The sequence below is a fragment of the Aethina tumida genome, chromosome 5 (genome assembly GCF_024364675.1).
Source record: "Aethina tumida isolate Nest 87 chromosome 5, icAetTumi1.1, whole genome shotgun sequence".
NCBI lineage: Eukaryota > Metazoa > Arthropoda > Insecta > Coleoptera > Nitidulidae > Aethina > Aethina tumida.
In genome coordinates, this window is record NC_065439.1 from 3,820,387 (window position 1) to 3,960,239 (window position 139,853).

Sequence of the window (139,853 nt, forward strand, 5' to 3'; positions counted from 1 at the left end):
CACGAATCAATTTAAATATTATATTCTAAAAATCTAAAATTGTGGGTTTTTCTCATTAGTTGCATAAGTTCATGTATCAGATAAAAATTTCCAAAATTAAACTTTACCATGACATTATATAATCGTATGTTCCAGAATCCATAAAATATAGTTTTTATCTTTCTACAACAAGTAAAGGAATTTACGTTTTTTATGTTTAACTTAAAGTAACAAAACTATGTTTAAAATCAACATCAACAATTCTGGGGTCCTGGAATCTTAATAAAAATAGGCAAATGGACAAATGTCTGGATTGGATGGTGGATAAAACAGAACCCATATAAAATTCTGAAGTTATTTCTCACCACTCATCATTTTTTATAAATAAATTGATGTATTGACACAGATAATTGTTACATTGATCCTTGTTAATTGTCATTGTTCATGAAATATTTGGTTACTTAACAAATTTATGACATAATTCAAGAAAACCACACCAATATTTAGGCAAGTAAACTTTAATTCAGGTGTGATGTGAGAAATTGTTTACAATTGTATCGATGCTAATTAATCTAATGAAATTAAACCCCAATACGACAAGTTCAACGCACTTAATACAACATTAGTGTTCAATTATTAAATTTTTCAATAATCGACGCGCTTGCATTTCCTGATCTTTGCTCCTCATTAACAATTATGACGGACATGAACTGTAAATGACAAATAAAGGTGTAAAAATCACATTTTTACATATTAAACAAACACAAAATGAACAATACATATTGACATACATAACATGACATAAAACATTGCAAAAAGCATCGAGGAAAATGTAATTTTAAAAGTACATAGGTCGCATTCAATCGCCTCCACCTTGAACCTGATGCAAATTAAAAATTTAGATCTGATGAATATACTGATTTTCCTGCGTATTTCCTCGATTGTATGGTAATTATAAACTGTCGTCGGTGTACACCAATGCACGCAACTTCGCTTTTTTTCTCCTGCTAAATGTTAAGTAATTACAATTAAAATTGCATTTTTTACCGGGTTTGATTTGTTAAGGACGAATGTTAACTGCAAAGTTGAACGACAGATTGTGATCTACATACACAAGAACTGTTTCTTTTATTCTTAAGAACACCATCTTACTAAAGTAATGGACATGAAACATTAACTATTAATGGCAATTTTAAAGTGGCAGTAAAATTTTATAACTATAAATATTAATTTTAAGTTACAGTTAAAGAACAAGAAAAATATTTTAAGACAGCAGATAATAAAAGTCTCAGAAATATGTTGATTTCCACTGCTTTATTTACAGTATATTTTGCAGGATTACTATTAAAATTAGTGTATAATAAGTAAAGTAAGTAAGAAACAAGAGAAATATTATTAAGACAACAGAGCTGAAATAGTAAAAAGGAAATGAATTCAATAACAAAACATTTGTTAACAGTAAGTAATTAACAGATTTGTTACACGACTAATACATTTAAAAACCTTACAATTCAAGTAGCATGTAAATGTGTTAGTTGTAAATAAAATGTTCTACACAGTGGTAATCCTTGAATATTTTCCTCTGACTGAGAAAGACACCGGTACTTTTCGTATACCCTTCCTGTATACTGTATACAGTATAGCAAAAGTGTTTACCTGTCTACAACAGATAAAAAACAGTTTCCTCGTAGTAGTTGGAAAACTAACATTTGAAGTTTTGCATATCAGGTTTTACTTGAATTTTTTACCATTCATTACTGAATGATTTATGTCAAACAGATTTTTGCGTCTAGTTTAGACATTTCCAATTAAATATTTGTTTTCTTCGTACATAGATTACATTAGAAATGACGTTTTGCATCGTGAAAGTAAATATTTTGTTTAAATTAGATCCTCTTGACGTTCCGAGAACTGTGAAGGTGTCCTACAGGATTTCTGCGTCGAATTCCTTACCTGTCACGAAAGTTATGGCTTGTTCTTAAAAGAAGCAAAATCCACCATTGACGTCACACTTTTTTTCACGTTGGTTTAGGCCAAATGTAAATTTGGACACTGCTTTGGACAAATACATTTTTTGAACCACAAAATATTTAATAGTTATTGTTGCGTTTACTTTGTGGTTTTCAACGTTTGTATTTTAATTTAATTATTATTCTAGCAATGATTATTTGAAATGTCATGTAATTGTTTTACATAGTCTTTGTTTAATTTCATTGTAAAAGTGAAATAATTAAACAGCCTCAATATAAAATCTATCTATTTATATTTAAATGTATTTCTATTTATAGCTTACTGTGCTTAATACAATTTATATTAGAATAAAAGTACACACTAAAGAAGTTTTATTATCAAAATGCGAATTAATTAATTTATTATATACTTAAAATTTAAATTAACAGAATTAATATGAAAAATATAAGAAGAAAATTCGCTTAATAATTTAGTCAGTTAATCGTGTTATAGTTTGTGAATGAGTCTAAGTGACGAAAAGTAATAAAAATTTAAATAAATTTAGATCAATACAATTGACTAATCTGCCCACTTTCACTGTGTTTAGAGTGCACGTCTTGAATTTTAAATTGCAAGTCACATGGAAAACTGTAGTATTTAACATTTCACATTAGACAAATTAATTTTATTAGGACTAATTTTTATTTGTTATACATAATAATAAGCATCGAATTTCGATCTAATTAAACCAATATCTTCAAGTTCAAATAAGTAAATTGATTCATATTTTATCTTTACATAAATTATAAAATTCAAATATAAAATTAATATATAAAATTATAATAATGTTGACTTGTTAAATTCAAGTTCATACAAATCTGTTCTAAACTTTGTTCCTTGATATTTACATAAATAAATAATTTATTTTCAACAATACGTAGACGAAAATTCTAGACTTTTTTTGCCCTTACAAATATAATTAATTTTATTGTTTAGAATTAAAGTTAATGAACGAATTATTAATTTTTACAACACATAAAAATATAAACGTCAACATTAAGGCAATTAATTTTATGTACATTTTTTATATAAATCCACCTAATACCTTGTTATATTTGCGTTGTAAAGCTTGTAAAAACAAAAATTTATTCAGCAAACATGTTCATTGCAACTACCCATTTTATGAAAGTAAACTAGTATCTGATTATCTCAGGACGATAAGTTTGTTTTTCGAGACTCCATTCTTTTACCTGGGAAAAGATTTATTTGGGAACGTTGACGTTTATGTTGAATTGTAGTTTTGTGTTGCGGTTTTTTAGGGGAGCCACCGAGTGCTATTAAGATAGATATGCAACCTAGATTACACTAACTGGTTAAAATTAATTACTTATTATGATATATATACTAAAAAAAGAAATACAAACTAATTAGACAAAAAAATCCTTTTTTACCTTAAAAATTTCCAATCTTTCGTGATATTTACTGAATAGATATGCTTTGGATCCATAAATTTCTACTAATTGTTTGTCATTAGTCAATTATAAACTATAATATGTTGATTGGGATTCCTATTGGAAAATTTTAATCACTAAATTAATAATTTTCCATAACATTAGGTTTTAAGATAATATTGTAACACTTTTTATTAATTAATTACACATAATTATCCTTATTTTAAATGTATCGTTAATTTGTTGCAAGTATGAAAGAGGTCAATAATCTTTAATTAATGTTAAGACGTTTTATTGATATACCGTATATATAAATAAGACAAATATATTTATTTATTTAATTTTTTAGATAATTTATGTTCTGTTAACTATATGCAACCCACATTACACCAAACGTTTAAAATTCGATCACCGTTGACCTGACTGAATCTAGAGGGAGACATCATGCATGACAGAGACAATACTTTGTAGTGGGAATCTTTTACTGTCTCTGTCATTAATGAGGTCTCTCTCAAAATTCAGTAGGATCGAAGACTTTCCAATCGTTATAATCTTAAAATATCACAAAATTACAGTCGGGTGTCTTAGATAGAAATTTTGAAAATTAACTAACGGAATATGAAAAACTGTATAGATAAAATTAAAAAATAATACAATAATAAGAATTAAAATATAAAAAGTAATTACATTTTTGAATTAAAACAGTTTTTTATATCACAACAATTAAAAATCTGTGAATAATACTATTTTTTGAATATTTGAATAAATATTTAACGATTTATGGAATAATTTTATTTAATTTAACATGTAAAATATGCTTAAATTATTTGGTTAATACTGAAAATAAAAATAATGGTAGATGTACTTTGTGGTCGTAGATGAAAAGAAGTAGAACGACTTTTAATTACTCAAAAACGTGCAGTATTGTAATGTAATGAAGCGTCGGTTCCGAGAACCCCAAGCGAAAAAAGAGACCCCGGGACGCCAATGCGAGATCTTGAATGCGACGCGAGACAATGACCAAAAGAGTCCGGGGACCACGTCACTAAAAAACGCCAACAATAAGAGACCCCTAAATACTGCGAACCGGTTACCCAATGTAAAAGTGTGTCTTCGGCTCCGTTCCCGCACCGCATTGGGGTGCCGCGCTCAACTCCGACCATGGGGTGTTGTGAATTGTCGGTGATGCAACTGCAACAACGCACAGGCCCCGCAAATCAGTTGAGTGCGTGAGTCATGGGTGGAAAGATGCGATCAATCAAAAAAAATGTATCTGAGGAGGGAAATTCGCGCGTTTCTCGGCTTTTCCTTTATTTTATTTTGTTTTATTCGGTTTGTTTTGGTGCCCGTTTTGGTTTTCGCTTGACCTGCTCAATGGGATTTACGGAGTTACTACGATAATTTAGGATTTTATCCTTTCAATGGTATTTTCTTTTATAATTTTCTAGATTTTAGTATTGTGTAATAAAATATAAATTACAAAAAATTAGTTGTAGATATAATAGATTAGCATTTAGCTTAGATCTACAAGTCTAATAGAACCAAAAGACTTAATTTCCAAACAAAAAGTATTCAGTTCTTTTTACTGTATCTTTCAGGCAACTTTTAATAAAAAATAATTAATGAAACATTAGTTTAAAAACAATTAACAACACACAATATATATTGAATAGTTAATTCTCGATTTGGAATCCAAAAATAAATAAGACCTTTTCATATATAAACAGGCTTTATGGCTAATTGGTAGTTTAGATTTAAAATGTACTGATTACTTTGTTTCATACATGGTTATTTTGAATTTCCACTGAAGCTGTAAACATTTCATTATGTTAAAAGCATTTTAAAGTATCTTTAAGACAAGTTTAATGATAATTTATGATAAATACTGAAGTTTTTCAAAAGTTTTTTCAAAAAACTTAAACTTAAGCTTTCTAGGCTGTAAAAGTTATCATATAAAGTTAATTTGTCAATTAAATTGTATTAAAATCATTTTAAAACATTATTAAAACATGATTAATGTTAATTTATGATAAATAATGAAGTTTTTCAAAAGCTTTCTTAAAAAAAATTAAGCCTAAGCATACCATACTTTAAAAGTTATCGTATAAATTTAATTTATTAATTAAAGTGTATTAAAAGCATTATAAATCATTATTAAAACATGCTTAATGTTAATTTATGATAAATACTTACGTTTTTCAAGTTCCAGACTTTAAAAGTTATCATATAAATTTAATATGTTAATTAAAATTTATTGAAAGCATTTTAAAACATTGTTAAAACATGCTTAATGTTAATTTATGATGAATACTGAATTTTTTCAAAAGTTTTCTTAAAAAACTTAAACTTAAACGTTCCAAACATTAAAAGTTATCATATAAATTTAATATGTTAGTTAAAATTTATTGAAAGCATTTTAAAACATTGTTAAAACATGCTTAATGTTAATTTATGATGAATACTGAATTTTTTCAAAAGTTTTCTTAAAAAACTGAAACTTAAACGTTCCAGACTTTAAAAGTTATCATATAAATTTAATATGTTAATTAAATTGTATTGAAAGCATTTTAAAACATCGTTAAAACATGTTTAATGTTAATTTATGATGAATACTGAAGTTTTTCAAAAGTTTTCTTAGAAAAAACTTAACTTTTACAAAAATGAATAAATAATAATGTTAAAAATGTTTATTAAACAATTTAATTGTTACTAAACCTAAATTTGATGGTTTTATGTCGTACTTAAGTTTCCAATTATCATGATTATATTTTAACCAACTTTGAAAGCATGTTTTGGATGATTACCATGCATAAAAATCCATGGGGCTGGTAAATTATTACGGACAAGTGGTTCCATTACATCTCTCATGACATTTTAACACAGGGAATGGCCCATATTATCAATAATTTTCTCTAATGGTCCTTATCATGCCGAAAAAGGAACCCCAAACCATAACGTCTTCTCCGCCATGTTCTAAAGATTTTTGTAGTGTATCTAGAGTCTAAACTTGAAGGACGAACCTCAAAGTACTCCATCAAAATTCTGAAGAGTAATTAATAAATTAATTCAACGTTCTGACTGTTCTACTAGGCACATTATTGTTTAATGGTTCAATTAATTCATGTTTTGTTTAAGTAGTAGACAAGGAAGTTGATTATAAATTCCTAAAACTAAATGTTCATTTTAATTTTAAACTGAAATTGGAGACATGAATAGTAGTAAAGACGAGAAACCCACAATAAACAAATAAACGTGTGATTTTTGCTAATAGTACTATAGAATCATCATCAATCGATGCACTAAGATGTAAATTGATTAAATTGTCTGATTGCAGACATGGAAGGAAGCGTAGGAAATGCGTCCCCCCTTAAACACTTTTCCCTTTCGACTAGAATCCGATATTCCGTCGTCGTATAAGATTTCCATGTGCAGGTACTTGTACAAGCAGAACTGTCCGAACGGTTAAATTTCATCATTGTCGAATCGGACCACCTCCACTGCGTTGCGGAACCATCGAACAAAAACGCTCAGCGATTGAGCCGACGTCGTGTTCCGCTCCGTTCGGGGGAAAAAAAACTCCAATACCACAAACTCGATATCCTGCCCGTAACTTAATCTAACTAGAGTAGAAAATAAAGGACGTAGAAACAAAAAACAAAGGAAGGAAATATTGAGTGGCGGTCTGGATGGTCTTTTGATTGAACGTGTCTCGGTTATGATCAAAATTGTCGGGAGGTTTTAAATTTACTATACCGGTTGTAAACTTATATCTATTTTGTGTTAAAGAACATAGTGTGACAAGAAATTTATACTTAAGTCGAGCAATTTATTATTTATATCAGTTTGTTGTGGAGTGTTGTGGTGGCTAAGAAAAAAAAATGCATGTTTTTGGTTTTGAGCACTGTTTTCTTCTGGTGTCAAGATTTGTGTACGATATTCTAGCACCATTCGAAATCAGTTCTTACGCCAAAGGTCTTCAGGAACTCAACTTTAACATAAAAACGTTTTGGGTGAGTCATTATTAATTGCCAATTGTTTATTGATCTTGTGTGTATTTACCACTGGGTGTTTTGTAGTTCTTCCAAATGAAAAATTGTAGTTGAATTTAATTTTAAATAGCCAAAGAAAACCATTTTCAGCATCAAGGTTTACCTTAGTTGCTATATCATCTTCAATACTGAATTAATTTAATTCAAAGAACGTGATCTAAGATGTTAAATCATGACTCTTAACATGAGGAATCACTTATATTTAGTTTGGTACCATTTTGGTACTCTATTGAAGCATTCTCTGAAAGTGGTGGTGGAATTTAGCTTATATGAACCATTGAAGGTTTACCTGATAAGACCCAAAGAGAGGACTTACTAAGACTGGTGGGTTCTTTCTTAATTTGTTTTTAACACCTATATATTCAATTGCTAATTGATTATAACAATATGTGTTCTGTTTAATAGTAACTACAACGACTGACTATAGAGAATTGACGCCATTTTGAGTACTTTGGATTGAAACTGAGACGGCGACCACTGACTGGAAGAAGCCATAAATGAAGGTATACAGTTTTATGCAAAACTAAATAGTAACCTGTTCCAACAAAGATTGGAATTTATAGTTAGGGAGGTGAAAATGTTGACCATGTACCTTAGCCTTAGCTTAGTATTACTACCTGTTTTTGGGTAGTTCGTAGAATGTTTCTAATCATTCTAGGAAGTGTGATGAAAGTTTACACGTTTCCAATTCTAAACTCTTTATAGGACGTGAAGAAGACCTTATAAAAGATACAAAATCAAGTTTGAGGTATGAGAAAATAAAACAAATAATTGTATAGTTAGCTACTAGTAACTACAATTATAAAAAATAAACAATCCTCTTGAAATATTCCTTTAATTTCTTCGTAATTAGGACAAAAGAATGTTTTTAATTATATTTATATTACTTTTCTCTATAGAAACTATTAATTGACATTTGATATTTCATAATTTTAGACCTTCAAAATTTCCTTGAGACCACATAGACAAGTATCAACCATTCCAACCGAGGACAGCAATCATCAATTGAACAGGAAGACGTCTTTGAAATGTAGTCCTTCCTCCACAGACTTTGGTGAGCCCTCAGCATGAAGAAGAGGATGTATGATTTTAGAATTGATCACATCATTAACTCCAAGATTAGTACCAAGGAGACTCCATCATCATGGAGGTCTAAATCACTGATTATTGATAATTAGTAAAACTGTATTTCCTCCAAATTAATAAAATAATATTCTTGATTCACATTTATATTAAATTGACATTGAATAGAAAATGATATATTGTATCTTAAATAAATTAAATTTATAAAGAAAATAGATGTGATAGAAAAAGCAATATGAAAAAATTTATAAAAAGTACTTCTAGAGAAATTAAATTAATAATATATATGTCTTAGGTGTCTGTTTCAAAATAATTCTTAGTATTTTGACAAACAATTAGAGTTAAATACATATAAGGTGAAGAAACTCTGAAAAAGTACTTCCAGAAATATTATCAGACACTAATTATACAACTGTTATCCAATGACTTTTACTGTTGCTATGTTATTATAAATGTAATTTAAAATTGTTTTGGTGAGAAATTTTCTAAAAGTACTTTTAGAAAAATGATCAGAGACAATAAAATAAATTAAATTTACAAAACAATATTGTATATTATAATATTGCTGTAAGGGTAAAATAAGTTGACTCAGTTTTGAACATCAATGTATTATCAAATTGATTATACATTAAAAAAATTATAATTAGGTCTATATTCTAAAATTAAAGAATTCATAAATATTTTGACAAAAACTACAGATATTAACTATATACAAAAACAAATATTTACAAAAATATGTTTCCAACTATTTATATACAAATTATATAACAATCACTTAACTAAATAAATTTTCACCTAAAAAGCTTAGATATAGTTGTCTAATGTAATAGCAATAATAGCATTTATTAAATATAATAAAATCCCTGAAAATATATGTAATATACATTAATGAAACAATTATACACATAAAAAGCAAAAACTGGCTTACACTATTACATTCATTAAGGATACAATACTAGTTAAATAGGAATATAAATTAGTTATTTTAATAGGAATACGGCGAATAACATATAATTAAAAATGTTATGTTTTTAAGTCAATGAATTATATCACAAAGAAAATTTTTAATCCTTACTATAAAAATCACAAAACATCTGCCACAATTACACAACAGATTGTTTTTGCTTCATCCGTTCATCCTTAGTTAGTCTAGTACTGTGTTTTACGTATATGTATTAGAAAGATTAGAAATTGAGGTCCGATTTAATGAAAAACAAAACGATAATTCCAGTCTCATGAACGAAAATAACCACCTAGACTTAAATTTATAACATTTAACGACGACCAAAACTCCACAGAGAGATTAAATTAACCGGTGGCAGTGGTGCGAGGGGATTCATGTCGACAACAGGCTGTTTTCGTTCGAGCTCTTCATCTCCGGCTTCTTGCTCAGCTTCGCCCACGTGTCGCCGCCCAGAGCCTTGGCGAAGTGATCGTCGACCGAGAGGGCGGGACTGTCGGACAGCTCCGGGGTGGCGGCCGGCGGTGAGACCGTCCTCGGCGGCTCTTTGGCTAGGTTGTTGTTGGAGAAGAGCGTGTGGTAGTCGTTGCCCAACGACCTTCTGAAGTGCTCGTCTATTATGGGGTCGCACATTGATATACCTACAAATAATAACGATATTATTAACTGTTCTAGGTGTGGGACGACGAAGAGACTCACCGGACGGCAGCTCCTCCCTGGGCGGTCCCCCGTTGTGTATCACCGACCGCCTATACGACGACCTGTAGCCGGGGTTGTTGATGGTCTGTTGGTACGAGGGCGGCAGACCGCGTTGCCTCAGGCTCATGTCGATGGGGGTGTCGGCGCCGCCGCTTTTGCCGTTCTCCTGCAACTGGTTGACGTCCGGCTTGTACTCAGGGGGGCTGGGCGGCCTCTGGTCCAGGCCCATCGTTTCCGGGAACTTCGGGTCGGACTTGCGGCTGTACTCGGGCAGGCGCGATCGTCTGTCGCGTTTCCATTTCGTCGTCTGTTTGCTGTTCTTCGAGTCGTCTGCAACAAAACGAATCTTGGTTAGAATTGGGTTGGAAGTACTTCCAGAAAAATATTAAAAAACGTAAATACTTCTTAATATAAGTCAATAATACTTGGTAAACCGTGAGACTCTGCGAAGAAATTTTAGAAAAGTACTTCTAGAAAATATACAAGAGACAAAAAATAAATCAACAACTCAAAATTATTAACAATTAGGGTGAATATATTGTGAAATTGGGTATAACAATTGTGATTTGACAGTGATGTGAAGAAATTTATAGGAAGTACTTTTAGAAAAATGATCAGAAATTATAAATAAATCAATGAAATGTGTTAGTTAACTTGTTTGAAACGATTTTTAGTGTTTGGACAAACAAAGGGGTTTAAATACTATAATGTGAAAAAATTCTGAGGAAGTAATTCAAGAAAAATGATCAACGGCTAAAAATAAATCAATAATATGTATTTATAATTAATTAATTAACTGGTTTGATCAATAAATTTGGTGTTTGGGCAAAAAAATGAGATTAAATACTAAAATATGAAGAAATTGTACTTCCAGAAATATTATCAGACACTAATAATAAATTAATTATACAAAATCTAACTATTTGGTTGTGTGTGTTTTCCAACGACTTTTACTGTTTGGGAAAACAAATGTGATAGAAAAAAGCAATGTGAATAAATTTTAAAAAAGTATTTCTAGAAAAATTATGGAAGACTAAAAATAAATTAATGATATATGTTTCTTAGGTTCTGTTTCAAAATAATTCTTAGTGTTTTGACAAACGAATGGAGTTAAATACTAAGAATGCGAAGAAATTCTGAAGAAGTACTTCCAGAAATATTATCAGACACTAATAATAAATTAATTATACAAAATAATAATATAAAAATTATATAAATAATATTTATTACTTTTGATACACCAAATGTTATTTAAAATTGTTTTTTGAAGAAATTTTGAAAGAGTACTTTCAGAAAAATTATCCAAAATTAAAAATAAACCAATAATATGTATTTCTAATTAGTTAGTTAACTTGTTTGAAACGATTTTTAGTCTTTAGACACTATTAATTATGTAAGTATTATAAAATTTGAGTCATTTAATTTATCCTGGATTTTTTTGCCCACACCAAAAGTCATTGATACTCTAATATGTGTTACCACATTCAAATTTTTCCGTGGAATTTTTATGCAAATGACACGTTTTGGATTGGAATAGCTTTTTTCTAAAAAAAAAATTGATAATAAACTAGCAACCATCGATTAATAAATAAGATCATTGACCCGTACATTAAAAAATGCCATTAAAAGTTCCACTGATATCTCCTTTATCTGTTGCACTGTTGCCTTAATTAAAATCGTTGGCATGTCTTCGTCGGAAAGATCTTCGTTAGATACAAGTTTTGAAATTTCCCAGAACCGGCACATTTTTTGGCTCGTTTGTGAATGAACCGGGACGCCGTGTCCATTCATAAAAACAATTATCTCTTTGTCTAACTGCCGTCGCAATGACAATTTCGGGTTGACATTCTTCGGAATTTTTCGTTTACGAAACGGTGCAGCGGTGCGTAGACGTTTTCGGCGTGACCCCTGAAGGCCACATTCGAATCTAATGGTTTGTAGGCCCGTTTCACAGCATCCGGTCTCACGTCTCATTCATTCGACTCGTAATTCGTGTGGTTTTCGGTGATAATTACCGAACAATCGGGCTTCGTTTCCATTTCACAGTCATTTACCTGATTTGTGCCTATTGAAAAGGGTAATCGTCCACTTGTGGACTGTTTGAAACGCATTGATTTCACCTAATTACAATAAACTCTTAAAATATCGTTGTTTCTTTCTGATGGTTAAACAATTAATTGTGTTTTTTGACTGAGGACATTAATTGCTATTCGGTATGTGGGAAGATTTGAAACCCGTACGTCACAGCAATGTAATTAAAAAATAACTAAATAATTGTGGGAATGCCTGTGTGTAATTAACGACACGTACTCTAAATTCACGAGGGCCGAATAAAAAGACACGATTTCAATGCCGTGTATGGCGAGTTGTGTTTGTGGAACAGATGGCCACATTCGTGTTTTGGTTTAATCTAATCGTAATTGGAAATTGTTGTCACACACGTATATCGACGATTTATTTCAAAAATGCGAAAATTAATCGCATTATTGTCAGTTTCTGGTAATTTTTCTGGAAGTACTTCACCAGAATTTCTTCACAGTACAGTATTTAATACCATTTGTTTGTTCACACACTAAAAATCGTTCCAAATAAGTTAACTAACTAATTAGAAATACATATAATTGATTTATTTTTAGTCTTGGATAATTTTTCTAAAAGTACTCCTTCAAAAGTTGTGTTTAAAGACTAAAAATCGTTTCAAACCAGTCAACTAACTAATCACAAATACATATTATTGATTTATTTTTAGTTCTGGATAATTTTTCTAAAAGTACTCTTTCAAATGTAGTGTTTAAAGACTAAAAATCGTTTCAAATCAGTCAACTAACTAATTATAAATGCATATTACTAATTTATTTTTAGTCTTGGATAATTTTTCTAAAAGTACTCCTTCAAAAGTTATGTTTAAAGACTAAAAAACGTTTCAAACTAGTTAACTAACTAATTACAAATACATATTGTTGATTTATTTTTAGTCTAGGGTAAGTTTTCTAAAAGTACTCTTTCAAATGTAGTGTTTAAAGACTAAAAATCGTTTCAAATCAGTCAACTAACTAATTATAAATGCATATTACTAATTTATTTTTAGTCTTGGATAATTTTTCTAAAAGTACTCCTTTAAAAGTTATGTTTAAAGACTAAAAAACGTTTCAAACTAGTTAACTAACTAATTACAAATACATATTGTTGATTTATTTTTAGTCTAGGGTAATTTTTCTAAAAGTACTCTTTCAAATGTAGTGTTTAAAGACTAAAAATCGTTTCAAGTCAGTCAACTAACTAATTATAAATGCATATTACTAATTTATTTTTAGTCTTGGATAATTTTTCTAAAAGTACTCCTTCAAAAGTTATGTTTAAAGACTAAAAAACGTTTCAAACTAGTTAACTAACTAATTACAAATACATATTGTTGATTTATTTTTAGTCTAGGGTAATTTTTCTAAAAGTACTCTTTCAAATGTAGTGTTTAAAGACTAAAAATCGTTTCAAGTCAGTCAACTAACTAATTATAAATGCATATTACTAATTTATTTTTAGTCTTGGATAATTTTTCTAAAAGTACTCCTTCAAAAGTTATGTTTAAAGACTAAAAAACGTTTCAAACTAGTTAACTAACTAATTACAAATACATATTGTTGATTTATTTTTAGTCTAGGGTAATTTTTCTAAAAGTACTCCTTCAAAATTTCTTCAAAAAACAATTTTGAATAGCATTTGATGTAACAAAAGTAATAAATTTTATTACAAAACAAAAAGTATCGATTTATTTGTAACCTCTTATAATTTTTCTAGAAGTACTTTTTTAAAATTTCTTCACGTTGCTTTTTTCTGCTCAGTTAAAATCTTTGGAAAACAGTCAACTAAATAGTTAGATTTTGTATGATTAATTTATTATTAGTGTCTGATAATATTTCTGGAAGTACTTCCTCAGAATTTCTTCACACATAGTTTACAACCACGTTTGTTATTCCAAATTTTTAAGTTTTAACTTGGTGAATATTATAAATAAGGTTTATTTGAGTAAGAGTTTTAAGACTTAAAGTACTTCAAGTAGTTTTTCATAACATAACTAAATTACTAACATGTCTTTAGAATATTATTAATAAGACTTGTATTTTAGATATTTTGGTAGAAAATATGTATCTAACAAGATAATTTTAATTTCGGTTAGATTTTCATCACTAAATTTAGACATTATTCATTCGGAAATGACTAAAATGGAGGCTGCTGAATAAATTACGTAGTATTTGAATCAGTGATTAGAAGAATTAATTTAGGAGTGTGAGCAATTTAATAATTAATTTACAAGATTAACTAAAGTGTGTTTTGGCAAGATCTTTACCTGGTATGAGCCACGGTTGCCAGAAGGTGTTACTTTTGATTTGGTCACCGACTTCGCACTTTTGGTTCTGGGCCCGCATCATCAATGAAGCTCTCAACAGTTCTTGCACGAATTTCGAAAATTCCATAATACACTTGCGAACGACAACAACAACGGCACCACAACAAAAAACAATAACGTAAAGAAGTCAACGAGGTACAAAAGGAAACACCGAAAACTATTCACTACTTTGTGTAAAGGGCCATTGTGTGTGCGGTTCCGCTCGTTTCGGAATAGTAGAGAGAGCAACACAGTTTCATTCATAAGAATCTCCAGGTAAAAGAGAAGCCAGGTATACGTAATTAGTTTTTTTTTCTCCTCGGCTCGGCCGTCCGCGTCCGATGGCACCTAAATCGGGCGCGTATAGGGACCAGTTTAGCTTGGACGCACGTTTTTGACCGGTTCCGTCGTCGTTGTTTTTTTATTCATTCGTTTTCGTGTTATATCACGAGAATCGGCCGTGTTCCGTCTTTTGTTTTAGTAGCGTCGGCTCGCTTGGGCTGGGCCGTGGGGCGCGTGGGAAAACTTTTCATTGAGAAACAGGGAACCCGTTCGATTGGCGGTCCACGATTCACGATTGATTCGGGCCCGTTTCGCGGCTCTGATGAAGCGGTAGAAGTGGTCCAAACTGTGGATTCGCAGTGAATCTTTCGTAATTCGGAAGTCAGCATTAAAATTGAATTAATGGAAAGAATTACCAACCGTATTCTCAAAATAACAATAACAATACTTTTACGTAGCAACAAAATTACATTTTATTACGAGAATTTTGTGGCAAAAATAATCCATAATCCTTAAGTGAAACATAATTTATCTTATAAACATGTGTTAATATATTTAATTTGTTCAAAAATAAATAAAATTATATATACTCTCTTACCAATTTATTCAAATAGTTAGGTTAGGTTAGATTAGGTTAGGTTAAGTTAAGTTAGGTTAGGTTAAGTTAGGTTAGTTAGATGAGGTTATGTTAAGTTACTTATTAAAATAATCATGTAAAAAAAGATAATATTCATAAATTTATAATAATTTTAATTATATCTATAATTTATAATACGTGTAATTTGTTTATATTAAAAAGAACAAAATAAAACCCTCAAAATTTAGAAAATTTTAAAATATGAAAAAACATTTGTAGTAATTATGTTAAAACAAATGAAATTTCAAATTTACAAGTTTATTCAAATAGTTAGGTTAGGTTAAGTTAAGTTAACTTAAGTTACTCATTAAAAAAAGTTTATTAAAATATTTATTTAAAAAATATATAATATTTAGATAATATTCATAAATTTATAAAAATTATAAATTGATTTAATGAACAATATGATCTATTCATAATTGGGGTTATCTGTCAATAATAGTACTTTTTTAATAAATGAAATTAATATGTATAATATTAATATATATAATTTATTCAAATTAAATTAGGATAGGTTAAATTAAGTTAGGTTAGATTAGGTTAGGTTAAGGCTAAAGTTAGATTGTTATTCATTTATAAAAACTAGTTTATTAGGTTAGGTTAAGGCTAAAGTTAGATTGTTATTCATTTATAAAAACTAGTTTATTTAAATATTTATTTAAAAAATATATAATATTCATAAATTTCTAAAAATTACAAATTTAATTAATAAACAATATGATTTATTCATAATTGAAGATATTTATAATTAATAGTATTTGTTAATAAGTAAAATTAATATGTACTTTTAATAATTTATTCAAATAATTAGGTTAAGATAGGTTAAATTAAGTTAGGTTAGGTTAAGTTAGTCATTAAAAAATGGCTTATTAAAGTATTTATTTAAAAAAACCATGATATTCATAAATTTATATTTTTAATTGTATCCATATAATATGTTTAATTTGTTTAATCCCTCAAAATTTAGATATTAAAATATGAAACATATGTAGTAATTATGTTAAAACAAATGAAATTTCAAATTTACAAGTTTATTCAAATAGTTAGGTTAGGTTAAGTTACTCGTTAAAAAGATAATTTATTAAAATATTTATTTAAAAAATACATTCATAAATTTATATTATTTTTAATTATATATATATATATATATATATATATATATATATATATATATATATTACAAAATTGTGCAATAAGTAAAGTTAGGTTAGGTTAAGTTAAATTAGGTTAAGTTGATTAATTCATTTTTTAAAATATTTTATTAAAATATTTATTTAAAAAATATATAATATTCATACATTTTTAAAAATTACAAATTGAATTAATGAACGACATGATTTATTCATAATTCGTATCATTAATACAATTTTAATTCTTGAATAATTTATTCAAATAGTTAGGTTAGGATAGGTTAAGTTAGGTTAGGTTAAGTTGGGTTAGGTTAGGTTAGATTAGGTTATGTCATTCATTCATAAAAACTAGTTTATTAAAATATTTATTGAAAAAAATATATATACAAATTTTTCAGTTTAAAATATAAAATACTAAATTCAAATCATTTAATTTTCTTAAATATATAATCATTTACTAAATAATAAAAGTTTGGAAGAAAGTGCGAATCGTGGAAAACACTTGACAATGCGGCTCAGGTGTAAACACTAATTTCGTAATGAATGGAGAAATTTACAAATGTGTTTTTCTGAAAATAGTGACCAAGTTATTTTTAGACCAACATTGCATTGTTCTTTTATTAAACGCAAACTACTGGAATGTATGTTAATTGCGAACAACAACACTTAAACAAAATTGTTAATATTCATGAATTTTTCTGTGTATAATCCGCAGAAAAATTAATTGCATTAATTAAACGTTAAACAGAAGAGTTGTGCAATATTTTGTTTCTTCTCCAACGATAATTAATTGTATTATGATGTTACAGTGTGGGTAATGACGGTTATTGTACGTCTGTTAAATAATACCCCATTATTAATTAGGTTTAACTATTGTAGAAATGAAAAAGTTACAAACGAATTCCGTGAATGAAAAGGTCCATTAACTCAATCAAATCGAATGAAGTCGTCGTCTACAGTCCACACATACCAACACAAATACCACGCAATGAGCACACGACAAATTACCATTACTTATAAATATTAATTCAATTAGTCCTTTCATTCTTTTCTGTTCAAATTTTATTTGTAACGAGAAACAAGTTTTAATTACATAAATAAAACATTAATTAAATGTATCAATGATGAAATAATTCTTCTTAGTCTGTGTGTTCTCACAATTGAGACTGCAACATTTAAATTAAATAAACAACGTGATTTACTTTCCATTAATTAACATTTACAGTTAAATTTATAACCAATCTTGGAATTATTATAATAATAATAGTTTTGAAATGTGCTTCCAAGTACAGAAGCTGTACCTTGAATATTCAAATCTAAACTCATCAATCACTAAGAACAAAGAGGCCAACAATGAAAACTATTTACAAAAAAAAAGTGGTGAAGGGAAAGTAATTATTCTTTTATAAATGAACGAAAGAAACACAGTTGAGAGCAATTAGAGGATAATTGATCTGAAACAATGCTGACGAATGGTCGGAGGAATTTCTGGGAATCACTGATGCAAAAATGATCTCATTATGTTGGAATAACATGAAAATATTGAAGAAAAATGATTCAATGTGTACTCGAGTAGTTTATAACGATGATGAAGAAGTAAAGATAATTTTTATGGGTCAAAGTTAAATTATTTATTAAATTGTTGCTACAAATAAAGTACTCCCTAAATTCTTAGAATTGAAATACTACATATAAAAAAAAGTACTTTAAACAAGAATTGTTTTAAATGAATTTATAAATGAGAGTTAAATTATTTTGTAAAATTACTGCTACAAATAAAGTACTCCCTAAATTCTTAGAATTGAAATACTACATATAAAAAAAGTACTTTAAACAAGAATTGTTTTAAAGGAATTTATAAATGAGAGTTATAAAATTACTGCTACAAATAAAGTACTCCCTAAATTCTTAGATAAAGTGGTAATAATTGTACTACTACAGATAAAAAGGTACTTTAAACAGGAATTGTTTTAGAAAAATTTATAAATTATTTATAGAAATACTGCTACAAATAAAGTACCTTTTAAATTCTTAGACGAAGTAGTAAAGAAACAGTTGAAACTTAAAAATTATATTCTCACATTGTCTCTGAAAACGACAATAAGGTTCAAGTTTCCAGTTGAAGCAGGAAGTGTACTCCTCAAGGTATCATGTTCACGACATTGTCCCAAAAGCGAATTGACAAACCGGCAGCCGACCAACAAGCAGCCGGTCCGTGACAAAATTTTATGTATTTCGTGGACCGCTTAACGGCCATTAAAAACCGGAAGCTCCGGCATTTTACAAGACACACTGCATGTGTGTGTGTGTTTAGTCTATTGCCCCTGAGTCTCAATCCGAAATTCCATTTAAATAAATTTTTAAACACAATCTAGATCTTGGGAACGATGGAATGGTCAAGTTTCCCATAAAATTGAGTGGGGAATTTTAATGGGTCGCATTTTTTAACGTGGGTAGAAAGTGCAGTTTCGCACTTTCCCGCATGGAATTTATTTTTTTGTTTGTTTGGGCACAACAACGTGAAAATTTCAAATAAAATGCAGAAACTATTATAAATGCATGGATCTGCAAATATTTTTACATTCATATTTTGTTAATACTAATTTAAAAAACGTATTTAAATAAATAAAATTTAGGATTTAATTATATAGTTTCTGTTTAAAGTACTCTTTTATTTGTAGCAATACAATTATTATTACTTTATCTAAGAATTTAAGGAGTACTTTATTTGTAGCAGTAATTTTATAAATAATTTAACTCTCATTTATAAATTTCTTAAAAACAATTCCTTTTTAAAGTACTTTTTTATCAGTAGTAGTTCAATTATTACCACTTTATCTAAGAATTTAGGGAGTACTTGATTCGTAGCAGTAATTTTATAAATAATTTAACTCCCATTTATAAATTCCTTTAAAACAATTCATATTTAAAGTACTTTTTTATCTGTAGTAGTTTAATTATTATTACTTTATCTAAGAATTTAAGGAGTACTTTATTTGTAGCAGTAATTTTATATATAATTTAACTCTCATTTATAAATTCCTTTAAAACAATTCATATTTAAAGTACTTTTTTATCTGTAGTAATTCAACTATTACCACTTTATCTAAGAATTTAGGGAGTACTTGATTCGTAGCAGTAATTTTATATATAATTTAACTCTCATTTATAAATTCCTTTAAAACAATTCATATTTAAAGTACTTTTTTATCTGTAGTAATTCAACTATTACCACTTTATCTAAGAATTTAGGGAGTACTTGATTCGTAGCAGTAATTTTATAAATAATTTAACTCTCATTTATAAATTTCTTAAAAACAATTCCTTTTTAAAGTACTTTTTTATCAGTAGTAGTTCAATTATTACCACTTTATCTAAGAATTTAAGGAGTACTTTATTTGTAGCAGTAATTTTATATATAATTTGACTCTCATTTATAAATTCCTTTAAAACAATTCATATTTAAAGTACTTTTTTATCTGTAGTAAGTCAATTATTACCACTTTATCTAAGAATTTAGGGAGTACTTGATTCGTAGCAGTAATTTTATAAATAATTTAACTCCCATTTATAAATTCCTTTAAAACAATTCATATTTAAAGTACTTTTTTATCTGTTGTAGTTCAATTATTACCACTTTATCTAAGAATTTAAGGAGTACTTTATTTGTAGCAGTAATTTTATATATAATTTAACTCTCATTTATAAATTCCTTTAAAACAATTCATATTTAAAGTACTTTTTTATCTGTAGTAGTTCAATTATTACCATTTTATCTAAGAATTTAAGGAGTACTTTATTTGTAGCAGTAATTTTATATATAATTTAACTCTCATTTATAAATTCCTTTAAAACAATTCATATTTAAAGTACTTTTTTATCTGTAGTAGTTCAATTATTACCACTTTATCTAAGAATTTAAGGAGTACTTTATTTGTAGCAGTAATTTTATATATAATTTAACTCTCATTTATAAATTCCTTTAAAACAATTCATATTTAAAGTACTTTTTTATCTGTAGTAGTTCAATTATTACCACTTTATCTAAGAATTTAAGGAGTACTTTATTTGTAGCAGTAATTTTATATATAATTTAACTCTCATTTATAAATTCCTTTAAAACAATTCATATTTAAAGTACTTTTTTATCTGTAGTAGTTTAATTATTATTACTTTATCTAAGAATTTAAGGAGTACTTTATTTGTAGCAGTAATTTTATAAAAACCATCAAATGAATATAATTTGAAAATGAATATAATAAAAAATTAGTACTAAAGTAAGTATTTTGGGGTTGCCATCTTAAATAATAGTTCATCTAAATTAAATAATTGAGTGTGAATAAGATAAAAGACTCATTAATTTTAGCAGCATCATTTAATTGTTGAAATTTCCTGCACTAACAGATTCACCTTCCTGTTCAGTTCAATTAACGTTGACGGTTCCGACAATTTAGAGACCCATTCATCATTACCAATGAACATTTGTTGAAATCTTGTTTGTTTCCTTACTGGTCTCATTTAAGATTTGAGAGGCCACATCACCTTGTTTAATTTAATGTTTTTACATAGTTTTTCGAATGATTTAGTTTGATTTGTAAACTGGAGTGTAGTGGAGAAGAAGAGAAGAAGGAGGTCGGAACAATGGCAGGATGGGTTTTATTTTTGTTAATCCAAGACAACGGATATTCCACGGTTGTTATCGCGGGGCGTCACTAGTTTAACCGCATACCAACTCGGATCAGAGTTCTCACTTTGGTCCCGTCCAACAAACCAACAGATGTCCGTCCGATTCACAACCTTATTACTCCGTCGTGTCGGTCCATACGCCGAATTTCGTGGATGCCGTGCATTCTTTCGGGTGTTTATGGCCGTAATATTATCGGGGTTTTATTGCGCAAATGACGTTGTCAAGATGCACAGATGCACAGATGCACTGATGCACTCGAAACTGATTTGTGCTGTGCTTCACTCAATGTAATTTTTGATTTTATTATGTGAAAATATAATTTCATTCAATATTGGAAGTAACACAAGTTTTTACAATTCTATTTGGTATTAAATTTAAAAATATCAATTGAACTGAATGGAATTAAATGTTCGATAATAAATGAAACTAAATTTGGCTCAAGAATGCGGATACAAAAGGCGATAAGAAAGTATTTAACGATAAATACTTATCAATAACAACTTGACATAAGCAAATATTAATACTGAATAAATACACTTCAATTTATTGAACATATTTTTAATATTAGGAATGAAATTATTTTTTTTTTAATGAGAAATAATTATTAATATTTATTATCTTGTCTTTACGGTATCTAATCATTCAATAAACAAATCATACATGAAATATGGAATTTTAAAGACAAATAAATATTTAGTTGCTAATTTTTTAAATCTAGATAATTTCCTTAGAATTATTAGTATATTTTTCGGAAGAATATTTAAAATATTTATTATTTTATTTAAGAAACTCAATAAAATTATTTATATATTAATATTTTTAATTACTAAATAATATTTTTATTACAATTTTTATGAATAAATAAATCATTTTTATTGTATTTAATATTTATAATATTATGAATAATGATATTATTTATAACTCTTTAAATTAAATAAATATATAAATAAATAGAAAGTAATTTATTTTCTGTCATTTTTCATTTGTTTTATTTACATTTAAAATAGTTCATATTTTTTAAATTTATTAAATTTTTATGTTTTGTATTATTTATTAATTAAATTATGTTTCCAATTTTGAAAATTTTCAATGTACAGATTTTTATATATATATATATATATATATATATATATATATATATATATATATATATATATATATATTTAAGGTTTAAAATATATTTTTTTAATTCTTTAATTGTTTAATTAAAATTTAAAATTTATTTCTAGTAAATTTATAAGGAAGTTTATAAATATTTTAAACTATAATTATTAAATTTACTAAATTGTTTTATTTTACTGTTGTTTAAAAATATAAACATTATTATTATTTATCAATTTTTTGTCAATTTTGGCTTAAAATATTTTTATACTTTTAAATTTAATAAATTTTTATGTCTTGTATCAATTTATTAATATTTTTATACTTTACTTTACTAATATTTTTATACTTTTAAATTTAATAAATTTTTATGTCTTGTATCAATTTATTAACGTATTTAATTTTGAAATTTTTCATTTTTTTTTAAATATTTCTGCGATCTAAAATACTTTTTTTATTTTTTATTTGTTTAATGTATATTTAATAATTATTTATAGTAAATTTATAGACTGGCTTATAAATATTTAAAATTTTAAATTATAATTATTAAATTTACTAAATTGTTTTATTTTATGGTTGTTTAAAAGTATTATTTATCAATTTTTTGTCATTTTTGGTTTAAAATATTTTATATTTATTAAATTATTTAAATTTAGTAAATTTTTACATTTTGTATCAATTTTTAATTTCATAATTTTTCAAAGTACTAATTTGTAGAATATCTGAAATTTTAAATTATAATAATTATATTATAACATTATTATATTAATAATTTTTTTGACATTTTTTATTTAAATTATTTTATATTTTTTAAATTTACTAAATTTGTTTGATGTTTTGCATCATTTATTAATTAAATTATGTATTTAATTATGAACATGTTCAAAGTATAAATTTTTTTATATATTTCTATGATTTAAAATATTTTCTTTTCATTTTTTATTTATTTAATTTATATTTAAATAATATTTCTAGTAAATTTATAGACTAGCTTATAAATATTCAAAATTTTAAATTATGATTATTAAATTTACTAAATTGTTTTATTTTATTGTTCAAAAATTTAATTATTTATTAATTTTTTTATTTAAAATATTTTATATTTGTTCAAATTAACTAAATTTTTATATTTTGTATCAGTTATTAATTAAATTATGTTTTTAATTATGGGAATTTTGAAAGTACAGATTTTTAAATATATTTATATGATTTAAAATATTTTTTTTATCATTTTTTAGTTTAATTTATATTTAAAATTTATTTGATTTATAGATATTTTAAATTTTATATAAAAATTTTTTATTAATTATTAATTAAATTATATTGTTAATTTTGAGAATTTTGAAAGTACAGATTTTTTTACATATATTTCTATGATGTATCATTTTTTATTTGTTTAATTTATATTCAAAATTTATTTGATTGATAGATAATTAATTTGTTTTTATTTTAGTTTTAAATTATTTTGTATTTCTTGTATGTTTTAAAATTTTTATACTTTTTATAAATAAATTTATATTAAAAAATTTATAATAATTAGCCATTTTAATAATTTGAATTAATTATAATAATTTTTATAACTATTTTGAAAATATTACAATATATTAATGGATTTTATTAACATCAAATATTATTTTTTTTTAATTTATTATGCATAATATTATTATTATTTATTTATACTCGAATGAATATTTAATTTTTACTTCTAATTTTTATCAATTTATTTATACATTTGTTCTTTTTAAATGATATCTAACAAAAATTTCGATTATTTGGGGAATTCCAAACAACAAAAAGATTATTTTCCTTCCTCCTCATCGAAACGTGTCGCCGTTGTGCGCGACGAGAGAGGCAAACAAGTTCGCTAGACGAATAGTCGAAATTGTTGGAATTGTTTCACGGATTCTGTAACGCGCACGAACGGACGGGCCGCTCTCGCCGTCGCGGGATGATCTTGCGTCATCCGGCGAGAATTTCGACGACGGCCTCTCCGCTGCGGCATCGCGGCCCGTTCGGTTCTTCCGACCTTTCGTACGCAAATATTCATGTTAATTATTGTCTTATTCTTATCTCACACATCGAGGTGACAATTTTTTATTATAATTTAACACAATAAATTGAATATTAATAGAAAATTACCAAGTTTTATTTACTATCACTAATTACTTATTGAGTAATGAATAATGAGTAATGAGAAGTAACGAGGAGTAGTGAGGAATAATGAGTTCTGAGTAATGGGGAATAATAAGTAATGAGGTGTAATAAGAAATGAGGAGTAATATTAACGAGGGATAATTAATGAGGAGTAATATTAATGAGGAGGGATAATTAATGAGGAGTGAGTAATGATTAATGAGGAGGGATAATTATAAGGAGGGATAATTAATGAGGAGTAATATTAATGAGGAGGGATAATTAATGAGGACTGACTGACAATGAGGAGTGAGTGATAATTAATGAAGAGTAATAATTAATGAGGAGTGATAGTTGTAAGGAATGATAATTAATGAGAAGGGATAATTAATAAGGGAGGGATAATTAATGAGGAGTAATATTAATGAGGAGGGATATTTAATGAGGAGGGATAATTATGGGGGTAATTAATAAGGAGGGATAATTAATGAGTAATGACTGACAATTAATGAGGAGTGAGTGATAATTAATGAAGAGTAATAATTAAGAGTGATAGTTGTAAGGAATGATAATTAATGAGGAGGGATAATTAATGAGGGATAATTAATGAGGAGGGATAATCAATGAGGAGTGAATAATAATTAATGAGGAGTGAGTAATACTTAATGAGGAGTGAGTAATACTTAATGAGGAGTGAGTAATAATTAATGAGTAATAATTAATAAGGAGTGATAATTAATGAGGAGGGACATTAATAAAGAGTCATGAGTAATAAATAAATGAGTAAACGAGTAAATGAGTAAACGAGTAAACGAATAAACGAATAAACAAGTAAACGAGAAAAATTATTAATTAATGATAAATTAAGTAGTTCCAATTTTGATTTTCGTGTCAACTTTAACGAGAATCATAAATAAACATATTTTTTGTACGGGCCAAAATCACAATTGATAATTTAAACATTCGGACGAAAAAAAATTATTATTGTTATGTTAATTATGAACGTTGTGTACATCATTATCGGTCGCCATGAATTTTTCATGGCGTTCATGTTGCCCACTTGAGTTTTGAAGTGGGATTTTTATGAGCGAGGAATTTGGTTGGAATGTTGTGTTCAACTGGTAAAAGCGAGATTGTTAATAAATAAATCACTTTGTAGATATATTTAAAAAATTGGGGGATAAATCAATTTATGAAAAAATAGTAAAATAGAATTAATTGAATGAAACAGTTGTTTGAATTTGTATAAATAAAACGACCATCATAAGAATGACAGCGACGAACTAATGCCAACTAAGTTTTTATTTTGGAAAGGTCGAACAATATTTTGGCGTTTAATTTTGGTGTCCTTCACGTGGTCGCGACCCCGAAAGGCGTAATCGATTCTCTGTATGCAAAATGAAAAACGACACCTATTGTGTTATCGTCCGTCGACACAATAGAAACGATTTACGATTTACGATTTACGATTTCAAAATCCATTTCACATGGTAATGATACGCACTTATGCACGAACAATTAATATTCCCATTGACGACCGATTAATAAATATTCCAAATGGACGATGATTTCAATGGGCTTTCGATTCTGTTATTGTTGATTCATTTTTGGTATGCGTATCAATGTCGATAATATTATTCAATTATCCATCAATTAGTCCTTACAGAAAGTATTTCTAAGCAGGAAAATTATTAGTTAATTAAATTATCACATTTTTTCACCAATAATTTCAATTATTTTATCAATTAAATCATAAAAATGTAAAAATAAATAATTTTATAATTCGTTTTGAATGGTTTTATTGTTTTTACATTGGCTAAATTATTTTTTTACTTATTAGTATTTATAAATTTTACAAAAATTTCAATTATTTACAAATTAGTTAAATTATGTGTTTAATTTTGAAAATTTTCAGTGTACAGATTTTTTTATTTATTTCCATAGTTTGAAATTAATTTTTTAATCATTTTTTATTAAATTTTATGTTTTGTTTTAAATTATTATTAAAAATTTGTTAAATTATATCTTTAATTTGGAAAAATTTTCAATATACATATTTTTTTACATTTTCATTGTTTAAAATTATTTTTTTATTAATTTTATTTATATATAATATTTATTTTTAGCATAATTATAGAAAAAATAAAAATATTTAAAATATTATTTTATGATTTTTAAATTTTTATTAAATTATTATTTAAAATTAATTAAATTATGTCTTTAATTTTTGAATATTTTCAGTATACACAATTTTTTTACATTGCCACAGTTTAAAATTATTTTATAATCATTTTTTATTTATGTATAAAATTTTATACTATTAAATTTATAGAATAATTTAAATAATGGTATAAATATGAAAAAATCTCGAATGTTTCATTCGGCATGATTCAACAAAATCACGTTTTTAACCGTAGAAAATCATTATTCCAAGAATGATACAACACACACAGTGAAATGATCATTTTTGTGCACAAATAATTATTATGTCATGTCGAAGTTATGTTTTCGAATTTTGTTTGCTGAGTGACGCAAAGTGAAGAAAATCATTCGTACACGCCCAACTTCAATAATAAATATTGTGGGAGGGAAACCCAATACAATAAATATTGATTTGAGACTTCTTTATTTACACAATTTATTATAAATTACTTATTTCAACTAACAGAAAAAATTATTGGTGATGTTATCAAACATGACAAATGATAAAAGTACAAAGAAATTTCGCTGCAAGTCCGCAATCGAATCGAATACTTTCTAAACCATTATATATTGTTAACGGTACATTCGCAGCCATCCGAGATGCAAACAAACGAAAATAAAAAAGCTGCTGAGGAATTTAAGAATGTACAATGCACCAAATATAGTATGTGCTTCTGATTGTTCTTGTTAAAGGATTTTTCAAAATATTCGAAACTAATATTGATTGTTCTATACTCTATTCAAAACACTGTAAAGTGTTACATTTATTTTTCTGAATTGAGCTCCACATGTAACAACTTATTCAAGTTGAAATCCATTTTTATTGACTAAATGTATAATGTCCTTCTTGCCTTTTAATTTCAGCTCATCTCTGAGGAATGGAATCAATCAATTTCTGAATATATGACATGCCAAGCTATAAAATATTGTTTAAAACGAATGTGATAACAATTCTTACCGTTCAACGCCTGATTCTCCTGCACCATCGTGGCCGCCCTCGAGAGCACGTCAAGGGGGGATTCACCGCCCTCCATTGCTATCTGCGAAAAGAAAGACCACATTATCGAGTTGGACAAAACTATAGCAACTTATAGAATGTTTTAGAAGAAAGCATAAATCTACGATTTCAGTCGGAGCATAAAACGGCAGATGGAAAGACGCCACGATAAAATATCAGTTCCGACCAATTAATGTAAAATAATTCACGGATCCGCTTTTTTTGAGTTATAATTTTCATCGTCTGAACGAACACGGGGCACCGTGAAGCAAAACAGAACCGAGACGGTATTGTCCTTAACCCTGTTGAGCTCCAACGAAAACATCCATGAACAACGGACGTTGTTTTTAATTGAATTATTCATGTCTTCGATATCAATCGAATATAATTTAAATTTTTCACTTAATTACTCATTTATTTATTAAAAATAACATAGGAAAACTATTTGTGAGTGAAGGCACGACAAAATCCTGTAATTAAAATACATTTACATTTTATTTATCATTGATAAAGCTTAATAAAGTGGAATTCCAATGTGATAATGCCTAAGGAAAACGATATGCTGCTTAATTATAGGAATTTAATCAAATATTTAATGACATTGTATTATTTTGAGAAAAAACAATTCAACAATTAAAGTTTTAGGTCAATGTGATATATTTATAATAACAATGTTAATAATAATAACTTAATATATTATATACGAACAATTTTTTCCAAAATTTCTTAAGAATATTCAATATATACAATGTATATATAATGTATACAATGTAGACAATGTAGATAATATAAATAATGTGTACAATATATACAATTTCAAAAATTGTTTTTTCTCATATTTCAGTAACTTTTGGTCCATTCTTGTTTAAATTTGATACGTATTATACTAAAATACAATTCAATGTAAGAAACTTTCACCTTTTAAATTTTGGGGGGCAAATAAAATGTCTATAATTAAAAAAATATGTATTAAACTTAAACTAATCAATTGCAGTATATTATTAAATTATATTACCAGATTTTATTTTAAAAAATGCTATTAAAATATTCCATTAATGATTATCTAGAACAATTATTGACATATTTAACAAAATTATGTTGCTTAACTGCTGAAATAAATCTACAGGAAAATGTGGACAATAAATTCCTTGAAACACTTCCAAACATATTTCTACGTCTGAACAATAGCTTAATCATAATTGTTGGGATGTGTAAATAGATTGATTTGCTACAAAACTTATTTATATTAATTAACACGCAACAATTAAAAACTTAGACTTTTAATATTAACACGAAAATAAAAGAAACTATTTAATCCAACGACAGACTGAAGTATTTAACCAGACAAATTTTTACTGTTTGTGGATATTCATGAAACTAGCTCACCTCACACTTTTGTAACAGTTTTCTTCAATTATTTAATTCAATTCATCAATTAAAATATATAAATCCAATAGGTAGTTAAATATACTAAATAATAAATTTAATTTAAATTGGCTTAGAACAGCAAGTGGTACTTAAATTTTAAAATGTATTAAAAGTACCAGAATCTGGAAACTGGTATAATAACTTTTATATATGTAAAAATTTACGGTTTAAAAAACTAATAAATTTAAATGATGTAATAATATCACTGTTTAATAAGTACTGGTTCCAAAAATTCCTCTAAAAATATAATAATGGATAACTTTAATTAATCTAATAAGATAATGTAGGAGAATTTCAAAACGAATTTTTACAATTTGTGAGATTTTCACAACACAACAAAAAATATATAAATAATTTAGAAGAATTGAAATCAATTGAGATAAAAAAGTGTGGGAAAGACCCATTAATAAAAATATTTCAAATTCCATTAAACAATTGTCAGCAAAAAATTCTAGGTCGTGTGCGTTGCAAAAACAAGTAGGCTTTCGAACCGGAGATGAATCCATTTTTACAACAAATAAAACTAAACGTAAATAACAACATGAATTATCCAAACACACATAAAATTAACAAGTTGGTTTGTTGTTTATAACCTAAGAAAAGTACGATTTCGAAAAAATTCGACGGCGTCCGCGTGAATTTTGCGATTGGACAACAACAAACCGCAAACAACAAAATGCCACCCCGAAAATCAATAAATACATCACGTGTTCAAACAACCCCCCAGCTTAAAACACTCACCCGCTCAGATTCGTACGGTGCGTGGCGTAAACTGATCGACGCACGATTTTTAAACGGGTCCAATTGTGGTTTTTGCACCGTAAAACACACTAACAAGCAAAACTGTTAAAAGAATTTGACATTTCGGTCAAACCTGCGATTGAAGAATGATCGGAATCTCAAATATTTACATAGGCCACCTATACCAAAACTTCCGAATTAAAAAGCCGCGCACAATCCCGAGCCGAGTCACTTTTAAAAATCAATCGGGACGCGACAAAAAACAAAAATTATTGACTAAATTAATTCATTAGACGACACTTCGATCGGTAGCGTCCCTCAGGATAGTTGTGCACGTCGTTCCTCCGGAATTTGTGCGATTTATTGCCGACACTCGCTTTGTGTGGTGTGAATGAGGCTTCGTACCCATTGGTCGGATTTTTAACATCGCATCATTACTTAAACGGCGGACAGCAGTTTTGATGACGATGGGCGCGCATGTGGGAAATACGCCGTTTGGAACAACGCGGGGATGGAATGTGGGCTCGATATTTTGGTCCGCGCGTAAAAATCGTGCGTATGTAAACGAAAACTGGGCTCCCGAATGGAAATATGTGATTTTAATTTTGCACGGAATCGAACGCAACTTTAGTTGTTGTGCAATGGTTTTTATAAATTTAATATTTATATTTTTAATACTGTTTTACTCTTTTTAGACAAAAATATTATTATAATATTTAAAACAAATTTAAATATTCACATTTTATTTATTTACTTACTTATATTTTTATTAGATAATTATAATAAATAATAAATTCATTTTGTAATTAGCTTAGTATATATAATTGTATATTACATTAATTATTTTCACTTACTTATTATAATATTTGGAAAAGCTGAATAAAGCGCCTTAAAATTATGTTGGTAGTCCTTGCGTGCGCATGTCTAGAAAATCTCATTCAACGTTGTAACTGTGTAGTTTTTTACATACTTTTACAAAAAATAAGCTGGTAAGTATTAGTGAAAATATTTATTTTTCCAATATGTTAATAAAAATAAAAAGAAAACTTCAGAACAGCAACGTTGGATTTTCTATGTTCCAAAGTTGGCAACCTTTTAAGTTTTACCTTGAATTTCATTTAAAATTTAAATACTAATATAAATAAAACACAATACTTAGTGCTGAAGCATAATAAATATATTTTTAAAAATTTTAAAGAGTGCATTTAATATATTTCATTTAAGTGAAGGATTTAGTCTTCCTCGTCGCTGAGAACATCGATCTAAAATAAATACAGGTTTAATATTAAATTACTATTAATCATTGTAGTATTATACATCAATATCAGTAGCTTGTTGTAAGACCTCAGTTAATCCAGTGAGATCCTCCAAATATTTTGAACTGTTGAACACCTTAAGCAGAAATTCAAAGCCATTTTTCTTGTACTCATCAATAACACAGACTGAACAACCAACACAATTAGGAAACCTCTGAGTGGCCGGCAAAATGTGATTAAACGACGACAAGAAGCCTCGCAAGGTATGAGGTAACAAACCTAAAACGCACTGACTTTCTAAGTCAGCGACATTCGGGTTGGCACCCATTTGGTAAAACGCTGGAGCGTTATTCCTGAAATGGAAACTTTAACGACACAACTAGTAACATGTTTTAAAGCGCACCGTTGTTCATGTTGTAATAAACTAACAGCCAACTCAACAGCTAATCCTCCAGCAATTTGTGATAGTCCTGGCCTAGTCACTGTGCACTGTTGATCCAAAGTGCGATCCTTTAGCGACTAAAAACAGTTTTATTAACATAATTTATGTGGGTAAATAATTAACATTTACGTCTCCTGGTGCATGAATGTCAGAACAGAAGTAGCAACCTAGCTGGTGACCATAAAGAGTTTTTATCCCTGGTTTTGTTTCTGTTTGAACCTGATCCAACTTCTGGTTTGTTCCATGCCTCATAACTAAATAAGTATCGAAGCCCAAGGCAGCGTTTATGACGATCTACAATAAGGAAATTAAACTATTTGCTTAATAAATGATGAGGTACCACTTGTACCTTGTTGTAAACATATCCAAGAACAGTTGGAAGCCACCTACTTTCTCGAGAATCCATAAGTAGGAAAAGGATGTCATGTTCTTGTACTAAAGCATCTAATTGTGTGACTGATGATTTAACTTGTTGTAACATGCTTTCACCAACTGAATGTCCTGGCATTGGAATGTTTATTTGAAACCCTTTGGAATTCTACAAAATTTACAAATGAACTTATCTTAACATTTTGACTCAGGTTTACTTACAACTCCAGGAAAGATTTTTTTTAAGTTTTCGGCGGCAGCTTCTGATTTTGGTTTCATATCAACTGAGTCTTGAAATGTGAATAAGCTTTGTCTTACTGGGTTTGAAAATGAGACTGTTGAGTTATCCACCAGTGTTATGTTTCTTACACCCCAGCCCTAAAATTTATTATTAAAATATTTGAATTATGAGCAATTGAATGTACTAACTAAAAGTGCCCTTGCAATTGAACAACCCAAAGTTCCTGAGCCAAGCAACAGACATTTGGAATTTTTAATAATTTCCAAATCTAGTTTGTCTAAAATCCTCCACTTCATGAGCTTTAAATTTAAATCAACTGCATCATCAGCCAATCTAAAATTATTAATTTAATAAACAAGCCACAATAATCAATATAATATTATACTTGTGTGGATCTAAGGTGTTTTTCATGTTGGCAAATCTAGGACCCATTTTATCTCTTTCATTTTTTTCCCATCCAACCCAATTTTTACCAAAGCTGTCTGTTCTAGGCAAAATAAGGTTGTATAAAGTACTGGTTTTACAAGTAACTTTTGATTCTTTTCTGCTTAAGTTAAATTCCAGAAATGATACAGACTTTTCTTGCAAAAATGGGCTAAAATAAATAAAATAGATAATTATAAATCTCCAAATTTTACTGTACATACCAATAATGTAAAATAAATGCAATGTAATTTCTTAACTGTGAACCAGGAACTCCACTTTTGTTGGAAATGTTGTAAAATGCAAAATGAAATTTATTGTAATTGTTTACAGTGATTTCAAGTATTTTGTCTTTAAGACTGTGTATTTGTATCTTGTTTTCAACTCTTTCCACAATGAAGTAAGTCTTATTTTTGGCACTGAGGGAAACGAACACTTCATTTAATTGAGTAATCTATAACTAAGAAAATTAAAATCATAAATACATATAAAAATTGTAATAACTTGCCAAATCATCTGATAAATCCTCAGTTAAGGGTTTAACACTTTCTTTTTTTATTGTTAACTCTTTTAACACTGGGAATGAGAACCAATAATAATAGTGATATTTCTTCAGATCCTATAAACAATAAATTGTACAATATTATTTATCTTTATACAAATAACAATACATACTGCAAAGGATAAAATTAAAAAGGTGTTTAACAACGAAGGATTTTCTAAAACATCCCCACTTTTAATACTTTCCAACAAACATTCCCCTTCGTTATTAATCAAGTTGGTTTTGTCGCACCCTTTGAATTCCTCAATTGTGTTTTTGTTGTATATTTTTCCTGAAAAAGGTATATAAATCTTTTGATCGTTGAAATCTCTAAAATAATAAAAATTTTTATAAACTAGAATTTGAAGATAAATATTTATTACTCGTTGAATGAGGTACTATCTACTTCCAGTATGGGATTCAAACAATCTTTATTTAAATTAGTAAAGTATCCCCATATATTTCTACTTGTGTCCTCCAGTTTGTCCACATTGAGTTTCAACTCAGATAACTTGCTCCAAAAGCTAGGATTTACGGCTGAGGTCGCTTGAATATAATTTAAAATTTCCCCCATTTTCTTAATTTATTTAATTAATTTTAGTTTTTATTCTGGAGTATTTGTAGAAAAACACATTAAGGTTATTATTATGATTGTCAGTGTATTGTGGGTTGCCTGGTATGTGTACGATAGGTAACCCTCATAACACTAATTGTGTTCTTGTTTGGTAACTAATACTTATCCTGTTTGAGAATAAAAATTACAATTAAGAAATAAACGGAGAAACGATTAAAAAAATTTATTAGTGGAAAAATATAAACATTGGTATAAAAATAGCAACCATTTTACAATTCAGACTCTTCTCTTTTCATGTTTTTAGCAAAAGAATTTGGGTCATCAATAAGATCCTCCCAAACCTTATAATACATCTCCGGACTAATATTATCACTGGGTATGTTTCTCTCTTTAAGAAAAGACTTCCAAACCTAAAACATTAAATTATAGCACAATGTAAGGCAACATTCTTAAGAATTGGCACCTCATATGTAGATTCCTTTGGTAAAGGTTTATTGCCATATTTGCCATTGATGAATAATTGCAAAGTGTAGAATAAATAGTAATAAGTATACATTTTATCCCCTTCAATAGCCTGCAAAAATAATTCACAATATACAAATTACAATATTATAATTCAAATTGTACCTGAAAAGTAACAGACTTATTGCTGCAACAGATGTGTGGATACTTGCTTAATTTATAATGTCCCTCCCCTGGATAAAATGCATGGTACCAATTGTATGGGTGGAATGTAGAAAATCCTCCTTCATCTCGAGTATCAATTGGATGAATGTTTATTTGACCTAAATGTTTTCCCAAGTAAAAATCCTCCCTGTTCCAGAAGGTCAGATCTTTGGAACAATCCTGGGAGTTATTCAATTTGTTAATAAGCTTTTTAAGTGCACCATTGCTCAAAACATAACCAGCTTGACCTAGATTGTAGTCATGGCCCCAGAATGTTACAGTGTGCCCTAAATAATAATCCTGGTCAGAATTCAAAGGTGCCAGGAAATATCTCAGGTTCTCAAGTATTGAAAATGTATAATCATTAACAATTAAAACCCATTTGTAGTTTGTTACTGTGAACATCTTCTCACACAACAAAACCCATGAAGATTGCTTCTTGTTGCGTTTTATTTGAGGTTTCCTGGATTCTGGTAGTTTAACCAATTCCACTTGGTTACAACTTTTAGCCCATGTGTTTTTGGCTGCCTGTGCATTTTTCTCTGATTTCACCAATATCAGGCATAAAATTGGAACTTTCTCATATAAGTAGTTTGATTCTAATGTAACTGATGCGTTTCCATATCGAATTTGGTCCCAATTTATGTATCGTTTGTTTAATTGTTGTTTGTTGAACCAATTGTTGTAAGCTTCATTGGTGAATGGTTTAATATTTCTATTTCCACGTTTAAATGCGTTGAAATCGTTGCATACTATTTTCGCTAAGTACAAACCTACTGCGAAACCGAATATAAACAGTAACAAACGATAATATAGATACATTACAGTTACATTATTGTGTAAAATATAGTAAGTATGACTGAATTCAAAAATATTTGTTGTCAGATATTTGTTGGTTAGGTCATGACATTTGAACTAATTAAATTTTAAAGGGGGGGCAAAATGACAGAAGTAAATGGGTCTAAAAATATGTTGGAACTTCTAACAGGTTTTCTATCAACTGAACCAACAAATTACAATTTATAAAATAGTAACTATTATTTCATAATAAATTTTGTGAATATTACATTAGCCAAAAAGTAGTAGAAACACAAAAACAAGTGATAAAATATTGGTAGTAAATATATTACACATTTACAATGGCAAATATTTTTATATATTATTATTAAATAGTAAATAAAAAACAAATTTATATAATATACGTTTATTTCTTACAGAATATAACGCATTTTTTCTGTGCTAAAAACTATTTTCAAATAATTTCCAGCACTGTTTGAACAAAACAAATTTTTCTTCTTTTTTGTAATAAAAAACTATTATGTATCCTTTAAAAAAACCTATTGACACTAACGGTAATCGACTGTTAAATAATATAGATGTAATATTATAAATATATGTTTAATATATTTAAATTATTTTTTGAATGAATCAATAGATACAGGAGTGGATTATATTTACATTTTTGGAATCAACTCTGTTTTAGCAAAAGTATAAAATATCAATTAGTATTAGTGTCAAAGGGCAACATTCCACATATGTTGATTAAAAGGGATGTATTATTATAAAATTAATCTACTGATTAGAATTCTGTGGCTTTGACCAGTCAACTGAAAGAATCAGGTGATCATAACCATGTCCATTTAACCTGGCAATAGCTTCAGCTGCATCCATCCTAAACTTATAATGAACATACGCATAACCTTTGCATTGGTTGGTTTGTTTATCCTTGGCCAAATATATCTTCAATATAGGTCCAAATCTCTTAACCAGATCTTCCAGATCCTGATCAGTTGTGTTATTACTCAGATTGGATATCCTGATAGCTGTTTGATCTTCCCTCCTCTGCATGTTTGAGCCTTCTGGTCGTTTGGATGCTCCCTCCCTCATGCCTGGTGGAATGTACTTGGTAACGCCTGGTTTGTTAGCCTCACCTGGTGCTCCAAGTGCTGGTTTCTTGTCATCTGGGATTTTGCCACCGCCCAGCGTGGTGTCTTTGTAGGGGCACTTAGAGGTCCAATGCTCTCCATTACATGTACGACACTTAACCACATTCTTGTCTCCCAAAGCTGAAAAACAATTTAATATACAAAGACACGCTAACTTGTCAATTTTTACCTTTGAGCTTATCTAGACCATCTTCTTCTGGCTTGTTGTCTTCCTCCTTACTGGTGATGTACTGCATATAAACATCTTCCCCAACAATTGTGGTGGCAGGATTTGGTCCCGGTTTATCGTTGGCAGACTCACCAAACTTCTTCCACGTCTTCCTGACCGCAATCTGTTTCGACACGATCCTCCTTTCGATCTTGTACGTGCGCACGATTTTCACTTTTTTGTTGTCGTCGTTGATCTTGTACTCGGTGACGATCTTGAATCCGTTCTCGTAGACTTCGGTGGACGGTGGCAGCGACGTTCCGCCCTCCAATTCGACCTCATCGGCCCAACTGGATTTCACTTCTTCAGCTGACGGCATTGTATGTTGTTAATTCGTCGGTTATTCCGGTAAAATATGTTGGGCACACGTTTGGAGATTGCTGAACAGACATTTGACAGAACAAAATGACCGAAGCAGGCCGACCACAACGTGAGGCACAATCCAGAGTCAACTGTTGGCTATCCTGAATTAGGTAAATAAAGACACCAATGAGGTGTGAACCAGTGTGTCTTCGGTGGGAACGTGGTTGCCTAACTTGTATACCTTAATAAACAATACAACTGTTTATATTCGAAAAACCTAAAATTTAACCAGAAAAACGCAAGTTTTTAAGTAGTTTACAAGTTTAATTTATATAATACACGTTTATTACTTATTAATAAAGAATATAACGCATTTTTATATACTAAAACCTATTTCCAAATAATTTCCAGCACTGTTTGAACAAAACAAATTTTTCTTCCTTCTTATAAAAAAACTATTGTGTATCACTTAAAATATGCTACTGACAGTAAGAATAATTGATACAGTTAAATAATATAGATGTCATGTTATAAATATGCATGTTTATTATATTTAAATTAATTTTTCATTTAAAAACTATAAAACATCAACTAATATCAATTATTTTTAGTGTCAAAGGACAACATTACACATATGTTCATTAAAAGGGATGTATTAATATGAAACTAGCTTACTGATTAGAATTCTGTGGCTTTGACCAGTCAACTGAAAGAATCAGGTGATCATAACCATGTCCATTTAATCTGGCAATAGCTTCAGCTGCATCCATCCTAAACTTATAATGAATATACGCATAACCTTTGCATTGGTTAGTTTGTTTATCCTTGGCCAAATATATCTTCAATATAGGTCCAAATCTCTTAACCAGATCTTCCAGATCCTGATCAGTTGTGTTGTTACTGAGATTAGCAATCCTGATAGCTGTTTGATCTTCCCTCCTCTGCATATTGGAGCCTTCTGGTCGTTTGGATGCTCCCTCCCTCATGCCTGGTGGAATGTACTTAGTAACACCTGGTTTGTTGGCCTCACCTGGAGCTCCAAGTGTTGGTTTCTTGTCATCTGGGATTTTGCCACCACCCAGTGTAGTGTCTTTGTAGGGACACTTTGAGGTCCAATGCTCTCCATTACATGTACGACACTTAACCACATTCTTGTCTCCCAAAGCTGAAAAATCGATTTAATAAACAATGACACACTAAATTACCCATTTTTATTTACCTTTGAGTTTATCTAGACCGTCTTCTTCTGGCTTGTTGTCTTCCTCCTTACTGGTGATGTACTGCATATAAACATCTTCCCCAACAATAGTGGTGGCAGGATTTGGTCCCGGTTTATCATTGGCAGACTCACCAAACTTCTTCCATGTCTTCCTGACTGCAATCTGTTTCGACACGATCCTCCTTTCGATCTTGTACGTGCGCACGATTTTCACTTTTTTGTTGTCGTCGTTGATCTTGTACTCAGTGACGATTTTAAATCCGTTCTCGTACACTTCGGTGGACGGTGGCAGCGACGTTCCGCCCTCCAATTCGACCTCATCGGCCCAACTGGATTTGACTTCTTCGGCCGACGGCATTTAATGTTGTTGATTCGTCGGTTGTTCCGGTAAAATATGTTGGGCACACGTTTGGAGATGCTAAACATATATTTGACAGAACAAAAGGACCGATGCAGGTCAACCACAACATAAAACCAAAATCACTGTGGCCATTCTGCTAACCGATTTTCTGTGAACTGGTTATTTTCGTTAGACACGTTCGACACCTTCGGATTCGGCACAGTTCGGTTTCTGAATCAGAATGCAACGTGTGAATCCCCAACATTGTTGATATATAATTTGAAATTAATACATAAATATATAAATCGCGAAATTCACATTCACATTTCAATTGTTTTTAATAAAAATTTTGTTTTAAGAAACTAATATCCATAAACCATTTGTTAATTATTTATATATTTACTTTCGATTAAAATGAGTCTATTGTTTATAAATGGTCAATTATAAAATTAACTTACCTTTAACAATATTTTATATTAATTATAATGATTTTAATAACATATAAACAATTATTTATTATTAAATAATAGGTGATATTTGTTTAAAATTCAAATAATGTACAGGAAAAATTTCAATTCGGTTGAGAAGGTTCTCGAAACGCACGCAATAAAAAAAAACTCGATGTCGACCAATCAGACGCGGGGGATGAGTTGCCGCCATCAGCCGCCATTAGCCGCCATTACCGCCGCGTCGGTCAGACCAGTCAGTCGATTATCGAGCGTCGTATCGATCGGTCGCGTGGGGTGGGATGGTGGTCGGCGTCACCATACCCTCCAAGTTAATTCGGTGGTGCAGTTCGGTTTAGTGTAGTGACTCGTGTGTTCAATTAGTGTTGTGATGGATATACTGGATATAACCATGGATTGCAAGGTAGGTGTCTTTTTGTTACAAATCAATTGTTTACGGAGTTATGCAATTATTTTACTTGAACGGCATATTAATGTTGTTCTTTTATTGCAATTATATTTTGAAATTATTCTATACCAATTCCTAACTAGTTAATTCTATAGAAACATAAATAAAATAATTACTATAAATATATTTTTTTAATGTCGGTTATATAAGTAATAATTAAAATATTAAAGTAATTTGCATTAATTTTAATTAAACATAACACCATAATTAAGAATAAGATACTGAGTAACTAGTTAATGGTATGTTTTTTACAGAAGTCGCTCATAATATAAATAAATAATCAATTCTCAATGTTTTAACTATTGAAAAAACAATTGAATAAAACTTTGCATGGATTAGTTTATAAGAATAAATGCATGTTTTAAATGACACAATCATGAAGATAAATAAACTTTACTTGGATTAAGTAAAGTATTCATCAGTTAAGAATGAATGCATGACTAAAACTTTGCATGGATTAGTTTATAAGAATAAATGCATGTTTTAAATGATACAGTCATGAAGATAAATAAACTTTACTTGGATTAAGTAAAGTATCTATCAGTTAAGAATGAAAGCATGAATAAAACTTTGCATGGATGAGTTTATAAGAATAAATGCATGTTTTAAATGATACAGTTATGAAGATAAATAAACTTTACTTGGATTAAGTAAAGTATCCATCAGTTAAGAATGAATGCATGAATAAAACTTTGCATGGATTAGTTTATAAGAATAAATGCATGTTTTAAATGATACAGTCATGAAGATAAATAAACTTTACTTGGATTAAGTAAAGTATCCATCAGTCAAGAATGAATGCATGAATAAAATTTTGCATGGATTAGTTTATAAGAATAAATGCATGTTTTAAATGACACAATCATGAAGATAAATAAACTTTACTTGGATTAAGTAAAGTATCCATCAGTTAAGAATGAATGCACGAATAAAATTTTGCATGGATTAGTTTATAAGAATAAATGCATGTTTTAAATGATACAGTCATGAAGATAAATAAACTTTACTTGGATTAAGTAAAGTATCCATCAGTTAAGAATGAATGCACGAATAAAATTTTGCATGGATTAGTTTATAACAATAAATGCATGTTTTAAATGACACAATCATGAAGATAAATAAACTTTACTTGGATTAAGTAAAGTATCCATCAGTTAAGAATGAATGCATGAATAAAATTTTGCATGGATTAGTTTTTAAGAATAAATGCATGTTTTAAATGACACAATCATGAAGATAAATAAACTTTACTTGGATTAAGTAAAGTATCCATCAGTTAAGAATGAACGCATGAATAAAATTTTGCATGGATTAGTTTATAAGAATAAATGCATGTTTTAAATGACACAATCATGAAGATAAATAAACTTTACTTGGATTAAGTAAAGTATCCATCAGTTAAGAATGAATGCATGCATGAAACTCTGCATGACTTAGTTTATAAGAATAAATGCATGTTTTAAATGACACAATCATGAAGATAAATAAACTTTACTTGGATTAAGTAAAGTATCCATCAGTTAAGAATGAATGCATGCATGAAACTCTGCATGACTTAGTTTATAAGAATAAATGCATGTTTTAAATGACACAATCATGAAGATAAATAAACTTTACTTGGATTAAGTAAAGTATCCGTCAGTTAAGAATGAATGCATGAATAAAACTTTGCATGGATTAGTTTATAAGAATAAATGCATGTTTTAAATGATACAGTTATGAAGATAAATAAACTTTACTTGGATTAAGTAAAGTATCCATCAGTTAAGAATGAATGCACGAATAAAATTTTGCATGGATTAGTTTTTAAGAATAAAAGCATGTTTTAAATGACACAATCATGAAGATAAATAAACTTTACTTGGATTAAGTAAAGTATCCATCAGTTAAGAATGAATGCACGAATAAAATTTTGCATGGATTAGTTTTTAAGAATAAAAACATGTTTTAAATGACACAATCATGAAGATAAATAAACTTTACTTGGATTAAGTAAAGTATCCATCAGTTAAGAATGAATGCATGCATGAAACTCTGCATGACTCAGTTTATAAGAATAAATGCATGTTTTAAATGACACAATCATGAAGATAAATAAACTTTACTTGGATTAAGTAAAGTATCCATCAGTTAAGAATGAATGCATGCATGAAACTCTGCATGACTTAGTTTATAAGAATAAATGCATGTTTTAAATGACACAATCATGAAGATAAATAAACTTTACTTGGATTAAGTAAAGTATCCATCAGTTAAGAATGAATGCATGCATGAAACTCTGCATGACTTAGTTTATAAGAATAAATGCATGTTTTAAATGACACAATCATGAAGATAAATAAACTTTACTTGGATTAAGTAAAGTATCCATCAGTTAAGAATGAATGCATGCATGAAACTCTGCATGACTTAGTTTATAAGAATAAATGCATGTTTTAAATGACACAATCATGAAGATAAATAAACTTTACTTGGATTAAGTAAAGTATCCATCAGTTAAGAATGAATGCATGCATGAAACTCTGCATGACTTAGTTTATAAGAATAAATGCATGTTTTAAATGACACAATCATGAAGATAAATACACTTTACTTGGATTAAGTAAAGTATCCATCAGTTAAGAATGAATGCACGAATAAAATTTTGCATGGATTAGTTTATAAGAATAAATGCATGTTTTAAATGACACAATCATGAAGATAAATAAACTTTACTTGGATTAAGTAAAGTGTCCATCAGTTAAGAATGAATGCATGCATGAAACTTTGCATGGATTAGTTTATAAGAATGCATGCTTTAAATGATGTGGTTAAAACATTGAGAAAAGATATTTTGTTAATTTCTTTGTTGATCGTCAAGACCTCACATCTGGACCATGATGATCCAACCAACCATTGGAAAGACGATAAGGCAACAGGGAAAGGGCATTAAAGGTATTAAATAATAATTTTAATTATCAATGAAACAATGATATTAATTGAAAGTTTTTTATTAATTCCAGGTAGGTCCAGAACGAGACTAGTTAACCTGGCAACTGGCAACGCAAAGTAAGTTTTTGAACATATTAATTTTAATTACAAATCTTGCGCCATCATGTTTTGATTTTTATATATAAATATGTTTTTGAAAAATGTAAGAAATGTATCTTTTATGATTTTCAGAAATGGTTTATTTTTATTTTCTTTGTACAATCTTTCATTTCAGCTCAAATAAATTATTGATACAGTTGTATTAAATATTTGTTTGATATGATTTTCAGGAATATTGTATTCATTTATATGTCTTTTAAATAATACTAATAAGGCCCTCTCTTTCAGCTAAATAAATTAAAGAAAATTTAGTTTGTTTTATTTTCATCACATTTATTGAACAAAATCCCTGGCCTACAAATTCCCTTTTTGTTCGTCATATTATGACCAACAAATTCCCCTTTTGTTCGTCATATTATTGGCCAACAAATTCCCTTTTTGTTCGTCATATTATTGACCAACAAATTCCCCTTTTGTTCGTCATATTATTGACCAACAAATTCCCCTTTTGTTCGTCATATTATTGGCCAACAAATTCCCTTTTTGTTCGTCATATTATTGACCAACAAATTCCCCTTTTGTTCGTCATATTATTGACCAACAAATTTCCTTTTTGTTCATCATATTATTGACCAACAAATGCCCTTCTGTTCGTCATATTATTGACCAACAAATTCCTTTTTGTTCGCCAAATTATTGGCCAACAAATTTCCTTCTTGTTCGTCATATTATTGGCCAACAAATTTCCTTTTTGTTCATTTTTTAATTACTTTTTTATTTGCAGGAATTCATATAAATTAATAATTTTAATTTATTTACAGCTATTATAGTATTTAGATTTTAGTTAATTGTAACTTAGTGTAGGGCTGCATTTACTCAGCGAAGATTAGTATTTTTTAATTGAATAGTTTTCGCCGTAAATGCAGCGACAAGCTCACCTATATATTACTAACCCAAAATTGTATTTTTAAATTGTAAGGCTTGTCATAGGATTTTCAAAATTGTACATCTACTGCAGAGGTACAATTTTGAATTATGTCCTATCTGATGACGCACGAAATGCAGAAACAAGCGGGAATAGAATACAATTATTTTCTATTTCCCTTGATTTATCATAAATACGAATATAATTTTGGGTATATTTAAAACTTTACTTATTTTTATTTTAGTTTGTTTTTTACATTTATTAATATGTAATAACAACTAATATAAAATAACAATTTGATCAACTTTTTGATTTTTATTGGTCGAAACTGATTTATTATATTTTTTATAATTAGAATAAATGTTTTCAAATTATATATCAACAACAATGTTGGGCAGTTTCAGTTACATATGTTGAAACTGCGTTCATAAACAATTAGAAAATCATGCAATTTTAAATCCTATTATTAATTTTATTATTTATATAAATTTGTGTTTGCCATAAACAGGTGTATATCGTTTCCTTCGTCCTCTAAGTTGCACAGCTTTTGGTAACAAACACTCCCTCAAATAACAGCCCCTCTTTTCTGGTGTCCAAGCTTCAAATAGACACTCTTCACCTTCTCTTATGTTTATTGCCACCCAACCTGAAAGAACATTTTTTAAATTTTATTTAATAAAATTGTTTTATTAATCTCACCAGCACTGGAAAGTACTACATCTTTACTAGAAATGTGACTATTAACTCCAATAACAGAGAAGGTTTTAGCCTTTTGTAAACCTGGCCATTTTGTTAATCTGTCACTAACATTTATTGGTACAGCTAATAAATCTGTACCCAACAAATTTTGGTATAATTCATCAGCCATTTCAGACTTACAAATTGTTAACGGAAGCGAATTGGAACGGAAAACGGTCAACCTAAATCAAATGAAGCATTATCATTAATGATTTTTTACTGATATAGTGACGTTCTTACCTAATGGATATATTTCCTTTAAGGTAATCCAGTCGTCCAAGTCCAGCAATAAACAAACTGTTGCCGGGCTGAACGCAGAAAGTCACAGGCCTAATTATTTGCTTGGGCAAAGTCAACATCAGTTCGTCCGCAGTCAAAATGTTAATAATTTGATCCGTTTGCACGACTCCTGGCGTATCAAAACACCACCGACTCAAAACGAACTCCGGATCCTTTTCGTTAATGCCCATCTTAGCTTTGCCGGACGCATTCGAGTTGGGCGACACGCCGAACAAATCGCCTTCTTCCTTCACCGGCAACGTATATGACCTGCCGATGTGTCCGATGAGGGTGGCGCACTTTGGGGTGTTGTAGGTTTTTAACTGTTGCCTTCGAAGCTTTTGTTCTTCGGCCTCTAGCTTTCTGGCGGTTTTTAGGCGGGCATTGCGCAGTTCCATGCGGTGGGCAGAGGGCTTGGTGATGGGGAACTTGAGCAGGTTTAATGTGGTGCCTGGCCAAAGACTTGTGGTAGCCCTTTGTATTAGATCTGAGCTTTGGATTTTGCAGTAGTCGGATTGCAGGAGGGCGTTGAACAAACTTGATTTGCCCACGTTGGTACAACCTACTAAATAAACGTCGCCGTGAAACTTCCAACTTGCCTGCAATATTGTTATCAAGTCTTCCACACCAAAACCAGTCTTAGCAGAGATCAAAGCTATGTTTTGTATGTTGGATGTGCCAAAGCCTGAAATCTTACAATAGTCCAGTAAGGTTGTTTTAATGTTTTGCAAGAACTTATCATCATCTCTGGGCAACAAATCAATTTTGTTCCCCACAATAATAATGGGAGTCTTGGGGCCGAAAATATCAGCAATTCCAGGCCAAATGGAACAGGGAAAGTCCATTAGATCTACCATAAGAAGCACCAAAGCCTGCTGTTTACTGATTCTTTGTAATACTTTCGGATAATCCTCTGATGATACTTTGACTTGTAATGCCATGTTGTAGTGTTTCAAGAAGTAGCACCTTTGGCAGATTATTGCTTCTAAGTTAGCACCGCCTTTGAATTTATGATTTTTGAAGATTTCTGATGGGATATAACCAGGAATTGCTGTGTCCTAAAATGGTGTTTATATTTAATTAAACAACACTAATGAGATATTAAGACAAATTATTTTTATGTACATACTTTGCAGTGTAAATAGGCCCCACATCCTCCACAAGGTACATTGCTAACATCAGTTCTAGGATCAGGTGTTCCATAATTTATTTTCCAGTTGTCATGATCAATTTCCTCCTCCTCAACTTGTGTGTAATTATCATAATTCATCATCCAGTTATGCATTTCCTTCAACTTCTCATACTTCAAGTTAACCTCCTCTTCAGGTGTCAACTGTTTACGGATTTCCTCAGTGGGCTCTTCAACATAACTCACTGAATTAATTTCTTTTGATTGATAAGGAAAACTAACTATCCTCGAGTCTATTTTTAATTCTCCATCCTCTTTATTTACTTTACTTGTTGGTAAATCTGTTACATATTTTAATGACAATGGTAAAGGTTCAATCAATTGAATTTGGTGCCTTATTAAATTTTTTTTCCTCTCGGTCTCCTTAATTATCAGCTTATTTCTGTGATGTCCTAATTCAATTCCAATATCCTCTATAACGCTATTATATAGCAAAGTGCCCTTGTACTTTTTAATTATTGAATCAATATATTCTAATTGGTTTTCTGATTGTTCATTCACTACTCGTACCTTTGAAGAAAGTTTACTATAATTTTTGGCTGTTTCTTTAATAATTGAATAGGAAATGCGGGAGTTATAAAGTTTAAATAATTGGGAATACATGTCTCATTATTAATCTGATTTGTTTTTAGAAATATTTTTACATGTTTATTTTTAAGGTTATATTTATGTTTGTAAGGTTATATTTTAGTTTTCAAGGTTATACTTAATAATTGCCAACTTAAAAATTATTAATTAGAAAATGTATATATATATATGCAACCCAGTGTACCTAGTGATAGTTCGTGTTGCATAGATCGTTCAGAATTTTATGTTTTCTGATAATATTTTTGTACTTTTAAATAAACAAACACAACTATAAACTTATCATCTAATTATTATTAATATATATAATTATTTTAAATTATTGTTGTCCCCTTCATCGACGTTTTCATCTGCTTCCGTTTCAATGGATTTACGTTTTTCCTCATCATCTTCAGGCAAACGTTTATACGGTTTAAGTTCCCTGACTTTATCCACAATTATCGTCCTTTCCACACGTTTCTCCAATTTGCTAATCACTTCGTCTTTGTACAACAGTTGTTGCCTCAACATCGTCATGAATAAATTTTCGGGGAAGAACGGCGGATACGGGATATCCCGCAACGAATAAACATGCACTTGCCCCTTTGTGTCTCCAACAATGAGACACTTTCCGTTTTGCCGAAAATGCATCGACGTGCAAGTTGCCTTCGTTATTAATTCCGTTGTCGACTGATGCTTCATGGACTTCCTCTGCATGTCCCAGAGGTATACGTTCGTCAACCCTATCAGTGCGAAGAGGGTCGGATGGGTGGGAGAGAACTGGCAGCTCACCATTGGGATGAAGGAGTTTTCGATCTCAAAAATTGGCTCGTCTACCCCTTCCGCCCAAAATCTGGTGTACATATCACTTCCGCATGTGATTAGGAACCGATCGCAGAACGGATGGACGCCGATATAAGTTATCGGGCCTTCGTGAGCTTGAAATAGGTCTATTTGATGGTTGAAAAAGTTCCTGGAACAAATATGCACGACACCGTCATCGGTGGTCACGTAGTAAAGGTCGGCATCAGAAGGACTTTGGCACATGGACGTTGCAGCAACGAATTTACAAACGGAGGGTTGACCCTTTGGGTTCTTTAACAGTTGAAGTCCTTTAATTTTGCCTTCGGCCTTCGGAGTCCGCATTATTTGTTGGTACTCCAAGTGCTGGGTGCGTGTCGTTTTAAACAATAAAACTCTTCCGCTCTCGTAAATCACCATGCATTCATCCTCACCAGTCAAATTCTTAATGGAGCGTGGCTCCATGAATTGGATTTGCCTGGGGACATCCATGACAGCAACATCAAAGTCCACGCTTTCTGCTATGATGTGAAGTTTCCGTTTGGAAATGTGGATCAAATAGACTTTACCACAATACAAACTGATACCAAGTACATAAGGATTGATTTTCGAAAAACTTAGGCTGGTAACCGGATGCTGAAACTGGTAACTTCTTTCGGGTAGTACCGGATTTTTGATGTTCCAAATGTTCACTAGTCCGGATGTTTCGTCGGTGGAGAAAAATTTGCCGTGTGCCACTGCTAATAAATCTTTGTTAAAAGGGTTCCATTCCATGGATTTTACAGGTTTATCTGCAACAAACAAATGTATCTACAGTTGTGAACTGGGTACTAATTTACCTTTGGAATTTTTATCTATAAAACTCAATAAAACCTCCAATGTATATCTGTATTGTACTTCATCATCTGTGTAGATTTTACTCTCAATATCCCGAAATGTTTTTTGTTTTTCGATGAACACATTATTGGCCAACAGTCTTTCAATTATCGTAACTGCGTCTTGAAACTCATCACTGCACATAATTCTCTCAGCTTCAGCTTCGACTTCTTGTTTAGATACTAAAACTTCATCATCTGAATCCTCTTCATCAGCTTGCCTATCTCTTTCTTCCTCATTAAACGTGTCAAACATTTCCCAGTTAGAAGTAAAAGTCTCCGCATCCCTTTTCTCAATCTTATCACAATCAGTTTCTCGCTTCTTCATCAGCACAGACACAGTTTGGCAGCCCACACTCACAGTTCGTCTGTTCCTCCCCTTCCCCACCGTCAGATAGTCGTACCTGTCATTGTCCTCCAAAACATTTCCAGCCTCCTCACCGTCAGCAAACTCAGTCGAATTGGCTATGGTCAATAGGTAAATCGTTTCTGTTTCGTTTAAGACTAAGCTCATATGCGTGGGTACCTTTGAATCTTCCGGTTCCAGTACTGCGTCGCTTTTTGTGACTTCCGACCCCAGATCTAGGTCCTCTGGCGTTTCGTTGAAGGAAGATTCATCCTCACTATCGGAACTGTTGAGGAAGAGGTTCGTGCGTTCGTTTCTCAAGATTGTTTGTGGCGATTTTGCATCTAAATCTGTCGCAGCTCGTGGTGTATCTGTGAGGGGGGATTTTTTTAAGAAGTTGAATATTGATGGGTCCAGTGGTTTTGGTGTTCTGTCGATTCCATCTTCATCTATATATGCTATCATTTTTATTTAATAGGTTTACAATCTGGTTTTTGTAACGCATGGAATGGGGAAGAGTTTGATCAATAATTAGAGCGGTAACCAATTTTAGTTATAGATAAATTTTTTACTTTTGAAATAACAATTCCTTGTACTTTTTATGTTTTTATTCTTTAACATATAATATAACTTATTATTTAAATAAAGATAGAAGGGTAATAATATTTTGTAAAACGGACAATTAATAAAATATATTTTTTTTTTTATTTTATATATAATTTCACCAGACTCAAATTACACGAGCCGCCTTTGGTTTTGAACAAATTCCACATTTGTTGTTTTATTTAATAATATTATTTATTTGTATTATTCAAAATTGTAATAATCAAAATATATTTTTTCGGTAAAGTTGCAGAATCGGTCACTCTAAGGAACATTATCTAGCGCATGCGTCGTGAGGCGCTGATTTCGCGCTTCTTGAACATTTTGAAGTGCAGTGTTGTCGGTTTGCAACGGTCAAAATATTCGAATCATTTTTTATGGTTGAATTATTGTTGTGTTGTTGTGTATGTATTATACTTTTTATTTTTTTGGTAAGTATAGTATTTCTTCTATTTTGATGATTATTGCTCGTTATTAAAATATTATACTTTACAGATTATATTCTCATGGCGTTTTTAAAAACAATATATTATTCCTATTCTTCTGCTAATTACTTTCTTAATTTATTTGTATGCTCATTTAATATATTTTACTTTATAGATCTTTCTCATTTTTAAAATATTATACTTTTATTCCTTTAGTAAGATTATTTTTAATTTGTTAGCAGTCATATTTTAAGTTATCTTACTTTATAGATTATTTGTGTGCTGCATTTATTATTTTTTTTGTACAATCTTAATTTATTGATACGGGTCGTTAATTAATTAATATATTTTACTATATAGATAATTGTATTGTATTTAATTAAAAATGTTTTTAATTTTTATTATTTTTTAATTTATTCCAATTTATTAATCAATACTATATTTGCATTGAACAATTTTTTTCGAGTTACATAGACCATGACTGTTCCTCGGAAGATCTGTTTCCATCGTACCTTCACGAATTCATATGGAGAAATAAATTTAAAAATCATAATATGTTTATGAGCATTTTAAATTGTATCAGGAAGCAATATCCAGTGGAATAGATTTTTTTGTTTTAATTGATTTTGTTTTTTATTATAAAATACATAAATATATCTTTTTTGTTAATTTTATATTAATGTTGTAAATTTACCTAATTATTTAATAAAGAACTTTTAATTAGATAGTTAAACTATCAAAGAAATATAGAGTAAATAAAAAATGAATATACTAATTATAAAGTGATTTGCCGAATTTTATCTCTTTTCGAATTCAACCACATAAATAATATAAGTCATACATGAAAAACATAATAAATTACATATATATTTTTCTAAAAATCATTTCTCTACATATTTCGTTAAAAATGAAATCTGGCAACTATGCTGTCTAAAATCTCCGAAACAGACGATTTCAAATCCAGTTGACGCATGCGCTACAAATATTCCTTAGAGTGACCGATTCTGCAACTTTACCATTTTTTCCTATTTTAATTTGTAAAATTTCAAATTTTACTCGATAATAATAAAACATATATTTAAAGAATATGATTAATTCACTGATTGATGTTTCATTTTATATAAATTCCATAAGATCAAACATTTTGACAATTATAAGAATCAACAGTTGGTACTCTTGTGCCGAAAAAATGGCGGAACCCCAACAAAGTATGTTTGTTTCTGATTTTATTTAAATAATTTACTAGCCAGATTTTACACATTCTCAACACTATAGTACAAAAATGTCAAGTAATCGATTAGGTTTTTTTTCTACTCAATTGTTAAAATTCCCCGTGTGTTTTCAGGTAACGACAGTGCAAAACCTCAAACCCTGAGTCCCCCAATCATGAAAATTGATGCACCCGCCGAAGAAACGTCTTCAAAAGGTAAACAACACGAAATTGTTGCGATTCACGCTAACATTCCCATAATCTTCCAGAAGACGAGGATAACACAAAAAACGAGTGCGTCGTTGAAAACGAAACGTTCAAAATTTGCAGTCCGTCAACGAACGCGTCATCCCAGCCGGGACGACAAGCGAAGACCATCCTGAAGCCGCCCCAACTGAGCCTCAACACGGGCAAGACGTTCGTGTTGAATCCCAGCAAACTGAATCCGTTCGGCAACAAGTCGGACAGCAAAGACACTTGTGATAAAAAAGTTAACGGGGAGACGGTCAAGTTCGTTCCGCTGGTGCAGACGGAACCCAAGACGGCAACGACCACGAAACCGCCGGCCGAAAATGTGACTGTGACGGCGAGCACGACGTTCGTGTTCGGACAGAATTTGCAGGACCGTGTAGTGTCGGCGGAAGGTAAGCCGGAGGACCCGGAGCCGTCCACCAGTTTGAACTCGAATGGCACCACCGAATTGCTGTTCAGTAGTGTTATCAACTCGGAAATTAAGCCGGAAACTAATAATACATCAAAAGAGACCAAATCTTTGAGTGAGTCTGCCAGAGAGTATGAGGAATCGAGGGCAAACAAGAGGAAATACGATGAAGTGGAAGTTATAACTGGTGAAGAGGAGGAGACAAATGTTCTGAGTATTTCTTGTAAGCTATTTTCATATGACAATACTGGAGGAACTTGGCAGGAAAGAGGCAGGGGAATTTTGAGGCTGAATGATTTAGAACTTGAGGACAATAGAACCCAAAGCCGATTAGTTTTCAGGACATCTGGAAGCTTAAGGGTTATTTTAAATACCAAGGTAAGTTTATATATTAGAAATTAATATCATTTCATTTAATATTTTTATAGATTTGGGCAGAAATGATGGTGGACAAAGCAAGTGAGAAAAGCATAAGATTAACTGCTCAAGATTCCAGTGGGGGAATCAAAGTTTTTTTAATAATGGTAAATCACAATTAAAAATTAAATCAAATGTATTATAATGCGTTGTTTTGTAGGCAAGTAATGAGGATTCCAAACACCTTTTTAAGCAGTTACAGACTAGACTCCAAAGGGAAATTTCATCAGTGGATAAACGAAGAAAAACGCTATCAAATTCTGATTCAGGGGGACAGTAGTTATATGTAGTTTACAAAGTAACTTTTAAGGTTAAACCGTTTTTGTCATTTTATTTGCTCATATGTAATAAATAATAAATTGAAAATCTTATTCTTGACTTTGTTCTATAAATGTTAAATTTATTATTTCATAACTTTGTTATATTTTTGCTTTTTACACCTGTTGCAGGTCGGAATTTATTTAATTTTTATTAGGCGAGACATTTTCTAAGTACAAATCTATGCTTTTACAGATAGAGTTTTACATTCTAATTACTGTTCAATTTGTCTGATTTTTTCTTTTCTTAAAGTATATTGAATGAAATAAATGGAATGCGTAAATTTAAACTGATTTTATTTAATTACAATTTACATTTTCAAGATTTTCAAGAAGTCATCTGTAACTTTAGAAGTCGTCAAGTGTTTTGTTTTAGAGATAGATACCCATAATATTAGAGGTATTCATATTATCTTTAAGTAAATTCTTTATCTATTGATGTCATTTCGAAATTAATTTTTCATATTTTTCTTAATCTTCCTATGTTAAAGCCACTTATTTAAATTTTAAATTTAAAAAAGTATCTTCCTCTATAAGAAAGATTATTTGAGCAAGTCGGCAACGCCGCCGAGTCATAGACATTTAGAACATTTTCATTTGTTAAGGTGGCAAGTGTCAAATCTGTCAAATTACTAGAATATTATTGTTAGTCCAGTCGGTTGGAAAAGAAAAATTACGTAACCCTCAAATAAACAATTCTAACAGGTATTTTCCAGGCAAAATCATGGCTGGTAAAGCTTCACCCACCGGGGGCGTAAAGCCCATGACGATCAGCGGCCGTTACAACTCCGAAAGAGAGAGGCTCTTCGGCATGACCAATGAAGAGAGGGCCTTCCGCAAGCAATGGTTGAAAGACCAGGAACTGGCGCACGATGAGCCCAAGAAGTTGCCCGAAATGTACAAAGCCACCCACAACCCCATACGTAGACTCTACAGACTCCCCTTGGACACCTTACAGAAAGCTCTTGCCCCTGTTCTGGGTGAACAGAGAGCTTTGGTTTACAGGTATTTTACGGGGAAATTTTTGATGGGTATTGCTGGTGCATATATTGCAACTTATTATTTTAAATACAATGCTAACGACTGGACCAGGAAAGGTGGGTGGAGAGTAACCCAATCAAGGATTGCTGTTCATGAAGGTACAGTCATTTCCATTCTCTGTACTAGGTTTAATTTAATTATGTTTTAGGTGACCCAGAGTGGCCAAAAGTTTCTGATAAAACTAAACCATCAGATTATGGTACCAGGGGATTTGATAAAGTGAACTTAAAGCTGTAAATAATTGTAGTGATTTTATTTAAATAAAATTTAGTTATTGTTAACTGGCTCTGAACTCTGTTGAGGAATTTCAGGAAACTTATTGTTAAGTAAAAATGCACATTAAATACTAATTATTTAATTTAAAAATCAAGTATCATAATGTATTGTAAAGCAGATATATTGAAGATCCCAAAATTTATTTCCACAACTTCTTAATAGACATGTTCTTCTCAGAATCCTTCTGCATTACTTTAGCTACAGCCATTTCGAAATCTTCTTGTGTGACATGGACTCTCCTCTCTCTCAAGGCATACATGCCAGCCTCAGTACAGACGCCCTACAAATGAAACAAGAATTTGTAATACCTGACCTCAATTCATATAATTTTAAGATACCTTAACTTCTGCTCCACTAGCTCCAGGCATAAGCTCAGCGATCTTTCTCAAGTTAATACCCCTGGTCAGATTCATCTTCCTTGAATGGATTTTAAGAATGTCCAATCTAGCTTCTTCGTTTGGTGGTGGAAATTCGATTTTTCTGTCAATCCTACCCGGCCTCAGCAACGCCGGATCCAAAATGTCGATCCTGTTAGTCGCCATGATCACCTTGATGTTCTTCGTCGCCTCGAACCCGTCGAGCTGATTAAGCAGCTCCAACATTGTACGTTGTACCTCGGAATCACCCCCGGATCCCGATTCAATACGCGACGATCCGATGGAATCGATCTCGTCCATGAATATGATGGAGGGAGCATGTTCTCTGGCCATCACGAAGAGCTCTCGTACCATACGGGAGCCCTCGCCGATGAATTTCTGGACCAGTTCGGAGCCGGAGACTCGGATGAAGGTGCATTCGGTGTGGTGGGCGACCGCACGGGCCAGAAGTGTTTTGCCCGTTCCGGGTGGGCCATAGAGTAACACTCCTTTAGGCTGGGCTATGCCCAAAGCATCGAACAGCTCTGGGTGCTTGACTGGGAGCTCAATTACTTCTTTGATCTCTTTGATTTGCTTGTCCAAGCCTCCAACCATTTCATATGTGGAGTCTGGCACTTTTTCAACCATCATAAGGGACACCAAGGGATCAACCTTAAATGTATTCATTTACTAACAGGCTGAGAAGTTTTTATAGGTATACTGTACCTTATTTGGTAGAATTTTGTGAAGGGTGTAGCTTTCATTACGCAGAGCAACTCTACAGTTTGGTGTGACGTCGTTGATGTCAATATTTTTGTCAATATCCACAACAAATTTGCCCTCAGGATGAACTTTAACAAGTACCTTCTTTTTATCCATTGGTTTCACTACTTCACCCACATAACTTCCTTGTTCTTGAAGTAACATCAATTCTTCTCTCAACATTCTTACTACAATCAAAATTGGGAATTTTAAAAATGTTAATTGACTATTAAATTAATTAGTTTACCTTTTGCGTTAAGTTCGTTTCTTTGAGCCTGAAGACGTCTCAAATTTTGACTTTTCTCAGCCACAATAAGTTGAAGTTCTTCGATTTTAGTGATGTAGTAGGACCGGAAACCTTCGCCCTTTGGTCCGGCGTCAACTTCCATCTGAAATTAGTTAAAATTAACCGAATGTAAAGGCCTGAAACTCCCAAACCGTTTCTATACTGAACTCCGACACAGTCTTAACATTTTTATCAGTTTTGAAAAATTTGAACGGTGAACGGTATTTTTTGGTGAGTTTCGTACGTAGGTCTCCGTTTTTATTTTGTAACGAAAAATCTTGCCCCATAATTTAAAGAATAAAATTTTGACAATGATTTGACAAAAAGATTACTAATACTACATGAAAATAAGACGTTTTTTACCTTGTTTATCACCGTCATTGTTGTAATGTAATTCTGCTTTAGCCAGCAGCAGATCAATGAATGAATATTTATCCCAAACTTCTATGAAAAACTCAAACACATCAAAAACACGAAATCACCGCTTTTGACAGAATCGTGGAATTCATTTGACAGACAAACGTAGTTGTATTGTTTCAAATTAGCCATAGGCAACCTAGATTGACTTATTTTGTTATTTCAGTTACGAGAGAAATTCTATGTTTTATAAAATTATTACATAGAAACTAAACTAAAATATAAAAGGATTAGCAATAATAGGAGGTCATTTTAATAATTTTTAATATGAATAAGTGCCATAAAATATGAAACTGAACATCAATCACCTCCACCATTGACGTTCACCGGGTATTCCTCTATTTTCAAATGGCTTTATACTAATTATTAAAACTTAATATAATTTAAATAAACTGTTAAAGTTTATATATTAATCTTAACAATAACTTAAACTTATAATAATAAAATAATGTAACACATACATTTATATTTATTGCAAAAGAATTGTTTAAGATAGCTTTTATATGGGAATAAAATGTTTTATGTAGTTAATTGCATATGAATCGGTCATTTATATATAAAATATTCGATCCCAAGTTCAAGATAATACCAACCGCCCCTCGTATAGAATACTGAGTACGCAGACGTCCTCACCCACTTGCGGTGTTGTCCTATTCGAATATATTGTTCTGTGGCGTGTGTCATGGTACGTGAGACAGGAAAACAATTATCTGTTGCTCAAAAACAATAGCGTAAATAATTAATGACCGACCATGGGCTGCTGCGACTCTAAAGAAAAGGAAGAGGAACAGAACACGGAAAGAAAATGCACCGACATATTTTGGTTGTGTCTTTACTTTTTGTTTTGGTGCTTAATGGTGAGTTAATTGAACGCTTACAAAACACTATGTTAAAACGTTGCTTAATAGGTAATAATTGCCGCCTTCTCCTTCGTTTATGGGAACCCTCTGAGAATTATAAACGGTTACGATTCGTTCGGTAATATTTGTGGCACCAAGAACAAACCAATAGGAAACTTGGAGCTGTCTGGTTATGATACAACTAACCGACCGTTTTTATTGTTTTACGACATCAAGGAGCTGAGACACAGCTTGAAAATATGTGTCAAGGAGTGTCCTAAGGACACCCTGAGGTCCATGAAGGATATTGCAGCCTACAATCAAAAGGGCGTCAGTCTCTGTAAATACAATTTTAACTACAATGAGTTGTTGAAAATTGGGTTTGTTGATAATTCTGTGCTAAGTGGATCTTTTGGGCCTTGTCCAGTTCTTCCAGTTTATGAAAGGTTTGTAATTTAATCAAACAAAAATACTTTTTTAATTAACAATTTTATTTCAGCATTCCAGTGTTGAACCGTTGTGTTCCCAAGCCAGTGAAAGAGGTTGGGGAAGCTGTTTTAAATAGTTTTTATGGTCTTCTAAACAGTTGGGACACCTTAGAACAAATTTTAGGTGACCTGTATAAAACATGGAAGGAAATATTGATCCTAACTTGTGGAGCACTTGGTAATTAGCATATTAATATTTAATTTCTGTTTAATTATTCAGATATTTCCAGTTGTGTCTTTGTTGACTATTTTAATGTTGCATTGCCTGGCACATCTTGTTTCATACATAATTATGATAGCATTTTCAATTGCAAGTATTGGTGGGACTGGTTATTTATGGTATACTTATTTTGATCTGAAGAGAAACTTGGACAAAACCAATCAAAACATGATGTTATTAGAGTCTGTTAGAAATGAAACTGCTTTCTTCTGGTATGCTGTTGTAGCCTCAGTCATAACTGTAATTAAATTATGACCTAATTTGTATATATACAAGGAGTAATTTATGCTTATTTCAGTTAATAATATTGCTCATTGTTATATTTATGAGAAAACAAGTAGATTTCCTTGCAAATCTATTTAAGGAAACTACCAAGTGTGTCATGCACTTGCCTGGATTATTTATACAACCACTGATCACTTTTGTGATACTAGCCCTGTTCTTTATGTTTTGGATATTTGTTGTGGTAAATAAATCTGTTTAAAATTGCTTAATGGATGACACTAATGTGACCATGTGTGTTACAGTTATGCCTGGCTACAGCTTATTACCCTGGCACCACTGGCATCTCACCAGCCACTACAAACTTTGGTAACCTGGTCCCCACCACGGCCCCCGAAAACGTCAGACCCGTAAATACGAGTTTTACGGACAAAATCAAAAGTAAACCGCCACAATTTACTAAAAAGACCCCATTAGTTAGTTGTATTTTCCAGAATTAACTGTGGTGGAGTACGTAGATGCGTCGTGGGTGAAGGGCATGTGGTGGATCTACTTCATCGGATTAATTTGGACGTCCGAGTTCATAATGGCCTGCCAGCAAATGGTGATAGCCGGTGCAGTCGCCCACTGGTACTACCGTCACAAGTACAAGGACAACTCCCACCTCAGTTACGCCATCTGTAAACTAATCAAGTACCATTTAGGTTCCGTAGCTTTGGGCTCCCTCATCATAACCATCGTCAAGGTTCCCCGGTTGATTTTGATGTACATACACGAAAGGTTTGGTCGTTTAACGTTGCCTTAAGTTAAGATTAATTAATTAACTCTTTACTCAGACTAAGAAGGAACAAAGACAAGGGCAGTGAGTGTGCGACATGCGGGCTGAGGTGCTGCATCTGTTGCTTCTGGTGCTTGGAGAAGTTCCTCAGATATTTGAACCACAACGCCTACACCGTCATCGCCATCGATGGCTCCAACTTTTGCAAGGCTGCGGGAACTGTAATTCATCATAAAGTTATCCTTAATTGTTACTACATGAAGTCGTTTTTAGGCGTTTGAGGTTTTAACATCTCACGCACTTCAGGTGGCCACCATTAATGGGCTGGGGGATTTTATACTGTTCCTGGGTAAGTGTTTTGTGACCGCGGTGACTGGGAGTGCCGGTCTAGCTTGGTTCAGGAGGCACGACGACCTTCATTTTTACGCCGCCCCTACTTTAATCGTCTGCATTTTTGCCTTCTTTGTTGCTCACTGTGTACTTTCTTTATATGAGGTGAGATTAACTGCATAAAATTAGCACATTTTACTAATATTTTAATTTTAGATGGTACTGGATACAGTTTACTTATGTATGTGCCAGTCAGGAGAAGCTCCAGACGGCATACAAATGCAAAATTTGGGAGTGACAAACAATGGAACATCACCAGGAAACGAGCTCGAACCAATGAATTAATGTTTAAATGACAAGCACTAAGCAAAATGCACAAACAAGTACATGTTAATTTTACATATATTTTATTTGTGGGTTGTGAAGTATTCTCCACATATTACTCAGTATTTTTTATACGAATTTATCCATCCATGGAATATTTTTAGTAATATTTATTTGTGACAATAATCTGGGTCTATATTATCATGATTTATAAGTGATATTTTTATATATATACATGTTAGTATCTAGCTTTAAAAGTAGCAAATCATTCAAATACTATATTTACATTTTTATTAAATTAATATGAAAAATTGCACAATTATACTCTATAAATAATCCAATTATATTGTTGTTAATTACAAGTATTATATATTTTTACATTCCAGCTTTAAATGTGAACTGAAAACGTGCTTTTAAAATATTTTTGGTCACTTCAATTATCAACTTTTACCCTTTATTCAGTTTATTTATGTATGTGATTTGAATAAAAACTGCCACTAATAAATAATCAAATATAATTTATTTATAACAATAAATATAAAAATATATTTTTTTTAAATTAGTATATTTAACCCAATGTATATTTTTTTATATGTAAAATGAAACTGTTTCCCATTCAACATTTAAGAAATATCATTTTAAGTATGTAATGTTAATAAAAACTACCACTAATAATAAAATGCATTTTATTAATAACAATAAAATTATAAAATATTACAGTTTATCTTGTTTTGAATATTTTTAAGTTACTTTTTTGCTTTAACTTTCTTTGAAAAAGTTTTCTTTACCTTTTTTACTTTCTTGGTTGGCTTGGGAGATTTTTGTTCCTCCTTCTCCTCTGTTTCATCAGCCTGCTGCTTCTCCTGTTCAATTTCTTTAGCCTTCTTGAGGACATCTCCTTCAAAAATGTCCTGATATGGAGTCAACTTATATGTATCCTTTGTAGGTTTAGTTGCTTCAGCATGTGCCTTTTGTTGCATCCTGTCCAAATACTTATTTTTAGCATTGATTCTTATTTGTTGTCGGTATCTTGCAGGACTTATATAACTTGGATTCTCCCACAGGGTTGCTCCACCAAAACTACCCGAAAATATTTTTACCTATAAATAATTAATTTAATTATTTGATATTTATGGCTGGTTAAAAATAACTTACTGGGTTCATAACAAATCTAGGCCCCACTTCTGCTAAAGCTCCATCCTCAGACAATATTTGAAAATTCCTAAACCAAATCCTGTTGTCCAGGATTGAAAATGTGTAAACATGGTCAAAGAAAGGTTGACTTTTGGGGTGTTGTCTGGGTACCCCAAATATTTGTGTAATTAATTCCTTCAATAGTGAGTAGTGAGGCTTTTCCTTGAAGGTTGGGTCAAAACTCAACAAAGGTCTTGAACCTCTTAGGCAATTACCAGTCAATTTTAATTCTTCCATGGTGTAAACTAAAGAAAATTATTACTAATAACATATGAACAAAATGGTGTGACTACAACGTACTGTTTTCAATTAAAAATTTCACACTTGGTCCATTGGGAATGTTAGAAAGCCACATGTACAAATCCTTTTTCTTACGTCCTTCAAACATTAAGGCTTTGTTGCAGTTCTTCATCTCACACATTTCATTAATAACAGACAGTGTTTTCGACCTCTCCATTTTTGCCTCAGGTTTATGGTGTGGCATCAGTTTCTTTATGTCCTCCATCAAATGCCTGTCCCTGTGGCTGATGCCCCTGGTTGCGAATATCAAAACCCTCTGTTTGTTTATCCATTTCGACTAAAAACAACGACATACAGTGGACATACTTAAAAAATATTGACGAGTCGATACCTTTTTGGCGACCGGTTCGTCGGATTGTCGGACCGCTGGCAAAGGTGTTTCTTCGTTTTCCTTCGTTTCTTCCGGCTCGCTGCGCTTTCTTTTCAGCGATTTCTTCGTCATGATTAAAACGGGCTGCGGTTTATCGGTTTCTGCACGTGGTCAACAAAACACAACAACTTAACCTCTTTAAATTGGTGCGCACGTTTCACTACGCAACCCCCACCGCGGTTACCAAAATATGTTTGAATTTTTTGGTACATTTTTAACTTACAGCGGATCTTGTTATATTTACTTCATATTTACAATGTAATTAGCAGAATATGTTTTAACATTAATTGATATATTCAAACAAAAATGTAATAAATCAAGTTCTAAAAGGGCGCTGTAACTGGTTTTTCAGCGGTTGCCACATTTTGATATAGATGTCGCGTTTAACTCTAGTATTTAACCATTGTGGTTGGTTTATTAAATTTATTCCTTTATAAATATGTGCGCATGTAAAATAATATAAAATAAAGCAATTTAGTACTGTGAATATTAAAATATTTATCCTAACCAACTAATATTGTAATATATATTTATTTATTAAACGTGTAACTGCCGTAATGAATTTTTTATTCATTAAGTAGTCATAAAAATATGGGAATAGAGACGTAATAAAATAATTTGTTTACCTGGTTACAAGTTCTGATATTGTTTTAAGACCATAGTAACAAACGGCATTTGTTTTAAACAACTTTGATTAGAATGAAAGTCATGGTAACGAAAGGCATTTGTTTTAAACAAACAACTGATTTTAATGAAAGTCATGGTAACAAACGGCATTTGTTTTAAACAAACAATCTTGATTTTTATGTGTGATATTAATAAATTATTATAATAGTAATATTAAGCTACAACGTCATAAAATCTTGTACATTTTTGCCAAACTAATTGAATTGAATCGAAATATATATTAAATTTATTTATTTATTATGTATTAAGTTGAAATTTTTGTTTACTATAAACGAAGTATAAAGTAGGCTGGGGTTGCTATGTGTATTCAATTGTTTGTTGTTGCTAAGTAAAAAAGTTTCATGTTAAAGTAGGTGCAGAAACATTTTAGTTGAGAATCATCTCGCCTCGAGGAAACATCTCCTCCTCCAAATACAAGTAAGTGCTTTGAATTGTAAATCCTATAACAAATTTAGTACAAAAATGTACTGAACAATAAGTGCATCGTCATCAATCATGAACATGTGGAAGTAAGTCATTAGAAAGGTGAAAAGAAAAAAGAAGATACCATCAATCCAAATCTATGGTGTGGTTCTGCTCACTTACATCGAAGCGGATGAAGGCATCACCGAATTTTGAACATTAAAACAATCTGGAAGCAAACATTTACCTGGAAAGATTCATAGGAGTGATCCAAATTAAAGCAAGTAAGTGGTTAATCGTCAATTGAGGTTGCGCCGTTTGACTCGCCAACAGATTTTATTTTTAAAACTAATTTCCACTTCAATTTCAGTCCATAGAACAATTTGGATCTTCTGTGGACCCATCAACTGCAGTGCGTTTTAGAAAAGGCCATGCTACTCTATACTACCGAAGTGTCCTGATGATTTTCAACAGAATGATACCTCTCAGGTACTCTCGTTCTTTTACATATGTCTTATTATAATTTTTTATCATGGATGCTGCTTGAAGCACTGATCGCCGATTTTTTTCATTTAGGCCATTCACTTAGATAATGGCTAATTTGATTTTTCTATTATCATTATGCCTAAAGCTTCGTCTAAAATCGGGCATTCCGGTTTAGACGAATAAGTTAGAAAGGTGATTAAATTATCCCTTCGTTGGTACCTAATTCGTTTTGATTGAAAGTGCAAATGGCTGAGCTACAGTTGAAATTTCAAATTATACGCATTTTGTGATACTTTTGCCGTTAAATATATTATAACAATTAATTGCAATCTTATGTTTTACATTCTAATTAATAATTTGGTCAATTGCATCCATTTCAAGATGTGTACAAAAAGAAGTCACTTTTTTTTGTATATGACTTGAAGTGCGTGCAATTGAAAAAATTATTAATTAAAATAATAAAACTTTGTAATTTATTGTTATATAATACTATACAATGGTGGTATCTGAAAGTCGGTGAAATTCAGTTGTAGCTCAACCATTTTTCCTCCAATCACTTATTAGGGACCATTGGAGACATAATTCAATCCCCTTTCTAACAACTATTATTCATTTAGATCAGAATTGTTGTTCTGGACGCTGTTTTAAGTAAAATGATAAAAGAAAGAAGCAAATTTGTTCTTATCTAAGTAAAGGCTCTGATAAAGAAAAATTCGCTTTCAGTGCAACCAAGTTTTGAGATATATATATTTATATAAAAGTATATAATGTACCTACCACTGTATTATATGTTTTACAATAAATTGTTATAATTTTAAATGCATAGTGTTTTTATCACTTTATGTATAATAAAAAAATATTTTCCCCTTATTTAGCAGCAGTCCTGGAAAGTTAAGTGAATGTGTCAGTAAGGTAACTTAGATAGACAAGATTGAAACTAAAAACTAATTAGAACTCTTCATTTTTATTTATTTAACGAAAATAAAATAACATTGTTGGCATAAAACATTCATAGGTGTTCTGTGAAAACATCAGCTTTTGTCAATGATTTTTTGTTTAGTCTCAACACTGTTCTCTTCATTATTTAATATGTCCTCTTTTGTTATTTCCACACTGTCTTCCACACTTTCATCATTACTATTAACTTCTTTTTTTTCCTTTCTTTTAGGTAGGATCATTTCAAATGCTTCTTTGAATGTTTTACCTTCAGTAACCCTTAAAATAATCTCGAACACTACAAACTACTTCATTAATAAGTTTTATAAACTAGATATAAAACTTATACCTTGATTAATAGTTAAAACTTTTCTAGTTTTCATCCAAAAGTACTCTCCTATTGGCAACTGACCATGACATATTCCTTGTTCTTCTGCTTTTTTTAAACAAATTCCCTAAAAGTCTAAATATAATACAATGAAGCTGTACTAATTTTTTTTGTACCTTATGAAAATTGTGATCCACCAGACCACCAATTATATAAATTTTATCATCTTCAAAAGAATGGATTACATTGTCACTTTCACTACTTAAATAGACTAATTTTTCTTTAGGAAATATGTTAATATAATCCTCTTCATGAAAGTGAATATCCCAATTTTCATAACCATGATGTCTGGCCATCTCTTCTTTACTTCTTCCATTGAAACTGGTTAAATGGAGCTGCATTGGTGCCTTTGATCTTCTATTCTCAGTATATACTCTTAATATTTGTTTGACTGTCTTTGCCATATCCTAAAAGATATACATTTAGCTTACTTAATTAAATATAAGAATTAAATTTACCTTGTTTATCATCAAGTTATCAAAGCTTAAATCAATGCAAACACCAATTTTGCAAGGACTTTTTTCCATTGTGGCCTTTTTCAGCTCCTTTCTACTTGGTCCTAAATTAATGTTGTGCTGTTTAGCATGAATTCTTTTTTCTTTTAATTTTAACCGCTCTTGTGCCCTTTTAATTTTCTTAACTTTCTCCCACTTCAAAAACTTTTGATACTTTTTCATTTGTCGCTTTGTTAATTTGGAAATTTCTACGCCGTTGAAATATTTGAGCTCGTTTGCGTCTGTGTTTTCATTCGTTTCATTTTCAGAAACTTTATTATCATTTTGTGGGTCGTTTAAAAGTTGTTCTGTGTCCATGTTTACCTAATATTTGTCACAAATTTTACTTTTATGGTTATGAATTTATATTAATTTTCATATTTATCTAACTACAATGTATAAAGTCACTAATTTTATAAAAGAATATATTTTTAAAATATATGTGGCATGTTTCCAAACATAACCTATAAGTTATGAACATAGACTTCCCAGGTTATGAAGAAGCAGAATACTAAAAATATTTATAATTTTCCTTTATTTATTTTTTATTTTAAACCTATATATTTTATTGTAATTAAACGATTTATTTATATATTAAATCCTCCGTTGTCAGGAGAAAACATTTATCAAATGGAAATTCATTTGGTCCAAAGAGAATTCGACGTAATTCCCAAGGACGTCAACGTCATATTCCAAAAGTCAAACTCGTCCCATAATAATTGTTATTAAACTTGCTACGACTTAAAACAAGAACACGGCACACCAGAACAAAAGAAATAACATGGCATTCAGACCCCTCACAGACGCCGAATGCGGCCAGACAAATCCACTGCAACGACTAACATCGCACATAACCCACGACCACACATTTTCAGAAAACCATGGACAAGTGTTCCCCAGCAGTTCCGACCAACTGGTCGAGCAGTTTTTGCAGGAGACGAGGGCAATACCGCAGACGTTTCGCATGGACGGTGAGTTAGCTTGTTTGTGGTATGAAAATATGTTCGAATTTGAGGTTTTAGATTTGATGAGGGAGATGCATGAGATCGAGTCACAGAGATCAGTACTGCCTCCCATTCCCGCCTCCACCGTCAAAGATCATCTGCATGATGATGCCTGGGCACAACAATATATTGAGGATGGCAAAGTTTTTCATGTATGTATAATTTCCAACAAAACTTGTTACTGGTCAAAGATCAAGTATTGTTTTGTAATGGTATTTAAAAGATGTTGATTGTATTTAAATTTATTCAGAGTGAAAATATGAAAATTATTAGTTCAGTTATTATGTTAAAGACTAAATTCAGTAATTAAATACTCATTTAATTATTTATTTTATTTAGGAAAACAATCATGATGCCATTTGGTCAGAGATAATGTCACAGGAGCAAAACAATTTCAACGCCCTAGAAAACGTGTGGGGTGGCCCTTTAAGCAGCGAAATCCACGCTGGCCCCAGTGAGGTACAACAGAGCGCCAGAGAACTTAGAGAATCAATAGATGACCCCAAATTCGTCTACTCCAAGGTATAATATATTATATATATAATATATTATTGTTTTACATGGTTATTTACAATTGTATCAGTTTATGAGGTTTATGAAGACGGTGGAGGACGGTGAGGCACGTCTGGAGGACGGCAAATTGACGGAAGAGGAGGCGGAAGCCTGGAGCAACGAGTATTTGAACGCGGAGCAAGAGAATCCAGAGGAGCTGGCGCAAACTTGGGCACAAGAGCATGTCAAGGAAAACGGTGGGGGATTTACCTATGATTAAGTGGCAGTGTATTAACAATTTTGTTGCAGATGACAGTTTTAATGAGCAGTTCTGGAACAAACTCCAGGAAGACATGAAAAAAGTGGTGGAAGGAACGAGCTACGAGAATCCGTGGGCTAACGAATTTGAAACTTATTATAACACACCACAAAAAGTTTGTTAAGCTATATTATTCATGGTTGTGGTGGTAATTGCTTTTGGTGTTTTAGGAGTACACGTTCAGCGAAAACAATCCTATGTTCGACGTAAATAATCCTCTGGAACGTGGCAAAATTCTACTGGAAGAAGGCGACTTCCCCTCCGCCGTTTTGTGCTTCGAGGCTGCCGTAAAAAAAGAATCGGACAACTCGGAGGCTTGGTTCTTACTGGGTAAAACACAAGCCGAAAACGAACAAGTACTGATATAATCATAGTTATTTAATTAACCAATTAATGTAAATTACTTATTAGGATCCTAACGCCATTCCGGCGTTGATCAGGTGTTTGGAATTGGACCCAGAAAATCTGAACGCAATGATGGCACTGGCTGTCAGTTACACGAACGAGAGTTACTACAATCAGGCGTGCAACATGCTGTTGAAGTGGTTGCAGAGCAATCCCAAATATCGGGACCTGGTGCCTCCGAATCTGAACTTATCCGGGCAAGTTACAAGTTTTTTAGATGCGTAAGTCTTCGGTATCGGGTTTTAGGATCTTTTAATTCTAGTTGCTTATTTATAATTGTGTATAAATTGGTACAATTAGTAATACTAGTTTATGAGGACTAATAATTCCTTCATCCTTTAGCTCATTTTTCTATTATCACAGATTTATCCCAGTCTCCTATTTTCAGCTCTTTGCTCAAAAATGTTTAATACCAGTAAACTAGTACAAATTCAAAATTTTCGCCAATAAGTATAAGACACCACCGACATCCCGCAGTATATTTAAAATAATAGTTTTGATTAAAACAGGGACCAGCACAAAGCAGTCCAAAACGTCTACATAAGGGCGGCCCAGAGGAACCCCAGAGACGTGGACCACGAGGTGCAGTGCGGCTTGGCGGTGCTGTTCAACCTATCATCCGAATACGACAAGGCGGCCGACTGCCTTAAGGCGGCCCTATCGGTGAAGCCGGACGTGAGTTCATCTTACCTCATTAGTTTTTAGTTGTTCAATTGAACGCTTCTTTAGGACGCCAGACTGTGGAACAGATTGGGGGCGACGTTGGCGAACGGATCGAGGCCGGAGGAGGCGGTGGACGCGTACCACCACGCCTTGTCCATAGCCCCAGGTTTCATAAGGGCTAGGTACAACGTTGGCATAACGTGTATCAACTTGAATTCCTACAAGTATGTACTCTAACGAAATTTTGCTAGTACTAATTTTATTTCAATTCAACAGAGAGGCAGCTGAACACTTTTTGACCGCACTGAACCAACAGGCGAGGGGCCAAGACGTGTGCAACTCCGGAACGATGTCGCAAATGTCTGAGACGATTTGGTCTTCGTTGAGGATGTGTATTTCTTTATTGAACAGGGCTGACTTAAAATCGCTGGTCGATAATCGGGATTTGGGGGCGCTAAACAAAGAGTTAAACATTTCGACTTAATGTTCACCTTTTTACAGTTAAATTTAAGGTATTATGTTATATTCACATGTGAAAAAAATATAAGAGGGATTGAACGTAATGTATAGTTTGTACATATGTCTTACATAAGAGCAGCAAACGTTATCACACACCAAAAATTATTTGGTACATATTAAGAAGTGTTTTTGTGTTTCAGAGACTTTATTATTAATTTTCGTGGGTCTCTGATTTCGATTTACATGTATTTTAATTAAGGTAGGGCTTTTATAATTTTTTTATATACATAAACTGCCCCATTAAGCAACTGTTCCATGGAAATTGGAACATATTATTATGTTAGTTACTTAAACAAGTTCAATTTTACACAATGATTGAACTTATTTTGTAACAATTCCCTTTACAAATTCAAGGCATATTTAATTAAGTGCTCAAGTGTTTATTAAAGAATTATTTAGTTTTATGGTTGTCAATGTTTCATGAATGAAACTTTCTATGGAGGGAAATTGTATTAATTTTGTTTGGCATTTTTGTACCAGCCAGGCAAAATTTTCCTTTATCATATAATGTTATTTTTATTTCAAAATGATAAACATAACATATTTATAAGAATTAAGTCGAAGCAGAAGGTAAATACTTGTTTTTGTGAATCATAATAGAATTTAAAGATATGGATTGTCTTTAATATATAAATTAACAGTCACAAAACAATATTTAGGGTTATTAGTACATCATCAATATCTTTAATTGCCCCATATTTAGAACATATGAAAAAAAAGATATAAAAATAAAGAAGAAACATGAAATATGCGTATATTCAATTGTAGCGTTCATAAGTTGTTATTTTTATATGCAGTTTTCAAACAAAATATATATGTTATCTATGTAATTGTGTTTTCATTTATGTTTCTTGTAAAATATATGTATTTTGTAAAATCAAGGTGATATTCCATGTCTTGTAAAATCAAGATATTCCATGTCTTGTAAAGTCAACTAGAGTGTTCTGAATTTTAGAACAAGTAGCTCAAATGTATAATGTCTTAAAGCAAAAATGTTTGACTGACAATCAGAGAAGATAAGACAGGTGATATGTAGAGATGTTACCTCATTGGAGGTCTACTTCTTACCCCCTTTGTTTAATCTCAATTTACAGGGGTGTAAATTTGTTGTCAATACTGATGCAATCAAATTAAAAATAATTATAATAAATAATATTTGTAATTATATATTATTTGTTAATTATTTTCATTTATTTAAATTGTAATTAATTTTTGTTTCAGATTTACAGTTATCAAAATAGATGTAAATATAATAATAAATTTATATTCTTTAAAAGTGGGGAAATGAAACAGTAGTCAACTCAAACAATAATTATATTAGTATAACTTCATAATAATATTACACTTTTATTGGAATGTTTGGAAGTGCTGTAGGGCTACATTTAAAATTTCGAAATATTACAACACAAACATTACATTAAAATATCAACAATAACATTTCAAAATCTATGATTTATTATAAAACTCTGAAAGTATATTCAAAAAGAACTATAAACCAATATGTATAACAATGTGAATAAATTTGTCCAATGTACAAGAGAGTACTGAAAATATTTGTATTAATGTCAATTGTATACACATAGAAATTTTAAATCTTCTAAGATCTGAAGCATAACACCTATTGTTTTAAACAATATATTAAATTTTTTAATCTATACATAGTTATATATAATACATTTCGCAATAAAAAATAATCTTTCTCCTTATAGTTAAATGATATTATTGCAGTGAATCACATTATCCACATCAAAAGCTACGATTCACTACACACTAACTAAAAAACCTATACGAAATCTGAATCCTAAACTCTGCCTAAAATTGTACCCAGTTGCTGTTGTTTGCCGGTGCCGCCGCTGCCGAAGCACTGCAAAGAACAATAATCATTTATAGGCTTCATAAAAGACGTTCAATCACCCTTACTTCGATTGAGCCGAAGTGAACTCTCCCCAGGACTCGCCGGCGCCCTCGGGCTTCGGGACGTGGGCCGGCGAACTGGCCGGCGAGCTGCCCGGCGGCGCCGGCAGCTTACCGCTGGGCGGCGGCGGCAGCAGTCCCAAACCGGGACCGGAGCCGCTCTTCCCCTTTATCCTCGAACTGCCCTCGGACCCGTCCTTTTTCTACAACACAAAATAGGTGGTACATTCGATGTAATTACTACGCTGTTGATGCGTTACCGTTATTTTCATGTTGATTTTGATCGTCTCGCCCTCCTTGAAGCCGAGATCCAGGGCGGGTCCGCTCGGCTCTTCGCTGATCTGTTTCTCCTTTTTCAGCCATTTGAAGTGGTCCTGGAGGGCGACGTTCAAGTCGAACGAGTCGGATCTGTCGCCGAAGCCGATTCCGATAAACGCTTGTCTGCCTGTAAGTAAAAAACACGTAATATAATATCAAATCAACGGGTCGTGAGTCATTTAAATATTTCCATAACAACTGGAACTGGACTATAAATTGAAACGAACCTGTTTGGTGTCTATTTTAATGTTAGTTGCTACTACACACCTTTTATCAGTGGCTGTTGGTCAGATTGGGGACGTGAGGCGGTGCCTCACCTATGAAAATAATTTTACTAACATGATTTAATATTAAAAAATACTTTTCTATGTTTTTATTCTTTAAAAAAGAATATTTAACCAAGGTGGAAGGCTAATATGTTAATATGTTATGTAAAACAGACAAATAAACAGGCAATGATAGTTTTATATTAAATTTCAATAAACACTTCGTCCAGAGACACGTTTAAATGTGCCTCTTCGCGCCAATTAGTTTCAAAAGTAAATGTGAAGTATTTTACTTGTTTCCAATATTTGCGCATGCGCTTTAATGTCGGGATATTGTTTCAATGGTAGGGGAGCTGAGGCGTGCCTCTAGCCAATGAAATAACTCCAAAACTGAACATTCAGTTTGGAAAATTACTTGATTGTGTTGTTAATATGAGTATGTTGTTAATTATGAATAAATAAAAATAAGATATAGGTTTTGTTTTTGTTTTTTATATATAAAAGTTATAAACGTTGATAATTCCTGTTACAAGATGGTTCAGAAAGTGATTTTCATTTATATTATAAAATTTTTCAGAAATTATTGATGATTAACACATAAATATCATCAATATTAGTCACACTTAAATAAATTAAAGGTTCACTTTACCATTATCATCCTGGATCCTGAGTACAAAATATCTGGATGAATCACTGACAGCTTCAATAGCAATTCCAGGATAAGACTCAATGGGACATTTGGCAAACAACTCCCCACTGTTCTTATCTTCCAGTTTTATAAAGCATTCGTTTCCCTTGGAAATTAATCTCATCCTTCCTGTCCATGCTGGCTCTGATAAATTCCAATCTGCTGCTCTGTAATTTTATATTGTGTACATTTAAACATCGAATGTATAGATAAGTTATATCATTGGCATTGGTTTCAATTACATGTTGGCATTTTGGGGAGTTACAACAACATAATTTGTGCTTCACAAGCAAACTTTCTAATTGCGTTAAAATATTGAACAAACAACAATGTGCCCAGTAAAAATTTTTTGCCCACCCAAAAAAAAATTGTGGTATACGCGTGAAAAATTGCAAAACATGATTAAATATAATCTGGAGCATAAATATTTACCAATAATAATAAAAATAAACATTTGTTAGTGGGCGGATATTTCGTTCAATCTAACCTAAACGATTAATGAAAACAGAGGTGAAAATGATTGGTGTTTACCTGTAACCCCTGTTCGTTGTACGTGGCGGAATGTTGAAGACGAACACTTCGGGTTTTACTAATAAAACACTCTCGTATGTGTCCATTGTTGTATAAACTGTCCACTTGTCAAATTCGTAGCAAACTGACAACAATCATAGACATAACTTAACACTAAAGAATGTGTACATTAAAAAAATAATAATATTTACAAATTTATGGTTTATATTATAAGAGATGTTTGTTTCTAAAATAATAACTAACTGGCATTGTTGAAATTGATGGATAATTTCGCCTTTTTTTTTGCCGATCTATTAAATTTTATTTGTCTATGGGAAAATACATACTCGCATTTTACCAGTGGCGTAGGTTACTCATTTTAAAAAGGGGTAAAATTAAAAAAATAGTTTTTCGTATATCGACTAATTATCATATTTTGAAAAATTCAAATATATTGTTTTTATCTTAGATTAAAGGTAATTGAAATATTCATTTATTAACTAATTGGTTCATTATATACACTGCTTGAAAAAAATTCTTCTGTTTCAGTCCAAATGTCATGTGTAAACTAATGTTTTCGTAAAAACTCATTGTCAGAAGCACCGAAATTCTTTTTGTTATAATGTATAGCTTACCGGTACGTATGGGCGAATGGTATACTTTGACGGCAGATCTAAACGACCTAATGGAACGGCTAAAGTACGAAAAATCGATGGGGCTGATGGACTCGCAAAAGCTGAACAAAATTAGGGAGAACTTGTACTCGCCCACGAAAAAAATGACAGCTAAAGGACCGGCCTTTTACGGTAGCCCTTACCAGTTGATCAACAGTGACTTAATAAAAGCTCCTACTGGCCCCAACAAATACATCAGCTTAAGTCTGGCGGGCACAATAGATGAAGTAGGGGTGCAAAAATACGACACCCTGGTGGATGGCTGTCAAATTGTGGCCACCCCCACGATTGATCCCATTATGAGGAACACTTTTTGTTTTGAAACTGTGCAAGTGTGCGACAGCACTCGGGGGGACGTGACTTATGAGGAGGAAATGTACATAAAAATGGTGGGCGTACCATTGTATATGAAATTCACCAGTAACATCTTGACGTTGGGTACTTCCGCACCTGTTATGCTAACCTCAACACCAAACGAGTACTGCAAGTTCAAAATTTTCTTCTGGGAACATTGCAGAAGGCACACGGGGTTTAATACGGTCAAATTTGATTCTCGGGTTATAATTAGGCACATGGCGTCTGGCAAAAATCTAATTCTGAAGGAGTCCCGTATACCCACCTTATTTGGAAACGAATATGAAGTCACCTGCGACATTATTAAGGATTCACATAAGGCGGAAACTGCACATAGTTTTTGGCGTATAGTCTAAATTTTAGCAGGAGCATTCTGTATTTTTGGCTGTAATATGTAATTTATTAATAAAATTTACTATAACTGATTCAAACAACTAGCTTTACTCAGTTGAATAATCTGTACAATTTCCAATCAGTTGTAAAAATGACATTTGCGCATTTGTCATTGTCATTTTAGAGTTGTTTTTGATTTCTACATACATTTTTTATAGTTTTTTTTTCTATTACAATAATGTACAGTTTACCTACCCGAATGGGTTTCTGGTTCGAGACGACCGAGAACAATAACTATTACATAAATAAATTAACCAATGAAAAAAATTTAGGTCTGTTAATTTCGCAAAGGATGGAGGACATAAAAAATAAGTTGTACACGCCCATAACCAAATTTGAAGGCAAGAACTGCGTTGTGTTCGGTCATCCTTACCAAATCATCAACTGTGACTTCGAACAAATCTGCTTGGGGAAGCCCAATTATTCGTCGCTGAGTTTGGCGGGCACCATGAACGAGTTTGAGGTGAGGAAACGTGACACACTGTTCGACGATTGCCAAATTATGGCTGCCCCGGTTGTTACCCCCATCATGAGGAACACGTTCGTTTTGGAAAGTGCCCATCAGTGTCCGGAGTATAAAGGGAACGCCGTTTATGAAGAGGGTGTCTATATAAAAATAAAAGATTCTGAGGAGCCGCTTTACTTGTCGTTCAGTAGCACCTTGCTCACACTGGGGGAGTTCAATCCGGTTAAATTGACCTCGAAGAGGGACGAATATTGTACGTTTAAATTGATCTTCTGGGATCCAAAGACTAGGTATGCAAAATTTCGAACCATTGAGCTGAACACCAGAATCATCATACAACATATGGCGACTGGAAAGAATTTGGTGGTGGCCAAGTCTCTTGTGCCCACAATATTTGGTCTTGAGTATGAGGTCACGTGCAACCTCATGAGGAATTGCCACAAAATGGAGACTGCTGATAGTTACTGGTTGATCAGATAAAAGGTCTTTGATGTTGTTGATTTCTTTTTAAATTTCTCTTGCTAGATATGTATTTAAGGGATTTACATTTTAAGGTAAATAATAGAGCTCTTTGTGAGGCCAAAGGCAAAGAAGACTTGAATTTTTACAATATGGATATTAAAATTCTGGATTATATGTCAATATTGATTATCAAATGAAGTGTGACAAACGTCTTATATGCTGCATGTACATATACAATTTTAAATAATTTTTAATGATGTACAGTTTACCCACCCGCATGGTTGGATGGTTTGATTCTACAACAAACTGCAACTTCTTCGAGGAGAAGTTAAAGTATGAAAAGTCTAGAGGTATGTTGTGTAGTCAAAAATTGGCGGCTGCCAAGAAGAAATTGTACACACCAGTGCCTAAATTGGGAGGAGCAAGAACAGTTATGTATGGCAATCCATACCAAATCATCAATCGGGATTTCGAAAAGGATTGTTTGCACAAAAAGAACTACCAACATCTGTGTCTGGCAGGAACAATGAACGATTTGGAAGTGGAGAAATACGGCACCCTTTCGGAGGGCTGTCAAGTGATGGCCATCAACACCACGTCCACCATCATGAGAAACACCTTCTCCTTAGAGAGCTCCCATCCATGTTACAAATTCACAGGCAACATCATTTACGAAGAAAGTGTCTACATCAAAACGGTGGGCACTGAGGTGCCGCTCTACGTGACATTCATGGAAAGCTTCCTCACCCTCGGTCACATGTCACCGGTCACCTTAACGTTGAAACCGACCGTCTACTCAAAATTCAAGATATCCTTCTGGAAACCGGACACGAGGTCCACCAAATTCAGGACCATCGAAGTGGATCAAAGACTGATCATCAAACATTCGGCGACCGGGAAAAATTTGGTGTTGACTCACTCCCGCATACCCACGGTGTTTGGGTCGGAGTATGAGGTGACGTGTGACACTCTAAGGGACACGCACAAAATGGAGACTGCTGAAAATTTTTGGGTGATCCTATGAAAATTGTTGCAGTCCTCGCAATGGAGGAACTGTCTAAAAATGAATAGCCTTATACAATAATGTTATCTTAGCATTACATTATTTTTAGTACAGTAATCTTAATATACAATATTATATTAACTGTGTGTTTAGTTATTATATTTTAGAAATTCATCTCCAGCCTCAAACTTGGTTGAACTATGGTTCCTCCTGTTGAATTCTTATTCAAAGAATAACTATTACTATATATAAGGTTTTTATTAGTGTTAATAATCAAGAGTTGTCAAGTATCTGAACGTTTTGATTGCTGACCCTTTATTGTTGTCATATTTATGTCATTCCATCTCCAGCATTCTTTGCAATGTACAGTTTACCTGTCCGCTTGGGTGAATGGTATGAGACCACAGTAGACCGCAACTATCACATCAACAAACTGATGTACGAGAGGTCCTTGGGCCTGTTGACCAGCCAAAGGCTGGAGGAGACTTGGAAGAATTTATACAAACCCGTGGCGAAGTTCGACGAAAAGGAGAACGTGGTTTACGGCACACCTTACCAGTTCATCAACCGCGACTTCGAAAAAGACACCCTGCGCAAGAAGGACCCCCGTGACTTGTGCCTTGCTGGTACGATGGACGATGTTGAGGTGGACAAGTACCACACCCTCGAGGCAGGTTGTAAGTTAACGGCTATCTACACGCTGGAGTCAATTTTGAGGAACACCTTTTGTTTAGAAAGTGCTCACCCTTGCTTCTCTATCAAGGGTAACGTCATTTATGATGAATCTGTTTATATAAAAACGGTGGCGACCAGAGTGCCACTCTACTTGACGTTCATGAGAAACTTGGAAACTTTCGAAAGACACCCGCCGATTACTTTGACTGCGACCAGAAACTCGTACAGCAAATTTAAAATATCCTTTTGGAAGCCTGATATAAGGTATACACGGTTCAGGACGATTGAAATGAATTCGAGAATTATATTTAAACATTCGGCCACTGGTAGGAATCTGGTGGTGACACGTTCTCCTATACCCACAGTGTTTGGAAATGAGTACGAGGTCACGTGTGCCACCCTCAGGGATTCCCACAAAATGGAGACATCGGAGAACTTTTGGGAAATAGTCTAGTTGAAAGGTACTTGTCGGTTTGTGTCACATTAATTCAAATTAAACCATTAGTAATATGATAGGCAGCTATGTGTAATATCTATATACAGTATACAATATGTAATTATTCTGTAATTTATACTATATTATTAATATACAATACTATACAGATGATTTTTATTTTATTAAAGTTAATCACTGGTTTGAAGTGGTACCCATCTTCGTTGTGCTTTGGCTCAGTATTGTGAATCAGCATAATAATGAATACAATTGATATTTTGACCTTATTATTCTTAGTATTTATAAAATATTGACAATAATTAACCGCCAAAACAGTTACTATAGAAATTTCCACATGTCAAAGTACATATTTCATTTTAAATTGTTGCGGCACAGTCTTTTTTGTTTTTTGTCAGTACGTTCCTTTGTGTTACATTTTGTGTTCCTTAAAAATGTATAGTTTACCAACTCACATGGACGATTGGTGGGAGCAAATGTCTATCGATGAGTGTAACCTGAAGAAAACAGTAATAGAGAAGAAACTGGGATTATTGGCTGCTCAAAGATTGGACGTAATCAAGAAGAAATTGTACACACCCCCAACTAAAGTACGTGCAAGAACCAACGTTGCCTATGGTGAACCTTACCAACTAGTTAACATTGATTTTGAGAAGGTGTGCTTGGCTAAAAGCAATTACAGCCGCTTAAGTTTGGCCGGAACGTTGAACGAGAACGAAGTAAAAGAAAGTACCACCCTGTTTCACAATTGCCAAGTGATGGCGTCCCCCTCAGTAACACCGGCAATGCGCAACACCTTCGTGCTGGAAAGTGCCCACAAATGTATGTCGTACAAGGGTAACGCCGTCTACGAGGAGGAGGTATACATAAAAATACTTGACTCAGCGGAACCTTTGTATCTATCCTTCTTGACTTCGTTTCTAACTCTCGGCGAGTTCAATCCGGTGAGGTTGAGCACGACACGCGACGAGTATTGCTTGTTCAAACTGGTGTTCTGGGAGCCCAGCACCAGGTACGCAAGATTCCGGACCATCGAGTTGAACACTAGAGTTATCATCAAACATGTCATAACTGGGAAAAATTTGGTTGTGACACGTTCTAATGTGCCCACAATATTCGGGAGGGAGTATGAGGTGACGTGTGACATTTTGAGGGATTCACATAGGATGGAAACGGCTGAGAGCTTCTGGATGATTACATAAAAAAATTAAAAAGGATTTACGTCAAAAGAAATAAGTACAAGAGTGACATTTAAATATGCCGCCAATGATAATAGTACCATGTTCCTTAATATCTACCCATAGATGGCGTGCTGACGTTGGAAAAAGGTTGGGTTATAGTGTAGTCGAAGGGTATACGATATATTTGATGTTGTGTGTTTCAATTTTCGAAGCTGTACAACAAATTAACCATAATAGTCGGTGCAGCATACAATAATTGTTTTGTAATTTGTACTATAATATTTATATATGATGGTAGACAACTGTTTTTTATTTACTTCTTTAAAAATGTCATTTTACTATTGTAGTGCTCAAGAAATGTCCAACATATCCGTCAAAACTGTTACTATAGAGACTTGTGCATGTCAAAACAGACATTTATTTTTAATTGCTGCGGCACAGTCCTTTTAGTTGTTTTTTTATTTTAATACGGTTCTTTGTGTTACATTTTTTATCTTTCAAAAATGTATAGTTTACCCACTCATATGGGCGATTGGTGGGAACAAATGTCTACTAACGATTTTAACAAGAAAAAAACAATAATAGAGAAGAAATTGAGATTATTGAGTAGTCAGAGTTTGGATTTAATCAGGAAGAAATTATACACACCCGCCTCGAAAATTCACGGAAAAGGCTACGTGGTGTATGGTGACCCGTACCAATTTGTTAATGTGGATTTTGGGAAGTCTAGTTTGGGTAAAAGTGATCAATTCCATTTAAGTTTGGCTGGAACGTTGAACGAGAACGAAGTGAGACACAGTACCACGCTTTCTCACGACAGTCAAATCTTGGCGACTCCCACAATCACTCCGGTAATGCGCAACACTTTCGTCTTGGAAAGTGCCAACAAGTGTTGGCCGTACAAGGGAAATGCGGTTTACGAAGAGTGCATCTACATCAAAATGCTCGATTCCGCTGAACCTTTGTATTTATCGTTCTACACCACTTTTCTGACGCTCGGCCAGTTCAATCCCGTAAGACTAAGCGCCACGCGTGACGAGCATTGCATGTTTAAATTAGTTTTTTGGGAACCCAAGACTAGATACGCAAAATTTCGGACTATCGAGTTGAACACTAGAGTACTCATTAAACATATCTTGACTGGCAAAAATTTGATGGTGTCGCGGTCGAGTGTACCAACGATATTCGGTCGAGAGTATGAGGTCACGTGTGACATTTTAAGGGATTCCCATAAAATGGAAACAGCCGAGAGCTTCTGGATGATTGTATAAAAATGAAAATGATTTAACCGTTGTGGTAGTTTAAGCTATTAGATTGGTTAAGTATACAAATAATTGAGATGGATTTAAAAAAAGGTAATTTTTTATTTTATCGTTTTTACGGTATTTACCCAAACAGTATCTACGACACTGCTAATGTTCTATAATATTTATAAGTATTTCTTACAGAAATCTGCAAAATTGATTCATTAATGGACAGATGTCGCCACAAAGTTAAATTCGCACAGAAATTATCGAGGTTGGGTCAAACTTGGACAGATGTCGCTACAAAATTAAAATTGAATCAATGCAATAAACGGAAAAATTGTGTTTTCTAAACACAATACTACACACTAAGTAACTAAAGTAATTAATTATTGTTCCAAATGAAGCAGCGAAGACAAATTAAAGACGAAATGAAAATTAAATTATACGTCCTGCCATTTTGTCGGTACACAGTTTTCTATAACCCCGTCGTGTGTCCCCCCAACAAAATTAATTCGGGTGTCCATTGTAAACACACGCAATTGTAAAACGGTTAATCAAGAGGGGACTAAACAATCCAAAATTCCGGTGCCGCACTCGTATAATTCAGGTTTGGGCCGTCGACAATAAAACGACGTCGGAATGGCAGAGTATTTGGCCTCGATTTTCGGTACCGAAAAGGACAAGTAAGCGTTCGGGTGTATTTAAAGGGTTGCCGGCTGATTATGCTGTTTTTAGGGTGAACTGTTCCTTTTACTATAAAATCGGGGCGTGCAGACACGGCGATCGTTGCTCCAGGATCCATAACAAACCGACATTCTCACAAACATGCCTGCTACAGAACCTCTACATCAACCCGCAGAACTCGGCCAAATCGGCCGATGGAAGCCACTGTAAGTTAACAACCGTTCACTGCATTGATCAATTAACCAATAACACTTGGGTTTTTAGTGGTGTCCAACGTTTCGGATGAAGAAATGCAAAAGCACTATGACAACTTCTTCGAGGACATTTTCGTTGAATGTGAGGACAAATATGGGGAAATTGAGGAGATGAATGTGTGTGATAATTTGGGCGACCACATTGTCGGCAATGTGTACATTAAGGTGATATAAAGTATCAATTTCAAAAGGTTTTATGTAATATTCTGTTTTGGTGGTAGTTTCGACGTGAGGAAGATGCAGAAAGGGCTGTGAACGATATCAACAATCGTTGGTTCGGTGGGAGGCCAGTTTATGCTGAACTAAGTCCGGTGACTGATTTTAGGGAGGCTTGTTGTCGCCAGTATGAAATGGGGGAATGTACGAGGTCAGGCTTCTGTAACTTCTTGCATTTAAAGCCCATTTCAAGAGAATTACACAGGTGAGATTCTTGATACTAGTATATTTTTCAAATCATAATATAAAATATAATATAATTTTATATCAAATTTCTTCAATATCTCTTGAAAATAAAAGACATGACCAATAAATTTTATTAATTATTTTACTATTACTGTAATATTATTAATTACATATTAATTTTAATCATAAACAACTACAATGTTCATTAATTACAAATTGTCTGATTTTTACTCCACCATAAAAGCGTTTTCTGGGATTCCACTGGTTGTGAATTGACAATTAAGAAGTCCTAGACAAGTTTGGCCAGCTGTCTCCTGTTTCACCAAACATTTCTTCAATTTTGGCCATTCTGATTCGCCGTAGATTTTACTCCAATGTTTTTTGATCACATTTTCTTTAATATTTCCACTGTCGTCGATAAAGTTGATTTTTTTCAACACACATATGTAGGCGTTTTGCAGTTGCTCTATTGGAATGTATTGGTCTTTGTTTAGGGCTTCAAGAACGTTGTCTGGGGTACAACCTTTGGCAGCCTTAAGAAATGCCCTTTTAGCTGATTCTGGGAGGTCCTAAAATTTATTAATTAATCAATTGAAGTTAATATAAAGCAAGAAGTTATACCTTGGCCGTTACAACAGCTAAAATTAACAACAAAGCAATCGTTCGTGGAAACATCTTGGTCGAGATTAAATTGTGTACTGATTTGCTATTTAATACTATCAATAATTACACATTAAAAACAAAACAAGACGTTCCGATTGCGTGTGCTAATTGTAAACATATTTATCAGTGATTTCCATGAAATTACGTTTTAGGTATTTGTATCCGAGGAGGAGGTTCGGCGCAGGAGGCGGCGGAGGCGGCGGCCGACGACGTTCTCGCTCGTGGTCGCCGAGGAGGAGGTCCCGATCGAGGGACAGACGCGGCAGGTCCCGGTCTCCGGCCCATCGTTCCGGGAGGAGCGGTCGCTATTAGTGCGGACACCGGTTGCGTAAATGATTCTATATTTTTATATCATTTATTCCTTTTTAAAAAAATTCCTTTATACCTTAATCAGTCGGGAGACAATTAATTATACGTTTTATGTATTGGAAATTGTATTTTCATTAATTTATTTCCGCATCCTATTTTGGTACTTGCAATCGATTATGTATGCATAAAAATAAAGCGACAGACGACCTGTTGGAATGTATTTGTTTAGATTAAATAAAATTTTTAATGTGGTGTATGTTTTATTCCTTATGGTGGAGGCAAAATGAGTTTTATGAATGTGTGTGAATTGAAGATATTATTATCAAATAATACACTTGGATCACTAAAAACTTTTATTTGCCAATTACATCCCTAATTTGCTACATGTATTTTGCTAAATCTAAAAGGTTTTCGGTGACTTCCTTCTGATGAGGCCGTATTTTCTTTTTCTTCAAACATTTCAGAGCTATCTCGATTAACTTTTCTCCAATATCCACTTCCTTAGTTAACCAATCACCAACTTCTTCATTCCTATCCAATAAATTACAGCCATTTCCATCAATACTGTACTGATATTCTGCATGCTCATTTAAACAAACTTCTTGTCTGTTCTCGTCTGTGACTGGTAAAGAGGTCAGTAATTCAAGTAAGACAATGCCAAAACTGTACGTGTCCATTTTGTAAGAAATTTCCCCTCTTAAGGCCTCGTCTGACATGTAAGCAGACGTTCCTATGGCACTGGTGAAAGTGCTTGTACGATTATATAAATTCCTAACCAGTCCCCAACTTCGCCTTGTTGCTTCCATCAAGCAGTATATTAGGACTCTTTATGTCCCTGTGCACCACAGGATCTTTAAATTGAGTGTGCAAGTAAGTAATGGCTTGGGACAAACCCAACGATATATCCAATCTTTCCTTCCAGTGCAATCTACCCTTTTGTGCTTTAAGTTTGTCGTGTAAAGTGCCTCCGGACATGTACTCATAAGCAAGGCAATAGGTGGATCCGTCATGTGAATACCCGAGGAGTTCCAACAAATGGTCATGTTTAAATTTGCTTAGCGTTTCGACTTCGTTGCAGAATTGCTTTGTAACCTCTTCCATTTTGTTCATGTTCACTATATCCAAGTTTAATTTTTTTATTGCCACAGGTTGTTTCATCAAGTCGAAGGCCACGAAGACTTGCCCGAAAGTTCCATGTCCCAAATAACGTCCAGAGTTTTCTTTGCTTGTGAAGGGGTGAGTGTTGAAATTATTTGTGCATCTTGCCAGATTTACGTATGAGATGTGGGGTAAAGAGGTGTTGAGGGATAGACTAGGTAGAGGGCTTGGGCACTTCAACTGGGAAGTTGAAAAATTTGCAAATTAGGCACAGACGCTTCTAGTAGTGGTGTTATTGGTGCATTTGAAGTATATTTGATGTCAACTTCGGGCAACTGAGGCAAATATTGGGCACTGGCTTCTGTTGTTAGTTGAAATATGGGCAAATTGGGAAGATTTTTTATAGGAATGGATTTGGACACATCCGTACCGTCACTTAGAAGCGAGTCCAGGCTAGGATCTTCATTTCCAAAGTGCAGTCTTTGAAGGTGACCGACTACCGGTAGGTCAGTAGGATTTACATCTTCAATTTTGACGGCAGCATCCGGACCTAATTGAGGCCTTTCAGGTCTCGGCACACCCATTAAATCAGCAACCAGGTCCCCAGCTCTATAAATACCTGCTTCCTTCAACAAGTAAAACAGATGACCTAGTGTTGGAAGCACTTTGCCTGAGGTGCCCCATTCATCCAAAAGTATGTTGGTGCATGAACGGTGGTCTTTCACTGATACACTCTCAATGATTTTGAAGTGCTCCGTATTGTATTTGGGAGGATTCTTCTCTGATATCTTGGACATCGAGGGATCAACGTCTAAACTTTTTGGTATTGCACACATTAATTGTTTCCACAAGTCGTCACTATCGAGTATTGTCTCCAATTGTCTTTGGAGCCTTAAATTTAATTTTCTCAATTGCAGTGTTGAATTCACAACTGGTACGGGCATTTTTGTTCAATAACTATTATTTGTTGATGTTGTCGTTGGACGTTGCACACTAAAAATGATGTTTTAAAAGACGTTTTTATATAAAATACAGGTGGTGGTTAATTAGGTTGAGGGATTAAAGTTTATATCCAGGTATTTTGGATGGATTTCTATGAATCTTTAATCATATCATAAAATAGCTAAAATATGGTTTGCTTAATGATGACACGTACAACTAAACGAAAATATATAAAAAAGGACTTTGTGCTGTGAGGTTTACAGTGTGGAGCAAACAAACATTTATATTTATTAATTATTTAATTGTTATCTATTAAATGTTGCTGAGGTTTATTTTTAATTTTTAGTTCTAAACCAACATTTATTGACAATTCATCAATTTTAATATATCTGCATGTTTGAGTACACAAAACGAAAATAATTGTTTTATTATTAATTTCAGTATTTAATATTTGTTAAAATCAGTATTCAATATTACAGTTAATAAAATACACACAAAATAATTGTTTTCAGAATGTTGATGTACTGAAGTAAATATCTGTTAAACCAAACATATGATTGAATTAATTAAATTTAGATAAATTTACATATTTACATCAACATATGTAAACAAATTTAAAAATTATAAGATTGCCCGCCCTTTGAAATGATAGATAAAAAAGGTATCAGTAATGGCAACGTAATGTTGGTAATGTTTTTCTTTTATAACATTGGGTTGGCACCCCTTTGAGTTTCTATGGTAACGGTAACAACTCATGTGAAGTTAGACACAGACAATCAATTTTGATCGCTACCTGTATAAGTACATGGGCACCGATGACGTCATTGTTGTCCAACTTTAAAAATTAATTGTGAAGCCGTTTTGAGTGCTAGAGAAAAAAATCCAAGGGCAATATTAAAGTTATAAAATTATTGTAACCTACAATAAAGTAGGTCGAGTAAATTTTCTAACAAATAGTTTTGTTGGACTGTACAAGGTCGTTTCCATTAAATACGTGTTACCGTAACATAAAACACATTGCAATGCCGGAATTCGCGATCAGTCGATTTTGTTAACGAGATTACGAACGGCCAGAGCCCCGGGGGTAATTCGTTTTGAGTTATGACGGCATATATGTAACAATTAAACGGTGCTTTATCGAATTATTATGATAATTATATCGAGATTAATTGTGCGCCATGAAGGATTTGCGATAGGCAACTACGGCCCGATTAATTTCGTTCCACGTCCTTGATCGTGTAAATATGCGCAAGTAAACAATCAATCCGGTTCGAAATAAACTAAAGCAATTTAATCGTGTCCGGTTAAAATTTCGCGGAGCGCGGACGGACAACAGTTACATGCATACGTGTCCCAAATCCAATTAACAAGGGCGCTTTAGTATCAGGGATTCGGTGTTCACGTTCCAACATTTGCTTAAAGCGTTTCGGTTCCTAAAAGTTTTGGCCGAGTCGTCCCGGAACATTCGTTCCTCGCCCAATAAATTAATTAAATAAAGACTGCACGACTGTGCTGCGGACCCGCTCCGGTCGCCGCAACGAAATTATACTAAACGGCGGAGGGCCGGGACGGCTTTAATTTACTGTCTATCATTGGAATTCTGGTTGGCGCGATGTGTTTTGCATATTAGGCCTATTTGTCAACTACAAGATAACTATGGGGCTGTGCAAATATTTTGTGGTTTTGGGGACCATGTTTCTAATATAATTCACTGCTGCTCAAAACTTCTGGAAAGTAAATGCACGTATTTCATCAACAAAGAAAGTCTCTATACTCCATTCAAACTGTTTATTACTTCACTTTGCATCTTGTGTGAATACACTATACATATATGCTCTTCACTCCGCACCTTGTGTGAATGTACTATAGTTAAGTAATTCCATATAACTTTTGAGCTTTTACAACTCTTTATATATATTTTTTAATTGTTTATTATATTATAGTGGTTAGGTTGTAAATAAATTATTTTGCATTTGAGTTAAATTGTGTTAAAAATTTGAAATTGAAGCTCACGAACTATAATTAACCAGTAATTATAATGCGAGTGGGTCAAAATAATAAAAATATACAGCCATGAAACTTTAATTAACAGTAATGGTTGTAAAGCATAGTTTAAAACATAATTACCCAAATTACACTAACAGAGAGCAATTGCAATGGGAACTCAATTAAAGAACAAAACACTCGAAACTCTCCGATAGAGCAAAGATAATATTAATAGAGACAACACCGGGCATCATTTGAATGCGAACTACAGCTCCTCCTTGACGAATCTGTTGTTATTGCCAAATTAGTACTGATGTAATTGGAGGAATCTTAATTATGTCAATTAAGCTTGTTTAAACAGCTTATCAAAACTTGGGCGAATTCCAAATCCATAGGACTGTTTAGATAAAAATTAGAAGGGAGCTTTAATTAATAAGGATTTAGGATGAACTTTTTTTGACGATATTTGTATATTGTAATTAATAAGTCGACGTAATGTAAACTCTTCAGGTTAAAATTAGATTTTGAAGTAAAAATAGGTTGGAAGCAATTTTGTGGACACACCAAGTACATTTGAAGAGTCACTTCTCTTGCAAATTAGGGCAGAACCCGTTCCATCCAGCATCTAATAACCGAAATCCTCCTCTGACCGTATAAACGGGCACATTTGCATATTTTCGAGTGGCGCGTAACAAGTAGATTTAAGGATATTTGATTGTGCGACTCCCCCAAGTGGGGTGGACTAAATGCTGATATGGTGTAAGGGGGACGTTCCGTTTTGAGGGCTCGACAAACATGACAAGTGCCAGTCACGCACTTTAATAATATTAAAAATTATTTAAATTGGAAATGTCACCCCGTCAAATTGGTCGAAATGGTCCGTTTGAGTGGCGTGTCGGAGCCCGATTTTAATTCCCTTTCGGCTGCTCAAGAAAAACTAACGATGACTTTCATGCAAAAACCTTTTTTTATCTTAAAATCTAAAATTATAAAGTAAATCACATATTATTAATAATTCTCTTGTATATATGAATATAATAAGGGTAAAATTAATGATAACTTTTAAATTCTTAAACTTTTAAACTGTTAATCCATTAAACTCTTATGCTTTTAAACTATTAAACTTTTTAAACTATAAACTTTTATACTTTTAACCTCTTAAACAATTTATTAAGCTCTTAAATTTGTAAAATGTTAAACCATTAAATCCTTAATCTTTTAATTTATTAAACTTTTAAATTATTAAGCATTTAAACTCTTCAATTTTTAAACTCTTAAACTTTTAAACTATTAATCTATTAAACTCTTATACTTCTAAACTATTAAACTAAATTATTAAGCTCTTAAACTTATAAAATGTTGAACCATTAAATCCTTAATCTTTTAATTTATTAAACTTTTAAAATATTAAAGATTTAAACTCTTAAATTTTTAAATTCTTACACTTTTAAACTATTACACTGTTAAACTTAATCTAATTTTTACATCTTTAAAATATTAAACATTTTAAACATTAAATTTTTAAATTTTTAAACTTTTAAACTGTTAATCCATTAAACCCTTATATTTTTAAACTATTAAACAGTTAATCTATTAAACTCATTAAATCCAAAATCTTTTAAAGTATTAAACTGTTAAATTATTAAATATTTAAACTCTTAAATTTTTAAAATCTTATAGCTTTAAACTATTAAATTTAATCCAATGTAACTTAACCTAATCTGACCATTAAACTCTTAAACTTTTAAAGTATAAAACATTTAAATTTTTACATTAAATCTTAAATTGCTAAACTATTTTAACTCTTAAACTTTCAACCATTAAACTTGTAAACTATTAAACTCTTAAATTTCTAAACTTTTAAACATTTTATTTAGAAGATGTTAGATAATAAATTACACAATAACAATACTTTTTTATTGTCAGTTCACCCCTCATAATTTATGCAAGCTGCAGCAGGAACAATCACCATAAACAATTGCAGGGACCGTATCCCATAACCGTTTAATTAAAATTTAGTCGTCCGCGTCCTCCCAAAAATTGACACGTGCACAAACGATAACGGACGGCGCCGCACCGAATTTCCAGCGGAAGCATCTGCAGCGCAACAAAGGAAATGTAAATTCCCGCCGTAATCTACATATTAGCAGTAATAATCCTGATTGGTGTGCGAGGGCGGCCGCCTCTTCGCATCAGAGACGCAGACACCGGGGGGGTTGATCAAGATAACATCATAAATACATATTAGCAGGACTAAGGATGCATTATCATATTGAACAGTGCCGGATCGAGATAATGTCGGCGGTCTGGAGGGATGGCCGAGGGACGAGTCTGTCAATCGGGATTTATTACGTTGGCCGAGGCCTTGGACGGAAATTACGCCTTCCTTCGTTATGTGGCTTGATTAGCTTCAAATTGATAAAGGATTTATTTCATTTCAAGACATAATTATGTTGAGAGTGTTTAGGTTTGGGCTCTACTTAAGATACAACACTGAAATCGATTGTTTAAAGACCAAAACTAAAGAGTTTCTTAAGTTTATTTTGCTGATAAACTTGACTATTTGGTTGGTTCTCTCTCTCTCATTCTCATTAACAGATTGTTAGGAGGGGTGAAACAACGGCAGGGTCTAGTTATGCAGATTAGTTTTAAACTTTTCCGTAGGTGAGAGGGACACGTAATTTGAAATATGGGCAATGTTCACAATTGCATAGGCAGTTAAAAGAGATAGACGAGATAGATCGTTACGGACCCTTTGCATTTTGTAACGTTGGCTCTTGCTTAAAATTATAGTCGGTCTTGAATTGTGATTATCTTAGAGCACAATGGGGGAAGCTTCCCTCAGATTCAAGGAGGCGTTGTCATTATTCAACTCATTCTATCTTTTATAGCCTTTGTTGTTTATAATAAAAATACGTGCGTAACTAATCAATCAATACATAATTAATTACTATTAAACAAATTCTAAGAATAAATTGATTATATTAAAAGTATTTTATTCTATCCACTGTTAGATTCATTTTTTACAGGAACTATTTAATTTTTTTAATTAATCAGTAAAGTAACCTTTAAAATACCATAAAAAACATGTTTTTCATGTTTAATAAATGTTTAAACATCGTGAATGCGCAAACAAATTGTATGATTACAACTACATCTAAAAGGTAATTAATTTTATGTTTTCAAATATATTATCCTAATTCATTTGAATATTTTAATCAAGTTTTTTGGTTCGCATTCACCATTTTTGCAACTGTTGTTAAAAATGGCGAATGCGCCACAAATCCAATAATTAATTATTATTAAACAAATTCTAAGAATTAGTTGATTATTTTAAAAGTATTTTATTTTATCCACTGTTAGATTCATTTTTTACAGGAACTATTTAATTTTTTTTAATTAATCAGTAAAGTAACCATTAAAATACCATAAAAAACATGTTTTTCATGTTTAATAAATGTTTAAACTTCGTGAATGCGCAAACAAATTGTATGATTACAACTACATCTAAAAGGTAATTAATTTTATGTTTTCAAATATATTATCCTAATTCATTTGAATATTTTAATCAAGTTTTTTGGTTCGCATTCACCATTTTTGCAACTGTTGTTAAAAATGGCGAATGCGCCACAAATCCAATAATTAATTATTATTAAACAAATTCTAAGAATTAGTTGATTATTTTAAAAGTATTTTATTTTATCCACTGTTAGATTCATTTTTTACAGGAACTATTTAATTTTTTTTAATTAATCAGTAAAGTAACCATTAAAATACCATAAAAAACATGTTTTTCATGTTTAATAAATGTTTAAACTTCGTGAATGCGCAAACAAATTGTATGATTACAACTACATCTAAAAGGTAATTAATTTTATGTTTTCAAATATATTATCCTAATTCATTTGAATATTTTAATCAAGTTTTTTGGTTCGCATTCACCATTTTTGCAACTGTTGTTAAAAATGGCGAATGCGCCACAAATCCAATAATTAATTATTATTAAACAAATTCTAAGAATTAGTTGATTATTTTAAAAGTATTTTATTTTATCCACTGTTAGATTCATTTTTTACAGGAACTATTTAATTTTTTTAATTAGTCAGTAAAATAATCTTTAAAATACCATAAAAAACGTGTTTTTCATGTTTAATAAATGTTTAAACATCGTGAATGCGCAAACAAATTGTATGATTACAACTACATCTAAAAGGTAATTAATTTTATGTTTTCAAATATATTATCCTAATTCATTTGAATATTTTAATCAAGTTTTTTGGTTCGCATTCACCATTTTTGCAACTGTTGTTAAAAATGGCGAATGCGCCACAAATCCAATAATTAATTATTATTAAACAAATTCTAAGAATTAGTTGATTATATTAAAAGTAATTTATTTTATTCACTGTTAGATCCATTTTTAACAGGAACTATTTAATTTTTTTTAATTAATCAGTAAAGTAACCATTAAAATACCATAAAAAACATGTTTTTCATGTTTAATAAATGTTTAAACTTCGTGAATGCGCAAACAAATTGTATGATTACAACTACATCTAAAAGGTAATTAATTTTATGTTTTCAAATATATTATCCTAATTCATTTGAATATTTTAATCAAGTTTTTTGGTTCGCATTCACCATTTTTGCAACTGTTGTTAAAAATGGCGAATGCGCCACAAATCCAATAATTAATTATTATTAAACAAATTCTAAGAATTAGTTGATTATTTTAAAAGTATTTTATTTTATCCACTGTTAGATTCATTTTTTACAGGAACTATTTAATTTTTTTAATTAGTCAGTAAAATAATCTTTAAAATACCATAAAAAACGTGTTTTTCATGTTTAATAAATGTTTAAACATCGTGAATGCGCAAACAAATTGTATGATTACAACTACATCTAAAAGGTAATTAATTTTATGTTTTCAAATATATTATCCTAATTCATTTGAATATTTTAATCAAGTTTTTTGGTTCGCATTCACCATTTTTGCAACTGTTGTTAAAAATGGCGAATGCGCCACAAATCCAATAATTAATTATTATTAAACAAATTCTAAGAATTAGTTGATTATATTAAAAGTAATTTATTTTATTCACTGTTAGATCCATTTTTAACAGGAACTATTTAATTTTTTTTAATTAATCAGTAAAGTAACCATTAAAATACCATAAAAAACATGTTTTTCATGTTTAATAAATGTTTAAACTTCGTGAATGCGCAAACAAATTGTATGATTACAACTACATCTAAAAGGTAATTAATTTTATGTTTTCAAATATATTATCCTAATTCATTTGAATATTTTAATCAAGTTTTTTGGTTCGCATTCACCATTTTTGCAACTGTTGTTAAAAATGGCGAATGCGCCACAAATCCAATAATTAATTATTATTAAACAAATTCTAAGAATTAGTTGATTATTTTAAAAGTATTTTATTTTATCCACTGTTAGATTCATTTTTTACAGGAACTATTTAATTTTTTTTAATTAATCAGTAAAGTAACCATTAAAATACCATAAAAAACATGTTTTTCATGTTTAATAAATGTTTAAACTTCGTGAATGCGCAAACAAATTGTATGATTACAACTACATCTAAAAGGTAATTAATTTTATGTTTTCAAATATATTATCCTAATTCATTTGAATATTTTAATCAAGTTTTTTGGTTCGCATTCACCATTTTTGCAACTGTTGTTAAAAATGGCGAATGCGCCACAAATCCAATAATTAATTATTATTAAACAAATTCTAAGAATTAGTTGATTATTTTAAAAGTATTTTATTTTATCCACTGTTAGATTCATTTTTTACAGGAACTATTTAATTTTTTTAATTAGTCAGTAAAATAATCTTTAAAATACCATAAAAAACGTGTTTTTCATGTTTAATAAATGTTTAAACATCGTGAATGCGCAAACAAATTGTATGATTACAACTACATCTAAAAGGTAATTAATTTTATGTTTTCAAATATATTATCCTAATTCATTTGAATATTTTAATCAAGTTTTTTGGTTCGCATTCACCATTTTTGCAACTGTTGTTAAAAATGGCGAATGCGCCACAAATCCAATAATTAATTATTATTAAACAAATTCTAAGAATTAGTTGATTATATTAAAAGTAATTTATTTTATTCACTGTTAGATCCATTTTTAACAGGAACTATTTAATTTTTTTTAATTAATCAGTAAAGTAACCATTAAAATACCATAAAAAACATGTTTTTCATGTTTAATAAATGTTTAAACTTCGTGAATGCGCAAACAAATTGTATGATTACAACTATATCCAAATTTTATTTTTCATTTTATGTTTTCAAAAGTATAATCCTAATTCATTTGAATATTTTAATCAAGTTTTTTGGTTCGCATCCACCATTTTTGCAACTGTTGTTAAAATTGGCACAAATCCAATAATTAATTATTATTAAACAAATTCTAAGAATTAGTTGATTATTTTAAAAGTATTTTATTTTATCCACTGCTAGATTCATTTTTTACAGGAACTATTTAATTTTTTTAATTAATCAGTAAAGTAACCATTAAAATACCATAAAAAACATGTTTTTCATGTTTAATAAATGTTTAAACTTCGTGAATGCGCAAACAAATTATAAAATTACAACTACATCTAAAAGGCAATTAATTTTATGTTTTCAAATATATTATCCTAATTTATTTGAATATTTTAAACAAGTTTTTTGGTTCGCATTCACCATTTTTGAAACTGTTGTTAAAAATGGCGAATGCGCCACAAATCCAATAATTAATTATTATTGAATAAATTCTAAGAATTAGTTTATTATATTAAAAGTAATTTATTTTATTCACTGTTAGATCCATTTTTAACAGGAACTATTTAATTTTTTTTAATTAATCAGTAAAGTAACCTTTAAAATACCATAAAAAACATGTTTTTCATGTTTAATAAATGCTTAAACATCGTGAATGTACAAACAAATTGTATGATTACGACTATATCTAAAAGGCAATTCATTTTATGTTTTCAAATATATTATCCTAATTCATTTGAATATTTTAATCAAGTTTTTTGGTTCGCATTCACCATTTTTGCAACTGTTGTTAAAAATGGCGAATGCGCCACAAATCCAATAATTAATTATTATTAATCAAATTTTAAGAATTAGTTGATTATTTTAAAAGTATTTTATTTTATCCACTGTTAGATTCATTATTTACAGGAACTATTTAATTTTTTTTAATTAATCAGTAAATTAACCTTTAAAATACCATAAAAAACATGTTTTTCATGTTTAAACATCGTGAATGAGCAAACAAAATTATATGATTACAACTAAATCCAAAAGGCAATTCATTTTATGTTTTCAAATATATTATCCGAATTCATTTGAATATTTTAATCAAGTTTTTTGGTTCGCATTCACCATTTTTGCAACTGTTGTTAAAAATGGCGAATGCGCCACAAATCCAATAATTAATTATTATTAAACAAATTCTAAGAATTAGTTGATTATTTTAAAAGTATTTTATTTTATCCACTGTTAGATTCATTTTTTACAGGAACTATTTAATTTTTTTTAATTAATCAGTAAAGTAACCATTAAAATACCATAAAAAACATGTTTTTCATGTTTAATAAATGTTTAAACTTCGTGAATGCGCAAACAAATTGTATGATTACAACTACATCTAAAAGGTAATTAATTTTATGTTTTCAAATATATTATCCTAATTCATTTGAATATTTTAATCAAGTTTTTTGGTTCGCATTCACCATTTTTGCAACTGTTGTTAAAAATGGCGAATGCGCCACAAATCCAATAATTAATTATTATTAAACAAATTCTAAGAATTAGTTGATTATTTTAAAAGTATTTTATTTTATCCACTGTTAGATTCATTTTTTACAGGAACTATTTAATTTTTTTTAATTAATCAGTAAAGTAACCATTAAAATACCATAAAAAACATGTTTTTCATGTTTAATAAATGTTTAAACTTCGTGAATGCGCAAACAAATTGTATGATTACAACTACATCTAAAAGGTAATTAATTTTATGTTTTCAAATATATTATCCTAATTCATTTGAATATTTTAATCAAGTTTTTTGGTTCGCATTCACCATTTTTGCAACTGTTGTTAAAAATGGCGAATGCGCCACAAATCCAATAATTAATTATTATTAAACAAATTCTAAGAATTAGTTGATTATTTTAAAAGTATTTTATTTTATCCACTGTTAGATTCATTTTTTACAGGAACTATTTAATTTTTTTAATTAGTCAGTAAAATAATCTTTAAAATACCATAAAAAACGTGTTTTTCATGTTTAATAAATGTTTAAACATCGTGAATGCGCAAACAAATTGTATGATTACAACTACATCTAAAAGGTAATTAATTTTATGTTTTCAAATATATTATCCTAATTCATTTGAATATTTTAATCAAGTTTTTTGGTTCGCATTCACCATTTTTGCAACTGTTGTTAAAAATGGCGAATGCGCCACAAATCCAATAATTAATTATTATTAATCAAATTCTAAGAATTAGTTGATTATTTTAAAAGTATTTTATTTTATCCACTGTTAGATTCATTATTTACAGGAACTATTTAATTTTTTTTAATTAATCAGTAAATTAACCTTTAAAATACCATAAAAAACATGTTTTTCATGTTTAAACATCGTGAATGAGCAAACAAAATTATATGATTACAACTAAATCCAAAAGGCAATTCATTTTATGTTTTCAAATATATTATCCGAATTCATTTGAATATTTTAATCAAGTTTTTTGGTTCGCATTCACCATTTTTGCAACTGTTGTTAAAAATGGCGAATGCGCCACAAATCCAATAATTAATTATTATTAAACAAATTCTAAGAATTAGTTGATTATTTTAAAAGTATTTTATTTTATCCACTGTTAGATTCATTTTTTACAGGAACTATTTAATTTTTTTTAATTAATCAGTAAAGTAACCTATAAAATACCATAAAAAACACGTTTTTGATGTTTCATAAATGTTTAAACATCGTGAATGCGCAAACAAATTATATAATGACAACTAAATCCAAAAGGCAATTATTTTTATGTTTTCAAATATCTTATCCTAATTCATTTGAATATTTTAATCAAGTTTTTTGGTTCGCATCCACCATTTTTGCAACTGTTGTTAAAAATGGCGAATGCGCCACAAATCCAATAATTAATTATTATTGAATAAATTCTAAGAATTAGTTGATTATATTAAAAGTAATTTATTTTATTCACTGTTAGATCCATTTTTAACAGGAACTATTTAATTTTTTTTAATTAATCAGTAAAGTAACCTATAAAATACCATAAAAAACACGTTTTTGATGTTTAATAAATGTTTAAACATCGTGAATGCGCAAACAAATTATATAATGACAACTATATCCAAAAGGCCATTGATTTTATGTTTTCAAATATCTTATCCTAATTCATTTGAATATTTTAATCAAGTTTTTTGGTTCGCATCCACCATTTTTGCAACTGTTGTTAAAAATGGCGAATGCACCACCAATCCAATAATTAATTAATATTAAACAAATTCTGGGTAATTGCAGCCTTTAATCCGCAGCACAATTGTGGGCAAATCGAATTAACGGACAAATTGAATTCCTCATATTATCCTCATATTCATTTGTGTTCCGACAAATAACAAATCGAGACAAAATATGAAACAAACACCGCCTATATCTATCACCGGTTGAGCCTGAGCAGCTGCTCAACCGAACAAGAGAAGATTTAGGAATGGTTCCTCCGAGATTTCATAAACCATTGTGTTACGTTCACAATAGAAAATCACGTTAATAGAATTACGATCGGGACGCATACTACTCGCAAACAATGTGATATGACAAGAATAATTACATAATATTAAGCCGAAGAACAATGCCGTACGGCTCTGATTAAATGATTAAATACGGATGCCGTTTTATTTAAGACATTGTAACAATTTCCAGTTCGAACTTTCGGGAAATATTGTCGAGTCCGTTGACGAGTCGTTTAATGGGGGGAAAAGTTTGTTAAAAGGCCGACGTAAGCACTTCCTCAAACTCAATTTTTATTGCCACACTCAAATTTCATAATAGGAATCAATCAAAATCTGTTTGGATTACAATCTATTTATTTTGTATGATTTCTTGTATTATTAATAATAAAGTTGATCAAATTCCCTAACTAACTTTATTGTGTCGTGAACAAGGGACGATAAAAAAAATGTGTAACCGGCAGGAAAGGCGAGATTATGCTACTTTTTAAGTACGGGCAAGATACGAGGCGAAATAACCGCTATTTATTAGGTGCGTTGTATACTTTTTCTCCCCCGTACCAAAGTGGAGATTAAATAACAAAGTTGAGGGAATCTGGGTCACGAACTTTTAACATAGAACGTCTAAAGTTAAAAGTTACTCATTGATACCAGTTATTACCTCGTTCCTTAGTCGAATTAAATGGATTACCCAAAGGTATAGTTCACAAACGACACTCCCAACATAAGCAATAATTATTAAATAGTGAAGCACGAACTAAGTTGCTGGGAGCAGATACTGAATCAACCGCAGCTCTATTTTGAATGTGTGGCCCATCATATTACATATTCAGAAACAAACAACAACAGAAACCAGTAACTTTATAGCTGGGAACGTGATCTGTGTATTATAAACAGACGTGGTCCACCAGACTAAAGCACGACCAAACAAAAATACAGAAGGAAATGTTATATAATGTGCCTTTATAACTGAAAATATAAACGTAACTTATTAAGTGCGTAATATATTTTTAACTCCGGGAGAAAAGTGCCTGTAATAACAATGTGACAGAAATCCGGGAGGCGGTTGGGATATATCAGATGTTTTACTTGCAGATGCGGCAATATTTTTCTTTCAAATTTTTATTGTTTGAGCCACTTTTCAAGTGTTTATCCCAAATTTTCTTGTTTCTTTTCTACAATTTTAAAATTTGTGCAGTTGATAAGACATTCTGTAAAATATCATTGAACCAACGTTTATAACATTATTTATTTTATAATAGTTTATATAATTTAATTCAAATAATGTCTTAACCCACCATATTATTAAAGTAACAATAATATGGTGTATTCTGAGTTGCCTACCTCAACAACGCGCATTCACCATTTTTTAAAAAAATATATGTAGTGATTGAATTGAAGACAGTAATTTAATAATTGCTAAAAGCTTGAACAAAAATAATATAAATAAAATATGTTTATTATGTAATAATAGAAAAGTGTAATTAATATTTAACGTCTGTGTTGTGTCAATTAATCTAATATTTTTACATTATGAAATAATGGTTATTATAGTTAAATTTTCAATGAGCAATAGTTTAAATTTATTAGCAGCAATATTTGCTGGTGAGTCGTGCGGTTAGCTCGGAGCCAGTTAGTTTTTAATTAAACACTAATAATTAATAAATACGGTTTTGAACTAATTGTAAGTGAAAACAGTGAACTAAATTATCTAATGCGTGCTCCATTTCATGACCGAATTCAGAAATAAACAATTACGAATACCACCAACTTTATTCCCGGAAATTTGTTGGTCTGCAATATTACAATATGGATGTTGCAGTCGAATTACTTTACTAGTGATTTAATTTGTTTTCTTAATTGAATAAATTAGATTTAGCCGGATTAAGTGTAGTTTGACAAGTGAAGATGGGGGAGTTGCAGGAAGTTGGGGCCATAATTAGTTGAAGTTGCGGTTTGCATAAAAGGATAAATTGCATAAACAGGGGTGGCTTTGTCCGAGAGAGGATTTTACACGAAAACTTGCCAGTCGGGTAATGAGCAGTGCCAGACAATAAGGCGTTTAGCTCTGATTCACTGAATGTGACAATTGGGAAAAATACCAACTGGAACCGTTTGTGTTTTGGACTGTGGAGTCTTCCCTGAATTAAATTCGCGTTTATTGCGCCGTCCGGACGTGCATGTATTGATATGTTACAATACAGTTTATACAAATAATGTAAATGCAATTTGCTGCTTTGGTCATTTAGCAAAATTCGCTGTGGTCTTTGCTTTGGTTGACGTAGAATATTGCGCATACCATTAGTAACAGTAATTACTCGAAATGGATTTGATTTACGGTTAAATAAGCATTACAGTGTTGATCAATAAAGCTACTTTATGGGAAATTTAAAATAAACTATAATTAATTCAGTATAATTGATCACAGGGGGATGTATTGTCATTCCAATTAGGAGACTAATTAGTGTGTAGGATTGAAATAGGGTACAATCATTTCGATATCTTATTTGCTTGACCAGAAAAGCACAAAAGCTAAATTAATACATAAATTTATAATGACGCATCCACCATTTCTTAAACGAAGTTGTAGAGTAAATCAAAGAGAGATTAATTTATGAAAATGTTGTGTATATTTGAGTCGATAAACAGAAGCAACATGCTTGTTAGTTGGTATGCATTATTTATAACTGATAAAGTCGTTAGACACTATAACGTCGCTCCATGAAAATATCCACTCTATACGGGAACATAATTTATAAGTTTGTAGTTGGAAGTCGACGTCTGCATAGAGGAGCAGCGTAAAATATCGTTCCTATATCTCCGGCCGGTTCGTTTCTTGTTGTTCAAAGTTCGCAACACGATCCCGGCCCTTTCGGCGACCGTCCGCGACTGGGACGTGCAAATGTAATCTCGGGATGACCCCTAAGTAGTTTCCATTGTAACTTAAAGGAATTAGGATGACATAATTTTACTCTATTACTGGATGATATTAACAACGAAGAAAGGGATTCGAGTCGGGCGTCGGCATAATTAAGGCGACTTTCAGTTTCTTGCAAGCACCGAACTTATCCGCGACACAACGTTAATTATCCGGACTGCAGACTGCTCCGCAGTTGAGGGTGCTTCCAAAAATAATTATTAACTGACTTAATTATATTTCAGGTGCATTCAACCATACAATTCCATCCCTAACATTTTTACGTTGCTGTACCCTATATAATTGTAAGTTTCTGCGTAAATAATTAAGCAAAACGTTAATCAGATGCATTCACAGCAGCACAACAACGAAACAATATCAAATGACTTTGACAAAACAAGTCCATAAAGGGGAACAAAAGTCAACACGAAACAAATCAACAATGCCCAGCCAAAGAATAATTACAATTAGAAATAAATACGTCAAGACAGAAAGGGTGTGTTTTTAATTCAATTTTTAATTATAATTCGGCTCGCAAATCACAAACAATTATAATGGGGCCGACAATGGCTGCTAATTCCGTTATTCTGTGTCAAAGCAAATTAGTTTAAAGAGGAATCGACGCACTGAATACATTCGAGTTAGGACTTTTCATTAGGATAGACGCTTTTATTAAATAACAATGTATTTTGATAATTAAATATTGAATATTGATCATTGGAGGTGGAATATTTAATATAACAACATCGAATAACAAATATCGAATAAGAAATATTGAATCATGAATAACGAATATCGAATAATGAATAATGAATAATAATTAATTAATAATAACGAATATCGAATAACAAATATCGAATACCGAATAACGAATATCGAATAACGAATATCGAATAACGAATATCGAATAACGAATATCGAATATCGAATAATGAATATCGAATAACGAATATCGTATAACGAATATCGAATATCGAATAACGAATATCGAATATTGAATATCGAATAACGAATATCGAATAATGAATATCGAATAATGAATATCGAATAACGAATATCGAATAACGAATGTCGAATAACGAATAACGAATATCGAATATCAAATAACGAATATCAAATATAGAATATCGAATATCGAATAACGAATATCGAATAACGAATAACGAATATCGAATAACTAATATCGAATAACGAATATCGAATAATGAATATCGAATAACGAATATCGAATAACGAATAACAAATATCGAATAACGAATAACTAATATCGAATAACGAATATCGAATAACGAATATCGAATAACGAATATCGAATAACGAATATCGAATAATGAATATCGAATAATGAATATCGAATAACGAATATCGTATAACGAATATCGAATATCGAATATTGAATATCGAATATCGAATAACGAATATCGAGTAATGAATATCGAATAACGAATATCGAATAACGAATGTCGAATAACGAATAACGAATATCGAATATCAAATAACGAATATCGAATATAGAATATCGAATATCGAATAACGAATATCGAATAACGAATAACGAATATCGAATAACTAATATCGAATAACGAATATCGAATAATGAATATCGAATAACGAATATCGAATAACGAATAACAAATATCGAATAACGAATATCGAATAATGAATAACTAATATCGAATAACGAATATCGAATAACGAATAATGATTGAATAATAAATAGTGAATAGAGAATAGTGAATAATGAATAGTGAATAGTGAATAATGAATAGTGATTAGTGAACAATAAATAGTGAATGGTGTATAATGAATAGTGAATCCTGTTTAACAAAGCAGTCCAAATCCTGTTTATTTTAATTTTTACTGTCTGTTTTTTAGAGCATCTGTCTAATTTAAAGAATAATTTATAAGGTTTTCAGCCATCATTATGAACGTTTGTTTATGAAAGTCATGATGTGATATAACGTAAATTCAAACTATCCTAATTTAAAAAAATATTATTTCTGCCGGTTTCAAATTTCAATTAAACTCTGTTTAAACAGTGTGTTTTCATTTTTCCGTTCGCAAACATTGGCTGGACTGTTGCGGAACTATCAAAAGGCCACCCGGAGGAAAAAAGATGGTGTTATTGCGAATCCACCCTCACTTGCGACAGTTAAAGGGACAACCCCCACTCAACTGTAGTGTAGTGATCCGCGAAAATTTAAAAGGGGATTATGGCCAGGTCCGTTTCCAAAGACCTGTAATTAAATTCAAATTTATGCCGGGGACGAATGTAAATGGCACCATAAAGTTTTGTGGAGTGTCGAAATTGTTTAGCGAATTCTTCACGAGATAAATTCGAAAAGTTTCTTTCGGCTGTGATGTTCAAGTTGCAGGAAATGTGCATATCAACACTGCCACGAAAGTTTTTGTATGTTTGGCTAGTGTGCAGTCGAACAAACCTTGTTGTGTGCTTAAAAAACGTTTACATATAATTTAGATAAAAAGTAATACGCGTGTTCCTGTTCAAACAACAAAGCGTCCTTTGAGAGGCATTAGCAGAAAAAATAAATATCTTTATTTATAATGGAAGCCGAATGAAAGCGACCGTTCGTGCGTTTCCTTGAAGTTGTTTGGAACGAAAACATCCACCGTTCCATACAATATTACTATTGTTTCATTTACTTAAACGTAAGAAATTTTTTGACTCGAACAAACAAGGACGGTCGTCTTTATTCGAAACGGAATAGACTGCAATCCACTTAAAATATACAATTTGATTGAAATTCTAAATAAATTACTATCAATTGTAGAAGCAATGGCGAAATTTATGTTGCAGTTTAACGCTCAAGGATATTGACGTTTAGATTGCGAAATGCCACGATACATTTTAAAGGGTGCCGTTACGGGAAAGTTTAAATCCGAAGTACTCTCAAATGTATGGCGTGTGCACAAAGTGTCGATAATGGATATGTTTTTGATCGAATAAATGCACTCTGTGTCGCGTCGGTGGATTTGCCGACGATTTTTAAATTAAATACTGAAGATGACGTGCGTCACATCAAATGGATTTTATCTGCAATATGGTCATTAAGGGGTCACATATTAAAATATACGGGGGTGACTTATTTAACACAGTTTTAAAGATGTATATAAAAATATAAACGCTTTATTAAAGAGTAGTTAAGGCGACGTCGATAAAGTTGCGGAAGTTATAAATTCTAGAAATTGTGTATAATGATTTGACGGTTCATTTCTTGTTTAAGTAGTTATTATATACCATTAATCTGTGTGCTTATCCGGAATTATTTATGTGCCAAGTGTAGATTGCAAAACTCGATATAAGACCAGCTATGAATTCGAAAGTAATTTAAAGTAGTTTTAACATCACTAAATTACTTCGAAGTATCGTTGTTGAGGGAAATAAATAGTCCGATTTGGCGTTAATGTCTTTTATGTGGGTTTTGAGGGATTATAATATAATTTATAGAACTTGTGCAGAATACAAAAAATAATTAATGTATAATATAATAATTCAAGCTTGTAAAAGGCGTAAACTAAGTAAATTATATTAAAAGTTCATTAAACTTTTTATTATTAATATAGTATTAACTATAACAAAATATTATAAAAAACGTTGGGCGCCCATCAATTAACTTTATAAACTGTATAGTTACGAATTATTATTGATAATTTTATAAATAAATGTTTAAAACATTTATAATGCTAATATATGTTTACAGGAAATTATTATTTAAGATTAAATCCTAAAAACGTTGGGCGCCAATTTTATATTAATGGACAAATTCTTAAAAAACGTTAATCAAATTAATTGTATTAAAATTTCATATTTTTTTTATTAATAATGTAGTATCAGTTTTAACAAAATATTATAATGTATTTTTAAATTCCTTTTATAATCATATTACAATATTTTTTAATATTATAAAAAATGTTGGGCGCCCATCTATTAACAGTAACTTTATAAATAATGTACGTGTTTATTCTATTTATGAATTATTATTGATAATTTTATAAATAAATGTTTAAAACATTTATAATGCTAATAAATGTTTACAGGAAATTATTATTTAAGATTAAATCCTAAAAACGTTGGGCGCCAATTTTATATTAATGGACAAATTCTTAAAAAACGTTAATCACATTAATTGTATTAAAATTTCATATTTTTTTTGTTAATAATGTAGTATCAGTTTTAACAAAATATTATAATGTGTTTTTAAATTCCTTTTATAATCATATTACAATATTTTTTAATATTATAAAAAATGTTGGGCGCCCATCTATTAACAGTAACTTTATAAATAATGTACGTGTTTATTCTATTTATGAATTATTATTGATAATTTTATAAATAAACGTTTAAAACATTTATAATGCTAATAAATGTTTACGGGAAATTATTATTTAAGATTAAATCCTAAAAATGTTGGGCGCCAATTTTATATTAATGAATAAATACTTAAAAACATAAATTAAGTTAATTGTATTAAAATTTCATTTTTTTTTTGTTAATAATGCAGTATTAGTTTTAACAAAATATTATAATCTGTTTTTAAATGCCTTTTGCGATTACATTACAATATTTTTTAATTTTATAAAAAATGTTGGGCGCCATTTTTTGTACCAAATAACTTAAAAATTGTCAAAAAGAGCATGATAATCATCTTTAATTATTAAATATACAGCTTTTTATTTAGAACAGTTTTTAAAATGAAATAGGAATAATTAAAACATCTAATGTTTAAAGTTTAAATGATTTTTTTCTATGTTTTTATTGTCTAATTTAATACATACTAAAGTAAGAATGATTCCAAAGAATAAAATGAAAATCCGGCCCTGACGAGTAAGAATTTGAGCGTTTGAGTAACGAAGTGACGCGTACGCGATCGGACAGACGGCCGGAGCGACGTTCCCCGGCGCATAAACAGTGCACGCCGCGGCGCCGCCGGCACCATCCACCCCCGGAATCAGACACGCTCGTCGGATACTTTAAAATGGGAAAACAGACGCGGCGCGACGCCCCCGAAACTTCGAACCCTCCTCGGTGCACCGACGGCGACTTTCGAACATTCCTCACGGCTTACCCGGGGAGGGTGGCTGGATGCGGGGGAGAGCAACAGTCATTAGTGGGGTGATTCGATGGGGAATATGTCTATTGTTGTTTTTTGTGGGGCTGCGGGATCGAACGAGATTATTTTTATGGTGTGCGGGCTTATGTCTGCCAAATTCCATGATGGGACGTTTGATTCAAAGGGTGGAACACGTCGGAAATTCTCGATGAATCACCAACATCTATTTCTTTTATTTAAATCAACATTAATAACTAATTTTGGGAATTTCAGGTCTCTGGATTTGTTAAATTTTATCCAAGGGCACTGTTGTTATCTTCATGGAACCTTGTTGTTTCTACATTTTGATTCTGGAAGCACAGGAAGACTGCAAATGTACGAATACAACAATCAAACCAAATTATTGGTAGTCAAATTGAAGGAACTGGAATTTGTAGCTCAAAATTTACCCTGAACTCTTAAATACATGGCAAAACATGTCATTTTGTGTTATTTTTCTGTCTATCTCTGTATATTTGGTTAGGTACTTAAAATTCATCCCTTATAATATTAAATTTTTATAGAATTTAATAAAAGTAGCAAAATACTGTAAATTTTAAATTTAATACTTAAGACTTTTACAAAAGGTGACAATTTTATTGAAATAACTTCCCCTAAAATTATTCTAAGATCATAATATGAATAATGTTGAGCAGCATAAATAAAAAAATAAGGTACGAAATATGGTAAAATATGTGAAACATTTACGTTTTTTATATGCACATATTTTAATTTTAAAATGTACACCCCCTGTCAAAACTATGTGGTATATTGAATAAAGGAAGTTTCCCCCTTGAAAACTTTTAAAACTCGTACTTTGCTTATTCAGGAGAGGGTAAATCCCGGACATCGGGGATCATTAGTGAATATTTCCCTTAGGGGGAGTGTCAAACTATGTCGCACCCTTTCCGTAATTCTTGGCAAGATTTAAAAAATACTCGTGCCTAACGTTAACGACCGCACTGAAATCCCCCTGCAAATTATTCATCAGCTATTAAAGTGGTTAAATTATTCATAGGTGCGGATTCAACCAGATGAAATTTAGTGACCATTAGTAACATTCATAAGCAAGAAGCACCGGACAGCGGTGAGTATCGGGCGGAAATTAAAACGGGGAAGATCGAATTTTGTGGAAAAATAACAGGGGGATTCCGATGCATGCGGCGATCAATCATTCATGTGTTAATTAACGATTGGAGGAGGAAAACTTAACTGTACAGGAAATCAGTGAAAGAATGAGATCCTTCCTTTCATTCTGTTTTACACTGAATACTTTGTAAAAGGTAATAAGTATCACATAATAATTAAATATGTAAACACGTTTTTACAGTAAGAGTAACGTGCGTGGCAAAGTGTCCCACCCAGTATGATTTTATGAATTCGTAACGTATGTTTGGCCGTTAATGAATTGGTAAAAGCAATTCACGTAATGCAGCAGTAACAAATGCTCCTCGAACATCATAAATTTCCAGAGGAATCGCCAGAGACAGTGCGGGAAGGCGATCGGCGCTGTAAAAATTAAGCTGTTTGCTTAAAAGCTTTCGGAATTTGCTTATCCTGCAAACAAAATTCGATCGTGTTCAATGATGGCCTCAGCCACCGACAATTCTGAATATTAATTTTAGGGGTGTGAGTCCCCCATCCGGCAAGTTTGTGAGCAAAACTTTTTTGGTGAATTAGGAGTTAGATTAGATTTTCATGAGCAAGTTGCGACGTTGTTTATCTATGTCTCCCAAGCAGGTAATAACCTGTAGTCAGTCTGCCTCAAATCTGGTTTATCACATGACTTACGCTTAAGTGAGGACAACTTCTTTGTTCCTTAACTTGCCGGGGAGTTATCTAACATGTGGAAAATTATGTTTCGTTAAGTACACGAGTTGGAAGTTTAAATTCAAGTAGGGCGATTAAAAAGATGTACATCACATGTTTTATCGGAGCTGAATTTAAATGCAGTCTCGCAATTAGTGCTCGTTAGATGTAATTGATACCCGACTCTCGTATTCGAAAAGAATTTAATTTTCTTCGGTGGGTGTTATGTAGATTTATAACATATTTAATCGCATTTGAACACTAAAGTAAACAAGATTATTCATTATCACCGATGATTAATTACAATTCCCAAACAAAAACACAGATTAAAATTAAATCGATGGAATAAATAAGACTTAAGTTTAAAGATTAACGAGGAAAAATTATAAATTAAACTGGATTAACTAGACTTCCAACAAAATTCAAGTTTCCTGCTTAAAATAATGTGGAGTTTTATTAAAATTTATCTGGAAAGTTGCCGGTTCAAAAATTTCCACCGGACATATTTCGCTTAACACTAAAACTGCAAGGAACGAAACTGTTACGAAGGAATGCCTAAAAGGTTTTGCTTGTAAAACACTTCGTGCTTTTTTATTCATAATATATTGAATTCGAAGCATTAACTTCATATTTTTATTGGATTTATAATATAATTTTTATATTTTTTTAAACCTTTGTTTGATTGATATTTTGTTGTTATACAAACTTTCAGATTGTATACAAATTTGGTAAAAAGATTAAAAAATATATATGTAAAAACTGAGATTATTTCAGAAATGAGTAAACTTGGTTGCCTAATTACAGCGATGTCAATTCGTCGAATATATCATATATTATGGGACTTTTGGTGTCTCTGTGACTGTACTGAATGCTGATTTGGCAACACTGTCTAGATAATATATATATATACATAGTGATCTATACACTTAATGTATATTTTTCTTAATTAATTATAAAAATTCTAATTATAATTTTATATAATTTACAAATGTGTATTACTGTTTATTCATATAATCATTTATTATTTATAGTCACAAACAATACAAATATTACATCGGTCTGATAATAAATTTTCATTAATTACTAAAATTTAATTAATTTATAAATTTCTATGAGTGCTTTTTAAACGAACACAGCATAATTGGTGCATAAATATTTCAGGCTAATAGTCAAGAATGGGTTTAGTTAAAATCATTGCACAAAAGACGACAGGATTAGTTGTCGTAACGCTGATCAATCTGGCGAACTAGTGAAATATCTCGAGCAATTTTAATTACCGAAAACAAACGAGTGTTGTAAGGTATTTTCGTCGAGTCTGAAATTTCCCATTTACTTTTGATAAAGCATCGTTAGTAGAAATTACTTTCAGTTCGTGCGGCAATGCAAATGTTTCCTATTCAATTAACAATGAGTGGAATACGGCAAAGGCAATAAATTACCAGCCCCAAGTTATTTAAATAAATCTGATTTGGCGCACAATTTTCACGGACGTGTGCTCAAACAATAACGCGGCGGCTTTTTCCTTTCGGGCTCCTTTCCGGAGAGAGATTACATTCGGAGCCTATAAAGGATATTATAAGACAATATTTATATGATGAAAGCCTTTAAAAGCGTAATAAAACCTCCCTTATTTCACTGTTTTGCTGGGGTGACGTTCCACTCCTGGGGGCCCCGAGTGGGCGGCCGAAATTGCGACAAACTGAAATGAATGGAGTCGGGGACGCAGTCTGGCATGTATTTATCGACACTATATGCCGGGCCAAGTGAGACGTATTGATTTCTTTTAAATGCACCTCTGTTTCAATTGCTCCAATCAATCTCTCATCAAAAACCTTTTTTTTTTTTTTGTCTTTGTTGGACAATTTTCGTTATGTGCCCATTTTAGGCATGATTGACAAAACAGTTTAGGATGATTGCTGATTAAAAAAATCATCTTTGTACATCTGAGTTGATGGAATAGACGAAATGATGATGGTTCCTAAGAAAGGAACACTGTTCAACATCCACCATGTTTAAAATTAACTCCACGAAGAAGTGAGGATAATTTTCGATACTTAAAGTTCGAAGACCATCCCCACAATTTACATTGATGTGAAATTTAACGAAGGCAAAACGGCGTAAATGGAAAAATCGATAGTTAATTACAAATGACAAGAATAAAGGTTGAGCATTAGAAATGAAATAAACACGTTAATTAATTTAGGTCCCGCTGCAGAATGCCGGAACGGATAAAAGCAAAAGTTAATTTTTCAATTAATTTGAATACACAGTAAATTAGAGGCGGGCAAGTTTCAGACTAAACATAAACAGTCGAGGGTGTAAACTAGGATGGACTAATAAATTTCAGGAGTCGGCGGAATAAATCAACGCTCCGTTACTTTCGTGCACACACTTCCTTAGAAAGTTTTTGCCTTGACTTGAAAAATATGGTAATGTGCAATTTGTCAACGACTTTTGATGCCTCACTAACGAATTCATCGCTTCCACTCGTAATAAAACGCGTTTTAATAGATTTTACCTGGATGGTGAGATTCCTCGCTTGAGCACCGAGGAAATTGTGCGTTAAAAAATAAGAGACGGTTCCCAAGAGGCGGTGTAATTTTATTATTGTCTCGCGATGGCACTTCGCCGTAATAAGTTAAAGTGAATTTTATTTGAGCGACGCCGAATAAGCCAATCTACATCTAAATCACCGGGAGTGTCAATCGTAGATCGGTTCCGCCATAATCGTACAATGACTCGAAAATTGGTTTATGCCGGATTTATGGCGTTTCTGTGACGAAGTCTGCATACATTTTTCTTTCAATTTAAATTCGATCATCTACAAGGGAATATCGGGGGGGGCGAACGTGGATAGATATGTTGCCTTGTACGCTCCGAAATTGATTTACTCCGGATCTTCCGGAACGGTTACTGCATTGAAAATTGGACGAGTATTAAACGCGTTAAGCCTTTTTACGTGTTGTTGCGAATCTAGTTTCTTGGTCAAAATTGCAGCTCGACGTGTATTAACAATGGAACTTTGCTTTGATGTAGTGGATGAAAAACGATTTCTATCAAGTTGTTTCGCAGCGGCAAAAAAACGAACGTATTCAATCTATCAGCGTCGAAATAAGGGAGGAAGGAAGGACGGGGACGTTATATGTAAATCAATCTTGGAATTCATTACTTACAAAAACGCACTTTCAATGCGCTTCTTCAAATATCATCTGATATTTAATATCGAAATTGTCCCGGGAGATTGTTGCCTTTCACCATTTTGTTTGTCGTTTACTGACTTTTGTCGGGGCTGACGGATTATTTTAAAATTCTGTTAGCTACGTAAACATATACTGATTTTTCGACGTACTGAACAAACACAGCCCTCCTTTGTGTCCTTGCGCAAATAAATCTTATTTTAATGAGCATCTTCCAAAACTAAATATGTCAGATTATGGGGGTGGATTTAGTTACAAAGGAGGGAAAAAACTAGCAGATTTGCTCCGTGTAATACACTTGTTGGCAGCAATAAATCCATTCCACGTTGAGGTATAGAATTACGGATGTTACGCGGGGGAAAACATGTGTGCTTTGATGAAAACATAATGGGGTGACGATTTTCCAATTGTTGCTCAGATGCGCCGTTCACATTTTTATTCGGAACAACTCGCATTTTATCGCAAAACAAAACTATAAACTGGTACAGTTACACACGGGTGTGTCGTAATTTTCGCCTGTTAATTATATCCCTGGAAGACGCACGAGTTACCGGGTTGATATTAATTTTCAGACCGTAAACTTTAATTCAGCACTTTCCATTTCGTATTCTCAATTGGTTTCCCCACTTCAAGCGTGTGCACAACGTTGGAATTGTTTCGGTGGCCAGTAACTAACTGCAGACTTCCATTTTGTTCTACAGTCTGTTTATCAAGTGGTGCAAGGCAAAATTACCAAAACCACCGTGTTGATATCGTTTGTCTTAGCTCTCATCTCATAAAATGTTCCCACGGTTTTTATTAAACAGCAACACACCAATAAATAATATCTGAAACTTGTTCCAGAGCTGGTGAAGACCATTTAGGAATGGAATAACCATTTTTTAGCTTAAAAATTGAGTATTCAAGTATTATAATGATAATAAAATGTGATAATGTATGCTTTGTAATCCCCCAATGATATAAATAACATTTGTGCACCCATAAATCGTCCCAAAACTCCAAAAATCATATGCATAAAACAAACAACGGCCATCAATAAAACTAGATGGCTCGTGAATGATGTATTCGACGAAAAAATGGCATTTCTCATCACACCCCCCATTTGATATTCCATTCGGATTAAGACGAAACATTATCGTATTGTAGTTTGTTATTTAACGCGCCAACGATTGACCCCCGAGGGGAGCAGGTTATCATCATTAAATGGGGTACGTCGTCATTGGACGTGGCCGGTGTTGGGGTGTTTTATACGGCTTGCTTTGATTAAAACTAGAAGGATCACACGTAAGCTAGTTTGCCACGTCGGGGGTTGGTTTATTTCGTCGGCTCGGAGGGGGCAACACCCATACCCAATGTCCTGGAAGTAATTGAATACATTATTGGACGGACTGTTTTAGAAATATATGTGGAGACATAAATTTACTAACAATGAAAAGAAGGACGATTTCAATTATGTTTAAGAACTTGAACACCTCCTACAACGTACATTTTGTACGTAAACACACACAAGTGATTTAAATGTTACACAAAAGAGTTTCTGTTAAAGACAGCAACTCAAAATGGGAAATTATTTTGTGAACATGTTCAGGAAAGTTTGCCAACAATTTGCCTTTTTACTCCCACAACAACTTTATCTTATTATAATTGTGGCTTTAGGAATTCACATATCTATATATATATATATATATTTCAATTTTCTATCTTATTCAGATAGTTTCAGACAATAAACTCTCATCCCATTGAAAATCCGAGTTAAAATGATGGAATATGAGTTTGGAGAGGTCTCCTGCATCCAACGAGTTCGTACTTTGTCAAAAGGTTTGCAATTATATTAAGTTTCTCTGTTTCATGTCCTCGTATGTCATTAATTTTATTGATTAAAGAGCCAAAGAAAATATAATTAATACCCTACTAGATTTTATTTGCTTAACAGCACTGTTCGCTGAAAAATTCTTTGAAACTTTCGCCATGAAAATGTCTAATTACCGTTGACATTAAAATAACGTGTACGGTTAATTTTAAACCGTCGAAACATGCCATTATACGTTTTCAAACAAAATTCCAGAATGCAGTTGTGCAAAGCAACGTAGCGAGGCCTTAAAATAACACATAATCATTCACACAATGACCATGATCAATGGATTTATTGCATGTGCGAAAACGTATTGCGGCCTGAAAATATGATCTGACCGGCAGTTAATCCTTGTTAAATTTATATTTTTTTACTTTTAACCCATGAATATACAATGTTTTAATACGTCGCCATTAATAACTCACGAATTTATGGCAGATGCACGTTGCAAAACAATTTTATAAAGTGTTTTGGGTAGTATGGCCACAACACTATCTATTAATCGATTGATTCTTTTATACATTGAATGTTTCTCATTTATTATTAAACTATATTATTTAATTAACTATCCTTATTAAGACGAAATTATAATAGGAAACTGTATTACCTGATGGAGTGCAGCTATTATCCGATAGATGACACTGACAGACGGTTCAACTTGTTTAATTACATAAATTAAGTTTAATTAAATGAAATTTTGTTAAATTTAAATTTTTTATTGAGGAAATTATAATTTTTTTATTACAATTAAAATTTGAATACTTTATGACCGAGATAAGAAGTGAACGACATAAATATTATCCGGGACAATATTTCTGAATAAATTAAATCGCCTTATCTATAACGGAAAAGCCACATTTGTGGGACTGCATCATTTTAAATTATGCTCTTAAAAATTGGAAATATGTGCATTTTATTGTGCAGTAAATGTGTTTTATTTAAATTTTTATCAAGTATTATGGCTGGTGAGATAGGGTCGATGAGTAATGAACTGGTTCTGCCAACTTTATTTAGTTTTAAATGTTTATTTGGCTTTTATGTCCATAATTACCGAAGATACCAACCAACATCCAGACATTAATCACATTAGCCATCGAGCCAGCAGTTACGACACAACACAATAGAAAAATGGCACGACAATAAATTTGGAACATCTTGATAGATTAGGGGGGGGGGTAATAAAAAGTTATGCAGCAAAGACATTTTTGTAGATTCGCACGTCCACCCCATTACAACATGACGTGGGTCCGTTCCCCACACGTTGAAAGTGGGTATTTAATGTGACCGAATTAGAATTAGAAGAAGTTCCCGGTAAAATGTGATAGGGGGGACGTCAGACCGGAATTGTCCAAATGTAATTTGCTTCGAGTTTTAGGCAGGAAGGAAACTTTTAATCCCCCGACAATTAGTTCCCGGACCGGCTAATATCGTCAAAAACGAGGGCCTCGCCCATACACATTTAACTGCAGGTTATGGTAATGGTGAACTATCGGCACGTGCACCAAATAACTTGGTGATATACCGGAACGTTCTCCGTACGTAGTTGACGTGGGTTGTGTGTCGCTTTCGCCCGGTTTTGATTTCAGCCCGTCTGTTTACATCTGGCGTTGGCACATTGCACGTTTAATTTTCTGTAATTGAATTCATTAAAGTTCGCAAAGCGCGGCGTAAAACAATGCATAATCTGGAAGTAAAACGTCTAATCCACTCCGGACATTAACAATATACTACGTTTTGGTATAAATTAAGCGATGTTACGGTTCTGGTTCTCAGACGGTTTCGTTCCAACTGTCAGTCCTAATGGCTCTGGACCGGAGTTGCTGTGCTGAAATTTGAATTAAAAATCTTGTGGTTGTTTTACTGCATCACTTTTCTCTGCGACATATATCATTAGTTATGTTATTACTGTCATAAAGAATTTTATGTCTGGACTCGGCATTTTTACATTAATTTTCTATTTTATACAAAGTTTTAGCTCGAATATTTAAAAATTCCTGCACGTAAAATACATTGTGGGATTAATAAAAATTTTAATCCTGCAACAACAATTTAGTTTATTCGATTTTAATTTAAAGTCCTTGAAAATAATAACCATCATTAACATTAAATGTGAGACGAAATTATAATAGAAATCTGTATTACCTGCCTCTTATAGCTATTGTCGGATAGATGGCACTTAATGACTAACTAAATGTACTAATACTACAATTATTAAAATTAATTTTAGTACGAGGTGTAAATATTATATTGTCTTTGGTTTCGTGTCATTTGCCTCTTAAACAGAATATTCGAGAACTCTTTTGGTAAGAACAGGAAATGTAATACAAAAAATTGTAAGTAAAAAGGGAAATTGTGCTGGTCAGAACATCAAAGACAATTTAATTCATCGTTCTTTGAAGAACAACGAAAAGAAAAATAATGTTTGAAAACCTTTCGGTAACCTGTCACCTTTCAGTGACAGCAGCTCAAATTATGCTTCCAATTTAATTATCACCAGGCCCTAACAAACTTATATATTTTTTTCATGAATCGTGCACTCAAATTGGCGTTGCTCTTCGTAAATGGTGTGGTTTTAGTGCAGTTTATCATTGTAATTTTCGGAGCAATATATTACAAGAACTTGGCTGCCGGCTTGATCGGATTGGCCGGAACGGCGATATCAGCTTTGGGCTTTTTCGGAACACTATGGGAAAATTCTGAGATGTTAGTATTCTATGTGGTCATGATTGTCATGTTTTTCTTCTGGGAGGGCTTCGTCAAGTAAGTTAACGTTACAGTCATTTTAAGGTACTTAAAAAGTTAGTTCCAGGACTGCTCAGTCTGTCTAACATAGGTGAGAATTTACAATACGTATTGGTTAGGATTTGAAATGTCACATGTGTCAATAGGTTAAGGTTGTGCATTTCCAAATTTTTCGTGATGGCCAAATTCAGTGACATAGTGCGTATTTGCTTTTTGGGATTTAACCTGCTGGTGATGATGAAGTGTTACTCTTCAATGGACCAAATCAATGACACAGTATCCATGATACATTATGGGCTGATGTTCCTTTTAGGATTTATCGGGGCGTATGCAGCTCTGGTTGAACAAAAAGCTGTTATGTTGTCGTATATTGTTGTCTTCCTTTTGTGGTCCTTGCAGGAAGAAGGACACAAGTAAGTCAATCAACAACTAAATAACCAAACATTAATCTTTAATTTTATGCAGGGCACAGATTGAGGCTAGCTAGATTTCACCACGTCATCATACACAAACAATAATGCAACGTGAACGTAACTATGAATATTCATTGTGACTGACAACTGACAATTCGAATAATGTAGAAATGTTTTATTAAAAATTAATGATCCCCGTTACAAGTGTTTCGATTTATGACGTCCTGGCACTCATTGCTTTAGGTATACACGCTCAATTTGTGTTGAATGGGTTGTTGTTTGTAACCGCTTTTTCTGAAAACAGCAGTCAGCTCCTCTTCGGAATTGTAGTGACAATCTTTGGCGTTTTGGGCCTTATAGCGTTTTATACGGACAATCCTTGTGTCAAAATTTTGTGGGGCGCTGCTCTGGTCATTTGTATTTTTATGATTTATGTGCAAGGTAAATATGAGTTTGTGTTAATGTTTTATTCAGTTGTGACGTTTTTTAGATATTTTATAAATTGTCATGAAGACGTTCAAGAAGTTTGCAAAGTTCGTCATGATTTTGTACAACACTATTCTGTTGATCGTAGGACTTACCACTTTGATTACACCCTCCGAGTACATTGAAGACTTTCTGTTTAAGCTGCCGGTGGTCATTTACAGTCTTTTGGGCCTTTACTCCGTGTTGTGCAAGAAGGTGTTCCCCGTTGTCATGTACGCCACTTTAACTGTATTTATTGCTATTGATTTTTTGCTTTGGGAGGATATATAGATGCTCAAAAATGTAATAAATATTTGATGTGACTTTAATAGATTTGTGTTTCCTTCCTCAACAATAACTTTTTGTTCCTGTTATAATAATAAAAAACTTGGTCAGTGAACATATGTAGATAAGGGTAAAAATGTATTGTATTTTAAGTAATTGTTCCTTCGGCCTTATTTTGATATCAATCGTATCTTGAGCAATGAGCACGCAAAATTGCTGTTAGCCACTATAGTCGTAATCAAAAACTTTACTGTTTACACTCAATTCGCGTATCTAAACCTTTTGTTTGGCATCGACCAAACTTTAATAAAAATTGTTTATTAGTACTTAACGTTAGACCGTTTTACGTCCGATGATATCGGGGCTTTAATGAACGTTTTACAACTCAATAAATTGCAGAAGATCGAATCATGCGGATTAAAGTTTCCAAATAAATATTTGTCAATTTGATGATGAACAGCCAAGAAATCCGACGCTGAGCCAAGGGGGCACTATTTCATCATAACCGCCGCCGTGAAATCGGAAAGTGAAACGTTCCCGGCGGCGATATTTATATGCGTGAGTTTTCCGAAACGATCCCAGATCCAAAGGAGCGCCGTACATACATCAAAGGATCACTGCAAATCTGCCAATGACAAGTTGATGGACCGCCAACCACCCCTAAGTACTTTTTGGCGACGAACCAATAAAACAAAGCTTTCTTGAGTGTTTTCGAATTTTATTTTATTCGGGGGGGTGTTATTGTTTTATCGACTGCGGATTATGGTGGCTTCAGTAACTTTAATTATCTGGCATACTCATTAAATTTATTTGAACTGGGTCACCAGCTCGTAATATTATGGCGACTAGTCTCATAAATTAGAAGTCCATAACAGTAAAACTTTAATGGTGGTAAAGTAAAACGATACTCTTTATAATTAGCACGAAATTACAGGTTTACATGTACATAATCGGTAAATTTTAATACTTCTCATAAAACGAATGTGCAGCTGAACTACTGTTAAGGGAACAATTGGAAACTTAGACGCAATGTTGCAAAATATAATCATTATTAAATGGCAATAGGTGAAACAAACTTGAAGTAAATTAAACAACGTTGATGGTTGACTAAATAATAACTTAGTACAACGATATTTTTTAATTAAATCAACGACAGCCAGCAATAAAATTGAAGAGCGTGGGAGCGAAATGCAATTTATTCGGCAACATCCCATTCGCACCACTCCACGTGTGTGTGTGTATGTGTGTGTGTGTTGGAAAACATGTGTACTAACGGCGCAAGTTAAATTAAAATTTTATTCAATCCAAACAACAAACATCGCACGGGACATTTCCCCGATAAATGAATAAGTTTGGAATTGGAAGGGTGGATTTTTATTGAAGATGTTTCCCGCGAGCATTCGGCCGCGCGTTCCGCGGGGATTTATGGGAAACGGGGGGTGCCAATCGAACAACACTAGACAATTCTCTAAACGGCCATCAATCAAATTGCACGGGGATGGGGCGAGGTGCGTCTGGTTGGGGTGCTGTTAAATAATTTTCCGGGGCCCGTACAAATCAAATCAACAGGGTTTTTGGTCTGGGAATCGTGTAAGGACTTTTTGTCCGGCTTGTAATATTATAGTATTCTTCCTCCTCTCATCCTTCTTCACCATGATTTATCATGATTCACCACCAGTTTTTAGATTTGGATGTTAATAGATATGAAACTACATTGAAATTGACAAAAGAATTAATATATTTCTTCCTTCTTCCTTTCTTCACTATATGCTTCTTCCTCCTAATTTTCTTCAAAAGGTCAAAAGGTCAAAAATAGTTATTAATTACATTTATATTTATTCTAGAATTAACGTACTTCTTGTTTCTTTTCTTCTTCACTATTATTCACTACAAGTATCATGATTTTTATAGTTAAAGTTCTACAAATGAATGTAGTTATATTACCTATAGAATTAACATATTTCGTCAATTTCTTCTTTTTCTTCATCACTATGATTCACCATCATTAAATGGTTATATATGTTTAGAGTTTAATAAGTAAGTATTTAAACAAATGATGATGGACTACAACAATGTATTCAATAATAATTAATATGTTTCTTCTTCTTCATCTTCTATTCTTCTAGCTATTAATTATTAATTACATTTATATTAATCCTACAATTAATATGCTTCTTGTTTCTCTTCTTCTTCACTATTATTCACTACACGTATTACGATTTTTATGGTAAAAGTTCTTCAATACATTTGTATAAAAATGTTAATAAATGATTGTCTTGATATTATCTATTTCTTTCATTTCTTCTTCTTCTTCTTCACTATGATTTACCATCGTTAAATGGGTATATATGGCAAAAATATAATAATTTTTTACTTAAAAGTGTTAAAGCAAATGATTATTGAATACATTGATGTAGACCAATACTATAATTAATATATTTCTTCCTCTACATCTTCTTCATTATGATTTACTGTCATGTTTTCGATTTGTGTGATAGAAGATAAATGAAGTGAAGTAAAAAATACAAATAATTGGAACTATTAGTTATTAATTACATTTATATTAATCCTAGAATTAACATGTTTCTTGTTTCTTCTTCTTCACTATTACTCATTAAAAATATTACGATTTGTACAGTAAAAATTTTTCAATGCAATTGTACAAAAATGGTAATAAATGATTGTCTTGATATTACCTATTTCTTTCACTTCTTCTTCTTCTTCTTCTGCACTATGATTTACCATCGTTAAATGGGTATATATGGCAAAAATATAATAATTTTTTACTTAAAAGTGTTAAAGCAAATGATTATTGAATACATTGATGTAGACCAATACTATAATTAATATATTTCTTCCTCTACATCTTCTTCATTATGATTTACTGTCATGTTTTCGATTTGTGTGATAGAAGATAAATGAAGTGAAGTAAAAAATACAAATAATTGGAACTATTAGTTATTAATTACATTTATATTAATCCTAGAATTAATATGTTTCTTGTTTCTTCTTCTTCACTATTACTCATTAAAAATATTACGATTTGTACAGTAAAAATTTTTCAATGCAATTGCACAAAAATGGTAATAAATGATTGTCTTGATATTACCTATTTCTTTCACTTCTTCTTCTTCTTCTTCTTCTGCACTATGATTTACCATCGTTAAATGGGTATATATGGCAAAAATATAATAATTTTTTACTTAAAAGTGTTAAAGCAAATGATTATTGAATACATTGATGTAGACCAATACTATAATTAATATATTTCTTCCTCTACATCTTCTTCATTATGATTTACTGTCATGTTTTCGATTTGTGTGATAGAAGATAAATGAAGTGAAGTAAAAAATACAAATAATTGGAACTATTAGTTATTAATTACATTTATATTAATCCTAGAATTAATATGTTTCTTGTTTCTTCTTCTTCACTATTACTCATTAAAAATATTACGATTTGTACAGTAAAAATTTTTCAATGCAATTGTACAAAAATGGTAATAAATGATTGTCTTGATATTACCTATTTCTTTCACTTCCTCTTCTTCTTCTTCTGCACTATGATTTACCATCGTTAAATGGGTATATATGGCAAAAATATAATAATTTTTTACTTAAAAGTGTTAAAGCAAATGATTATTGAATACATTGATGTAGACCAATACTATAATTAATATATTTCTTCCTCTACATCTTCTTCATTATGATTTACTGTCATGTTTTCGATTTGTGTGATAGAAGATAAATGAAGTGAAGTAAAAAATACAAATAATTGGAACTATTAGTTATTAATTACATTTATATTAATCCTAGAATTAATATGTTTCTTGTTTCTTCTTCTTCACTATTACTCATTAAAAATATTACGATTTGTACAGTAAAAATTTTTCAATGCAATTGTACAAAAATGGTAATAAATGATTGTCTTGATATTACCTATTTCTTTCACTTCTTCTTCTTCTTCTTCTGCACTATGATTTACCATCGTTAAATGGGTATATATGGCAAAAATATAATAATTTTTTACTTAAAAGTGTTAAAGCAAATGATTATTGAATACATTGATGTAGACCAATACTATAATTAATATATTTCTTCCTCTACATCTTCTTCATTATGATTTACTGTCATGTTTTCGATTTGTGTGATAGAAGATAAATGAAGTGAAGTAAAAAATACAAATAATTGGAACTATTAGTTATTAATTACATTTATATTAATCCTAGAATTAATATGTTTCTTGTTTCTTCTTCTTCACTATTACTCATTAAAAATATTACGATTTGTACAGTAAAAATTTTTCAATGCAATTGCACAAAAATGGTAATAAATGATTGTCTTGATATTACCTATTTCTTTCACTTCTTCTTCTTCTTCTTCTTCTGCACTATGATTTACCATCGTTAAATGGGTATATATGGCAAAAATATAATAATTTTTTACTTAAAAGTGTTAAAGCAAATGATTATTGAATACATTGATGTAGACCAATACTATAATTAATATATTTCTTCCTCTACATCTTCTTCATTATGATTTACTGTCATGTTTTCGATTTGTGTGATAGAAGATAAATGAAGTGAAGTAAAAAATACAAATAATTGGAACTATTAGTTATTAATTACATTTATATTAATCCTAGAATTAATATGTTTCTTGTTTCTTCTTCTTCACTATTACTCATTAAAAATATTACGATTTGTACAGTAAAAATTTTTCAATGCAATTGTACAAAAATGGTAATAAATGATTGTCTTGATATTACCTATTTCTTTCACTTCCTCTTCTTCTTCTTCTGCACTATGATTTACCATCGGTTAAATGGGTATATATGGCAAAAATATAATAATTTTTTACTTAAAAGTGTTAAAGCAAATGATTATTGAATACATTGATGTAGACCAATACTATAATTAATATATTTCTTCCTCTACATCTTCTTCATTATGATTTACTGTCATGTTTTCGATTTGTGTGATAGAAGATAAATGAAGTGAAGTAAAAAATACAAATAATTGGAACTATTAGTTATTAATTACATTTATATTAATCCTAGAATTAATATGTTTCTTGTTTCTTCTTCTTCACTATTACTCATTAAAAATATTACGATTTGTACAGTAAAAATTTTTCAATGCAATTGTACAAAAATGGTAATAAATGATTGTCTTGATATTACCTATTTCTTTCACTTCTTCTTCTTCTTCTTCTGCACTATGATTTACCATCGTTAAATGGGTATATATGGCAAAAATATAATAATTTTTTACTTAAAAGTGTTAAAGCAAATGATTATTGAATACATTGATGTAGACCAATACTATAATTAATATATTTCTTCCTCTACATCTTCTTCATTATGATTTACTGTCATGTTTTCGATTTGTGTGATAGAAGATAAATGAAGTGAAGTAAAAAATACAAATAATTGGAACTATTAGTTATTAATTACATTTATATTAATCCTAGAATTAATATGTTTCTTGTTTCTTCTTCTTCACTATTACTCATTAAAAATATTACGATTTGTACAGTAAAAATTTTTCAATGTAATTGTACAAAAATGGTAATAAATGATTGTCTTGATATTACCTATTTCTTTCACTTCTTCTTCTTCTTCTTCTGCACTATGATTTACCATCGTTAAATGGGTATATATGGCAAAAATATAATAATTTTTTACTTAAAAGTGTTAAAGCAAATGATTATTGAATACATTGATGTAGACCAATACTATAATTAATATATTTCTTCCTCTACATCTTCTTCATTATGATTTACTGTCATGTTTTCGATTTGTGTGATAGAAGATAAATGAAGTGAAGTAAAAAATACAAATAATTGGAACTATTAGTTATTAATTACATTTATATTAATCCTAGAATTAATATGTTTCTTGTTTCTTCTTCTTCACTATTACTCATTAAAAATATTACGATTTGTACAGTAAAAATTTTTCAATGCAATTGTACAAAAATGGTAATAAATGATTGTCTTGATATTACCTATTTCTTTCACTTCTTCTTCTTCTTCTTCTGCACTATGATTTACCATCGTTAAATGGGTATATATGGCAAAAATATAATAATTTTTTACTTAAAAGTGTTAAAGCAAATGATTATTGAATACATTGATGTAGACCAATACTATAATTAATATATTTCTTCCTCTACATCTTCTTCATTATGATTTACTGTCATGTTTTCGATTTGTGTGATAGAAGATAAATGAAGTGAAGTAAAAAATACAAATAATTGGAACTATTAGTTATTAATTACATTTATATTAATCCTAGAATTAATATGTTTCTTGTTTCTTCTTCTTCACTATTACTCATTAAAAATATTACGATTTGTACAGTAAAAATTTTTCAATGCAATTGTACAAAAATGGTAATAAATGATTGTCTTGATATTACCTATTTCTTTCACTTCTTCTTCTTTTTCTTCTTCTGCACTATGATTTACCATCGTTAAATGGGTATATATGGCAAAAATATAATAATTTTTTACTTAAAAGTGTTAAAGCAAATGATTATTGAATACATTGATGTAGACCAATACTATAATTAATATATTTCTTCCTCTACATCTTCTTCATTATGATTTACTGTCATGTTTTCGATTTGTGTGATAGAAGATAAATGAAGTGAAGTAAAAAATACAAATAATTGGAACTATTAGTTATTAATTACATTTATATTAATCCTAGAATTAATATGTTTCTTGTTTCTTCTTCTTCACTATTACTCATTAAAAATATTACGATTTGTACAGTAAAAATTTTTCAATGTAATTGTACAAAAATGGTAATAAATGATTGTCTTGATATTACCTATTTCTTTCACTTCTTCTTCTTCTTCTTCTGCACTATGATTTACCATCGTTAAATGGGTATATATGGCAAAAATATAATAATTTTTTACTTAAAAGTGTTAAAGCAAATGATTATTGAATACATTGATGTAGACCAATACTATAATTAATATATTTCTTCCTCTACATCTTCTTCATTATGATTTACTGTCATGTTTTCGATTTGTGTGATAGAAGATAAATGAAGTGAAGTAAAAAATACAAATAATTGGAACTATTAGTTATTAATTACATTTATATTAATCCTAGAATTAATATGTTTCTTGTTTCTTCTTCTTCACTATTACTCATTAAAAATATTACGATTTGTACAGTAAAAATTTTTCAATGCAATTGCACAAAAATGGTAATAAATGATTGTCTTGATATTACCTATTTCTTTCACTTCTTCTTCTTCTTCTTCTTCTGCACTATGATTTACCATCGTTAAATGGGTATATATGGCAAAAATATAATAATTTTTTACTTAAAAGTGTTAAAGCAAATGATTATTGAATACATTGATGTAGACCAATACTATAATTAATATATTTCTTCCTCTACATCTTCTTCATTATGATTTACTGTCATGTTTTCGATTTGTGTGATAGAAGATAAATGAAGTGAAGTAAAAAATACAAATAATTGGAACTATTAGTTATTAATTACATTTATATTAATCCTAGAATTAATATGTTTCTTGTTTCTTCTTCTTCACTATTACTCATTAAAAATATTACGATTTGTACAGTAAAAATTTTTCAATGCAATTGTACAAAAATGGTAATAAATGATTGTCTTGATATTACCTATTTCTTTCACTTCCTCTTCTTCTTCTTCTGCACTATGATTTACCATCGTTAAATGGGTATATATGGCAAAAATATAATAATTTTTTACTTAAAAGTGTTAAAGCAAATGATTATTGAATACATTGATGTAGACCAATACTATAATTAATATATTTCTTCCTCTACATCTTCTTCATTATGATTTACTGTCATGTTTTCGATTTGTGTGATAGAAGATAAATGAAGTGAAGTAAAAAATACAAATAATTGGAACTATTAGTTATTAATTACATTTATATTAATCCTAGAATTAATATGTTTCTTGTTTCTTCTTCTTCACTATTACTCATTAAAAATATTACGATTTGTACAGTAAAAATTTTTCAATGCAATTGTACAAAAATGGTAATAAATGATTGTCTTGATATTACCTATTTCTTTCACTTCTTCTTCTTCTTCTTCTGCACTATGATTTACCATCGTTAAATGGGTATATATGGCAAAAATATAATAATTTTTTACTTAAAAGTGTTAAAGCAAATGATTATTGAATACATTGATGTAGACCAATACTATAATTAATATATTTCTTCCTCTACATCTTCTTCATTATGATTTACTGTCATGTTTTCGATTTGTGTGATAGAAGATAAATGAAGTGAAGTAAAAAATACAAATAATTGGAACTATTAGTTATTAATTACATTTATATTAATCCTAGAATTAATATGTTTCTTGTTTCTTCTTCTTCACTATTACTCATTAAAAATATTACGATTTGTACAGTAAAAATTTTTCAATGCAATTGCACAAAAATGGTAATAAATGATTGTCTTGATATTACCTATTTCTTTCACTTCTTCTTCTTCTTCTTCTTCTGCACTATGATTTACCATCGTTAAATGGGTATATATGGCAAAAATATAATAATTTTTTACTTAAAAGTGTTAAAGCAAATGATTATTGAATACATTGATGTAGACCAATACTATAATTAATATATTTCTTCCTCTACATCTTCTTCATTATGATTTACTGTCATGTTTTCGATTTGTGTGATAGAAGATAAATGAAGTGAAGTAAAAAATACAAATAATTGGAACTATTAGTTATTAATTACATTTATATTAATCCTAGAATTAATATGTTTCTTGTTTCTTCTTCTTCACTATTACTCATTAAAAATATTACGATTTGTACAGTAAAAATTTTTCAATGCAATTGTACAAAAATGGTAATAAATGATTGTCTTGATATTACCTATTTCTTTCACTTCCTCTTCTTCTTCTTCTGCACTATGATTTACCATCGGTTAAATGGGTATATATGGCAAAAATATAATAATTTTTTACTTAAAAGTGTTAAAGCAAATGATTATTGAATACATTGATGTAGACCAATACTATAATTAATATATTTCTTCCTCTACATCTTCTTCATTATGATTTACTGTCATGTTTTCGATTTGTGTGATAGAAGATAAATGAAGTGAAGTAAAAAATACAAATAATTGGAACTATTAGTTATTAATTACATTTATATTAATCCTAGAATTAATATGTTTCTTGTTTCTTCTTCTTCACTATTACTCATTAAAAATATTACGATTTGTACAGTAAAAATTTTTCAATGCAATTGTACAAAAATGGTAATAAATGATTGTCTTGATATTACCTATTTCTTTCACTTCTTCTTCTTCTTCTTCTGCACTATGATTTACCATCGTTAAATGGGTATATATGGCAAAAATATAATAATTTTTTACTTAAAAGTGTTAAAGCAAATGATTATTGAATACATTGATGTAGACCAATACTATAATTAATATATTTCTTCCTCTACATCTTCTTCATTATGATTTACTGTCATGTTTTCGATTTGTGTGATAGAAGATAAATGAAGTGAAGTAAAAAATACAAATAATTGGAACTATTAGTTATTAATTACATTTATATTAATCCTAGAATTAATATGTTTCTTGTTTCTTCTTCTTCACTATTACTCATTAAAAATATTACGATTTGTACAGTAAAAATTTTTCAATGCAATTGCACAAAAATGGTAATAAATGATTGTCTTGATATTACCTATTTCTTTCACTTCTTCTTCTTCTTCTTCTTCTGCACTATGATTTACCATCGTTAAATGGGTATATATGGCAAAAATATAATAATTTTTTACTTAAAAGTGTTAAAGCAAATGATTATTGAATACATTGATGTAGACCAATACTATAATTAATATATTTCTTCCTCTACATCTTCTTCATTATGATTTACTGTCATGTTTTCGATTTGTGTGATAGAAGATAAATGAAGTGAAGTAAAAAATACAAATAATTGGAACTATTAGTTATTAATTACATTTATATTAATCCTAGAATTAATATGTTTCTTGTTTCTTCTTCTTCACTATTACTCATTAAAAATATTACGATTTGTACAGTAAAAATTTTTCAATGCAATTGTACAAAAATGGTAATAAATGATTGTCTTGATATTACCTATTTCTTTCACTTCCTCTTCTTCTTCTTCTGCACTATGATTTACCATCGGTTAAATGGGTATATATGGCAAAAATATAATAATTTTTTACTTAAAAGTGTTAAAGCAAATGATTATTGAATACATTGATGTAGACCAATACTATAATTAATATATTTCTTCCTCTACATCTTCTTCATTATGATTTACTGTCATGTTTTCGATTTGTGTGATAGAAGATAAATGAAGTGAAGTAAAAAATACAAATGATTGGAACTATTAGTTATTAATTACATTGATATTAATCCTAGAATTAATATGTTTCTTGTTTCTTCTTCTTCACTATTACTCATTAAAAATATTATGATTTGTACAGTAAAAATTTTTCAATGCAATTGTACAAAAATGTTAATAAATGATTGTCTTGATATTATCTATTTCTTTCATTTCTTCTTCTTCTTCTTCACTATGATTTACCATCGTTAAATGGGTATATATAGCAAAAGTTTAATAAATTTTTACTTAAAAGTGTTAAAACAAATGATTATTGAATACATTGATGTAGACCAATACTATAATTAATATATTTCTTCCTCTACATCTTCTTAATTATGATTTACTGTCATGTTTTCGATTTGTGTGATAGAAGATAAATGAAGTGAAGTAAAAAATACAAATAATTGGAACTATTAGTTATTAATTACATTTATATTAATCCTAGAATTAATATGTTTCTTGTTTCTTCTTCTTCACTATTACTCATTAAAAATATTACGATTTGTACAGTAAAAATTTTTCAATGCAATTGTACAAAAATGGTAATAAATGATTGTCTTGATATTACCTATTTCTTTCACTTCTTCTTCTTCTTCTTCTGCACCATGATTTACCATCGTTAAATGGGTATATATGTTAAAAATTTAATAAATTTTTACTTAAAAGTGTTAAAGCAAATGATTATTGAATACATTGATGTAAACCAATACTATAATTAATATGTTTCTTCCTCCACATCTTCTTCACTATGATTTACTGTCATGTTTTCGATTTGTGTGATAGAAGATAAATGAAGCAAAGTAAAAAATACAAATAATTGGAACTATTAGTTATTAATTACATTTATATTAATCCTAGAATCAACATGCTTCCTGTTTTCTTTCTTCTTCACTGTTATTCATTAAAGGTATTATGACTGTTATAGTAAAAGTTCTTCAGTGCATTTGTATAGAAATGGTATCAAATGAATGTAGTGATATTATCCATAGATTTGAAATATTTCTTCCACATCTTCTGCTTCTTCTTCACTATAATATACCTTCATTAAATGGATACATATGGGAAAAATTTAATAAAGTAAAAGGGTAAAAACATATTATTATTGAATACATTGATGTACCCCATATAATCAATGTTTCTTCCTTCTTATCTTCTTCACTATAATTTATTATTAGGTTTTCGATTAGTATGGTTAAAGATAAATAAACATACGTAATTAAGGTTCTAAGTTATTGATTACATGACATTATTAAGTTAATACGCTTTTTCTTGTTTCTTCTTCATTGTGCTTCACTATCATCAATTGAACATGTATGATAAATCCTTACTTAAATAATTATGATGTACACTGATGATGTTTATTTAACGTACTAATTTACTTTCAATATTTCGATGTATATGGTAAAATATCAATAAAGTTTGATGTAAAAAATATAAATAAACAATTGCAATCAATTACACATGTAGCCACATTGACAGTGCATTATCAGGTTTCAATAAAGTTGAAAAAGTGTTTTAATTACAGCTGCATAATTCATTAAAATGGTATTTATTAGTGGTTGGCAAATATCAAAGCTATTAATTTGCTTTAAATTCATACAAGTGAAATGTATGTTTTTTAATTTTTGCATTTTTGCAAACAAATTTGATTGATGCATCGACCGTACTTCATAAACGCTGTGCCATTTGCATTTTTACCAGTAAACCCATAAATTTGTATTACTTTTAATAAATGAAATACACAACGAAATTGGCGAACTAATAAACTGTGAAAACCATCGTTTTGTTTATAAACCAAATACGAACACGAACATTTACACGTTTTTTTGTTGTTGTTAAACAATGCTGATGTAACTACCATGTATGTTTTGATAAAACAAACAAAAGCCATCTTTACAACCCTGATTGTAAGTCGAATAAAGTTTCGGTATTGTCTGACACGTTTTATTAAATAAAGCAATAATTCGGGACACAGTTCGCATGTTTTTGATCGTAATCGGTGAGTTGTGCGATACAAACGACCGGTGTAAAATTATCAAAGTCAATTTATCAAATTTATGTTAAATGCGGGAATAAGTAAAACGTAAAGTTTGCAGACACGCTTCCTTTTACCACTGAGAGTTGCTCTAATAATTTTATGCTGTTTATGGGGAAGATGTTCGTAGTATCAATGTTGAATAACAAATAACTTCATTTCAAGTTGTACGTTCTTCGAAGATTAAAATTAAAGAATTTTAAAGTTTTCTCTCTTCAAATCAGTAATGATCATTAGGAACTTAAATTATACTAATTATATTGCAGCAAAATAAAATTGATTTTGATTTGTTAATCATATTACTCCAAATAAATCTATTTCTAGATTTGAAGAAATTCAGCATACTGATGATGATTTTTAAAAGTATGTTATTAATATACGTATAAATTGAATCATAATTACTTTCCTCAGAACTAATTTGTGTAGAATTTGTAGAATTGATGTAATACATTTTTAAAACATGGTAAGCTTGACGTGAAAGGGCTTAAAAATTAATACTGAAATTAATCAGTAACAAACATATTTTGTTATCAGGTTATTTTGACGTCGAACGAAAAATCTGGCCCCGTTAACAATTTAAAACAACCCTCCGCAGACTTGGTATCATTTTAATTAAATTTTCTCCCCGTTTCCAAATAAAGGCATTCGGCTCGTCATCCCTTTCACCATTACGATTCATATTCATTTTAATGGCAATCTAACAAAGGGCTTACGTGTTTAAACAAGTGGCATTACGTGAAAAAGTGCCTCAGCAGCACCACTTTTTGGTTTTGGGGCGACGGTCAAATTAGTGCTTTGTTATTTTAGCACTCCAATAACACGAGAAATTATTGTTTATGTAATTGTTGCGGGTCCACGCGGCGGCGTCACCCGCTTATTCCAGCCGAGAAAAAATGAAGTGTCCTTGTCAGTTTAATTAAGTGGAAGACGGCGTCAAAGATAATCGATTAAGGCACGTCCCATTTACGTGTTTCAATCGAGCCACGCTGAATAATTAAGTATATGTTTTGATTTACGTTGGTGGCTCTAAATGATGCAGGATCCTCATATTGAACGGCAGAAATGATGTCAAAACGTTCATGAACGGTTAACAAGGACGTCTATTTATGCGAACATGTAAGACAATGAAGCTTATCATAACATTACATCGTTGCGTTCAAAGGAGCATTATCCGTCCTAGATGCTCGTCACGGGTGTCAATTTGCTGCGGGTAAATACATGAGGAATTTCCGCAAACAATTTTGCCCTGACGAACCACTTTTACCATGTAAAAATTTATTGACAGTGCAAAGGGTGTTGCTCCTGACACACTTTGACACCAATAACAATAAAGCAATTCAGGTATTATTTATTCACGCAAACAGAGCCTCAGTTGGATAATAATCACATCTTTCCAACCCCCATTATGCTCACGTCTCCCCCAAACAGGCCTCAATTACACAAATTGGGTTTCGAAGCTGCATCTCTTTAAATTTCATCCTGCTACACACAAATTGGATGCACAAAGCCCACTTTGGCCACGTAATCTTCCATTATTTACTCATTTCGACTTGTTAAAGAACGTTCGATTGTTCAGTCCTAACATCAAAAAGTTACACAAACTGAACGAAAGGGTCAGATGGCACATGATCTGAATTGTACACAGTATCTGTTTACCGATGATGGTAATTAGAGTGGCCGATCCCAAATCAACAAATCATAATTAGAACCAACCCTTTTTTACCTTTCCTTCCGCTGACTGATGAAGGTAACGAATCAATTCGGTATTTAAACGGTGCGCATACCATTTAACTAATTCGAATGGACCCAATGGACGATATTTTATCTTGTGGATCAGCACGATGACCGTTCAAATTGTCGCAGGTATCCTTTTAATTATTAGATATATTCGTCCGTTCAAATTTATGAATTTAAATTGTCTGTGGAGAAATTTATTTATACAAGGTGTTTCTAGAATAGATGACCAAAAATTGTTCAATAATGAAGAATATTTGGTAGCTTAGACATTAGTTTTTTACTGGTTTTTAATAAAATGTTTATGAATAAAAATGTGTTAATTATGAGTTACGAAATTATGAAACTATGAAACAATGAGACTTTGGGACTGTGAGTCTATGAAACTATAAAATTATGAAACTATAATGTTATGAAAATATGAAACTATGAAACTATGAAAATATGAAACTATGAAACTATGAAAATATGAAACTATAAAGTAATGAAATTATGAAAATATGAAATTATGAGAGTATAAGACAATGAGACTATGAGACTGTGACACTGTGAGACTATGAAACTATGAATTTATGAAACTATAAAGTTATGAAATTATGAAAATATGAATCTACGAAACTATGGGAATATAAGACAATGAGATTATGAGTTTGTGACACTGTGAATCTATGAAACTATGGAATTATGAAACTATAATGTTATGAAATTATGAAAATATGAAACTATGAGAGTATGATATAATGAGACTATGAGAATGTGACACTGTGAGACTATAAAACTATGAAATTATGAAACTATAAACTAATGAAATTATGAAAATATGAAATTATGAGAGTATAAGACAATGAGACTATGAGACTGTGACACTGTGAGACTATGAAACTATGAATTTATGAAACTATAAAGTTATGAAATTATGAAAATATGAATCTACGAAACTATGGGAATATAAGACAATGAGATTATGAGTTTGTGACACTGTGAATCTATGAAACTATGGAATTATGAAACTATAATGTTATGAAATTATGAAAATATGAAACTATGAGAGTATGATATAATGAGACTATGAGAATGTGACACTGTGAGACTATAAAACTATGAAATTATGAAACTATAAAGTAATGAAATTATGAAAATATGAAATTATGAGAGTATAAGACAATGAGACTATGAGACTGTGACACTGTGAGACTATGAAACTATGAAATTATGAAACTATAAAGTTATGAAATTATGAAAATATGAATCTACGAAACTATGAGAATATAAGACAATGAGATTATGAGTTTGTGACACTGTGAGTCTATGAAACCATAGAATTATGAAACTATAATGTTATGAAATTATGAAAATATGAAACTATGAGAGTATGAGATAATGAGACTATGAGAATGTGACACTGTGAGACTATGAAACTATGAAATTATGAAACTATAAAGTAATGATATTATGAAAATATGAAATTATGAGAGTATAAGACAATGAGACTATGAGAATGTGACATTGTGAGACTATGAAACTATGAAATTATGAAACTATAAAGTTATGAAATTATGAAAATATGAATCTACGAAACTATGAGAATATAAGACAATGAGATTATGAGTTTGTGACACTGTGAGTCTATGAAACTATGGAATTATGAAACTATAATGTTATGAAATTATGAAAATATGAAACTATGAGAGTATGAGATAATGAGACTATGAGAATGTGACACTGTGAGACTATGAAATTATGAAATTATGAAACTATAAAGTAATGAAATTATGAAAATATGAAATTATGAGAGTATAAGACAATGAGACTATGAGACTGTGACACTGTGAGACTATGAAACTATGAAATTATGAAACTATAAAGTTATGAAATTATGAAAATATGAATCTACGAAACTATGAGAATATAAGACAATGAGATTATGAGTTTGTGACACTGTGAGTCTATGAAACTATGGAATTATGAAACTATAATGTTATGAAATTATGAAAATATGAAACTATGAGAGTATGAGATAATGAGACTATGAGAATGTGACACTGTGAGACTATAAAACTATGAAATTATGAAACTATAAAGTTATGAAATTATGAAAATATGAATCTACGAAACTATGAGAATATAAGACAATGAGATTATGAGTTTGTGACACTGTGAGTCTATGAAACTATGGAATTATGAAACTATAATGTTATGAAATTATGAAAATATGAAACTATGAGAGTATGAGATAATGAGACTATGAGAATGTGACACTGTGAGACTATGAAACTATGAAATTATGAAACTATAAAGTAATGATATTATGAAAATATGAAATTATGAGAGTATAAGACAATGAGACTATGAGACTGTGACACTGCGAGACTATGAAACTATGAAATTATGAAACTATAAAGTTATGAAATTATGAAAATATGAATCTACGAAACTATGAGAATATAAGACAATGAGATTATGAGTTTGTGACACTGTGAGTCTGTGAAACCATAGAATTATGAAACTATAATGTTATGAAATTATGAAAATATGAAACTATGAGAGTATGAGATAATGAGACTATGAGAATGTGACACTGTGAGACTATGAAACTATGAAATTATGAAACTATAAAGTAATGATATTATGAAAATATGAAATTATGAGAGTATAAGACAATGAGACTATGAGACTGTGACACTGCGAGACTATGAAACTATGAAATTATGAAACTATAAAGTTATGAAATTATGAAAATATGAATCTACGAAACTATGAGAATATAAGACAATGAGATTATGAGTTTGTGACACTGTGAGTCTATGAAACTATGGAATTATGAAACTATAATGTTATGAAATTATGAAAATATGAAACTATGAGAGTATGAGATAATGAGACTATGAGAATGTGACACTGGAAGACTATAAAACTATGAAATTATGAAACTATAAAGTTATGAAATTATGAAAATATGAATCTACGAAACTATGAGAATATAAGACAATGAGATTATGAGTTTGTGACACTGTGAGTCTATGAAACTATGGAATTATGAAACTATAATGTTATGAAATTATGAAAATATGAAACTATGAGAGTATGAGATAATGAGACTATGAGAATGTGACACTGTGAGACTATGAAACTATGAAACTATAAAGTAATGAAATTATGAAATTATGAGAGTATAAGACAATGAGATTATGAGACTGTGACACTGTGAGACTATGAAACTATGAAAGTATGAGATTGATACTATGAAACTATGAAACTATAAAGTTATGAAATTATGAAACTATGAAACTATGAAACTCTGAAACTATCAAATTAAACTATGAAATTATGAAATTATTAAAAGAATTCTCAACTATGGATAATGGTTTTGTCCCATTTTAAATTAAACAGTTGGATATATTTTAACCATTCTGTATTATTAATAATAAAACGTAGGTACAAACAATATGTATTTATTTTATCCGATAACATGTTTACAAAACACAACATTTTATTAAAATAAATCGGAGTCGAGATAAATCGAGAAATCAAAATTCAAATAGCCGAACATAATATCAATAAAATGTAGATCGAATTACAATTATTTCCCAATTTGATCGTAAAAAGTGTTCCCGGTCTCGATGGACCGTTCCGTTCTAAGACAACTTCGTGATTACGTCTCGGTCGTAAACTAAAGAAAAGGTTTCCGAAACGAGTCCGCAGGAATAAACTTTACGCACACACATTTTTTGCCCGTCTGACAAACATCGAACACGATCATTCAGTTTAGGACCTTAAATTAATTAATGAGCAGTTTTAAAAATTGTCTAATCCTCTTTACAATCCGGAGGCTTTGCTCAATTTTTTCTGTTTTTGTTTTCACCTTTGGCCCGTTATATATGACAAATGGCCCGGACTGTCAGAATAAGATGTTACAAAGTGTTTTTGCTCATTTTAAAGATTAATAGTTTTCCTTCTCGTTACGACTTTTACTCCGGATTGTCGTTTGTTGTGTGTGGCGCTGCGCAATATAAGTAAGGAACGTCTGGTTTCAACATTTCAAATCATATCACCGACAGTTTCTTGTGAGGCTAAAAATAAAATTGATTAGCACTTTTTTTTCTCAACGTTGTGGTGTAAATTTAATTGAATTCTAAAAATACAAGCTTTATGTTTTGGGAGTTTTGTGGGGGCGAGTGAGTGGAACACGGAAAAAGTAAATGATTCGAGTTTACCGCCTTGATACATTAACGTAACTAGAAATTATAGTGCACTTCGAAAACGTCTAATGGCTTTTCTAGCGGACTCATTTTATGGCTGGTGCCGCTCCTTGTTTAACTACGGCACAATATAATAAAACACACTCCAATTGTATTTATTAATATCTGGACAAGTCCTTCTGTCTCCTAAGTTCGTATAAACAAACTCGGTGATTATTTCAAGTCAAACACTGAGCGATCATCGCCCCACAATCTTCTGCATTTATTTGCACTACCTAATTGACTGTGTACTCATAGAGTCGCAATTAGAGAAACTATAATCCATGCATTTACTCGTAAGTTCCTTTAGGATCCGCATATGCAGCTGCCTGTTCAAACATGCACACTCTGGTCTCGCCGATGAATAAGTTACAGTTAATGCTGTGTATCTTTCGAGTAAATGCCTGAAAACGTTGAATCATTCAAAGCGACACTTGTGTTTATTAAAAGCGTGCACGTAAAGAAGGTGAGTATTTCAACTTTACTCGCGAATTACGCTCGTTGATCGTAAAGAAAGGATAACGTTTGTTTGACACCGTAGAAAACTATCCTAAAACTCCTTTACGGGATCAAATCATTACAACCTATAATTATTTTACAGTTGTACCACTGAAAGAACAGAGAAGAACTATAAAAGTTATGAAACTATGGAATAATGAATCAATACGACTGTGAGACTATGAGACTGTGAAGCTATGGAACTATGGAACTACAAAACTATAAAACTGTGAAACAATAAGAGTGTGAGAGTATGAGACTATGAGACACACTGTGAGACTGTGACTGTGACTATAAAACTATGAGAGCATGAGACAATGGGACTATGAAACTGTTACACTGTGAGACTATGAAACTATGAAATTATGAAACTATAAAGTTACAAAACTATGAAAGTATGAAACTTTGAAACTGTGAAATTATGAAAGTATGAAACTGTGGAATTGTGAAACTATGAAACTATGAGACTATGGAACTATGAGTCTGTGAAACTGTGAAATTATGAAACTGTAGAACTGTAAAACTGTGAAACTGTGAAACTATAAAACTGAAATTGTGAATCTATGAGACTATGAAACTGTAAAATTATGAGACTGTGGAACTGTGAAACTGTAAAACTGTGAAACTGTAGAACTGTAAAACTATGAAACTATGAATTTATGAGACTATAAAACTATGAAATTATGAGACTGTGAAACTGTGAAACTGTAAAACTGTGAAACTTTAAAACTGTAAAACTGTAAAACTGCGAAACTGTGAAACTATGAAACTATGAAATTGTGAAACTATGAGACTATGAAACTGTAAAATTATGAGACTGTGGAACTGAAAACTGAAAAACTGTGAAACTGTAGAACTGTAAAACTGTGGAACTATGAAACTCTGAAACTATGAAACTATGAATCTATGGGACTATAAAACTATGAAATTATAAGACTGTGGAACTGTGAAACTGTAGAACTGTAAAACTATGAAACTATGAATTTATGAGACTATAAAACTATGAAATTATGAGACTGTGGAACTGTGAAACTGTAAAACTGTGAAACTGTGAAACTATGAAACTATGAAATTGTGAATCTATGAGACTATGAAACTGTAAAATTATGAGACTGTGGAACTGAAAACTGTAAAACTGTGTAACTGTAGAACTGTAAAACTGTGGAACTATGAAACTCTGAAACTGTGGAACTTTGATACTGTGAAACTATGAAACTATGAATCTATGGGACTATAAAACTATGAAATTATAAGACTGTGGAACTGTGAAACTGTAGAACTGTAAAACTATGAAACTATGAATCTATGGGACTATAAAACTATGAAATTATGAGACTGTGGAACTGTGAAACTGTAGAACTGTAAAACTATGAAACTATGAATTTATAAGACTATAAAACTATGAAATTATGAGACTGTGAAACTGTGAAACTGTAAAACTGTGAAACTATGAAACTATGAAATTGTGAATCTATGAGACTATGAAACTGTAAAATTATGAGACTGTGGAACTGAAAACTGTAAAACTGTGTAACTGTAGAACTGTAAAACTGTGGAACTATGAAACTCTGAAACTGCGGAACTGTGATACTGTGAAACTATGAAACTATGAATCTATGGGACTATAAAACTATGAAATTATGAGACTGTGGAACTGTGAAACTGTAGAACTGTAAAACTATGAAACTATGAATCTATGGGACTATAAAACTATGAAATTATGAGACTGTGGAACTGTGAAACTGTAGAACTGTAAAACTATGAAACTATGAATTTATAAGACTATAAAAAACTATGAAATTATGAGACTGTGAAACTGTGAAACTGTAAAACTGTGAAACTATGAAACTATGAAATTGTGAATCTATGAGATTATGAAACTGTAAAATTATGAGACTGTGGAACTGAAAACTGTAAAACTGTGTGTCTGTAGAACTGTAAAACTGTGGAACTATGAAACTCTGAAATTGTGGAACTGTGATACTGTGAAACTATGAAACTATGAATCTATGAGACTATAAAACTATGAAATTATGAGACTGTGGAACTGTGAAACTGTAGAACTGTAAAACTATGAAACTATGAATTTATAAGACTATAAAACTATGAAATTATGAGACTGTGAAACCGTAAAACTGTGAAACTATGAAACTATGAAATTGTGAATCTATGAGACTATGAAACTGTAAAATTATGAGACTGTGGAACTGAAAACTGTAAAACTGTGAAACTGTAGAACTGTAAAACTGTGGAACTATGAAACTCTGAAACTGTGGAACTGTGATACTGTGAAACTATGAAACTATGAATCTATGAGACTATAAAACTATGAAATTATGACACTGTGGAACTGTGAAACTGTAAAATTATGAAACTATAAATCTATGAGACTATAAAATTATGAAACTGTGAAACTTTGAAACTGTAAAACTGTAAAACTATGAAACTATAAATCTATGAGACTATAAAATTATGAAATTATGAGAGTGTGGAACTGTGAAACTGTAGAACTGTAAAACTCTGAAACTCTAAAACTCTAAAACTTTGAAACTGCGAAATTATGAAACTATGAAACTATGAAATTATGAAACTATAAAACTATGAAACTATAAAAGTCTGAAAGCATGAAACTCTGAAACTGTGAAACTATGACATTATGAAAGATGGATGGCAAGTATTTTTAATGTGACATGATGTTACGTTGTTCAAAGTGTGGCTGATCTGCAAATCCAGTAATATATGGAACGCTTAACGCATAATTACCACAAACAAGATATCATTACTGTTATACTAATTAATTTGTGCACGTTAACAAGGCCCCGTTCATCATCTAAATCGGTTATGGTGCCTCCTAAGACATCAGCAGACATTCAATTTGGCAACACGCACCGCACATACCTATTTTATGAATCAGTGAGCTAAATCATTAAGGGGAGAGGACCCCACGATTTACCAAAACCACGAATTTAATTGAATGTCAAAAATATCTTTGTATTCAATTATCCGTTCTTGTCTCCACGTAAATTCGGCCAATCCGACTTATTTTTAGGTCTAAGGCTAAGTAGTTTGTTCATAATAATAATATTAATATTAATTGTTGGGGTTTATGAAAGAAAACTCGAATAAACCGGTTACACACATAATAAATATTGTTTTCATTAAATTCACAATAACAACAGCAATTTTATCATTGAAAATGTATTTGTTTAATTTTATGGCTGCATAAAGTGTACACATTTCCATTGAATTTTTTCCCCATTCGCATGTTAATATTCCACTCAAATTTAAATTTATGTTACTGCCAATGAATATATAATTTTGTCAAATAAATATCACCTCAATTTTAAAATAAACAAACAGAATTGCGTTAATTTAAACTGTGCACGCCGACAATATTTTTCGAGTGATTTTCTGCTCAGCTGCAAAACATTTTATTTCTTTGTGCATTCAAACCAATTCCAATCGTTTAAAAAGTATTACACACACGGAACGAATTAAAGAGCAGAGCGAATGTGATGTAAAAATAGCAGCACGGTTATATCTATTTTATTATGGCATAACATTTATTACCAGAACCAGACGCAGTAAATCAAGAGCTGCAATAATGAAAGAAACATAAACATTAAACCGATACAACGGACTACAAATAACTGTTGCAATGTTACTCCAATAACGATAGTGGCGGAAATAAATCTAACCCCCGACAAATTTTTCTTTTCCGGAACCGGATACTGTTAATGTTTAAAGAAGAGAAGCTCTCTCTTTTATAGTGCAACTCCGTGAATCGTTTTTGTCTTTCTAAACAAATTTTTCGCCGAAACTGAATTAACGAACGTCCGTCGTTGCGGCCTTTGTGTTCGGTTTCGCTCCACGACAAATATTTAAGCAAGAATTAATATTAACATGCTCCTAAAGCGATGCGTTGCGAACGAAAAAAGCCGCCAGACATTAAATAATAAAGATTAATCTCTCATAAAAAAAAAGCGGGCATAACATTGACCCCGACCCAGATGAGGACAAATGATATGCGAAAGATAATTTCGTAATTTGGCGAATCAAATGGGGCCCCGCGAACGGACGGTCACTCCTTGGTAACGTGAACTTGTTTCGAACGTCGGGAGATAAGGGAGAAATACGGGTTTGCAGCTAACACTGGCTGCTGCGGATTGCTTTTGTTTTTGATACACATGCTGTTTGGTCTGGTAACATCGAATTTTTGCATTCTTTGAGTATTTTATTGTGGCTGGTTGCCAACTTTATTATCTGTGTGTTTGTGTTTATTAAATGGAAATATTCCCGCCAGTCTGTAAGATATTTCGGATTTCATCAGTTTCAGTGGCATAACACCCAACTATGGGAGAAATGTTGTTTTTGTTTACTGAATCTTCTATTTTACTGTTTCACATTTTATAGTTTTGCACTCTTATAGTCTTATAATTTTACAGTTTTACAGATTTAAAGCTTTTGAGCTTTACAGTTCTACTGTTGTATTGTATTTCAATTTCAGTTCCACTTTTCAGTTTCAATTTTTATATTTCATTTTTTAATTGTTTTTACAACACATAATACGTAGTTTAATAAATGTGATACATTCACTAATTTTGTAAATTATTGTTGCTTTACATAGACGCATTCACCATTTTTCATTCTAGATTTACACTATTCATGATATTCACTATTTTTCACAGTAGATTTACACTATTCATAAATAAATATTTAGGTACATTTGCTAAAATATTTTTATGTATGTTAATGACTTTTATGGATTAATGATACACATTTTACAGATGATATAATACTATTTTAGTTTTCAGTGGTTTTTACAACACATAATACGTTGTTAAATAAATGTGACGCATCCACCAATTTTTAAATTATTGTCGTTTTAATTAGGTGCATTCACCATTTTTCATAGTACATTTACACTATTCATAAATAAACATTTAGGTACATTTGCTAAAATAATTTTATGTATGTTAATGACTTTTATGGATTAATGATACACATTTTACAGATGATACAACACTATTTTAATTTTCAGTGGTTTTAACAACAAATATTACGTTGTTTAATATATATTGCGCATCCACCATTTTTTAAAATTATTTTTATTTTACTTAGACACATTCACCGTTTTTCATAATAGACTTACACTACTCATAAATAAACATTTAGGTAAATTTGCTCAAATATTTTTATGTATGTTAATGACTTTTATGGATTAATGATACACATTTTACAGATGATACAACAGTATTTTAGTTTTCAGTGGTTTTTACAACACATAATACGTTGTTAAATAAATGTGACGCATTCACCATTTTTCATAGTACATTTACACTATTTATAAATAAACATTTAGGTAAATTTGCTCAAATATTTTTATGTATGTTAATGACTTTTATGGATTAATGATACACATTTTACAGATGATACAACACTATTTAGTTTTCAGTGGTTTTTACAATACATAATACGTTGTTAAATGAATGTGACGCATCCACCAATTTTTAAATTATTGTCGTTTTAATTAGGTGCATTCACCATTTTTCATAGTACATTTACACTATTCATAAATAAACATTTAGGTAAATTTGCTCAAATATTTTTATGTATGTTAATGACTTTTATGGATTAATGATACACATTTTACAGATGATACAACACTATTTTAGTTTTCAGTGGTTTTAACAACAAATATTACGTTGTTTAATATATATTGCGCATCCACCATTTTTTAAAATTATTTTTATTTTACTTAGACACATTCACCATTTTTCATAATAGATTTACACTATTCATAAATAAACATTTAGGTAAATTTGCTCAAATATTTTTATGTATGTTAATGACTTTTATGGATTAATGATACACATTGTACAGATGATACACTATTTTAGTTTTCAGTGGTTTTTACAAAACATAATACGTTGTTAAATAAATGTGACGCATCCACCAATTTTTAAATTATTGTCGTTTTAATTAGGTGCATTCACCATTTTTCATAGTACATTTACACTATTCATAAATAAACATTTAGGTAAATTTGCTCAAATATTTTTATGTATGTTAATGACTTTTATGGATTAATGATACACATTGTACAGATGATACACTATTTTAGTTTTCAGTGGTTTTTACAAAACATAATACGTTGTTAAATAAATGTGACGCATCCACCAATTTTTAAATTATTGTCGTTTTAATTAGGTGCATTCACCATTTTTCATAGTACATTTACACTATTCATAAATAAACATTTAGGTAAATTTGCTCAAATATTTTTATGTATGTTAATGACTTTTATGGATTAATGATACACATTTTACAGATGATACAACACTATTTTAGTTTTTAGTGGTTTTAACAACAAATATTACGCTGTTTAATATATATTGCGCATCCACCATTTTTTAAAATTATTTTTATTTTACTTAGACACATTCACCATTTTTCATAATAGACTTACACTACTCATAAATAAACATTTAGGTAAATTTGCTCAAATATTTTTATGTATGTTAATGACTTTTATGGATTAATGATACACATTTTACAGATGATACAACACTATTTAGTTTTCAGTGGTTTTTACAAAACATAATACGTTGTTAAATAAATGTGACGCATCCACCAATTTTTAAATTATTGTCGTTTTAATTAGGTGCATTTACACTATTCATAAATAAACATTTAGGTAAATTTGCTCAAATATTTTTATGTATATTGATGACTTTTATGGATTAATGATACACATTTTACAGATGATACAACACTATTTAGTTTTCAGTGGTTTTTACAACACATAATACGTTGTTAAATAAATGTGACGCATTCACCATTTTTGATAGTACATTTACACTATTCATAAATAAACATTTAGGTAAATTTGCTCAAATATTTTTATGTATATTGATGACTTTTATGGATTAATGATACACATTTTACAGATGATACAACATTATTTAGTTTTCAGTGGTTTTTACAAAACATAATACGTTGTTAAATAAATGTGACGCATCCACCAATTTTTAAATTATTGTCGTTTTAATTGGGCGAATTCACCATTTTTGATAGTACATTTACTCTATTCATAAATAAACATTTAGGTACATTTGCTAAAATAATTTTATGTATGTTAATGACTTTTATGGATTAATGATACACATTTTACAGATGATACAACACTATTTTAATTTTCAGTGGTTTTAATAACAAATATTACGTTGTTTAATATATATTGCGCATCCACCATTTTTTAAAATTATTTTTATTTTACTTAGACACATTCACCGTTTTTCATAATAGACTTACACTACTCATAAATAAACATTTAGGTAAATTTGCTCAAATATTTTTATGTATGTTAATGACTTTTATGGATTAATGATACACATTTTACAGATGATACAACAGTATTTTAGTTTTCAGTGGTTTTTACAACACATAATACGTTGTTAAATAAATGTGACACATTCACCATTTTTCATAGTACATTTACACTATTCATAAATAAACATTTAGGTAAATTTGCTCAAATATTTTTATGTATGTTAATGACTTTTATGGATTAATGATACACATTTTACAGATGATACAACACTATTTTAGTTTTTAGTGGTTTTAACAACAAATATTACGTTGTTTAATATATATTGCGCATCCACCATTTTTTAAAATTATTTTTATTTTACTTAGACACATTCACCATTTTTCATAATAGATTTACACTATTCATAAATAAACATTTAGGTAAATTTGCTCAAATATTTTTATGTATGTTAATGACTTTTATGGATTAATGATACACATTGTACAGATGATACACTATTTTAGTTTTCAGTGGTTTTTACAAAACATAATACGTTGTTAAATAAATGTGACGCATCCACCAATTTTTAAATTATTGTCGTTTTAATTAGGTGCATTCACCATTTTTCATAGTACATTTACACTATTCATAAATAAACATTTAGGTAAATTTGCTCAAATATTTTTATGTATGTTAATGACTTTTATGGATTAATGATACACATTTTACAGATGATACAACACTATTTAGTTTTCAGTGGTTTTTACAAAACATAATACGTTGTTAAATAAATGTAACGCATCCACCAATTTTTAAATTATTCTCGTTTTAATTGGGCGCATTCACCATTTTTGATAGTACATTTACTCTATTCATAAATAAACATTTAGGTACATTTGCTAAAATAATTTTATGTATGTTAATGACTTTTATGGATTAATGATACACATTTTACAGATGATACAACACTCTTTTAGTTTTCAGTGGTTTTAACAACGAATAATACGTTGTTTAATATATATGGCGCATCCACCATTTTTTTAAATTATTTTTATTTTACTTAGACACATTCACCATTTTCCATAATAGATTTACACTATTCATAAATAAACATTTAGGTAAATTTGCTCAAATATTTTTATGTATGTTAATGACTTTTATAGATTAATGATACACATTTTACATATGATACAACACTATTTTAGTTTTCAGTGGTTTTTATAACACATAATACGTTGTTAAATAAATGTGGTGCATTCACCATTTTTAAAATTATTTTTATTTTACTTGGGCACATTCACCATTTTTCATAATAGATTTACACTATTCATAAATAAACATCTAAAATATATTTATGTATTTTTGCAGACGATACAACACTTT

At 30.9% G+C, this 139,853-nt stretch overlaps 24 protein-coding genes and 2 long non-coding RNA genes across 37 annotated transcripts; 13 read left to right on the top strand and 13 right to left on the bottom strand.

The window, feature by feature from the left end:
- Nucleotides 1–7,259: 7,259 nt before the first annotated feature.
- On the top strand, nucleotides 7,260–8,771 carry LOC109598773 (uncharacterized). Its single transcript, XR_002191506.2, has 3 exons — nucleotides 7,260–7,390; nucleotides 7,835–7,932; nucleotides 8,366–8,771. It is a non-coding gene; the product is annotated as an uncharacterized LOC109598773 (long non-coding RNA).
- Nucleotides 8,772–8,992: 221 nt separating this feature from the next.
- LOC109598765 (uncharacterized) lies at nucleotides 8,993–29,998 on the bottom strand. Its single transcript, XM_020014689.2, has 4 exons — nucleotides 29,895–29,998; nucleotides 27,687–27,768; nucleotides 10,173–10,502; nucleotides 8,993–10,114 (listed from the first exon to the last, which is right to left on the bottom strand). The coding sequence occupies exons 2-4, from the start codon at nucleotides 27,760–27,762 to the stop codon at nucleotides 9,849–9,851; spliced, it is 672 nt and encodes a 223-aa protein (XP_019870248.2). The 5' UTR covers nucleotides 27,763–27,768; nucleotides 29,895–29,998; the 3' UTR covers nucleotides 8,993–9,848.
- Nucleotides 29,999–31,049: 1,051 nt separating this feature from the next.
- On the bottom strand, nucleotides 31,050–33,790 carry LOC109598766 (ubiquitin-like modifier-activating enzyme ATG7). The gene is made up of 12 exons (XM_020014690.2): nucleotides 33,550–33,790; nucleotides 33,301–33,496; nucleotides 33,134–33,244; nucleotides 32,850–33,079; nucleotides 32,588–32,797; nucleotides 32,391–32,535; nucleotides 32,184–32,339; nucleotides 31,942–32,130; nucleotides 31,722–31,886; nucleotides 31,554–31,669; nucleotides 31,212–31,503; nucleotides 31,050–31,156 (listed from the first exon to the last, which is right to left on the bottom strand). Exons 1-12 carry the CDS (start codon nucleotides 33,738–33,740, stop codon nucleotides 31,127–31,129), a joined length of 2,031 nt encoding a protein of 676 aa, XP_019870249.2. The 5' UTR covers nucleotides 33,741–33,790; the 3' UTR covers nucleotides 31,050–31,126.
- Nucleotides 33,791–33,948: 158 nt separating this feature from the next.
- Nucleotides 33,949–35,295, bottom strand: LOC109598771 (C1GALT1-specific chaperone 1-like protein). Its single transcript, XM_020014695.2, has 3 exons — nucleotides 34,368–35,295; nucleotides 34,204–34,314; nucleotides 33,949–34,150 (listed from the first exon to the last, which is right to left on the bottom strand). Exons 1-3 carry the CDS (start codon nucleotides 35,226–35,228, stop codon nucleotides 34,010–34,012), a joined length of 1,113 nt encoding a protein of 370 aa, XP_019870254.2. The 5' UTR covers nucleotides 35,229–35,295; the 3' UTR covers nucleotides 33,949–34,009.
- A 299-nt stretch (nucleotides 35,296–35,594) lies between these two features.
- On the bottom strand, nucleotides 35,595–38,534 carry LOC109598767 (eukaryotic translation initiation factor 3 subunit G-like). Of its 3 annotated transcripts, XM_020014694.2 has the most exons (3): nucleotides 38,083–38,534; nucleotides 37,663–38,028; nucleotides 35,595–36,106 (listed from the first exon to the last, which is right to left on the bottom strand). In XM_020014694.2, exons 1-3 carry the CDS (start codon nucleotides 38,438–38,440, stop codon nucleotides 35,979–35,981), a joined length of 852 nt encoding a protein of 283 aa, XP_019870253.2. In that variant the 5' UTR covers nucleotides 38,441–38,534; the 3' UTR covers nucleotides 35,595–35,978. The 3 variants fall into 3 exon arrangements, with proteins under 3 accessions (XP_019870253.2, XP_049823326.1, XP_019870250.2); XM_049967369.1 differs by lacking the exon at nucleotides 37,663–38,028 and having other exon boundaries at nucleotides 35,595–36,472; nucleotides 38,083–38,533; XM_020014691.2 differs by lacking the exons at nucleotides 37,663–38,028; nucleotides 38,083–38,534 and adding an exon at nucleotides 36,522–36,977 and having other exon boundaries at nucleotides 35,595–36,472.
- A 5,216-nt stretch (nucleotides 38,535–43,750) lies between these two features.
- Nucleotides 43,751–46,172, bottom strand: LOC109604981 (nitric oxide-associated protein 1). Its single transcript, XM_020021538.2, has 4 exons — nucleotides 45,439–46,172; nucleotides 44,271–45,367; nucleotides 43,992–44,212; nucleotides 43,751–43,938 (listed from the first exon to the last, which is right to left on the bottom strand). The coding sequence occupies exons 1-4, from the start codon at nucleotides 46,099–46,101 to the stop codon at nucleotides 43,772–43,774; spliced, it is 2,148 nt and encodes a 715-aa protein (XP_019877097.2). The 5' UTR covers nucleotides 46,102–46,172; the 3' UTR covers nucleotides 43,751–43,771.
- Nucleotides 46,173–46,392: 220 nt separating this feature from the next.
- On the bottom strand, nucleotides 46,393–48,549 carry LOC109604973 (dynein axonemal intermediate chain 4-like). The gene is made up of 2 exons (XM_020021528.2): nucleotides 47,703–48,549; nucleotides 46,393–47,654 (listed from the first exon to the last, which is right to left on the bottom strand). Exons 1-2 carry the CDS (start codon nucleotides 48,547–48,549, stop codon nucleotides 46,393–46,395), a joined length of 2,109 nt encoding a protein of 702 aa, XP_019877087.2.
- A 1,744-nt stretch (nucleotides 48,550–50,293) lies between these two features.
- LOC109604986 (ran-binding protein 3) lies at nucleotides 50,294–51,771 on the top strand. 4 transcript variants are annotated; one of them, XM_049967365.1, is made up of 5 exons: nucleotides 50,294–50,320; nucleotides 50,458–50,538; nucleotides 50,592–51,361; nucleotides 51,412–51,507; nucleotides 51,561–51,771. In XM_049967365.1, exons 1-5 carry the CDS (start codon nucleotides 50,302–50,304, stop codon nucleotides 51,678–51,680), a joined length of 1,086 nt encoding a protein of 361 aa, XP_049823322.1. In that variant the 5' UTR covers nucleotides 50,294–50,301; the 3' UTR covers nucleotides 51,681–51,771. The 4 variants fall into 4 exon arrangements, with proteins under 4 accessions (XP_049823322.1, XP_049823323.1, XP_019877103.2 ...); XM_049967366.1 differs by having other exon boundaries at nucleotides 50,595–51,361; XM_020021544.2 differs by having other exon boundaries at nucleotides 50,300–50,401.
- A 538-nt stretch (nucleotides 51,772–52,309) lies between these two features.
- On the top strand, nucleotides 52,310–53,039 carry LOC109604978 (uncharacterized). 2 transcript variants are annotated; one of them, XM_020021533.2, is made up of 3 exons: nucleotides 52,310–52,375; nucleotides 52,434–52,856; nucleotides 52,907–53,039. In XM_020021533.2, exons 2-3 carry the CDS (start codon nucleotides 52,442–52,444, stop codon nucleotides 52,993–52,995), a joined length of 504 nt encoding a protein of 167 aa, XP_019877092.1. In that variant the 5' UTR covers nucleotides 52,310–52,375; nucleotides 52,434–52,441; the 3' UTR covers nucleotides 52,996–53,039. The 2 variants fall into 2 exon arrangements, with proteins under 2 accessions (XP_019877092.1, XP_049823333.1); XM_049967376.1 differs by having other exon boundaries at nucleotides 52,331–52,362.
- A 58-nt stretch (nucleotides 53,040–53,097) lies between these two features.
- LOC109604977 (26S proteasome regulatory subunit 8) lies at nucleotides 53,098–54,945 on the bottom strand. The gene is made up of 5 exons (XM_020021532.2): nucleotides 54,802–54,945; nucleotides 54,400–54,541; nucleotides 54,117–54,340; nucleotides 53,373–54,062; nucleotides 53,098–53,314 (listed from the first exon to the last, which is right to left on the bottom strand). Exons 1-5 carry the CDS (start codon nucleotides 54,817–54,819, stop codon nucleotides 53,174–53,176), a joined length of 1,215 nt encoding a protein of 404 aa, XP_019877091.1. The 5' UTR covers nucleotides 54,820–54,945; the 3' UTR covers nucleotides 53,098–53,173.
- Nucleotides 54,946–55,501: 556 nt separating this feature from the next.
- LOC109604980 (choline transporter-like 1) lies at nucleotides 55,502–58,633 on the top strand. The gene is made up of 10 exons (XM_020021537.2): nucleotides 55,502–55,712; nucleotides 55,764–56,140; nucleotides 56,194–56,360; nucleotides 56,413–56,642; nucleotides 56,701–56,868; nucleotides 56,930–57,065; nucleotides 57,119–57,404; nucleotides 57,461–57,623; nucleotides 57,676–57,897; nucleotides 57,949–58,633. Exons 1-10 carry the CDS (start codon nucleotides 55,608–55,610, stop codon nucleotides 58,075–58,077), a joined length of 1,983 nt encoding a protein of 660 aa, XP_019877096.2. The 5' UTR covers nucleotides 55,502–55,607; the 3' UTR covers nucleotides 58,078–58,633.
- Nucleotides 58,634–58,725: 92 nt separating this feature from the next.
- Nucleotides 58,726–60,105, bottom strand: LOC109604983 (ribosome biogenesis protein BRX1 homolog). The gene is made up of 4 exons (XM_020021541.2): nucleotides 59,882–60,105; nucleotides 59,551–59,827; nucleotides 59,212–59,495; nucleotides 58,726–59,156 (listed from the first exon to the last, which is right to left on the bottom strand). Exons 1-4 carry the CDS (start codon nucleotides 59,990–59,992, stop codon nucleotides 58,803–58,805), a joined length of 1,026 nt encoding a protein of 341 aa, XP_019877100.2. The 5' UTR covers nucleotides 59,993–60,105; the 3' UTR covers nucleotides 58,726–58,802.
- A 2,347-nt stretch (nucleotides 60,106–62,452) lies between these two features.
- Nucleotides 62,453–63,770, bottom strand: LOC109604987 (tRNA methyltransferase 10 homolog A). The gene is made up of 4 exons (XM_020021545.2): nucleotides 63,278–63,770; nucleotides 62,936–63,226; nucleotides 62,781–62,886; nucleotides 62,453–62,729 (listed from the first exon to the last, which is right to left on the bottom strand). The coding sequence occupies exons 1-4, from the start codon at nucleotides 63,629–63,631 to the stop codon at nucleotides 62,527–62,529; spliced, it is 954 nt and encodes a 317-aa protein (XP_019877104.2). The 5' UTR covers nucleotides 63,632–63,770; the 3' UTR covers nucleotides 62,453–62,526.
- Nucleotides 63,771–63,976: 206 nt separating this feature from the next.
- LOC109604979 (peroxisomal targeting signal 1 receptor) lies at nucleotides 63,977–67,545 on the top strand. Of its 2 annotated transcripts, none has more exons than XM_020021535.2 (10): nucleotides 63,977–64,284; nucleotides 64,336–64,469; nucleotides 64,657–64,839; nucleotides 64,901–65,066; nucleotides 65,119–65,243; nucleotides 65,299–65,484; nucleotides 65,540–65,754; nucleotides 66,043–66,208; nucleotides 66,263–66,420; nucleotides 66,473–67,545. In XM_020021535.2, the coding sequence occupies exons 1-10, from the start codon at nucleotides 64,095–64,097 to the stop codon at nucleotides 66,678–66,680; spliced, it is 1,731 nt and encodes a 576-aa protein (XP_019877094.1). In that variant the 5' UTR covers nucleotides 63,977–64,094; the 3' UTR covers nucleotides 66,681–67,545. The 2 variants fall into 2 exon arrangements, with proteins under 2 accessions (XP_019877094.1, XP_019877095.1); XM_020021536.2 differs by having other exon boundaries at nucleotides 63,978–64,284; nucleotides 65,540–65,730.
- A 466-nt stretch (nucleotides 67,546–68,011) lies between these two features.
- Nucleotides 68,012–70,576, bottom strand: LOC109604982 (NECAP-like protein CG9132). The gene is made up of 5 exons (XM_020021539.2): nucleotides 70,433–70,576; nucleotides 69,863–70,068; nucleotides 68,890–69,074; nucleotides 68,636–68,832; nucleotides 68,012–68,579 (listed from the first exon to the last, which is right to left on the bottom strand). Exons 1-5 carry the CDS (start codon nucleotides 70,516–70,518, stop codon nucleotides 68,528–68,530), a joined length of 726 nt encoding a protein of 241 aa, XP_019877098.2. The 5' UTR covers nucleotides 70,519–70,576; the 3' UTR covers nucleotides 68,012–68,527.
- A 258-nt stretch (nucleotides 70,577–70,834) lies between these two features.
- LOC109604974 (cilia- and flagella-associated protein 161-like) lies at nucleotides 70,835–73,905 on the top strand. Its single transcript, XM_049967374.1, has 2 exons — nucleotides 70,835–70,887; nucleotides 70,961–73,905. Exon 2 carries the CDS (start codon nucleotides 71,034–71,036, stop codon nucleotides 71,793–71,795), a length of 762 nt encoding a protein of 253 aa, XP_049823331.1. The 5' UTR covers nucleotides 70,835–70,887; nucleotides 70,961–71,033; the 3' UTR covers nucleotides 71,796–73,905.
- LOC109604984 (uncharacterized) lies at nucleotides 72,020–73,905 on the top strand. Its single transcript, XM_020021542.2, has 2 exons — nucleotides 72,020–72,042; nucleotides 72,105–73,905. Exon 2 carries the CDS (start codon nucleotides 72,125–72,127, stop codon nucleotides 72,776–72,778), a length of 654 nt encoding a protein of 217 aa, XP_019877101.2. The 5' UTR covers nucleotides 72,020–72,042; nucleotides 72,105–72,124; the 3' UTR covers nucleotides 72,779–73,905.
- On the top strand, nucleotides 73,017–73,784 carry LOC126264129 (cilia- and flagella-associated protein 161-like). The gene has a single exon (XM_049967397.1). It carries the CDS (start codon nucleotides 73,017–73,019, stop codon nucleotides 73,782–73,784), a length of 768 nt encoding a protein of 255 aa, XP_049823354.1.
- Nucleotides 73,906–74,124: 219 nt separating the features above from the next.
- On the top strand, nucleotides 74,125–74,892 carry LOC109604975 (cilia- and flagella-associated protein 161-like). Its single transcript, XM_020021530.2, has one exon. The coding sequence runs from the start codon at nucleotides 74,125–74,127 to the stop codon at nucleotides 74,890–74,892; it is 768 nt and encodes a 255-aa protein (XP_019877089.1).
- A 431-nt stretch (nucleotides 74,893–75,323) lies between these two features.
- LOC109604976 (cilia- and flagella-associated protein 161-like) lies at nucleotides 75,324–76,091 on the top strand. Its single transcript, XM_020021531.1, has one exon. The coding sequence runs from the start codon at nucleotides 75,324–75,326 to the stop codon at nucleotides 76,089–76,091; it is 768 nt and encodes a 255-aa protein (XP_019877090.1).
- A 359-nt stretch (nucleotides 76,092–76,450) lies between these two features.
- On the top strand, nucleotides 76,451–77,643 carry LOC126265557 (cilia- and flagella-associated protein 161-like). Of its 2 annotated transcripts, none has more exons than XM_049967371.1 (2): nucleotides 76,451–77,425; nucleotides 77,519–77,643. In XM_049967371.1, exon 1 carries the CDS (start codon nucleotides 76,574–76,576, stop codon nucleotides 77,339–77,341), a length of 768 nt encoding a protein of 255 aa, XP_049823328.1. In that variant the 5' UTR covers nucleotides 76,451–76,573; the 3' UTR covers nucleotides 77,342–77,425; nucleotides 77,519–77,643. The 2 variants fall into 2 exon arrangements, with proteins under 2 accessions (XP_049823328.1, XP_049823329.1); XM_049967372.1 differs by having other exon boundaries at nucleotides 77,507–77,556.
- A 183-nt stretch (nucleotides 77,644–77,826) lies between these two features.
- LOC109604990 (splicing factor U2af 38 kDa subunit) lies at nucleotides 77,827–79,880 on the top strand. Its single transcript, XM_020021547.2, has 5 exons — nucleotides 77,827–78,000; nucleotides 78,053–78,207; nucleotides 78,266–78,420; nucleotides 78,477–78,676; nucleotides 79,473–79,880. The coding sequence occupies exons 1-5, from the start codon at nucleotides 77,957–77,959 to the stop codon at nucleotides 79,630–79,632; spliced, it is 714 nt and encodes a 237-aa protein (XP_019877106.1). The 5' UTR covers nucleotides 77,827–77,956; the 3' UTR covers nucleotides 79,633–79,880.
- Nucleotides 78,782–79,427, bottom strand: LOC109604992 (uncharacterized). Its single transcript, XM_020021548.2, has 2 exons — nucleotides 79,279–79,427; nucleotides 78,782–79,226 (listed from the first exon to the last, which is right to left on the bottom strand). The coding sequence occupies exons 1-2, from the start codon at nucleotides 79,330–79,332 to the stop codon at nucleotides 78,885–78,887; spliced, it is 396 nt and encodes a 131-aa protein (XP_019877107.1). The 5' UTR covers nucleotides 79,333–79,427; the 3' UTR covers nucleotides 78,782–78,884.
- Nucleotides 79,881–80,009: 129 nt separating the features above from the next.
- On the bottom strand, nucleotides 80,010–80,739 carry LOC126265563 (interleukin-1 receptor-associated kinase 4-like). The gene is made up of 2 exons (XM_049967400.1): nucleotides 80,406–80,739; nucleotides 80,010–80,338 (listed from the first exon to the last, which is right to left on the bottom strand). Exons 1-2 carry the CDS (start codon nucleotides 80,737–80,739, stop codon nucleotides 80,010–80,012), a joined length of 663 nt encoding a protein of 220 aa, XP_049823357.1.
- A 224-nt stretch (nucleotides 80,740–80,963) lies between these two features.
- LOC109604989 (protein Tube) lies at nucleotides 80,964–81,841 on the bottom strand. Its single transcript, XM_020021546.2, has one exon. The coding sequence runs from the start codon at nucleotides 81,669–81,671 to the stop codon at nucleotides 80,964–80,966; it is 708 nt and encodes a 235-aa protein (XP_019877105.2). The 5' UTR covers nucleotides 81,672–81,841.
- Nucleotides 81,842–110,601: 28,760 nt separating this feature from the next.
- On the top strand, nucleotides 110,602–112,285 carry LOC109604988 (uncharacterized). Of its 4 annotated transcripts, none has more exons than XR_002191915.2 (7): nucleotides 110,602–110,645; nucleotides 110,919–111,102; nucleotides 111,152–111,175; nucleotides 111,231–111,497; nucleotides 111,550–111,740; nucleotides 111,802–111,938; nucleotides 111,988–112,285. It is a non-coding gene; the product is annotated as an uncharacterized LOC109604988 (long non-coding RNA). The 4 variants fall into 4 exon arrangements; XR_002191916.2 differs by having other exon boundaries at nucleotides 110,605–110,675; XR_002191919.2 differs by lacking the exon at nucleotides 110,602–110,645 and having other exon boundaries at nucleotides 110,750–111,102; nucleotides 111,805–111,938.
- Nucleotides 112,286–139,853: the final 27,568 nt, after the last annotated feature.

Excerpts from the sequence above, each read along its gene's own strand:
- LOC109598765 (XM_020014689.2), bottom strand. The coding sequence starts at position 27,762 with ATGGAGGGCGGTGAATCCCCCCTTGACGTGCTCTCGAGGGCGGCCACG. Across the intron at positions 10,503-27,686 it reads GGAGAATCAGGCGTTGAACG|ACGACTCGAAGAACAGCAAA; the intron begins GTAAGAATTGTT and ends GTTTTGTTGCAG. Across the intron at positions 10,115-10,172 it reads CAGGGAGGAGCTGCCGTCCG|GTATATCAATGTGCGACCCC; the intron begins GTGAGTCTCTTC and ends TATTATTTGTAG.
- LOC109598766 (XM_020014690.2), bottom strand. The coding sequence starts at position 33,740 with ATGGGGGAAATTTTAAATTATATTCAAGCGACCTCAGCCGTAAATCCT. Across the intron at positions 33,497-33,549 it reads GATAGTACCTCATTCAACGA|AGATTTCAACGATCAAAAGA; the intron begins GTAATAAATATT and ends TTATTATTTTAG. Across the intron at positions 31,504-31,553 it reads TTATTACAACATGAACAACG|GAATAACGCTCCAGCGTTTT; the intron begins GTGCGCTTTAAA and ends TTTCCATTTCAG.
- LOC109598771 (XM_020014695.2), bottom strand. The coding sequence starts at position 35,228 with ATGTATCTATATTATCGTTTGTTACTGTTTATATTCGGTTTCGCAGTA. Across the intron at positions 34,315-34,367 it reads ATAAGTCTGTTACTTTTCAG|GCTATTGAAGGGGATAAAAT; the intron begins GTACAATTTGAA and ends TTATTTTTGCAG. Across the intron at positions 34,151-34,203 it reads CAAAGGAATCTACATATGAG|GTTTGGAAGTCTTTTCTTAA; the intron begins GTGCCAATTCTT and ends TTAATGTTTTAG.
- LOC109598767 (XM_020014694.2), bottom strand. The coding sequence starts at position 38,440 with ATGCCGTCGGCCGAAGAAGTCAAATCCAGTTGGGCCGATGAGGTCGAA. Across the intron at positions 38,029-38,082 it reads CGGTCTAGATAAACTCAAAG|CTTTGGGAGACAAGAATGTG; the intron begins GTAAATAAAAAT and ends TCGATTTTTCAG. Across the intron at positions 36,107-37,662 it reads ACAAACTAACCAATGCAAAG|GTTATGCGTATGTTCATTAT; the intron begins GTTATGCGTATA and ends ACCAATGCAAAG.
- LOC109604981 (XM_020021538.2), bottom strand. The coding sequence starts at position 46,101 with ATGTATTCCCAATTATTTAAACTTTATAACTCCCGCATTTCCTATTCA. Across the intron at positions 45,368-45,438 it reads GGGCCTATTTACACTGCAAA|GACACAGCAATTCCTGGTTA; the intron begins GTATGTACATAA and ends ACACCATTTTAG. Across the intron at positions 43,939-43,991 it reads TGTAGTACTTTCCAGTGCTG|GTTGGGTGGCAATAAACATA; the intron begins GTGAGATTAATA and ends ATGTTCTTTCAG.
- LOC109604973 (XM_020021528.2), bottom strand. The coding sequence starts at position 48,549 with ATGATAGCATATATAGATGAAGATGGAATCGACAGAACACCAAAACCA. Across the intron at positions 47,655-47,702 it reads TATAGATAAAAATTCCAAAG|ATAAACCTGTAAAATCCATG; the intron begins GTAAATTAGTAC and ends TGTTTGTTGCAG.
- LOC109604986 (XM_049967365.1), top strand. Across the intron at positions 50,539-50,591 it reads CGAAGAAACGTCTTCAAAAG|AAGACGAGGATAACACAAAA; the intron begins GTAAACAACACG and ends ATAATCTTCCAG. Across the intron at positions 51,508-51,560 it reads TCAAAGTTTTTTTAATAATG|GCAAGTAATGAGGATTCCAA; the intron begins GTAAATCACAAT and ends GTTGTTTTGTAG.
- LOC109604978 (XM_020021533.2), top strand. The coding sequence starts at position 52,442 with ATGGCTGGTAAAGCTTCACCCACCGGGGGCGTAAAGCCCATGACGATC. Across the intron at positions 52,857-52,906 it reads AAGGATTGCTGTTCATGAAG|GTGACCCAGAGTGGCCAAAA; the intron begins GTACAGTCATTT and ends ATTATGTTTTAG.
- LOC109604977 (XM_020021532.2), bottom strand. Across the intron at positions 54,341-54,399 it reads AAACGAACTTAACGCAAAAG|TAAGAATGTTGAGAGAAGAA; the intron begins GTAAACTAATTA and ends TTTTGATTGTAG. Across the intron at positions 54,063-54,116 it reads ACAAAATTCTACCAAATAAG|GTTGATCCCTTGGTGTCCCT; the intron begins GTACAGTATACC and ends AATACATTTAAG.
- LOC109604980 (XM_020021537.2), top strand. The coding sequence starts at position 55,608 with ATGGGCTGCTGCGACTCTAAAGAAAAGGAAGAGGAACAGAACACGGAA. Across the intron at positions 56,869-56,929 it reads TGTTTTGGATATTTGTTGTG|TTATGCCTGGCTACAGCTTA; the intron begins GTAAATAAATCT and ends TGTGTGTTACAG. Across the intron at positions 57,405-57,460 it reads TTGATGTACATACACGAAAG|ACTAAGAAGGAACAAAGACA; the intron begins GTTTGGTCGTTT and ends CTCTTTACTCAG.
- LOC109604983 (XM_020021541.2), bottom strand. The coding sequence starts at position 59,992 with ATGACGAAGAAATCGCTGAAAAGAAAGCGCAGCGAGCCGGAAGAAACG. Across the intron at positions 59,828-59,881 it reads ACGAACCGGTCGCCAAAAAG|TCGAAATGGATAAACAAACA; the intron begins GTATCGACTCGT and ends CGTTGTTTTTAG. Across the intron at positions 59,157-59,211 it reads CTAGATTTGTTATGAACCCA|GTAAAAATATTTTCGGGTAG; the intron begins GTAAGTTATTTT and ends AATTATTTATAG.
- LOC109604987 (XM_020021545.2), bottom strand. The coding sequence starts at position 63,631 with ATGGACACAGAACAACTTTTAAACGACCCACAAAATGATAATAAAGTT. Across the intron at positions 63,227-63,277 it reads ATAACTTGATGATAAACAAG|GATATGGCAAAGACAGTCAA; the intron begins GTAAATTTAATT and ends TATATCTTTTAG. Across the intron at positions 62,887-62,935 it reads TGGATCACAATTTTCATAAG|GGAATTTGTTTAAAAAAAGC; the intron begins GTACAAAAAAAA and ends TTAGACTTTTAG.
- LOC109604979 (XM_020021535.2), top strand. The coding sequence starts at position 64,095 with ATGGCATTCAGACCCCTCACAGACGCCGAATGCGGCCAGACAAATCCA. Across the intron at positions 64,470-64,656 it reads AGGATGGCAAAGTTTTTCAT|GAAAACAATCATGATGCCAT; the intron begins GTATGTATAATT and ends TATTTTATTTAG. Across the intron at positions 65,485-65,539 it reads CACAAGCCGAAAACGAACAA|GATCCTAACGCCATTCCGGC; the intron begins GTACTGATATAA and ends ATTACTTATTAG.
- LOC109604982 (XM_020021539.2), bottom strand. The coding sequence starts at position 70,518 with ATGGACACATACGAGAGTGTTTTATTAGTAAAACCCGAAGTGTTCGTC. Across the intron at positions 70,069-70,432 it reads ACAACGAACAGGGGTTACAG|AGCAGCAGATTGGAATTTAT; the intron begins GTAAACACCAAT and ends ATAAAATTACAG. Across the intron at positions 69,075-69,862 it reads CAGGATCCAGGATGATAATG|GCAGACAAGCGTTTATCGGA; the intron begins GTAAAGTGAACC and ends TTTTACTTACAG.
- LOC109604974 (XM_049967374.1), top strand. The coding sequence starts at position 71,034 with ATGTATAGCTTACCGGTACGTATGGGCGAATGGTATACTTTGACGGCA.
- LOC109604984 (XM_020021542.2), top strand. The coding sequence starts at position 72,125 with ATGGAGGACATAAAAAATAAGTTGTACACGCCCATAACCAAATTTGAA.
- LOC126264129 (XM_049967397.1), top strand. The coding sequence starts at position 73,017 with ATGTACAGTTTACCCACCCGCATGGTTGGATGGTTTGATTCTACAACA.
- LOC109604975 (XM_020021530.2), top strand. The coding sequence starts at position 74,125 with ATGTACAGTTTACCTGTCCGCTTGGGTGAATGGTATGAGACCACAGTA.
- LOC109604976 (XM_020021531.1), top strand. The coding sequence starts at position 75,324 with ATGTATAGTTTACCAACTCACATGGACGATTGGTGGGAGCAAATGTCT.
- LOC126265557 (XM_049967371.1), top strand. The coding sequence starts at position 76,574 with ATGTATAGTTTACCCACTCATATGGGCGATTGGTGGGAACAAATGTCT.
- LOC109604990 (XM_020021547.2), top strand. The coding sequence starts at position 77,957 with ATGGCAGAGTATTTGGCCTCGATTTTCGGTACCGAAAAGGACAA. Across the intron at positions 78,208-78,265 it reads ATCGGCCGATGGAAGCCACT|TGGTGTCCAACGTTTCGGAT; the intron begins GTAAGTTAACAA and ends TTGGGTTTTTAG. Across the intron at positions 78,677-79,472 it reads ATTTCAAGAGAATTACACAG|GTATTTGTATCCGAGGAGGA; the intron begins GTGAGATTCTTG and ends ATTACGTTTTAG.
- LOC109604992 (XM_020021548.2), bottom strand. The coding sequence starts at position 79,332 with ATGTTTCCACGAACGATTGCTTTGTTGTTAATTTTAGCTGTTGTAACG. Across the intron at positions 79,227-79,278 it reads TAGCTGTTGTAACGGCCAAG|GACCTCCCAGAATCAGCTAA; the intron begins GTATAACTTCTT and ends AATAAATTTTAG.
- LOC126265563 (XM_049967400.1), bottom strand. The coding sequence starts at position 80,739 with ATGAACAAAATGGAAGAGGTTACAAAGCAATTCTGCAACGAAGTCGAA. Across the intron at positions 80,339-80,405 it reads CAAGGCGAAGTTGGGGACTG|ACGAGGCCTTAAGAGGGGAA; the intron begins GTTAGGAATTTA and ends CTTACATGTCAG.
- LOC109604989 (XM_020021546.2), bottom strand. The coding sequence starts at position 81,671 with ATGCCCGTACCAGTTGTGAATTCAACACTGCAATTGAGAAAATTAAAT.